Here is a 144,179-nt window from a genome sequence, read left to right as displayed (position 1 = left end):
ATCTACCTTTCCTCCCCTGACCTCTCCCCCTCTCTCCTCACTCGTATCTCCAACTGTCTCTCTGCTATTTCTTCCTGGATGTCCCAGCGATTTCTTAAGCTTAATATATCTAAGACTGAGCTGATAATTTTTCCACCCTCCAACATAACCTCACTTCCCACTATTTCTTTAACAACTGATGGCACAACTATCTCTTCTAGCCCCAAAGTGCGCTGTCTTGGAGTTATCCTTGACTCCTCCCTCTCCTACAAACCACATATCCAGAGCCTCTCACAGTCTTATCACTTCCATCTCAAAAATATTTCCAAGATTAGACCCTTTCTCACCCAAGATGCCACCAAAACCCTCATCCAGATTGGACTACTGTAACCTTCTCCTATCTGGCCTCCCCAACTCCCATCTCTCTCCTCTCCAGTCTGTCCTCAATGCTGCTGCTTGACTCATCTTCCTCTCCAAGCACTCTACATCTGCCTCCCCTTTCCTACAAGCCCTCCACTGGCTCCCCTTCCCTTTTAGAACCCAATTCAAGGTTCTCACACTTGCTTACAAAGCCCTCACCCATTCCTCTCCCATTTACATCTCTGACCTTATCTCCCTCCACTCTCCTGGCTGCCCCCTTCGCTCAACCAATGCATGCCGCCTCTCATGCCAACTGATTACTTCCTCCCACTCCCGCTTCCAAGATTTTGCCCGTGCTGCTCCCGACCTGTGGAGCTCTCTCCCTCTCCCTATCAGACTCTCCTCCTCTTTGCAATCCTTCAAACGGGCTCTCAAGACCCACTACTTCATCAAAGCCTTCTAGCTCCCATCCTAACTTGCTGCAACATGCTCCCTCCTCCGTTTACACCATCTGTGTCACACCTGTTTGTCTGCCCCTCCCCTTTAGAATGTAAGCTCTTACGAGCAGGGCCTCTACCCTCTTGTGCTTCTCCTTACTTTACTTTCACCTACTTCCTACTGCACACCAGGGCACCTAACACTTGGTTGCTTACGCTCTGTTGCATATCTAGGTGTTATGGTCACTTATGTATCAATGTATATTATCCATGTCCTTGTCCTTTACTGTAAGTCAGTTGTCAAATTATTTGTTTATGTACTTTGTAAGGCGCTGCGGAACACTTGTGGCGCAATATAAATAAAGGATAATAATAATAATAATAATGTAGAGCGTTTGGAGAGGAAGATAAGCCGTGCAGCAGCATTAAGGATAGACGGGAGAGGAGAGAGATGGGATTTGGGGAGGCCAGATAGGAGGAGGTTACAATAGTCCAATCTGGAGATGACCAGTGAGTGTATGAGTGTTTTAGTAGCATCCTGGATGACTTAAAGGCAGGCAAGCAATGCACCAAAGTGTTGAGGAAGGCAAATCAGATGCTTGGTTGCATAGGGAGAGGAATCAGTAGCAGGAAAAAAGAAGTGATAATGCCACTGTATAGGTCATTGGTACGGCCTCATCTAGAATACTGTGTTCAGTTCTGGAGGCCATATCTCCAGAAGGATATAAACACATTAGAGACGGTACAAAGAAGGGCAACTAAAATGGTGCAGAACAGTACAGAACTTACCTCGAAAGACTAAAATATCTTAATATGTATAGTTTGAAGCAGAGAAGAGAAAGGGGGGACATGACAGAAACTTTCAAATACATCAAAAGTTTTAACAAGGTACAGGAGGGAAGCATTCTTCAAAGGAAGAGATGTACAAGTACACGAGGACATGCACTGAGACTGGAGGGAGGCACAGAGGAAATTTGAGGAAAAATTACTTACCAGAAAGAGTAGTGGATAAGGGGAATAGCTTCCCATCAGAGGTGGTTAAAGCTAAGACGGTGGAACAATTTCAACACGCTTGGGATAGGCATAAGAATGTCTTTAAGAGAAACGTAAGGAGCAAATAGGGTTGAAGTTGCTAAAAGGTTAAGTGAAAAGGGGCAGACCAGATGGGCCAAGTGGTTCTTATCTGGTGTCAAATTCTAAGTTTCGAAGTACACCATATCACTACTGCTACATTACTGGGGCATAGTGCTACAGTACTGTCCGCCATCGTTTTTACCATACAGACGCCCAGGGCACTACAACGCCCAGCGAGAAACTAATGCTCCAGGCTGCAGCTATACTACTATTTGTGCACTTGTTATATCACCGTGTCTTATGCTACTGGTTGTTCTACTTGGTTCAATAAACCTAAGACCTGGTTAAACTAAACCACATGTGGACTAATCCACACCAGCACCAAACACAGTCAACACCTTATACACTCTGGCCCATTGCATTGACTATTATCTACTGGGATTATTTACATAACCTTAATTCCACGCAGTTAAAAAAAAAAAATTGTATATAGATGGTGCTCAGTCTGTCCAATTATATATATACTGTATATATATATATATATATATATGTACTGTATATATGTGGTGTGCGCTGAACGTGATGACGTGATCCCTGAGCACCGCTGGCCGTTTGTAGTCCCACTTCCATACAGGGGCATCCACAAGATTGCTATGTTTGTTGTTATCCCTGATGACAATGATAAAGCGTAAAAATGTCAGAGCATTCTGCTGTTCCTATCCCAATTTTCCATGCTACAGTAGGTTGTACTGTATATAGCACTGTTTGACTGTGAGGGCACTGGGCACAGCTGTGCAGCTATTGGAGTTATAGGAGTGCCAATAGAAGTTAGGTGTTATTTTAAAGGCCTTTTTGAGTGCCTTTTTTTTCTAAATACTATATATATATATATATATATATATATACACACAATATATAATGTAAATAGAACAGTTTTACTATAGCTCCACTCCCAGTACCACAGATCCTGAACCAATTTTTCCAGAAAAATAGCCTGTGAATATAAATATATATATATATATTATATATATATATATATATATATGTATATTTATATAAAATTAACAAGGAGAACACACATGTGAGTTGGTAAATAAGAAACACCTTTGCAGACCAACACTGCCTCTGGACACAGCAGGAGGCGTCACAGCATCTTACATCCCAAGCCACACCCGATGCATTTCGTCATTGGATAGACTTTGTCAGCCCCTAACAAAGTCTTTCCAATTACGAAACATTTTGGAAGGGGCTTGGAACGTGAGACGATGTGACATCACCCACTGTGTCCAGAGGCAGCATTGGTCCGTGGTTACCAACCGGAGTTGTAGCTATACGCTGGGTAGCAGAGGGACCTTTCTCTGGCTAAGTCTGCTGTTTTTAACTTTGATGTACAGGAGCAGACATTATTGTAAAGATGTTTATTATTTACTAACTCACATATGCGCTCTCCTTGTTAATTATATTTGAAGAACTGTAATCATTGTAGCAAAGGACCATGGTATGAGCCACAGGACATCTTGAAGCATTATGTCTGGAGTTATATGTAGGACACTTGCACCATTTTGAATACTCTTCTGTTGAATATAGTCACCAAATTTTGGAAAAGTAAAAAGTGCACTGGTTTCTTCAGTATGCAGTCCTTTTGCAGGAAACGCCATTCTTCCAATTACTAAGAGATGTTCCTTTCACAATACGTTCTCAGGGATCATGTAATAAATATACATAATGTTAATTTCCACTCTCTGTGCACTTAGGGGATAAAAATCTTACAGTTGCCCAAATTCCAGAAAGTGATGCTCCCCCAATAAACCGGGCCAACCATAAATCACTTGGATGCTTACACAAATGTTTACATCAAACAGCTTGGAAACAGCATATCAATGTATCTTTATCCATCTGTCTGAGAACTTCAGGCAGGAGAGAAATAATTATCTCATAGTACAGAATGTCAAAAACTCCAAACACTTTATAGTGAAACTAAAAAACACAAGAGAATGATTTTCCATATATGTAAAGTCACATATCAGCCTTCATGTGGGACGGATGCTGTAGAACCTGGGTGATCCCTGCAGTGGGCTGGAATGGACTCCTGGACAGATTAGGAAACATCCTCGCTGTTACTCCGACGCGTTTCGATGCCTCAATGCATCTTTGCCAAGGTATAATAAAAGAATAAACGTTTGAGTCTTATTCTAAAAATAGGATTTAAAAAAAAAAAGTTATCCGTGGAAGTTTTATTATATATGTCACACAGTGACTTTTTTTTTAATGGGGAACAGCCTAATGTAGAGCAACCACCAAAATGATCCATATGCAAGTATGAAAAGAGGGAAGGGGGGCTAATAGAGACTTTTTTTTGTAAAATAAAGATCTGCCATAAAGCAACAGTAAGAAAAGAGTAATCACTTTTAGGGTTCTATTACTAAGCAGTGTTAGGAGACAGAGTGTAAAGTGATAAGGTGCCAGCCAATCAGCTCCTAACTGCCATCTCACAGGCTGTGTTTGAAAAATGACAGTTGGGAGCTGATTGGCTGGCACCTTATCACTTTTCAATTTGTCTCCTAACACTGCTTAGTAAATAGACCCCTGTATTTTTAAAGCAGTATTTGTTGGTCAGTGGAGCACTTTAGTAAAGCTTCATTTGTTATTAAATGCAAGGTTTTCTAACTACCACATGCCTCTTAAATATAGGAAACAAAGGTGCACCTCACAGGGTAATCTCTATCATTGGCAGATATGCAGACAAAATATAATGGTGTAGACAGTAAGAAATGATATTAGCAGTGTGGAGTCCAGCTGTGGATTGATTAATATGGCTGAGTTCCAAGCCACTATGTGCTAGGGCATGTCTTAAATTATATTATCTCAAAATAAGAAACAATAATGAAATACATGAGGAATATGTGCTAGACGAAAATGCTGTCGCACCTCAGTGTTACATTTTAACTGGCAGACGGTTATTAAAATGCTTTTTTAATTGCTGTGCTATTCAAGCAAAACTATACAGCAATAGGCAAGTGGAGAAGCTCATTTATACAGTTAAAGCGCGCTTGTCATGTACTCACTGTGGAGGCAGCCATTTTGTGCCTTAATGATGTCACTGACTCCAAGTGAAGTGAAAGGTTGTTATTGTATCAGACAATAAAACATACACAAATATTTTCTAGCTAAATACTAAAGAAAATGACCTATACCATGGTAGATATGTTAACTAAAACAGTTTTTCCTATACTTACGTTTTTCATATACAAAGTACTTTGGCCACTTAAACTGGCAAAGTTGAAGAACGAGTACACAAACAAAGATGGCATCTGCCATTCCAATATCTTGGGGAGGATTGCAGCTTCGATCTCTCACAGATTCACAATTGTGAAAATATGCTAATGAGCCACTCGCCGTCCAGTGCTTATAGCCGCTCACTGAAAGCATCTGACATCCGCCGTTCACGCACAAAACCGGAATCGTCAGAGACATTGAATGCAGATAGGCGGCCATCAGCCTTCTGAGTAAGTCTAAGCTGTCTCAGACATAGCGAGTCTCCAGACATGCAGGGGGCTCTCCTGCTGCGAGCATGAATGCAGTGGCTGATTAATGCCCAGAAAACAGTGTTAAAACTGTCCCATGTGGCTGCATTCTTCTAACCACCCTCGGTTACCTCCCCCAGCGCTGACTACCTGCCACTCACTTTGCGAATGAATACTCTGTGCGAGCAAAATCGCAAAACAATCACTGCCTGTGCACAGTGCAGCTTACACGCATGCACAATGGCTAACAATCGCTCAATCTGCATAAATATCTCCATTGTGTCCACATCTTAATCAGGCCCATAATATGTAAAATATAAAGAGGAACTCCAACTCTCACATAATACAGAAGGCTTTTTACCAAACATCAATCTCCACACCATGGTGACCTAACCCTAAATGTAGTAATGATAGACGAACAGGGAGGACAAGACCCTAAGCGTCAGTGTAGCCTTCTCCTAACCCCTAACCCTCAGTGCAGCCTAATCCTAGACCCTAACTGATGTGTAGCACTAACTCTCAGTGCAGTCTAATCCTTAACCCTAACTGTAGCCTAACCCTAACCCTCAATGCAGCCTAACCCCTAAACCTAACAGCAGCCTAATCCTAACCCTCAGTGCAGCCTAACCTCTAAATCTAACAGCAGCCTAACCCTCAGTGCAGCCTAACCCCTAAAAATAACAGGAACCTAACCCTCAGTGCAGCCTAATCCTAACCCTTAACCCTAACTGTTGCCTAACACTCAGTGCAGCCTATTCCTAACCCCTAAACCTCAATGCAGCATAATCCTAGCACCTAACAGCAGCATAACCTTAACTCTCAGTGAAGCCTAATCCTAGCCCCAAACAGCAGCATAACCTTAACTCTCATTGCAGTATAATCCTAACCGTCAACTCTAATTTAACTCAAACCCTCAGTGCAGCCTACTCCTAACACCCTAACCCTCAGTACAGCCTAATCCTAACCTCTAACCACAGCCTAACCCTGGCCCTCAGTTCCGCCTAATCCTAACCCCTAACCACAGCCTAACCTTAACCCTCAGTGCAGCCTACTCCTAATCCCTATCTCTCAGTGCAGCCTAATCCTAACCCTAAAAGCATCCTAACTCTATCTCCTTACCCTAAACGCAACCTAAACCCTTACCCCCAGTGCAGCCTGATCCTAGCCCCTAACTCTAATCGCAACCTTATCCTAACCCCTACCAGCAAGGTAACCCTCACCCTCAGTGCAGCCTCCTCCTAGCCCCTAACACTAACCCTCAGCGCAGCCTAATCCTAACTGCAACCCTAGCCGTAATCTCACCCTCAGTGCAGCCTCCTCCAGCCCCTAACAGCAGCGTAACCCTAACCCTCAGTGCAGCCTAATCCTAGCCCCTAACAGCAGTGTAACCCTAACCCTCTGTGCAGCCTCCTCCGAGCCCCTAACAGCAGCCTAACCCTCAGCGCAGCCTAATCCTCGCCCCTAACAGCAACCTAACCCTCAGTGCAGCCTAATCCTAGCCCCTAACAGCAGTGTAACCCTAACCCTCAATGCAGCCTCCTCCGAGCCCCAAACAGCAACCTAACCTTCAGCACAGCCTAATCCTCACCCCTAACAGCAACCTAACCCTCAGTGCAGCCTCCTCCTAGCCCATAACAGCAGCGTAACACTAACCCTCAGCGCAGCCTAATCCTAGCCCCTAACAGAATTGTAACCCTAACCCTCAGTGCAGCCTCATCCAAGCCCCTAACAGCAACCTAACCCTAACTCTCAGCGCAGCCTCCTCCTAGCCCCTAACAGCAGTATAACCCTAACTCTCAGCGCAGCCTAATCCTCACCCCTAACAGCAACCTAACCCTCAGTGCAGCCTCCTCCTAGCCCGTAACAGCAGCGTAACACTATCTCTCAGTGCAGCCTCCTCCTAGCTCCTAACAGCAACGTAACATTAACCCTCAGCGCAGCCTAATCCTAACTGCAACCTAATGCTTACCCTCAGCGCAGCCTAATCCTAATCCTCACTGCAGCTTAATCCTAACCCCTAACCCTAATCACAGTCTCAGCCTAACCTTCAGTGCCCCTTAACCCTAAAATCAGATGTCAACATTCACAATGTCAACAATTTCCACGATCTTTCAGTGTCGACATTGTGAATGTTGTTAAATATTGACATTCTGTCCACGTCAACATTCAGATAATGTCAACATTCTGGTGTCGACATTTTGAATGTCGACATGCTGAACGTGTACCCTAAACAAGTTTTGCGTTATACAAATACACCGTCCTAGAAATGTCTCCAAATTGAACTACCCCGCAAAGAAAGGGCACCTGCAGGCCTAGTTATAGTAATGATCTGAAGGGGTAATTCCAAGCTCCTGTCATAGCCCAAGCAAAATAAATAGGTTGCGCTTTTAATGAGAATAAATTTGTTGATGATCTAATCTGGTAAAATGGCAGGAACAGTGTGAGTAAAAGGATGCAAGGCATAACTGCAGACAACACAAATCATAGGTCCATATACAGTACATGTGGCTAGGAGAAGAACGGCATCAATATCGCCAGAAAGTTTGGTCACTTTTTGTACATATCTCTGAGAGCTGATAGATTTAATGAAGAGAATTACAGCTAAGACAGAAACACGAGGCAGTTATCTTCATGGACCTGCAATGCTAATCATCACTCTCCAATCCGGCCCTCCCTCTCCTGTCCATGGACTCCTGGTGCAGAACATTGTCACACATCTACACTCTGAGCGAAGTCACACGTCCTCCCGGCCGCTTGTACAGTGTGTTATTTCCAATTTCTCTCCATTTTTTTTTTCTTTCTCTCTGTTGGGATCCTGGACCCTCTGCTTCTGCTGTAATTATATAATTACTTCACAACACGGCTGGTAGAAATAACCAGGCAGACAGCTAAACCACCACAACAATAACGACAACGGAAACATTAATTTCTAGAGTTCTCTTAATTAATTCATCAGGAGCCGTGCTGTGCAAAATGATTACGTTAAAGTGTTTAATTACAAATTTATATGTAATGATGCACTTTAATTACTTTGGACGGTTACAATATTATCGGGCCTTTTTCCCAAGATTCCTGGCACCGTGTCTGGGTTTTGCATAGAACCGCCACGAACACTTCTGCCTCTCAATTATTTACATGGCGTGTGAAAAATCTGGCTCGGATTTATAAAAGGAAGAGAGAAAATAAAAAATACCTCTTAAGCTGGATGGTAACTCAAACCACCCCCAGGAAAATACAGTCAAAGAGTGTCAGGTCAGGCAGAAGATTCTCTGTGCTAGAGCAAACACTAATCCAATAAAATGAGATTATAGGAACTGCAGGAACAAAACAACGTTTATTGGAAAGAATCAGGATACATGACATGTTTCTGGATCTGATCAGATACGCTGATACAATGTAATCCCTCTCCGTATCTAATTACAAACTTTCTGTGCAGAAACATCTCTAAAATTGGTTTCTCAATATGTTCCATTTAAATGTGGAGCCTGCTGCAGCTAGCTAGTGAATTTAATATACTCTTTCCTCCTATAAGGCTTGTTTTGGCTTAATTTCTGTAGTAAAGAAGGATAGCACACGGGAATAGGTTATGTATTCTTACATGACCTATGCCTTCAGGCAGTAGGGGTCATTTATGAAAGTACAGAAGTTTACCCAGGATTTTCTATTTAGCCAGATACACCTTTTTGCCTTGCACAATCATGGGAGTACGGACACTGGGGGTCATTCAGACCCGCTTGCGAGCGGCAGGACGCTCGCAAGCGGGTCGATGTTCCCCACTGGCGCATGCGCACGACGGAGGGGAATTTCAATTCGCATTACTGAATTGACATTTCCATTTGGACTCCTGCAGGATTTTTAAAGTAGGAAACAATGTATGTTTCTATTTAATTTAAATTGTATTTATGCTTATATTTGTGTTCGTAACTTTTGCGTTTAATAATAATTGGCCAGACAAAAAATACCAATGTTTAATGCTGGAGTGCTTATCTCTTATGATAATCCCTATAACACACTTTTACCCTTTGATAACTAGTGGCTGATGTAAAGATGGACTCATTTTGCACCAAAAGCACAAATGTAAAATGCGTGGTAGGTCCCAGCTTTTTGTGATTCGGGATGAATGTGTAGATTGCAGGATGGCGGGTCAGTCTCTGCAAATAGGGAATATACTACAGAAATCAGGACAGTTGGGAGGTATGGTCTGCCAGGATCCATATCATTCTCAATATTTTTCACCATGGTAGCAAAGTGGTATTATAAGCTATTGTGAAAATGTAGGGTTTTCACCACTATAATCATTAAAATGATAAATAGAGGTGAAAAATTGTGGGTTGACATACAATTGACCTAAATGATAATTATTATTTTTTTATTTGTTTTACTACATATATTATGAATACATTTTGAGATATTTCCTCATTAAAGTTGAAGTTGTATAATATTTTTCATCACCTTCTGAAGTGCAAACTAATTTTAAGTAATTTTTTTATTATTGCACACTTGATAATACGTGATATAAGGGTTATAGAAATTAAGGGCTTGATTCAGCAAGGAATGCAGGTGCGAATGCAATAGCGATTACGCACGCAGTCTCACTGTGAAAGTATGCTAATCCATTGCAATCTCAGCACAACATAAGGACGCCCACTTTACCTTACACACATCCGTAATGTTTAGCCGGACTGTGAAAACATCGGTACAATTGAGTACCATAGCATCCCCACGCACACTTACACAAGGTCAGACCTTACTCAGGAACACTATGAGGCCTCAGGCTGTGTAGGGCATTCAGTGACTAATTTATGCACGCCCATGCAGCCGCAATCAAATGCACTGGCACGCCTGCGTTCGGCCAACCCCCCCCCCGTTACCACGCACAAATGGCACTTGCTGTCAATAACTCTGCAATGGGTTTGCGTAGCCGCTGCAATCACAGTCCCGATCGCAACGGCTATTTCGTGCACTGCGATGCATGCGCAGTACGCAACAATTGCCCGATTGCGTGCGTATTAGCAACTGTGTTCCTTGCTGAATCAGGCCCTGAGTTGGAATCGATGCAGCTTCCAATACTTAGGAAGCCGCATAGATTCCAACCTGCATAGGATAACAACAAAAACATACAGACAAGTATGACACTATTCGCAAATGCGCTCCAAAGTGTCAGAAGTGAGATCATTTAATTACATAAGGCACTGCAGGTAGAGCATATTTAAATATGCAGTGAGACTTAGAGTTGGGACAGGTATGTACTTGCCGAACTCTAAATAGCACTGTAAAAATAAAGGTGTCCAGCATTTGTGGGCTAAGGACCTGATTCAGAGCCGGTCACTAAGGCGCGATAGCTCGCTGCCGGGCGATTGTTGGTCAGTGAGCATGTGCAAGCCATTTTCTGCGATGGGAAATCGAGCGCTCGTACTACACAGACTTCCCGCTACTTTGAGTGACAGATAGCGGTAACAGGGGAAGGTGCTTGTGAACGGGGGAGTGGTGGAGCGAACGCAGGCGTGTCTAACCGTCAAAACGGAGTTTTAAGGGCGTCCATAATTAAAAGACAGTGTTATTGTACACGTCAGCTCGCATCTATTTCGATGGAAGTACTCGCAGTGCTTGCGGAAGCCCAGGGTCTACCACAAGCACTGCGTGAGCAGGCGATGGTTCTTTCTGCTGCCGATGTATGCAGTCAAATAATAGAGTAGCAGGTGTTACTTATTGCATTGTATAATTGCAAAGTGGGTGCGTTAATTAGCAGATATTTTTTGTTTGTTTCTGGTTGCTCTTTTTGTGTATGATTTTGATTTAGAAAGATACCAATCCCAAAAATCATTTAATTCCCTAACAATTGTCCATATTTGTTTTTTTACCCAAATACGTGATCATTTTTTTTTTAAGTATTAAAGTGTAATAGGTTTTTTTTTTTTCTTTGGGAAACTCCTTTCAAGCTAGTGTGGAACTGCATATTCCAGCATGCCATTCCAGAGTAAATACAAATTTGGTTTGGGATTAGCATCAGAAAATGAAGATGTGGACACACTTACAGATGTGGGTGAGGAAAGTGTGCCTGTGCCGCCACCAGATGTGCCTCATCCACCTCCTACAAACACATCACCTCAAAATGTGGCTGGCCCATCACATGGCACGATACAATGTAAAGATATTCCTTGTGGGGCTTCCAGGGGCACTAACCAGATTACATTTTTGGACATAAATATTCCGAAAATTCAGGGTGAAAATAATCCAAGATCATAAATATTTTTTTCTTTCTTTGCAGCCAACTCCGGAAAGATGAATTTACGGATCCGGGTGGACCGTCGTGGACACTGCTGGGAGCTCGGTCCAGCCACAACAGGGCACTGGTCCACCTCACCTTCTTTTGGGCCAGTCAGTTGTTCTTTCATCTCCCTGACATCTTGGCTTATGAACCTTAGAAAGGAGTTTTGCTCCAACATGCTGGCCTGGACTGCCCCAATGGCAGCTGTTTGCTTTAACGCTGCCAACCTCAGCCCATCCAGGACTTGGGCAAGGGTGCCAGTGGAGGATGGGGGAGGCACAATTGATGGAGGTTGTGCCGTCACCCCATCCATCTGCAGGCTTTCAACCATGCCAGGTCCTTTAAAAATGAAGAAATAACATTTATTTTTTTTAGAAACACAAAAAATAGACAGATGCAGAGACAGATGTATGCAAAAAATTACCAGACTCAGCATGTTGGTCATCTTGTGGAGGCTCCTGATGTTCTATTTTGGCCTCCAACGCTAACCTCCAATCTAAGGCCCCCGATATTTGTTGTTGGCTTTGGGTCAAAGCCAAGCTGTCAGGGAGGGAACTCCCTGGCCCATTAAGGTGTTTGATCGGAAAATTCAGCTTTGTCTTGAGTCGGCTGCAAAGGTCACCCCACCTATTGAAAAATGTAGCTTCAATTATTTTTTAACCCAAACATCTTAATCTGACACAAAAGATATATTGACCATTGGGCTTTCAACATTGTACATTTTTTTCCTTTTTTTTTCAATTTTAAGGAATCTGGAAAAAACAACAACATTTTATTGTCACTTTTCAAAAGTTCAAATAAAAAATCAAACACTTTTTACGCAAAACATAAGCGTCAAAATTAGTGGAGTGCTTCCGATTGATGATCTTTGATATTTTCACCCAGATTCCTTTACGATGTTGAACAGGAATGTTATGTCCAAACTTAATCTAGTGCCTCCTGGATGATGGTATCTGTAACGCCACAAGGAATCTGTTGACCTTGTATCATGCCATCTGATGGGCCAGCCACATTTGGAGGTGATGTGTTTGTAGGAGGTGGAGGAGGCACATCTGGTGGCGGCACAGGCACACTTTCCTCACCCACATCTGTAAATGTGTCCTCAACTTCAATTTCTGAAGCAAATTCAAAATCAAAAACACTGTCCTCCTGAGAATCCATGACTACAAATTCCGAAAAGCCCGGCGTTGCTATTTACAGCTATATGCGTACGCCGCTGCTACTGTGCGCCACTCCCACGCAGTGCACTACGCAATGCGCAAGTGACCAATACACCCTTTAAAACCAGCCCTCCAACTTCAAATCACTTTCACAAGGAGCTGCGGAGTGTTGGGAGTGTACTACTGGCCGTTGGGAGTGTACTACTGGCCGCACAGGCATATCCTAGCTGTGGGATTAGGTGAGTCACATGCTGTATGATAGGTGTTGTGTTGATATAGATGTAGTAAATCAAAAAATGTCCTGTGTCTATCCGCCATTTTTGTTGGCCAACCAATCAGACTGCACCATAGTTGATATAAAGTTTGCACACTGTAATATTTTTCATTGCCATCATGAGATCCTCCAGCTTTTGCAGGCATGGGCTTCGCGTCCTAACGGAGGTCATGGACTGTCGCCTGGGGTCCGTAGGCCAGCATGTGCCGATCCGCATTAAAATTTGGGCATATGCGGAGGTGCGAAAGAGGCTTCGCCGTATGGGCTTCCACAGGACGGTGGCCCAACTTGAAAGGAGGTGGTCAGATCTCCGGAGGCGGACCCCGGTCCTCCTGGATCAACTGCGTACAGTCAACCGCCAAAGTACAGTAAGTAATGAGTTTTTTTTGCATTGCATGGTGAATGTTTAGTGTTGTGTCTGCCTTTGTGTGTGTGTGTGTGTGTGTTCAATTTTTTTAATTTAATGGCCTGTTTGTTTCTTTCATATTAATGACTGCATCTATTTTTTTTTATTTTTTAAAATGGCTGCAATCAATTTGAAAGTCCAAAGTAAAATACAGTCATTTTCAAAGTAGCTTAACTGTTGTAGACATTAGGGTGTGTGTGTGTGTGTGTTTGTTAAACATCATGGTTTTTGCCAGATCTGTTTTAATTTAGAAGATGCCTCACAATTTTATTCCTATGGGGGTATCCACTTGACGATATACAAACGACAGCACGATTACGACATTGCAATCGTGCTGTCGTTTGTATAGCTAGTGATGTACCTAGACTGAACGTTCACTCGTTCAGTCGGCACATCCCTCATCACCGCACATGCTGAACCTGACGAGATCGTCAGGTTGACCTGCATGTAAGGACAATGTTGGATATCAGAAGCGACCAGCACGCGCATCGCTGGTCGCTTCTGACCAAAGCATGCCCGATGCATGCGCAATTTGCAAGCGATTGCATGATAACGATGTAAATCGCTAAGTGGATACCCCCCTTTAGACTACAGTTTCCACAATGGTTCTGCATTAATGAAACATGGGTGAACAGGTGTATATAACCCTCAGCCTTAAAAGTGTTTAGAAAAAATTTTACCTTGCGCATGCCTATGCTCTGCTAAACCTGGGAGATCTGGATATGATGTTGTAAAAATCATGTGGAATTCTGCACACCCTGAGTCAAGATTTAGATGAGGTTAAACAAAAACAAAAATACTGATAAACAAATATATTGCCACAAGAATCAGAAATGTATACTGATTAATGTAAACTTTGTTATTAATGTTTTTTTTGTCCCTTTTTATTTTAAACTATCTCATAGGATTTTATCTCATAGGATTACGTTGACGAAGAGAAAGACCACAACCTGGTCAATCACCACCCACCCCTGAATACGCCTCCCCCAACCATCCTCCCCACCCACCTCTGAAGCTGCCTCCCCCTCAACCATCCTCCCCACCCACCTCTGAAGACGCCTCCCCCCAACCATCCTCCCCACCCTCCTCTGAAGCTGCCTTCCCCCAACCATCCTCCCCACCCACCTCTGAAGACGCCTCCCCCCAACCATCCTCCCCACCCACCTCTGAAGCTGCCTCCCCCCAACCATCCTCCCCACCCACCCCTGAAGACACCTCCCCCCAACCATCCTCCCCACCCTCCTCTGAAGCTGCCTCCCCCCAACCATCCTCCCCACCCACCTCTGAAGCTGCCTCTCCCCATCACTCCTCCACAACCACCTCTGAATCCGCCTCTACCCAACCATCCTCCCCACCCACCCCGGGTGCTGCACTGTAGAATTAAGTGCAGCACTTGGCTTCTGTCACATTGAGGGAGCCTGCACTGCCCGCAACTCCGGGCCAGGTTCGGGCCGCGAGACCACGCCCTCTTTCTGAGGTCATGCCTCCTTTCTGAAGCCACACCCCCTTTCAGGGCACTCGCGGCTTCGCCGCGCACAAGGCATCCCTCCCTGCTCCAGCAGGGGCAGAACTATGGGAGACAATGGAGGCACCTGCCGCCAGGCTCCAGCTCTGAAGGGGCACCTCCTCCATTGTCCACAACATATTCACCCCACTTAGGGCTGTAGCTATGTACCTGGAGTGTATCGTCACGGCCGCCCAATACATGGCACCCCTTCCCGGCACCTGAGAAGCCACCATACACTAGTGGAGAGCTCCATGTCAGACCATCAGCTGCTGCCTTCGTCTGTCTATAGCCTGTCTGCATGCGAATTGCTACACTACAGTGTCAGCGGCTGTGACGGGGGGGGGGGGGGCACCAATTTATAACTTGCCTCCGGGCGTCTGGGATGAACTTACACCACTGCGCACCAGGTGTCACTGCTGGGAGGTCCTTCCTTTTAAGTCACAGAACTGTCATGATTTAAGTGTGCTTGGGTGCATTCTGGGCAGCTGAAAACTCCACCAAAGGGGACCCCTGGATGCAACAAGTTTCTCACTGACCACTGACTAAGCCTTGTAAATAACCTCCTTTATGAATATGGGTCTGATTCAGAGCTGTATGCAAAGGTGATTATGGACGCAGATTGAGCAATTGTTTGCCATTGAGCACGCGTATAAGCTGCACTGCTCATGCGCATGCGATCGCATTGCGGCTACGGACGCACAGAGGAATCCATCGCATAGTGAGTAACAGGTTGTCAGCGTTTGGGGGTGGTCTGAAAATCACAGGCGTGTTTGTCCGTTTGATGGGCGTACATAAAATTAGCCAATGCGATTGCATACCCAGCTCTGCATGTCAGAAGAGCTCCCAAGGCTGTGGCAGGTCAGACTTGCTGCAAAGGCAAGATGGCTGCTAAATGTGCGTCGATGTTACCGACATTTACGCAGGTAAGCGACGTTGCACGCATATGAGAAGGCAGCAGTGGGCGTCTTTATGCTCGGGTAAGCTTTGCAACCATTAGTATATTTTCGCAGCTGCAATGCGTATGAGATAGCAGCTGCGATCGCGTTACGGTTCGTCTGTGAATCAGGCCCTTCGATAATTTCCTGCTAACCTCAAGCTATGAATCAAATTCTTGTGATGTTTAGGATTCAGGAAGTGGGTTTCTTTGTCTATTCATATGTTTGTTAATTCCAGGTAATTAATGCTATATTAGCAAAGGCGAGTTTTTGAGATCAGAAAGGTGTTGCCATCATGTCCTGTTATTAAGCTTGTAACTTCTACTAAGACATAATTAAAATACCTAGTTTATCAAATATAAAGTTGTCTTTGTTCTTGGACAAATATTATTTTTAGAAATACTTGCAGAGTATCACCAGAAAGAGATTAGGTGTCGTTTGTTTTTGTTTTTTGTTGTTTGTTTTTTTCAAAAAATCCAGGAAAACCATTTAAAATCACTTGTGTACAATTCCGAACATGAATAAATGAAAACTCTATGCTATTTCCTGCCACTTTACTTAAGGAAATTTATTTAAGCTTCATATTCCAAATATCAAACACCTCAGCTCTGCATGTAATCTGCTCTTTGTGTCGGTTCTATTATTGTTATACTAGTTTAATTCTTCACAGACTTGTCAGCCTACTGTGATCTTAAAGACACACCACTGATATCACTACCTACACCTCATACAAGACTGCGAGATGGTTTTTATTGTGTATATTAGGCTACAGTCTGTTGATTCCAGCTCACCCTTGAATCTGTCATTTCTCGTTACTCATTGAGGAATGATCACTGGTTACATCAGACTATTTCCTACAATGTAGAAGGAGTATTAGCCATTGCAAATAGCCCAAGAATAGATGAACAACTTTGCCATTAATAACGATTCAGCAAAAAACAATATGCAATTATTTTACATAACAGTCACAACCTGTTTGACATTGACACGATTACAACTATGTTATATTCAGTGAAGGTTATTTGTGATGCAATTGTTCAAGTGCGCCTTGGATTCTGCCAAAGAGTGTGGGTTTGGAGAGCAAGATGGTGGAATTTGAGCAGGAGCAAAATATAAAGGAGGTTTGGCTAGAACTGAGGGTACATAAACTTCATGTCAGGGATAGAGGGGTTAATAAAGTTAGGGGTATGTTTGTGTTTGTTTTGACAGTGGGTTGGCAGCAGTGATAGGAAGAGAGGTTTAGGGGGCGTGATTATGTGAGAGGGTGTGGGGAATCTGCTTTTGTAACTCTGGGCCTGATTCAGACCTGCTCGCGAGCGCACAGCGCTCGCAAGCGGGTCGATGGTCCCCCACTGCGCATGCGCACGCCAGAGCTGGCTCCGGCATGCACATGCACGAGACCCGGCCAGCGACGGGCGCTCCGTCGCTACGGCTCTCACAACAAAGCGGGGCAGCTGTCGATTGTGATTCACAGCTTGCCCCGTTTTGGTGGCGGGCAGGGGGGTTGCTGGACAAACTGAGACGTTCCCGAAGGAACACCTGCCGTTTGGGGGCAGCCTCACTGACATCACGAGTGATGTCAGTGGTGAGCTTCCGGCTCTATTTGAGCCGAAAGCTCACTGGGGCTTGCGGGAACGAGACCCTACCACAAGGGTCTCGTCGCAAGCCCCGATGGTTGCGATGGTCATCACCCACAGCTTAGCGAGCGGCCAGGAGGCCATCTTAAAAAAAAAAACAGGGACGCCCTGATTCAGAGCGAGCGCTCTCAAAGAGCGTCCGGCTCTGAATCAGGCCCTCTGTCTCTTTGAATTTGATTTCCGACAAGGGAGGTTCAGTTTCTTGTCAGAGCTGTAATTTGGTATTTCATACTCTTGCCTTGTTTTTTTTTTCTTTACTCTCTCTTCTTCATTCTCTACCTGTCCTCAGTCTTTCACTCTTGCTTTATCTTTATTCTCTTTCACTACTCTGTCCCTCACTCTATGATGCAGCGTTCTCAACGTGCGCTCGGTACCCACCCATCTCTCTGATGGCTATCTTTAGGGTCCCCCACAGTTAGTTCGCGTGGGTCAGGCACGGCCTCTCAGGAGCATCCAAAGCCCGTGGCGGTTGCGAGCCTGCGGCCGCAGCGTGGCCATGCGCACTCGCAGCAAGTCCCAAAAAGTTTTCGCTGTTAAAAACTTCGCCCTTATACGCTGAAAATGTCACTATGCGCGTTCCCGTTTATTAGGCTGTGCTATTACATCACCGGCGATAACCAATTTGCACTATAATTCTTGCCTGGATGACAGGCGAAAAGTACAGGTGAATACGGCCATAATCATAGGGTTTGGGAATCTTACAATGTGTCATATCACTGCTATAAGCAGTTTTGTATATCAGTGAAAAGCAAGTTTTTGGAGACAAAGTAAATGCTGTAATTAAATTAGGAGTACACTAAAATGGGTGTATAATATATATATATTTTGTATCATTTTAGGGCAAATTTTAAAAATGCACCTGTCACTGCCTCCTCACTATTTAAAACACCTGACCTGTCCTATCCAATGAAAAAAATATTTTGGGCTAATTAGCCATTAAGGAGGGTGTCCCAGTGGTTCAGCACCAAGTCCCAACATTTTTAGCCAAAAATAGGGGTTATGCACAACATATTAGTTATTATCTGCTTCAGGGTCCACTCTGAGGTGGCATACAGCGGGTTACACTTACCTGCTTTCAGCTGGGCAGGTCCTCCGCCAGCTCCCACCATCGCTCTGGTCCCTTCCTAGGCTCCGGCTGCTGCTCTGTGTTCTCACAGCATTGCGGCTGAGAGAACAAAATAAAGTTTAATAAATAAATAAATAAATAAATCTTCAGCCCCCTCTGCCTGTCCGTGCTGTCTGCTGCAGACGGGGGCTGGGCTGGAGCTCGGGATCGGCGGCAACACCCAGCCAGGTAAGTGAAGGGAGGGAGAGGGGGGGGTGGACACAGAATTATCGCAGGTGTAATCTGTGCCGCTTTTGTGAACGGAACGGCGCATGTGCAGCACTGATTACAGCTGCGGTAAGTTAGAGCAGGCAGGGAAAACTATCTGTTTCACGAAGTACTGTCATCACAAAAATGACAGCTTTTCGGAATAGATACTGATGGAGAGGAGGAATGATGAATTCCTCCTGTAATTAGGTAAAACTCCATGAAAGTTCTAAACCTAATTACCTCCAACGTATTTTTAGTTAGAGAAACCGAAAGATTGCATAAGAAAAGAGGTGTTTTAAACCTCTAGGAAGGGGGCCGGCATGTATGCAAATGACTTGTTGGTGTTAGCCTATGACAAGCAGGGGCGGGTTTGTAACGGGAACATTATATAGAGGGCTAGAAGTGTGGGCCAAAGCCTCTTTGTTCCAGATTCTGGTCAGTGACAGAGATTAGCAGTGTATAAGTGTGATTACATTGGTGATTGTTTTCTTTTGTTTTGCTTTATTTCTTATTGTATATCTCTATCCCTGCTGTATTCTCTCTCCCTATTCTGCTGTCATTTCTTTCTTCACAGTTTATTTTTCATCTCTCTCTTTCCTTCACTGATTAAAGCCTGCCCCTGTTGCTGGCCCTGTCCCTCTTGATGCATGCCCTGTCCCCGCCGCTGCGTACCCCCTCCTGCCCGCTCTGTTTGGCCATAATGTGAGCAGAGCTCACGCTGGCGCCGTGGAGCGGCCTCTGCCACGGATGCTGCTTCTGGCGCCGCAGTTGATAGGACGCGGGGCCCACACCAGCGTAGGGGCTTGTTATTTGGAGACGCGTCCAGAGGAGCACCTGAACGTCATTAGGTACCTGCATTTAATTCACAGCATGCAGTTATCCGCAAGGGGCATGGCTTGGCGCGCTTACGACGAAGAATTTAATCGCAAGCAAGATGGCAGACAGGTGATGGATCTAGGCTGGAAGGAGGTGGAGGTGTGGCTGGAGGTCACACAGCCTTTGCGTCTTGCGTATGAGGGGTACAACGTGAACAAAACTGCTAGTTTAGTTCGTCAGGGCCAATAGCAGGCGTCTGTGGGCAAATGCTTCGTTTTTAATAATTATACCTGTACGCAGTGGCGTCAGAAGGGGGGTGCGGGGGGTGCGGCCCGCATCGGGTGTCGCCCTTCAAGGGTGTAACACCAAAAACAGCAGCATACAGACCCGCGGGCCGCACCTGCTGCCAGCACACCCCCTTCCTCTCCACCGAGGTCCTGCACTCTGCCGCCGCCGCCGGGAGTGACTTAGTTCTCTCTCCGCGGCCGGCGTCCAGAGCCACAGACAGGCACAGAGCATTTATATGCGCCTGTGTGTGGCTCTGGACGCCGGCCGCGGTGAGGTCATCACTCGCGCTGCATGAGGAAGAAGGAGGTGCGCGCCCGGAACCCTCCTGGTGGAAGCCAGCCTGGAGTGGACATCCTGAAGATAGGTAAGTAAGTATTGCACAGGGGAGGGGGCACAGCATAAGGGGCATTACTGGGGGTGTTCTGGGGGCACTACTGGGGGTACTGTATAGGGGGCACAGTATAAGGGCATTATGGAAGGCACAGCATATGGGGCACTACTGTCTGGGGGCACTGCATAAGGGGAGCTCCTGCGGGGTACTGTATAAGGGCACTACTGGGGTACTGTATAAGGGCACTATAGGGGGCACTGTATAAGGGGTGCTACTGGGGTACTGTATAAGGGCACTATAGGGGGCACTGTATAAGGGGTGCTACTGGGGGTACTGTATAAGGGCACTACTGGGGTACTGTATAAGGGCACTATAGGGGGCACTGCATAAGGGGAGCTACTGGGGGCACAGCATCAGGGGCTCTAATACAGGAAGCATTGTATAATGGGCTTTAATATAGGAGGCATTGCATAATGGGTTCTAATACAGGAAGCACTGCATATTGGGCACAACTACAGGGGGCATTGCATAAAGGGGTATTACTAAAGGGGAAACTGCATAATGGACACTATTACTGGGGGCATTGAATAAGGGGCACTACTACTGTGGGCATTGTGTATAAGTGTCAATAACGTGGTCATTGTGTGAAATGGGCACTACTGTGTGTCAGAACATAAATAAGGGACACTACTTTATGGTGTAATGTGAATCTCTAGCACTATGTGCGGTGTAATGTGGATAAGATTGTGCTACTGTGTGGCGTAATTTGAATTAGGAATAGTATTGTATGGCCATGTCCCTTTCTTTCAAGATCACGCCCCTTCTTGCGCTACACGCCTTAGGCGCACGCTGTCCTTTTATTGATAAATCGCCGGGGGGAGGGGGGGGGTCGTTCCACCACATCTCTAGGACCACTTTAAGCATTGCTACCCAGAATATCGGGCGTGGCATCGACACGCCTGCCGGGTGCGCCTGGCATTCCGTGAGGAGCACAGTGTGACTGCTGGACTGGTAAGGGGGAAGAGTTCGTGGAGCTGCGCTCCATGGTCCCGATTTTTTTTTTGTGGGGGGGGGTGTCACCATGCATTACAGTACCGGGTGACACCAACCCTAGTGACGCCTCTGCCTGTACGCAGGGACGAAAATGTAGTTTTCATCACCTCTGCTTGCGATGTGGTGGCAACCAGCCAGCTGCCAAGTGTTTCAAAGTGGGTGCCCAGCAGCAACCTGCTCAGCCAGCAAAAGGCGCTAGGGCTAAGTAAAGCTCCATCCCCTGTCCGTGTCACAACGATTGCGAAATGGTTGATTTGGTACCCGGTCCTGCAGGACGCAGAATTTTTGTTAGAAGGGTTTTCATTTACCGATTTGCAGGGATGTTGACACAGTCTCCCCTGGGAATTTGAAGTCTGCGTTTGAGTTGCCTCACATGCTTAGGGAGAAGGTCGATGGTGAAGTTACCTTATGGCGCAAGGCGGATCCTTTTGCAGAAACCCCCATTAGGGATCTTGTTGTTTTCACACCCGGTGGGTGTGGTTACCAAGAAGATTCCAGGAAAATACAGGCTCATTCAGCATCTGTCTTATCCACCAGGCTCGTCAGTAATGATGCCATACCAGTTGAGGTTTCCTCGGTGGTGTACCAGTCATTTGTCGAAGCTTTGGACATGGTTAGGTGTTATGGTCCGGGCACACTGTTGGCTAAGATAGATGTTGAGTCAGCTTTTCGCCTACTTCCATTACACCCAGAGTCATTCCGATTTATGGGTTTTTGCTTGGACGACGGATATTACATAGACAAGTGCTTGCCTATGGGATGTTCTGTGTCATGTGCGTTTTTTGAGCGATTTAGCACTTTTCTACACTGGTGCATGGAGTTTTCTTGCGGTGGTCATGGGATAGCCCACTATCTCGATGTCTTTCTGTGCGTCGGCCCTTCTGGTTCAGAATCAGATAGATGTAGTTATTTGTTGTTTTCTTTGCAAGCGCTGTTTTTTTCATTTTGGAATTCCCGTTGCTGCGGACAAAATTGAGGGCCCTTCCTCTTGCTTGTCATTTCTAGGTATTGAGATCGACACCTCAGCAGGCGCTTGCCGCCTTCCTCTCGACAAGGTCGACAAGTTGTGCAATGCCATTGTAGAGTGCGCGGCTTCCAGTAGAATTACCCTGCGGCAGGCGCAATCCCTCCTGGGCTTGTTAAACTTCGCCTGTAAGGTCATACCAATGGGCAGAGTTTTTTCGCGTAAACTGGGAAGGGCCACGGCTGGGGTCACTAAACCGAGACATTTGCTACATTTATACTCAGAGATTAAGCGGGACCTCTCTGTCTGGGTTTCGTTTCTTCAGGATTTTAATGGCGTTCGATTGGATGTCTCCAGCTGCTGACAATTTGCGGCTGCAGCTGTTCACCGACGCAGCAGGCGCCACGGGGTTCGGTTGCTACCTCGATGGTTCCTGGTGTGTTGGTCGTTGGCCGGAGGAATGGGTGGGAAAGGGTTTGACTAAGGACTTGCTCCTTCTCGAACTTTTTCCCATAATGGTTTCCTTTGAAATCTGGGGGAAACGGTTACGCAATGGCAGCATCATTATCAGGTGCGACAACCTGGGCGTGGTCCATGTGATCAGTCAGCAATGCGCGGCTTCCCTGCTGGTTTTGCGTTTGCTAGCGCAGCTGGTGCTCACATGTTTGCGCTGTAACATCATGTTTAAGGCACGACACGTTCCTGGGGTGGAGAATGAGATAGCCGATGCGTTGTCACGTTGTCAGTGGCCTAAATTCCAATGTTTGGCCCTGGTGCTGACGCGGTGCTTTGCCCCTCTTATTTTTGGCAGGTGATCAAGCCGGCATGGGGGGCTTAGCAGAACAGTCTCTAGCCTTCTCCACATTGCGAGCATACCGTCAGGCATGGAATGAATGGGGAAATTATTCCCGTAGCAGCAGGCAGGTAGATAAGAGTCAGCATCGTTTGATGCTTTCTTTTATTTGGAGTCTCCGTTTGGCTGGCAGATCCAGGGCTTCGGTTACGCAATCTTTGGCAGGCATTGCTTTTTATTGTAAGTTGAAGGGACAGTCTGACTTTTTTTACAAAAAGCGTTCTGATCATGAAGGCTTTAAAGGGTTGGGCACGGGTCTCCCGGCCAGTAGCTGACCGTAGGAAACCTGTGGACGCTCATTTGCTTCCAGCAGTATTTGGGGTGCTTCACAGAGTTGCTCTTACCGAGTACGAGGCGGTCCTGATCCAGTTGGCGTTTTCAATGGCTTTTCACGGCGCCTTGCGGGTATCAGAGCCGGTGGCATCTTCCAAATGGGTTGATGACACCATGCTCCTCTCGGATATCTCGGTCAATGTAAGATCCGTGCTGTGTTAGGATACGGCGGTCAAAGACCGACCAGGCTGGTAAGGTTGGTGGATCTCGTTGAGTACGTCTAAGGACGAACGGATCTGCCTTGTGGCACTAGCTATGTGCTACGCATTATTACGGCCGGATGTCCCTGGTTCATGGCTCATGCATTTGGACAGGACTCCGCTTACCAAATACCAGTTTGGTTGGTTTTGAAGAGGTGTGTATCAGGTTTAGTCCTCCTGCCTCAGGATTTTGGTACACACCCGTTTCGGATCGGAGCCGCAACTTCGGCGGCAGCTGCGGGTTTCTCGGCATCAGCACTTAAGGCCCTGGGACGTTGGAAATCGGATAGTTTTATAAAGTTACATTAGACCTAGGCGTTAAGGTCCTTTGTTCAAAATCATGTCACAGTGGGTTCTTGTGACGTTTATATATTTTATGCTTGCCTGCTTTTTTGTCATGTCTCATGTACTGTCTTGTCTTGTCTTTTACCCCTGTCTGTCCTACTCGGGATTAGCTACACGCCATTGCTGGCAATGGGAGTCTTGAGGGATTTAACAATTTTTACCTGAACTGACGGATTCAATTCGGCTATTCTCAATCATTTAATTCATAGTCCATCCCTCAGCAGGTTTTTATTTTACCTCTTGCCGAGTTCACCTGTTTTTTCCCAATTTCCCCCCCACCCATTCTTCCCCGTTGTGTCTTTTGTTTGTCTTAGCCACTTTAAATAGTAAAGTCGGCGACCAATAGAAAATTTTTCTTTTTGGCAGATACTCACCCTCGTGTAAATTACTGTGGTCTTGCATTGTACCTCGACAGGTCTGGCGTGGGGTTAGCAGTTTTCCTGCTATTGACGAAGCTAGGAAGAAACTTAACTTTGCAGTAGCCAAATTTGTGATGGACAATTATGCCGTGTCATTTACCATAAGAACATTCAATTTTGTTTTATTGATTTGTATAGGGCTGACGGAGTCCATTTAACAGAGGAGGGTTTGTCATAGTTTATTGGGGATCTTTTTGAGGAGTTGGCGTTATTGGGGTAGTCCTTGATATGGTAGCGGTGCGGCGGTTCTATAAGCAGAACCTTGCTGTGGCGGGAAAGAACGGCAGGTCACCAGTCCGGGTGCAATTATGATTTAAGGGCGCTCCCTTCTGTTGACTGGTAGTTGGCTGTATCAACCTAACGGGGGGCAGTATCACCACCTAAACGGGTGGGAAGTCAAGATAGAGGCTGAGCGTTACCTTTTGTTGTTGATATGATTTACATGGTTATGTGTATGCACTCTGGGCGATCTACGCCTGCTATGTCTTTTGCTGTTTGTGTGTGTGCATAGCAGATTTGGCTGATTTCTGGACGTCCTTTCTTTGCCACCATACATCCTTAAATAAATAATAAATAAATAATAAATGATTATTGCTCCAATAAATCACCATCAAGTTATCTGCCAAATCCACATCTCAGTGTCTTTATTTTATGTTAGTATGACGAGTGGTTTGCACACATGACAACACCTCATCCGATAGAAGGTTTATAACGAATAGGTCCCTGAATGAGGAGACAATGGGCCTGATTCAGTAGTTGTATCACATCTGCATATGGATCTTACAATGCTTAGCAAATTGTGGGCCTAATTCAGATCCGCTCGCGAGCGCTCGTAAGCGGGTCGATGTTGGCCCAGTGCGAATGCGCACGACGGAGGCGGCTCCGTCGTGCGCATGCGCGAGACCGGGATAGAGACGGCCAAACCGTCGCTCTTGGTCTCGCACCAAAGGGGGCATGCTGTCGATGTTGAGTGACAGCACACCCCCTTTGGTGGGCGTGCCTGCCCAGACAGAGGCGTTCCCATGGGAACGCCTACCATCTGGGGCCGGCACCACTGACATCACAAGTGATGTCAGTGGGAGTGCCTTCGTCTCTGATAGAGCCAAAAGCACTCCAGGGCTTGCGGCAACGAGACCCTACCACAAGGGTCTCGTCGCAAGCCCGATGGTTGCGATGGTCTTAACCATCGCGACCATCTTCCTGGCCGCTCGCTATAGCTGTGGGTGGTCACCCACAGCTATACGAGCGGCCAGGAGGCCGCTCTAAAAATGAAGAAGGACGGCCCTGATTCAGAGCGAGCGCTCTGTCAGAGCGTCCGGCTCTGAATCAGGGCCTGTGCACGCACCAGGGCCTACTGCACATGCTCAATTTAGAGCAACTACGGATGATTCAGGGTCCCGTGGATTGTAGTCGCATTCTCCACTTGTGGCTGAGTGAGTGGAATTGGGTGGCAATCAGGTGTTTGCAAGTTTGTCACAGTAGTGTTAGCAGAGTTCAGAGGTGAGAATATGCAGAGTTCCGCTCCAGTTCAGTCAGATCAGTTGCACCAAGTATAGGGCTGGTGGAAATACGTTCTGCTGCTGATGGCAACTACTTTCTTCAGCTGATGGATGGCAGCCATTGTGGTAGCATAGATGTGGCCGACTCTCAGTACAGATGGAGATTATGTATTTCAAAACATTTGAGGCCACTTTATGTTTAATTCTGAATGGATTCAGGCCAGTGTCTACATTGGTAGGAATCAGCATTTGCCACAGAGATAGGGCCAGGTTGAGGTTTGTGGGGGCCACAAAACAACACCGCCACCAATAACATTGTCAGTAAGATACGCCGGTGATGATATTAAACAGTATTATGTGTAAATACACCCAGCACCACAAATGTATTAAACACACTGCAGTGCCCCCATTTCACATTATGTCATGAAACCCCAGTTCACATACAGTATTCCACAGTACCCCCCAGGTAGATGATGTAACTATGTATGGGCACTGGGATGCGGCCATAATACCGACTGCGGAGATTCCGGCACTCAGAATGCCGGCGCCAGAATCCTGACACCTGGCAGAATCCTGGCGCCGGCATCACAAAGGTAAGTAATGGGGTTAGGGGGAGGGTTGGCTTTAGGGTTAGGGTTAAGCACTAGGGGGAGGGTTAGGGTTAGGCACTTAGGGGGAGGGTTAGGTTTAGTGTGCTGGGAGGGGGAGATTAGGTTTAGGCACTGGGGGGGAAGTTAGGTATAAGCACAAGGAAGGGAGTGTTAGGGGTAGGGAGAGGGGGAGGGTTAGAATACCGACCGACAGGTGTCTGTATCCTAACCCTGCCGGGATCCCGAGCTCTGGCATCCGTATCCAACCCGTTGGGGCCCACCTGTGTGTGAGGGCCCCTGGGTGAACACCCCAGCTGCCCTGTTGTTAATCCAGCACTATTCAGAAACTCTTCTATATGCTCAAAAGAACAACTCTTCCATCTAGGTACGAATTAAGATTTGCAGAAGCATCATCCACATTTACTGGAGGAGTAGCTGACAGGTGCTATTTCTCTCTGAGGAGCGGGATCTGTACTAGTAAGCTAGAAGCTGAGCTGATTTATAATTGTAAGCACAGGAAGCTGATCTGCTGCCCACTGGTTTGTTTACTAAGTTAAAATTCTATTGTTAGTATATGAAATGTGTGTCTCACATGTTACATTAGCAGGGACGCAGAAAGGGGGGGGGGGGGAGCGGGTGCTAATTACCAGGACCAGGGTTTGTTGGAGGGGCCTGGGTCATATGCTAAGTGAGACAATGGGCATGATCTAGAGACGGACGCTTATGCGATCGCAGCTGCAATTTCACATGCAATGCAGCTGCGAAAATATGCTAATGTCTGCAAAGATCAACCAAGAATAAAGACGCCCACTGCTGCCTTTTTACCTGGTTGCAAAGACACAAACCAGCATAAATATCGGTAACATCGCTGCACATCGGTGGCCATTTTGCCCTTGCGTCAGGTCTGACCTGTGGCAGCCTTGGGAGCTCTTCACACATGCAGAGCTGCGTATGCACGCGCAGTGGCTAATTTATGCATGTCCATGTAACGGCGTTAAATGGGCAGACACGCCTGCTTTTCTCAGACCACCCCCCGTCACCGCCCCCAATCGCTGGCCTGTCATTCACTCTGCGATGGATTCCTATGTGCGTCCATGATCGGAGTGCGATCACTGCACATGAGCAGTGCGGCTTATACGCATGCGCGGTGGCAAACAATCACTCAATTGCATGCGTAATCGCCTTTGCATCCATCTTTGAATAAGGCCCTATGCCGCGCTGTTTGGCCGCCAGCACCCTCTGCGCAACCGCGAGCAACGCCAGGAGAACTAGTTGTGCGTTTTTTTCTGGGGAGGAGGGGGGGGGGTGCACTCATTTTTAAGCAGTTGATATGGAAATAATCAAATTGTGGATTTTCACACAATTATCACAGACATTATTATTATGTCGGTATTATTTTCATAGCTGGATATTCCTCCCCATTACACAGTCACAGGCACAAGCTAATATCTAGTATCTCCAGCAGTTTATGACTTTATTTTAGTGATGCTATTAGATTATAGAGAGATGAGTGGGTCAGTTTTGCTGAAAACCGAACACACCAGAACTTTGGGGTTCGGACTCGGATCTACTCGCCAAGTTCGGAACTCGGATGTTAAAAACGGATCTCGCGTATTTTGGATTGCATGTAAGCAGTTCTATTTTTTAGTAGGGACAAGCAGGAACTGCCATTAACTATGGTGTAATGTCCTGGGCCAAAATGTAGTTTCCATAAGATAAGTTTAATTTTAAATTTTCCATGTTGCAAATACGTGTGATGGTTGTTTATGGCTCTGTTTGACTGTAAGGGCACCAGGCACAACTGTGCAGGTTTTGGAGTTATAAGAGTGCCGATAGAAGATATGTTTTGTTTTAAAGTCCCTTTTCAGTGCCTTCTTTTCTAGATACTATGTCAGGGGTGGCCAGACTTTTGGACTTGGTGATCTACTTTTAAAACATAAAACCTTTTGTGATCTACCGAGCCAAAAACGGTGGCGTGGTATGCCAAAAAACGGGGCGTGACCTCACAGCAAGGGACATGGGAGTCCGTCCTGGTAAAAATCACACATAATATCCCCAATTCAAATGACTCCACACAACAGCACAATCTTATTCACATTACACCACATAGTAGTGTCCCTTATACACAATGCCCACAGTAGTGCCCCTTATACAATGACCACTGTAGTAGTGCCCCATATGCAATGACCGGTGTAGCAGTGCCCCTTATGCAATGCCCCCAGTAGTTGTGCCCATTATGCAGTTCCCCTGTAGTTGTGCCGCTTATGCAATGCCCCTGTAGTTGTGAACATTATGCAATGACCCCAGTAGTGTCCCTTATACAGTGCCCCCAGTAGTGGCCTTTATGCAGTGCCCTCAGTAGTGACCTTTATGCAGTGCCCCCAGTTGTGCCCTTTATGCAGTGCCCCCATTAGTGCCCTTTATGCAGTGCCCTTGGTAGTGCACTTTATGCAATCCCCCCAGTAGTGCTCCTTATACAGTGCCCCAGTAGTGCCCTTTATGCAGTGCCCTCAGTAGTGCCCTTTATGCAGTGCCCTCTGTAGTGCCCTTTATGCAGTGCCCTTAGTGCCCTTTATGCAGTGCCCCTTATACAGTGCCCTTTATGCAGTGCCCTTTATGCAGTGCCCCCAGTAGTGCTCCTTATACAGTGCCCCCAGTGGTGCCCTTTATGCAGTGCCCTCAGTAGTGCCCTTTATGCAGTGCCCTCAGTAGTGCTCTTTATGCAGTGCCCTTAGTGCCCTTTATGCAGTGCCCCGTTGTGCCCTTTATGCAGTGCCCCCCATTGTGCCCTTTATGCAGTGCCCCCCTGTATTGCCCTTTATGCAATGCCCTTAATGCAGTGCCCCCTGTTGAGCCCTTTATGCAGTGTCCCCAGTAAAGCCCCTAATGCTGTTCCCCCAGTACTGGTGCCCCCTCCCCTGTGCATTACTTACCTGGCCAGCGCTCCCGCTTAGTCATCCGCTGCCTGCCGCTGGCTGAATCTAATTAGATCTAGCAGGCGCGCAGGCTCTTCACATCGCGGGAGACGCAGGTGACGTATGACGTCGCCCACGCTCCCGCGCAATGCATCACTGGGAACTCTGACCTCTGAAGCGATCAAAGGCTTCTTTAGTCTCTGATCACTTCAGAGACCAACATTCCCAGGAACTGCAGCAGGTTGGTACCGGTAGATCGCGATCGACCTTTTGGCAGGCCCTGTGCTATATATATGTATATATATAATATATATAATATACAGTATACATAACAAATATAATTGTTTTTCTATAGCTCCACCCCCAGTAGCCCCAGAAAAACAGCCTTCATGTAAGTACCTACCTTGTGATTTCAGGTGCTGTGAGGTGGTCAAAATGTATCCTGGAAATTGCTGGAAATTAATGTTATTAATGTTAATAATACTATAGGAACAAAAACAGGTCCCAGTAACATAATTTTAACTGTTTTTATGCATTTTTAAAGAAATCCAAAACCAAAACACGACAATGTTTTAGAACCAAAACTAAAACACGGGGGTCTGCACACATCTCTATTACATTATACATGTTAGCTTACAACGCTTTGCAGAAGGTTGGGCAATATTGCGAGAGATGTATTAAACGTTCTAAAAGGGACACGTGAAGAAGTTGCCCATAGCAACCAATCAGCTTCTACCTATCATTTATCGTTCTGTATAATGATAGCTATCAGCGGATTGGTTGCTATGGATACACCTTCACGTGTCCTCTTTAAGAGGTTTGACACCTCTCCCCCATTGAATTTGAATTTTGTGGACATCACCAGGATTGGGCAAGAACTGTAAATAACAAAGCGCTGGACTTGTCTTTCTTTTTTTGGAAAATGTTTTGTAGGTTGAGTTCCCATTGTCCCTTGAAGCTGAGTACTCAAAGTCATAGGGAAGAGGGGCTGTAGCTGTTCTCTATAAGGGAGGCCTGAGACTTTGTAGCAATTTCATGTTAAATGGAATTCATGGTTTTTCCATACTCTCTGCACTATTGTGAGCCATCCCAAACTTGGCTGCCACATTCAGTCTAATCTTTATAAAATAACATTAAAATTGAGTGTTAAGCCATTGGCCACACGTTAGTCTATGCTAACATAACCTATTCCATGTGTTTATGGAATTAACAATCTTGGTTGATTCTCACTTGGCTCCAGGACGTCCATCTGAAGCTCTACAATTTCCTGTTGGTCTGCTGTATGTAGAGTATCTTCTGCTAATGTAAAGGGTGCTGCATGCGGGCTGTGTGTGTTCTGTGCAGCTAATGAGCACAGAAGAGTGTCTGCCCATTCACATAATGGTTTCACTGGTGCTGGGCCTGCCAATGGCAGATGGTGTTTGCGAGCAGTGCCAGGTCCCAGTTGAGTAGTGCCCTGGGAGACACTAACAGAAGCTGCCTCTGCAGAAAGCCCTGCCAAACGCAGTGGCATATGCTCCACTCTGCCCTACACCTGTCTATGGGTAGGATTCACACACAACTCTCGTGGCACCGGCTGGAAGGAAAGAGGAAGATCTAGTTTCCATCTGGAATGTGTTTAACTGATAAACAACCAAATAAAAAAAATTAAAAAAAGAACACACAAAAGACAAAGAGACGTATAGTACATCCTCAATACAAGAACTGTGCAAGGAACCCAAACTCTTTTGTTGTGCCCCAGACAGTGTAGATGGGCTAATGTCAGGCTATCTGCATTGTGTTTGCACCATGCTTCAGGCAGATGCCCAGCAGTGAGGGCTTGGATGTGGCATTCCCTGGCAACACAACTAAGTTGATGCCGATCTTTTAAACCAATAGTGCGTGATTTACCTATTCATTAGGAACCAGTCACATCACTGAGGTCTGAGGCACAAAATAGTGCGCATAGGGTCATATGGCGATCGGCTTATACTTTAATACACATAGGGGCCTATTCATCATACCTTAAAAATCGATGGAGGTAATTAGGTTTAGAACTCGCATGGAGTTCTACCTAATTACCGGAGGAATTCATCATTCCTCCTCTCTATCAGTATCTATTCTGAAAAGCTGTCATGTTTGCGATTACAGCTTTTCGGGAAATAGATACTTTTCCCTCTCTACTCTAAGTTACCGCTGCTGGAAACAGTGCTGCGCATGCGCTGTTACATTCGCAAACCCAGCACATGCGCAGCACTACCTACAGCGGCGGTAAGTTTGTGTAAACCCCCGCCCCCCCCCTCAGCTCTCCCCCTCTGCTCACCTCCCCCCCCATCCCACACTTACTTACCAGCATCCTCTGGCTCCATCCTGCTGGTCTGCCACGTGGTCTCCCAGCACACCACAGTACAGTTTAGATTAAAAAAACAAAAGTTTTTTCTTTTCTAAACTTTATTGTGTTCTGCTGGGGAAACACAGTGTGCGAGCAACCACCGGAGCCAGAGGAGGGACCAGAGCGCCGGAGGGAGCTGCGGCGGACCTGCCCAGCTGACCGCAAGTAAGTCTCGCCTGCTATTCGCCACCTCACAGTGGCGGATAGTACCTCCATTAAATTCCGAAAATACGTAATTTTCGGAATTTGATGAATACCATAATTTCCATATCCCCATACTAATGTATGTGGAGTGTGGAAATGAACACAGAGGGACTTAGCAAGCAGATATCAGTGATATCTCCTGTGCTAAGTGTCATCATGAATACTAAAATAATGGTGTTTAAGGAAAATGTCCTTAAAAACGTTATTTTAGTGTTGATGAATAGGCCCCATAGTCAGGAACTCCTTTGTTACTTGTAACAGTCCAAAAAAGGACATTGACACTTTAATTTCCTTATGGCTGTCATGTGGTTGTTTTTATTATCCAATCTAGTAGATTGGAAAACAAAAATGAGGATCCTATTTTTGGGGTTGGGACAGTTGCCACAAAAAGTAGCTACAAGTCTGTTCAGGCTATATTTCCACTATAAAGATACTGTAATAGGGGAATGGGAAAAGAGGGAGATGGTGATACGCCGCACCTAAAAGGTACTATTGTAATACAAAAACTGTGATAGGTATATGAGCTTATGGTGCTCAAAATATTGAGAGGGTGCACCCTAGGAGCAATACACCTAGGCAAATATGTAAAGAATACAGAAAAAAAGTAATCCTGAAAGACAGGGGCACACCTCAATAAAATATAACTTTTAATAAGTACTGAATATAAAATATAGAATAATGGGTTTACAATATCTCAAAAAACACATATGTGAGTCTCAAAGAAAAAATACTCAAAAACAGATCCATATGGGTCTGTCAATATATAGTATGAAGAGAGCAACAGATAAAATTGTTGTTAGTAAAAATAACACAAAAAAATCACACACAGTGTACGTAAGAGTGATGTCAGTGGTTAAGTCAATATAACCACTTAGAGAATCACGGCGAAATATTGAAAAATGTGAATAAATAAGGTGAAAAAAACATATATTACAATATAATAACATCATGACTAGGGATGTGCGCCGGACCATTTTTGCCGGATTTGGATTTGGATCTAATTCGTCGTCCGGATTTTGGATTTGGGCCAAACTACGGTGACTGGCTTTGGATTTGGATTTTTTACAAAAATTGACAAAAAAGCTAAAATTACATAAATTGGGCATTTTTTTATTCCTAGAGTATTATTAATCTTAATAACATTAAGTTCCAGTCATTTACAGTAATTTTAGACCACCTCACAGCTCACAAAATTGTTTTCACTAGGGGTGAGCGGGTTCGGATTTCTGAAATCCGAGCCCCCCCGATCCGAGGCCGATCCGAGTCAGGCTCGACTTTTCCCGCCTGACTCGGATCTGAAATCGAGGCAAAACGTCATCATCCCGCCTTCCGGGTCTCGCGGGTTTTGGATCCTATATAAGGTACCCACGTCGGCGCCAATTTCTCACTCGGCTGTGGACAGTGAAGAGGGAGGGTGGGAGTTAGGGCTGGCTGGGCTGTGTAGTGTAGTGTAGTGTTGTCCATAGGGGCTGGACAACACTACACTAGTGCTGCTGCTGTGCTGCTGTTGTCCATAGGGGCTGTGTCCACTACTTCAAAGTCCATAGGGGCTGGCTGTGTTGTGCTGCTGTTGTCCATAGGGGCTGTGTCCACTACTTCAAAGTCCATAGGGGCTGGCTGGACTGTGTTGTGCAGTCAGTTGTCCATAGGGGCTGTGTTCACTCCAAAGTCCTGTGCAGTGTCCCAGTCCTAAAGGGGTGCTGTAGTGTTGTCCAGGGGGTGCTCTGTCCATCAGGGGTGCTCCTCCCAAGTGCTAAAAAAAATAATATTTTTTTCTGTGTTTGTGAATTGTGTGCACTGTGGCTGCACGTGCATCAACAAAGTAGTGCCAAGCGTGCGCCTGTGTCATAAGTAAAGGGCCGGCTAGCTTGACCGTTAAAGGCTACTGTAACCCCCAAAGTACACTCCAAACAAAATAAAAAAATATTTTCTGTGTTTGTGAATTGTGTGCGCAGTAGCCGCATGTGCATCAACAAAGTAGTGCCAAGCGTGCGCCTGTGTCATAAGTAATGGGTCAGCTGGCTTGACCGTTAAAGGGTGCTGTAACCCCCAAAGTACACTCCAAACAAAATAAAAAAATATTTTCTGTGTTTGTGAAATGTGTGCGCAGTAGCCGCACGTGCATCAACAAAGTAGTGCCAAGCGTGCGCCTGTGTCCCATAAATAAAGGGCCGGCTGGATTGACCGCTAAAGGGTGCTGTAACCCCCAAAGGGCACTCCAAACAAAATAAAATTTTTTTTTCTGTGTTTGTGAATTGTGTGCACTGTGGCTCCACGTGCATCAACGAAGGAGCAGCGCCAAGCGGGCGCCTGTGTCCCATAAGTAAAAGGCCAGTTGGCTTGTCCGTTAAAGGGTGCTGTAACCCCCAAAGGGCACTCCAAACAAAATAAAAAAATATTTTTCTTTGTTTGTGAATTGTGTGCACTGTGGCTGAACGTGCATCAACGAAGGAGCAGCGCCAAGCGTGCGCCTGTGTCCCATAACTAAAAGGCCGGCTGGCTTGTCCGTTAAAGGGTGCTGTAACCCCCAAAGGGCACTCCAAACAAAATAAAAAAATATATTTTTTTGTGTTTGTGAATTGTGTGCGCAGTAGCCGCACGTGCATCAACAAAGTAGTGCCAAGCGTGCGCCTGTGTCCCATAAGTAAAAGGCCGGCTGGATTGACCGCTAAAGGGTGCTGTAACCCCCAAAGGGCAGTCCAAACAAAATAAAAAATTATTTTCTGTGTTTGTGTGCGCCTTAGCCGCACGTATATATCAATATAACATAAATGGAGGACCAAACTTTCTCCGATAAAAATAAAATAGGGAAAGATCAAGAACCACTTCCTCCTAGTGCTGAAGCTGCTGCCACTAGTCATGACATAGACGATAACATGCCATCAACATCGTCTGCCAAGGCCGATGCCCAGTGTCATAGTAGAGAGCACCTACAATCCCAAATGACAAAGTTCAGGAAAATGACCTTGAAAAAAACATTTAAATCATCTGAAGAGAAATGTAAACTTGCCAATATGCCATTTACGACACGGAGTGGCAAGGAACGGCTAAGGTCTTTCCCTATGTTCATGACTAGTGGTTCAGCTTCACATGACGATGGAAGCCCTCCTCCCGCTAAAAAAATCAAACGAGTTAAGCTGGCAAAAGCACAGCGAAGAACTACAAATAGATATCACAAATCCCCAAGGAGAGTCCAAGTGTGGTGGCGGTTGCGATGCCTGACCTTCCCAGCACTGGACGGGAAGAGGTGGCTCTTTCCACCATTTGCACGCCCCCTTGCAAGTGCTGAAAGGAGCACCCACAGTCCACTTGCTGATATGCAAATTGAAGATGTCACTGTTGAAGTACAACAGGATGAGGATACTGGTGTAGCTGGCACTGAGGAGGAAGTTGGCGAGGAGGATTCTGATGGTGATGTGGTTTGTTTAAATCAGGCTCCGGGGAGACAGTTGTTGTCCGTGGGATGAAAAAGCCCATCATGGTCATGCCTGGGCAGAAGACCAAACATTCCACCTCTTTGGTCTGGCAATATTTCTATCCAAATCCGGACAACAACTGTCTTGCCATATGTACCATATGTAAAGGTGAAATAAGTAGGGGTAGGGACGTTAACCACCTAGGAACATCCTCCTTTATACGGCACCTGCAGCGCGTTCATAAAAAGTTACTGTCAAGTTCAGAAACTTTGGCTAAGACCGTAAGCAGTCCAGGGACACCTAAATCCCTTTTTCCTGTTTTATCCAAGGAATCGGTGGATGAGGAGGATGAGGACGACATCTTGCCTCCGTAGTGCCAGTTTGTGCAGGAACACATTAATTGCCAGCTTGTTTTGTGGGGGCCCAAACGAACCAATCATTTCAGCCACAGTCATGTGGCAGACCCTGGTGCTGAAATGATTGGTTTGTTAAAGTGTGCATGTCCTATTTATACAACATAAGGGTGGGAGGGCCCAGGGACAATTCCATCTTGCACCTCTTTTTTTTCTTTGCATTATGTACTGTTTGGGGCCTAGTTTTTCAAACTGCCATCCTGTCTGCCACTGCAGTGTCACTCCTAGATGGGCCACGTGTTTGTGCCGCCCACTCGTGTCGCTTAGCATAGTCATCCAGCTACCTCGGTGCAATCTTTTGGCCATAAAAACAATATTGTGAGGTGTGAAGTGTTCAGAATAGACTGGAAATGAGTGGAAATGAAGGTTATTGAGGTTAATAATTGCATAGGAGCAGAAAAACCCACAAATTCTGTGATTTAAGCTGTTTTTATGCTTTTTTTCAAAAAAATACAGGTCCAAAACACAAAACCCAGAACCCAAAACATGGAAGGGTGGTTTTGGCAAAACCAATCCAGATCCAAAACACGAAGAAAGATCCAGATCCAAAACCAAAACACAAAACACGAAAAGTGGCCGGTGCACACCCCTAGTTTTCACAATTATTGGCCGAAGGCTGCAGTGAGCTGGCTGGTTACTAAGCGACAGAGCAGCGGCACAGACACCACAGTTTTTTTAAGCACATCTATGAAACATTGCCACACAGCATTGGCAGAAATAAAAGGTAGTGCAAGATGGTTACGGTGCTTGCCTACACAGTGGTCTATGCCTAAGCAGTCACAGTGCTTGTATACACAGTGGGGTATGGCCCAAGGAGTCATGGTGCTTGTATACACGTGGGCTAAAGCACCAGAAAAAAAATGGGGTTTTTTTGCTTGTTTTTTCCGTTTTAAACTTTTAACTTTCTTGAATGTTTTTTTTTTATTTATTTACTTTTTATTTAAAAAAAAAATTTGTACACACAGCCACTGGTAAGTCTGGAGTCTTTGGACACATCCACTGACTGTAATCAGCAGAGCATAGCGCAGTGTACATAAGGATGTGGTCAGTGCCCCCTTAAATAGCCACTTAATCAGCAGAGTATAGCGCAGCATACATCAGTGTGCTCAGTGCCCCTATACATAGCCACCATCATCAGAGTATAGTGCAGCGTGCTGTCAGTGCCCCTGTACATATCCACCATCAGCAGAGTATAGTGCAGCATGCTGTCACAGTGCCCCTATACATATCCGCCATCAGCAGAGTATAGTTCAGCATGCTGTCAGTGCCCCTATACATAGTCACCATCATCAGAGTATAGTGCAGCGTGCTGTCAGTGCCCCTGTACATAGCCACCATCAGCAGAGTATAGTGCAGCGTGCTGTCAGTGCCCCTATACATAGCCATCAACAGAGTATAGCGCAGTGTGCTGTCAGTGCCCCTGTACATAGCCACCATCAGCAGAGTATAGTGCAGCATGCTGTCAGTGCCCCTATACATAGCCATCAGCATAGTATAGCGCAGCGTGCTGTCAGTGCCCCTATACATAGCCACATCAGCAGAGTATAGTGCAGCGTGCTGTCAGTGCCCCGGTACCATACTTGCCTACTCTCCCGGGACTGTCGGGAGCCTCCCAAAAATTGGGTGCCGCTCCCGACACCCCGCAAGACTAGGCAAGTCCCCCCGAATAGATGCCGGCTCCCCGCTAACCCCCGCGCCAGCCGCAAAAGAGGGCGGCGCGAGGGTGTGATGACGCGATTCAGCGCGAATCGCGTCATCATAGCCCCGCCCCCTGCCTTATAATGCCAGTAATATTGGCATTATAAAACGGGGGGCGAGGCCACTATGACGCGATCGCGTCGGCACGCCCCCGCTCCGCCTCTTTGACCCGCCCCCATCCTCCCTGCTGGACGGACCTGCCATCCCCTGCCGAGATGTCGGCAAGTATGCACTGTACATAGCCACCATCAGCAGAGAATAGTGCAGCGTGCTGTCAGTGCCCCTATACATAGCCATCATCAGAGTATAGCGCAGTGTGCTGTCAGTGCCCCTGTACATAGCCATCAGAGTATAGCGCAGCGTGCTGTCAGTGCCCCTATACATAGCCATCATCAGAGTATAGCGCAGTGTGCTGTCAGTGCCCCTATACATAGCCACCATCAGCAGAGTATAGTGCAGCGTGATGTCAGTACCCCTATACATAGATAGCCATCATCAGAGTATAGCGCAGTGTACAGTCAGTGCCCCTATACATAGATAGCCATCAACAGAGTATAGCTCAGTGTGCTGTCAGTGCCCCTGGACATAGCCACCATCAGCAGAGTATAGTGCAGCATGCTGTCAGTGCCCCTAAACATAGCCATCATCAGAGTATAGTGCAGCGTGCTGTCAGTGCCCCTATACATAGATAGCCATCATCAGAGTATAGCGCAGTGTGCTGTCAGTGCCCCTGTACATAGCCACCATCAGCAGATTATATTGCAGCATGCTGTGAGTGCCCCTATACATAGCCATCAGCATAGTATAGCGCAGCATGCTGTCAGTGCCCCTATACATAGCCATCAGAGTATAGCGCAGCGTGCTGTCAGTGCCCCTGTACATAGCCACCACCAGCAATGTATAGTGCAGCATGCTGTGAGTGACCCTATACATAGCCATCAGCATAGTATAGTGCAGCATGCTGTCAGTGCCCCTATATATAGCCATCAGAGTATAGTGCAGCGTGCTGTCAGTGCCCCTGTACATAGCCACCATCAGCAGAGTATAGCACAGCATGCTGTCAGTGCCCCTATACATAGCCATCATCAAAGTATAGTGCAGCGTGCTGTCAGTGCCCCTATACATAGCCATCATAAGAGTATAGTGCACCGTGCTGTCAGTGCCCCTGTACATAGCCACCATCAGCAGAGTATAGCGCAACGTGCTGTCAGTGCCCCTATACATAGCCACCATCAGCAGAGTATAGCGCAGCATGCAGTCAGTGCCCCTGTACATGGCTGCCATCAGCAGAGTATAGTGCAACGTGCTGTGAGTGCCCCTATACATAGCCATCAGCAGAGTATAGCGCAGCATGCTGTCAGTGCCCCTATACATAGCCACCATCAGCAGAGTATAGTGCAGCGTGCTGTCAGTGCCCCTATACATAGTCACCATCAGCAGACTATAGTGCAGCATGCTGTCAGTGCCCCTTTACGTAGCCATCATCAGAGTATAGCGCAGCATGCTGTCATTGCCCCAATACATAGCCATCATCAGAGTATAGTGCAGCGTGCTGTCAGTGCCCCTATATATAGCCATCATTAGAGTATAGTGCAGCGTGCTGTCAGTGCCCCTATACATAGCCATCAACACAGGGTTGCCTACCTTTAATATTCTCTTCCCGGGAGAAGCCCGGGTAAGAGAAGCAGCAGGGGGCCGATGGGGGCGGGGCTTGACGATTCGTGTCATTAAGCCCCGCCCCCTCGTGGTAAAATTGTCGCGATTGGTCACAATTTACATAGGGGGCTGGGCCAAATGCTGTGATTCATGGAGAATCACAGCTTAAGCCCCGCCCCCTTCACGGAGACCCGCAAATGCCGCGGGTATTCTCCTAATTCTGCCCACTTCACTAGGAAGTGGGCAGAATGCGGGAGAAATGCCTACCCTTCCGGGGGTGCGGGGGGTTACCCGAAAAATCGGGAGCCTCCCGCGAAAACCGGGAGGGTAGGCATGTATGCATCAACAGAGTATAGCGCAGTGTGCTGTCAGTGCCCCTGTACATAGCCATCAGCAGAGTATAGTGCAGCATGCTGTCAGTGCCCCTATACATAGCCATCAGCATAGTATAGCGCAGCGTGCTGTCAGTGCCCCTATACATAGCCACCATCAGCAGAGTATAGTGCAGCGTGCTGTCAGTGCCCCTGTACCATACTTGCCTACTCTCCCGGGAGTGTCGGGAGCCTCCCGAAAATCGGGTGCCGCTCCCGACACCCCGCAAGACTAGGGAAGTCCCCCCGAATAGATGCCGGCTCCCCACTAACCCCCGCGCCAGCCACAAAAGTGGGCGGCGTGAGGGTGTGATGACGCGATTCAGCGCGAATCGCGTCATCATAACCCCGCCCCCTGCCTTATAATGCCAGTAATATTGACATTATAAAACGGGGGGCGAGGCCACTATGACGCGAAAGCGTCGGCATGCCCCCGCTCCGCCTCTTTGACCCACCCCCATCCTCCCTGCTGGACGGACCTGCCATCCCCTGCACGAGATGTCGGCAAGTATGCCCTGTACATAGCCACCATCAGCAGAGTATAGCGCAGCGTGCTGTCAATGCCCCTATACATAGCCATCATCAGAGTATAGCGCAGTGTGCTGTCAGTACCCCTATACATAGCCACCATCAGCAGAGTATAGTGCAGCGTGATGTCAGTACCCCTATACATAGATAGCCATCATCAGAGTATAGCGCAGTGTACTGTCAGTGCCCCTATACATAGATAGCCATCATCAGAGTATAGCGCAGTGTGCTGTCAGTGCCCCTGGACATAGCCACCATCATCAGAGTATAGTGCAGCATGCTGTCAGTGCCCCTATACATAGCCATCATCAGAGTATAGTGCTGCGTGCTGACAGTGCCCCTATACATAGAAAGCCATCATCAGAGTATAGCGCAGTGTGCTGTCAGTGCCCCTATACATAGCCACCATCAGCAGATTATATTGCAGCATGCTGTCAGTGCCCCTATACATAGCCATCAGCATAGTATAGCGCAGCATGCTGTCAGTGCCCCTATACATAGCCAGAAGAGTATAGCGCAGCATGCTGTCAGTGCCCCTGTACATAGCCACCACCAGCAGAGTATAGTGCAGCATGCTGTGAGTGCCGCTATACATAGCCATCAGCATAGTATAGTGCAGCATGCTGTCAGTGCCCCTATATATAGCCATCAGAGTATAGCGCAGCGTGCTGTCAGTGCCCCTGTACATAGCCACCATCAGCAGAGTATAGCGCAGCATGCTGTCAGTGCCCCTATACATAGCCATCATCAGAGTATAGTGCAGCGTGCTGTAAGTGCCCTTATACATAGCCATCATCAGAGTATAGTGGAATGTGCTGTCAGTGCCCCTGTACATAGCCACCATCAGCAGAGTATAGCGCAACGTGCTGTCAGTGCCCCTATACATAGCCACCATCAGCAGAGTATAGCGCAGCATGCAGTCAGTGCCCCTGTACATAGCCACCATCAGCAGAATATAGTGCAACGTGCTGTCAGTGCCCCTATACATAGCCATCAGCAGAATATAGCGCAGCATGCTGTCAGTGCCCCTATACATAGCCACCATCAGCAGAGTATAGCGCAGCATGCTGTCAGTGCCCCTATACATAGCCACCATCAGCAGAGTAAAGCGCAGCATGCTGTCAGTGCCCCTATCCATAGTCACCATCAACAGAGTATAGCGCAGCATGCTGTCAGTGCCCTTATACATAGCCACCATCAGCAGAGTATAGTGCAGCATGCTGTCAGTGCCCCTATACATAGCCATCAGAGTATAGCGCAGCGTGCTGTCAGTACCCCTATATATAGCCACCATCAGCAGAGTATAGCGCAGCTTTCTGTCAGTGTCCCTATACATAGCCACCATCAGCAGAGTATAGTGCAGTACCCCTATACATAGCCACCATCAGCAGAGTATAGCGCAGCATGCTGTCAGAACCCCTATACATAGCCACCATCAGCAGAGTATAGTGCAGCTTGCTGTCAGTACCCCTATACATAGTTACCATCAGCAGAGTATAGCGCAGTGTGCTGTCAGTTCCCCTATACATAGCCACCATCAGCAGAGTATAGCGCAGCATGCTGTCAGTGCCCCTGTACATAGCCACCATCAGCAGAGTATAGCGCAGCCTGCTGTCAGTGCCCCTAAACACAGCCATCAGCAGATTATAGCGCAACGTGCTGTCAGTGCCCCTATACATAGCCACCATCAGCAGAGTATAGAGCAGCGTGCTGTCAGTACCCCTATACATAGCCACCATCAGGAGAGTATAGTGCAGCATGCTGTCAGTGCCCCTATACATAGCCACCATCAGCAGAGTAAAGTGCAGCGTGCTGTCAGTGCCCCTATACATAGCCACCATCAGCAGAGTATAGTGCAGCATGCTGTCAGTGCCCCTATACATAGTCACCATCAGCAGAGTATAGCGCAACGTGCTGTCAGTGCCCCTGTACATAGCAACCTTCAGCAGAGCATAGTGCAGCATGCTGTCAGTGCCCCAATACATAGCCATCAGAGTATAGCGCAGCGTGCTGTCAGTGCCCTTATAAATAGCCAACATCAGCAGAGTAAAGTGCAGCATGCTGTCAGTGCCCCTATACATAGCCACCTTCAGAGTATAGCGTAGCGTGCTGTCAGTACCCCTATACATAGCCATCAGCAGAGTATAGCGCAGCATGCTGTCAGTGCCCCTGTACATAGCCACCATCAGCAGAGTATAGCGCAACGTGCTGTCAGTGCAATTATACATAGCCACCATCAGCAGAGTATAGCGCAGCGTGCTGTCAGTACCCCTATACAAAGCCACCATCAGCAGAGTATAGTGAAGCGTGCTGTCAGTGCCCCTGTACATAGCCACCATCAGCAGAGTATAGTGCAGCATGCTGTCAGTGCCCCTATACATAGCCACCATCAGCAGAGTATAGTGCAGCATGCTGTCAGTGCCCCTGTACATAGCCACCATCAGCAGAGTATAGCGCAACGTGCTCTCAGTGCCCCTATACATAGCTATCAGCAGAGTATAGTGCAGCATGCTGTCAGTGCCCCTATACATAGCCACCATCAGCAGAGTATAGCGCAGCCTGCTGTCAGTGCCCCTGTACATAGCCACCATCAGCAGAGTATAGCGCAACGTGCTGTCAGTGCCCCTATACATAGCCATCAACAGAGTATAGCGTAACGTGCTGTCAGTGCCCCTATACATAGCCACCATCAGCAGAGTATAGTGCAGCATGCTGTCAGTGCCCCTATACATAGCCATCAGCAGAGTATAGCGCAGCATGCTGTCAGTGCCCCTATACATAGCCACCATCAGAGTATAGTGCAGCGTGCTGTCAGTACCCCTATACATAGCCACCATCAGCAGAGTATAGCGCAGTGTGCTGTCAGTGCCCCTATACATAGCCACCACCATCAGAGTATAGCGCAGTGTGCTATCAGTACCCCTATACATAGCCACCATCAGCAGAGTATAGTGAAGCATGCTGTCAGTGCCCCTATACATAGCCACCATCAGCAGAGTATAGTACAGCATGCTGTCAGTGCCCCTATACATAGCCACCATCAGTAGAGTATAGTGCAGCATGCTGTCAGTGCCCCTGTACATAGCCACCATCAGCAGAATATAGCGCAACGTGCTGTCAGTGCCCCTACACATAGCCATCAGCAGAGTATAGCGCAGCATGCTGTCAGTACCCCTATACATAGCCACCATCTGCAGAGTATAGTGCAGCGTGCTGTCAGTACCCCTATAGTTAGCCACCACCAGCAGAGTATAGCGCAGCGTGCTGTCAGTGCCCTTATACATAGCCACCATCAGAGTATAGCGCAGCATGCTGTCAGAACCCCTATACATAGCCACCATCAGCAGAGTATAGCGCAGCGTGCTGTCAGTGCCCCTATACATAGCCACCAAAAGACTTTAGCACAGTGTGCTGTCAGTGCCCTTATACATAGGCACCATCAGAGTATAGTGCAGCGTGCTGTCAGTGCCCCTATACATAGTCACCATCAGCAGAGTATAGTGCAGCATGCTGTCAGTGCCCCTATACTTTGCCACCATCAGAGTATAGCGCAGTGTGCTGTCAGTGCCCCTATGCATAGCCACCATCAGAGTATAGCGCAGTGTGCTTTTAGTACCCCTATACATAGCCACCATCAGCAGAGTATAGTGCAGCATGCTGTCAGTGCCCCTATACATAGCCACCATCAGAGTATAGTGCAGCGTGCTGTCAGTACCCCTATACATAGCCACCATCAGCAGAGTATAGCGCAGCATGCTGTCAGTGCCACTATACATAGCCACCATCAGAGTATAGCACATCGTGCTGTCAGTACCCCTATACATAGCCATCAGCAGAGTATAGCGCAGCATGCTGTCAGTGCCCCTGTACATAGCCACCATCAGCAGAGTATAGCGCAGCGTGCTGTCAGTGCCCCTAAACATAGCCACCAAAAGGCTATAGCACAGTGTGCTGTCAGTGCCCCTATACATAGCCACCATCAGAGTATAGCGCAGCCTGCTGTCAGTACCCCTATACATAGCCACCATCAGCAGAGTATAACGCAGCATGCTGTCAGTGCCCCTATACATAGCCGCCATCAGAATATAGCACATCGTGCTGTCAGTACCCCTATACATAGCCATCAGCAGAGTATAGCGCAGCATGCTGTCAGTGCCCCTGTACATAGCCACAATCAGGAGAGTATAGTGCAGCATGCTGTCAGTGCCCCTATACATAGCCACCATCAGCAGAGTATAGTGCAGCATGCTGTCAGTGCCCCTGTACATAGCCACCATCAGCAGAGTATAGCGCAACGTGCTGTCAGTGCCCCTATACATAGCTATCAGCAGAGTATAGTGCAGCATGCTGTCAGTGCCCCTATACATAGCCACCATCAGCAGAGTATAGCGCAGCGTGCTGTCAGTACCCCTATACAAAGCCACCTTCAGCAGAGTATAGTGCAGCGTGCTGTCAGCACCCCTGTACATAGCCACAATCAGGAGAGTATAGTGCAGCATGCTGTCAGTGCCCCTATACATAGCCACCATCAGCAGAGTATAGTGCAGCATGCTGTCAGTGCCCCTGTACATAGCCACCATCAGCAGAGTATAGCGCAGCGTGCTGTCAGTACCCCTATACAAAGCCACCTTCAGCAGAGTATAGTGAAGCGTGCTGTCAGCACCCCTGTACATAGCCACAATCAGGAGAGTATAGTGCAGCATGCTGTCAGTGCCCCTATACATAGCCACCATCAGCAGAGTATAGTGCAGCATGCTGTCAGTGCCCCTGTACATAGCCACCATCAGCAGAGTATAGCGCAACGTGCTGTCAGTGCCCCTATACATAGCTATCAGCAGAGTATAGTGCAGCATGCTGTCAGTGCCCCTATACATAGCCACCATCAGCAGAGTATAGCGCAGCATGCTGTCAGTGCCCCTGTACATAGCCACCATCAGCAGAGTATAGCGCAACGTGCTGTCAGTGCCCCTATACATAGCCACAATCAACAGAGTATAGTGCAGCATGCTGTCTGTGCCCCTATACATAGCCATCAGCAGAGTATAGCGTAGCGTGCTGTCAGTGCCCCTATATATAGCCACCATCAGCAGAGTATAGTGCAGCATGCTGTCAGTGCCCCTATACATAGCCATCAGCAGGTTATAATGCAGCATGCTGTCAGTGCCCCTATACATAGCCACAATCAGCAGAGTATAGCGCAGCATGCTGTCAGTGCCCCTGTACATAGCCACCTTCAGCAGAGTATAGTGCAGCGTGCTGTCAGTGCCCCTAGACATAGCCACCATCAGCAGAGAATAGTGCAGCATGCTGTCAGTGCCCCTATACTTAGCCACCATCAGAGTATAGCGCAGCGTGCTGTCAGTACCCCTATACATAGCCACCATCAGAGTATAGCGCAGTGTGCTGTCATTGCCCCTATACATAGCCACCATCAGAGTATAGCGCAGCTTGCTGTCAGTACCCCTATACATAGCCATCAGCAGAGAATAGCGCAGCATGCTGTCAGTGCCCCTGTACATAGCCACCATCAGCAGAGTATAGCGCAGCGTGCTGTCAGTGCCATTATACATAGCCACCATCAGCAGAGTATAGCGCAGCATGCTGTCAGTACCCCTATACAAAGCCACCATCAGCAGAGTATAGTGAAGCGTGCTGTCAGTGCCCCTGTACATAGCCACCATCAGCAGAGAATAGTGCAGCATGCTGTCAGTGCCCCTATACAGAGCCACTATCAGCAGAGTATCGTGCAGCTTGCTGTCAGTGCCACTACACATAGCCATCAGCAGAGTATAGTGCAGCATGCTGTCAGTGCCCCTGTACATAGCCACCATCAGCAGAGTATAGCGCAATGTGCTCTCAGTGCCCCTATACATAGCTAATAGCAGAGTATAGTGCAGCATGCTGTCAGTGCCCCTATACATAGCCACCATCAGCAGAGTATAGCGCAGCATGCTGTCAGTGCCCCTGTACATAGCCACCATCAGCAGAGTATAGCGCAACGTGCTGTCAGTGCCCCTATACATAGCCATCAGCAGAGTATAGCGCAACATGCTGTCAGTGCCCCTATACATAGCCACCATCAGCAGAGTATAGTACAGCATGCTGTCAGTGCCCCTATACATAGCCATCAGCAGAGTATAGCGCAGCATGCTGTCAGTGCCCCTCTACAAAGCCACCATCAGCAGAGTATAGTGCAGCATGCTGTCAGTGCCCCTATACATAGCCACCATCAGAGTATAGCGCAGCTTGCTCTCAGTACCCCTATACATAGCCACCATCAGAGTATAGCGCAGTGTGCTGTCAGTGCCCCTATACATAGCCACCATCAGAGTATAGCGCAGTGTGCTGTCAGTACCCCTATACATAGCCACCATCAGCAGAGTATAGTGCACCATGCTGTCAGTGCCCCTATACATAGCCACCATCAGCAGTGTATAGTGCAGCATGCTGTCAGTGCCCCTATACATAGCCACCATCAGCAGAGTATAGCGCAACGTGCTGTCAGTGCCACTACACATAGCCATCAGCAGAGTATAGCGCAGCATGCTGTCAGAGCCCCTATACATAGCCACCATCAGCAGAGTATAGCGCAACGTGCTGTTAGTGCCCCTATACATAGCCATCAGCAGAGTATAGCGCAACGTGCTGTCCGTGCCCCTATACATAGCCATCAGCAGAGTATAGCGCAGCATGCTGTCAGTGCCCCTATACATAGCCACCATCAGCAGAGTATAGTGCAGTATGCCGTCAGTGCCCCTATACATAGCCACCATCAGAGTATAGCGCAGCTTGCTGTCAGTAGCCCTATACATAGCCACCATCAGCAGAGTATAGCGCAGCATGCTGTCAGAGCCCCTATACATAGCCACCATCAGCAGAGTATAGTGCAGAATGCTGTCAGTGCCCCTATACATAGCCACCATCAGCAGAGTATAGCGCAGCGTGCTGTTAGTGCCCTTATACATAGCCACCATCAGAGTACAGCGCAGCGTGCTGTCAGAACCCCTATACATAGCCACCATGAGCAGAGTATAGTGCAGCGTGCTGCTATATATAGTTACCATCAGCAGAGTATAGTGCAGCGTGCTGCTATATATAGTTACCATCAGCAGAGTATAGCGCAGCGTGCTGTCAGTGCCCCTATACAAAGCCACCATCAGAGTATAGTGCAGCGTGCTGTCAGTGCCCCTATACATAGCCACCATCAGCAGAGTATAGTGCAGCATGCTGTCAGTGCCCCTATACTTAGCCACCATGAGAGTATAGTGCAGCATGCTGTCAGTACCCCTATACATAGCCACCATCAGAGTATAGCTCAGTGTGCTGTCAGTGCCCCTATATATAGCCACCATCAGAGTATAGCGCAGTGTGCTGTTAGTACCCCTATACATAGCCACCATCAGCAGAGTATAGTGCAGCATGCTGTCAGTGCCCCTATACATAGCCACCATCAGAGCATAGCCCAGCGTGCTGTCAGTACCCCTATACATAGCCGCCATCAGCAGAGTATAGCGCAGCATGCTGTCAGTGCCCCTATACATAGCCACCATCAGAGTATAGCACATCGTGCTGTCAGTACCCCTATACATAGCCATCAGCAGAGTATAGCGCAGCATGCTGTCAGTGCCCCTGTACATAGCCACCATCAGCAGAGTATAGCGCAACGTGCTGTCAGTGCCCCTATACATAGCCACCATCAGCAGAGTATAGCGCAGCGTGCTGTCAGTACCCCTATACAAAGCCACCTTCAGCAGAGTATAGTGCAGTGTGCTATCAGTGCCCCTGTACATAGCCACCATCAGGAGAGTAAAGTGCAGCATGCTGTCAGTGCCCCTATACATAACCACCATCAGTAGAGTATAGTGCAGCATGCTGTCAGAGCCCCTGTACATAGCCACCATCAGCAGAGTATAGCGCAACGTGCTGTCAGTGCCCCTATACATAGCTATCAGCAGAGTATAGTGCAGCATGCTGTCAGTGCCCCTATACATAGCCACCATCAGCAGAGTATAGCGCAGCATGCTGTCAGTGCCCCTATACATAGCCACTATCAGCAGAGTATAGTGCAGCATGCTGTCAGTGCCCCTATACATAGCCATCAGCAGAGTATAGCGCAGCGTGCTGTCAGTGCCCCTATATATAGCCACCATAAGCAGAGTATAGTGCAGCATGCTGTCAGTGCCCCTATACATAGCCATCAGCAGAGTATAATGCAGCATGCTGTCAGTGGCCCTATACATAGCCACAATCAGCAGAGTATAGAGCAGCATGCTGTCAGTGCCCCTGTACATAGCCACCATCAGCAGAGTATAGTGCAGCGTGCTGTCATTGCCCCTATACATAGCTATCAGCAGAGTATAGTGCAGCATGCTGTCAGTGCCCCTATACATAGCCACCATCAGCAGAGTATAGCGCAGCATGCTGTCAGTGCCCCTGTACATAGCCACCACCAGCAGAGTATAGCGCAACGTGCTGTCAGTGCCCCTATACATAGCCACAATCAGCAGAGTATAGTGCAGCATGCTGTCTGTGCCCCTATACATAGCCATCAGCAGAGTATAGCGTAGCGTGCTGTCAGTGCCCCTATATATAGCCACCATCAGCAGAGTATAGTGCAGCATGCTGTCAGTGCCCCTATACATAGCCATCAGCAGGTTATAATGCAGCATGCTGTCAGTGCCCCTATACATAGCCACAATCAGCAGAGTATAGCGCAGCATGCTGTCAGTGCCCCTGTACATAGCCACCATCAGCAGAGTATAGTGCAGCGTGCTGTCAGTGCCCCTATACATAGCCACCATCAGCAGAGAATAGTGCAGCATGCTGTCAGTGCCCCTATACTTAGCCACCATCAGAGTATAGCGCAGCGTGCTGTCAGTACCCCTATACATAGCCATCAGCAGAGAATAGCGCAGCATGCTGTCAGTGCCCCTGTACATAGCCACCATCAGCAGAGTATAGCGCAGCGTGCTGTCAGTGCCATTATACATAGCCACCATCAGCAGAGTATAGCGCAGCATGCTGTCAGTACCCCTATACAAAGCCACCATCAGCAGAGTATAGTGAAGCGTGCTGTCAGTGCCCCTGTACATAGCCACCATCAGCAGAGAATAGTGCAGCATGCTGTCAGTGCCCCTATACAGAGCCACTATCAGCAGAGTATCGTGCAGCTTGCTGTCAGTGCCACTACACATAGCCATCAGCAGAGTATAGTGCAGCATGCTGTCAGTGCCCCTGTACATAGCCACCATCAGCAGAGTATAGCGCAATGTGCTCTCAGTGCCCCTATACATAGCTAATAGCAGAGTATAGTGCAGCATGCTGTCAGTGCCCCTATACATAGCCACCATCAGCAGAGTATAGCGCAGCATGCTGTCAGTGCCCCTGTACATAGCCACCATCAGCAGAGTATAGCGCAACGTGCTGTCAGTGCCCCTATACATAGCCATCAGCAGAGTATAGCGCAACATGCTGTCAGTGCCCCTATACATAGCCACCATCAGCAGAGTATAGTGCAGCATGCTGTCAGTGCCCCTATACATAGCCATCAGCAGAGTATAGCGCAGCATGCTGTCAGTGCCCCTCTACAAAGCCACCATCAGCAGAGTATAGTGCAGCATGCTGTCATTGCCCCTATACATAGCCACCATCAGAGTATAGCGCAGCTTGCTCTCAGTACCCCTATACATAGCCACCATCAGAGTATAGCGCAGTGTGCTGTCAGTGCCCCTATACATAGCCACCATCAGAGTATAGCGCAGTGTGCTGTCAGTACCCCTATACATAGCCACCATCAGCAGAGTATAGTGCAGCATGCTGTCAGTGCCCCTGTACATAGCCACCATCAGCAGAGTATAGTGCAGCGTGCTGTCAGTGCCCCTATACATAGCCACCATCAGCAGAGAATAGTGCAGCATGCTGTCAGTGCCCCTATACTTAGCCACCATCAGAGTATAGCGCAGCGTGCTGTCAGTACCCCTATACATAGCCACCATCAGAGTATAGCGCAGTGTGCTGTCATTGCCCCTATACATAGCCACCATCAGAGTATAGCGCAGCGTGCTGTCAGTACCCCTATACATAGCCACCATCAGAGTATAGCGCAGTGTGCTGTCAGTGCCCCTATACATAGCCATCAGCAGAGTATAGCGCAGCATGCTGTCAGTGCCCCTATACATAGCCACCATCAGCAGAGTATAGTGCAGTATGCCGTCAGTGCCCCTTTACATAGCCACCATCAGAGTATAGCGCAGCTTGCTGTCAGTAGCCCTATACATAGCCACCATCAGCAGAGTATAGCGCAGCATGCTGTCAGAGCCCCTATACATAGCCACCATCAGCAGAGTATAGTGCAGAATGCTGTCAGTGCCCCTATACATAGCCACCATCAGCAGAGTATAGCGCAGCGTGCTGTCAGTGCCCTTATACATAGCCACCATCAGAGTACAGCGCAGCGTGCTGTCAGAACCCCTATACATAGCCACCATGAGCAGAGTATAGTGCAGCGTGCTGCTATATATAGTTACCATCAGCAGAGTATAGTGCAGCGTGCTGCTATATATAGTTACCATCAGCAGAGTATAGCGCAGCGTGCTGTCAGTGCCCCTATACATAGCCACCATCAGCAGAGTATAGTGCAGCATGCTGTCAGTGCCCCTATACATAGCCACCATCAGCAGAGTATAGTGCAGCATGCTGTCAGTGCCCCTATACTTAGCCACCATGAGAGTATAGTGCAGCGTGCTGTCAGTACCCCTATACATAGCCACCATCAGAGTATAGCTCAGTGTGCTCTCAGTGCCCCTATACATAGCCACCATCAGAGCATAGCGCAGTGTGCTGTTAGTACCCCTATACATAGCCACCATCAGCAGAGTATAGTGCAGCATGCTGTCAGTGCCCCTATACATAGCCACCATCAGAGCATAGCGCAGCGTGCTGTCAGTGCCCCTATACATAGCCGCCATCAGCAGAGTATAGCGCAGCATGCTGTCAGTACCCCTATACATAGCCACCATCAGAGTATAGCTCAGTGTGCTCTCAGTGCCCCTATACATAGCCACCATCAGAGCATAGCGCAGTGTGCTGTTAGTACCCCTATACATAGCCACCATCAGCAGAGTATAGCTCAGTGTGCTCTCAGTGCCCCTATACATAGCCACCATCAGAGCATAGCGCAGCGTGCTGTCAGTGCCCCTATACATAGCCGCCATCAGCAGAGTATAGCGCAGCATGCTGTCAGTACCCCTATACATAGCCATCAGCAGAGTATAGCGCAGCATGCTGTCAGTGCCCCTGTACATAGCCACCATCAGCAGAGTATAGCGCAACGTGCTGTCAGTGCCCCTATACATAGCCACCATCAGCAGAGTATAGCGCAGCGTGCTGTCAGTAAACCTATACAAAGCCACCTTCAGCAGAGTATAGTGCAGTGTGCTGTCAGTGCCCCTATACATAGCCACCATCAGGAGAGTATAGTGCAGTGTGCTGTCAGTGCCCCTATACATAGCCACCATCAGCAGAGTATAGTGCAGCATGCTGTCAGAGCCCCTGTACATAGCCACCATCAGCAGAGTATAGCGCAACGTGCTGTCAGTGCCCCTATACATAGCTATCAGCAGAGTATAGTGGAGCATGCTGTCAGTGCCCCTATACATAGCCACCATCAGCAGAGTATAGCGCAGCATGCTGTCAGTGCCCCTGTACATAGCCACCATCAGCAGAGTATACCGCAACGTGCTGTCAGTGCCCCTATACATAGCCACTATCAGCAGAGTATAGTGCAGCATGCTGTCAGTGCCCCTATACATAGCCATCAGCAGAGTATAGCGCAGCGTGCTGTCAGTGCCCCTATATATAGCCACCATCAGCAGAGTATAGTGCAGCATGCTGTCAGTGCCCCTATACATAGCCATCTGCAGAGTATAATGCAGCATGCTGTCAGTGGCCCTATCCATAGCCACAATCAGCAGAGTATAGAGCAGCATGCTGTCAGTGCCCCTGTACATAGCCACCATCAGCAGAGTATAGTGCAGCGTGCTGTCATTGCCCCTATACATAGCTATCAGCAGAGTATAGTGCAGCATGCTGTCAGTGCCCCTATACATAGCCACCATCAGCAGAGTATAGCGCAGCATGCTGTCAGTGCCCCTGTACATAGCCACCATCAGCAGAGTATAGCGCAACGTGCTGTCAGTGCCCCTATACATAGCCACTATCAGCAGAGTATAGTGCAGCATGCTGTCAGTGCCCCTATACATAGCCACAGTCAGCAGAGTATAGTGCAGCATGCTGTCAGTGCCTCTATACATAGCCACCATCAGCAGAGTATAGCACAGCATGCTGTCAGTGCCCCTATACATAGCCATCATCAGAGTATAGTGCAGCGTGCTGTCAGTGCCCCTATACATAGCCATCATAAGAGTATAGCGCAACGTGCTGTCAGTGCCCCTATACATAGCCACCATCAGCAGAGTATAGCGCAGCATGCAGTCAGTGCCCCTGTACATGGCTGCCATCAGCAGAGTATAGTGCAACGTGCTGTCAGTGCCCCTATACATAGCCATCAGCAGAGTATAGCGCAGCGTGCTGTCAGTGCCCCTATATATAGCCACCATCAGCAGAGTATAGTGCAGCATGCTGTCAGTGCCCCTATACATAGCCATCAGCAGAGTATAATGCAGCATGCTGTCAGTGCCCCTATACATAGCCACAGTCAGCAGAGTATAGTGCAGCATGCTGTCAGTGCCCCTATACATAGCCACCATCAGCAGAGTATAGCGCAGCATGCTGTCAGTGCCCCTGTACATAGCCACCATCAGCAGAGTATAGCGCAACGTGCTGTCAGTGCCCCTATACATAGCCACTATCAGCAGAGTATAGTGCAGCATGCTGTCAGTGCCCCTATACATAGCCATCAGCAGAGTATAGCGCAGCGTGCTGTCAGTGCCCCTATATATATCCACCATCAGCAGAGAATAGTGCAGCATGCTGTCAGTGCCGCTATACATAGCCATCAGCAGAGTATAATGCAGCATGCTGTCAGTGCCCCTATACATAGCCACAATCAGCAGAGAATAGCGCAGCATGCTGTCAGTGCCCCTGTACAAAGCCACCATCAGCAGAGTATAGTGTAGCGTGCTGTCAGTGCCCCTATACATAGCCACCATCAGCAGAGTATAGTGCTGCATGCTGTCAGTGCCCCTATACTTAGCCACCATCAGAGTATAGCGCAGCGTGCTGTCAGTACCCCTATACATAGCCACCATCAGAGTATAGCGCAGTGTGCTGTCAGTACCCCTATACATAGCCACCATCAGCAGAGTATAGTGCAGCATGCTGTCAGTTCCCCTATACATAGCCACCATCAGCAGAGTATAGTGCTGCATGCTGTCAGTGCCCCTATACTTAGCCACCGTCAGAGTATAGCGCAGCGTGCTGTCAGTACCCCTTTACATAGCCACCGTCAGAGTATAGTGCAGCATGCTGTCAGTGCCCCTATACCATACTTGCCGATATTGAGCTCCCTCCTTCCGTGAGGGAGCTGAATGCAAGCATAGAGGGGGAGGCGTGGCCGGCTATGATGATGTTTTGGGGGCGGGACCAGGGTTGTGAGCGCACGAACGCGTCATCGTGGCCCCGCCTCCTCTTCACAATGCCAAAAATAAAGGCATTGTGAACCGGGGGGGCGGAGCCACGATGACGCGATTCACCGCGAATCGCGTCATCGGGCATCCCCGCTGCGGGGTTTCAAGTAGTTGTGCTGGGGGCAGGCGGCAGCCGGGAGGCTTGCCTGCCTTTCCGGGGGGTCGGGAGCGGCACCCGATATTCGGGAGGCTCCCGACCAAATCGGGAGGGTAGGCAAGCCTGCCCTATACATAGCCATCAGAGTATAGCGCAGCGTGCTGTCAGTGCCCCTGTACATAGCCATCAGAGTATAGCGCAGCGTGCTGTCAGAGCCCCTGTACATCGCCACCACCAGCAAAGTATAGTGCAGCATGCTGTGAGTGCCCCTATACATAGCCATCAGCATTGTATAGTGCAGCATGCTGTCAGTGCCCCTATATATAGCCATCAGAGTATAGCGCAGCGTTCTGTCAGTGCCCCTGTACATAGCCACCATCAGCAGAGTATAGCACAGCATGCTGTCAGTGCCCCTATACATAGCCATCATCAGAGTATAGTGCAGCGTGCTGTCAGTGCCCCTATACATAGCCATCATAAGAGTATAGCGCAACGTGCTGTCAGTGCCCCTATACATAGCCACCATCAGCAGAGTATAGCGCAGCATGCAGTCAGTGCCCCTGTACATGGCTGCCATCAGCAGAGTATAGTGCAACGTGCTGTCAGTGCCCCTATACATAGCCATCAGCAGAGTATAGCGCAGCATGCTGTCAGTGCCCCTATACATAGCCACCATCAGCAGAGTATAGAGCAGCGTGCTGTCAGTGCCCCTATACATAGTCACCATCAGCAGACTATAGTGCAGCATGCTGTCAGTGCCCCTTTACGTAGCCATCATCAGAGTATAGCGCAGCATGCTGTCATTGCCCCTATACATAGCCATCATCAGAGTATAGTGCAGCGTACTGTCAGTGCCCCTATATATAGCCATCATTAGAGTATAGTGCAGCGTGCTGTCAGTGCCCCTGTACATAGCCACCATCAGCAGAGTATAGTGCAGCGTGCTGTCAGTGCCCCTATACATAGCCATCAACACAGGGTTGCCTACCTTTAATATTCTCTTCCCGGGAGAAGCCCGGGTAAGAGAAGCAGCAGGGGGCCGATGGGGGCGGGGCTTGACGATTTGTGTCATTAAGCCACGCCCCCTCGTGGTAAAATTGTCGCGATTGGGCACAATTTACATAGGGGGCTGGGCCAAATGCTGTGATTCATGGAGAATCACAGCTTAAGCCCCGCCCCCTTCACGGAGACCCGCAAATGCCGCGGGTATTCTCCTAATTCTGCCCACTTCACTAGGAAGTGGGCAGAATGCGGGAGAAATGCCTACCCTTCCGGGGGTGCGGGGGGTTACCCGAAAAATCGTGAGCCTCCCGCGAAAACCGGGAGGGTAGGCATGTATGCATCAACAGAGTATAGCGCAGTGTGCTGTCAGTGCCCCTGTACATAGCCATCAGCAGAGTATAGTGCAGCATGCTGTCAGTGCCCCTATACATAGCCATCAGCATAGTATAGCGCAGCGTGCTGTCAGTGCCCCTATACATAGCCACCATCAGCAGAGTATAGTGCAGCGTGCTGTCAGTGCCCCTGTACCATACTTGCCTACTCTCCCGGGAGTGTCGGGAGCCTCCCGAAAATCGGGTGCCGCTCCCGACACCCCGCAAGACTAGGGAAGTCCCCCCGAATAGATGCCGGCTCCCCACTAACCCCCGCGCCAGCCACAAAAGTGGGCGGCGCGAGGGTGTGATGACGCGATTCAGCGCGAATCGCGTCATCATAGCCCCGCCCCCTGCCTTATAATGCCAGTAATATTGACATTATAAAACGGGGGGCGAGGCCACTATGACGCAAAAGCGTCGGCATGCCCCTGCTCCGCCTCTTTGACCCACCCCCATCCTCCCTGCTGGACGGACCTGCCATCCCCTGCCGAGATGTCGGCAAGTATGCCCTGTACATAGCCACCATCAGCAGAGTATAGCGCAGCGTGCTGTCAGTGCCCCTATACATAGCCATCATCAGAGTATAGCGCAGTGTGCTGTCAGTACCCCTATACATAGCCACCATCAGCAGAGTATAGTGCAGCGTGATGTCAGTACCCCTATACATAGATAGCCATCATCAGAGTATAGCGCAGTGTACTGTCAGTGCCCCTATACATAGATAGCCATCATCAGAGTATAGCGCAGTGTGCTGTCAGTGCCCCTGGACATAGCTACCATCATCAGAGTATAGTGCAGCATGCTGTCAGTGCCCCTATACATAGCCATCAGAGTATAGCGCAGCGTGCTGTCAGTAACCCTATATATAGCCACCATCAGCAGAGTATAGCGCAGCTTTCTGTCAGTGCCCCTATACATAGCCACCATCAGCAGAGTATAGTGCAGTACCCCTATACATAGCCACCATCAGCAGAGTATAGCGCAGCATGCTGTCAGAACCCCTATACATAGCCACCATCAGCAGAGTATAGTGCAGCTTGCTGTCAGTACCCCTATACATAGTTACCATCAGCAGAGTATAGCGCAGTGTGCTGTCAGTTCCCCTATACATAGCCACCATCAGAGTATAGCGCAGCTTGCTCTCAGTACCCCTATACATAGCCACCATCAGAGTATAGCGCAGTGTGCTGTCAGTGCCCCTATACATAGCCACCATCAGAGTATAGCGCAGTGTGCTGTCAGTACCCCTATACATAGCCACCATCAGCAGAGTATAGTGCAGCATGCTGTCAGTGCCCCTGTACATAGCCACCATCAGCAGAGTATAGTGCAGCGTGCTGTCAGTGCCCCTATACATAGCCACCATCAGCAGAGAATAGTGCAGCATGCTGTCAGTGCCCCTATACTTAGCCACCATCAGAGTATAGCGCAGCGTGCTGTCAGTACCCCTATACATAGCCACCATCAGAGTATAGCGCAGTGTGCTGTCATTGCCCCTATACATAGCCACCATCAGAGTATAGCGCAGCGTGCTGTCAGTACCCCTATACATAGCCACCATCAGAGTATAGCGCAGCTTGCTCTCAGTACCCCTATACATAGCCACCATCAGAGTATAGCGCAGTGTGCTGTCAGTGCCCCTATACATAGCCACCATCAGAGTATAGCGCAGTGTGCTGTCAGTACCCCTATACATAGCCACCTTCAGCAGAGTATAGTGCACCATGCTGTCAGTGCCCCTATACATAGCCACCATCAGCAGTGTATAGTGCAGCATGCTGTCAGTGCCCCTATACATAGCCACCATCAGCAGAGTATAGCGCAACGTGCTGTCAGTGCCACTACACATAGCCATCAGCAGAGTATAGCGCAGCATGCTGTCAGAGCCCCTATACATAGCCACCATCAGCAGAGTATAGCGCAACGTGCTGTTAGTGCCACTATACATAGCCATCAGCAGAGTATAGCGCAACGTGCTGTCAGTGCCCCTATACATAGCCATCAGCAGAGTATAGCGCAGCATGCTGTCAGTGCCCCTATACATAGCCACCATCAGCAGAGTATAGTGCAGTATGCCGTCAGTGCCCCTTTACATAGCCACCATCAGAGTATAGCGCAGCTTGCTGTCAGTAGCCCTATACATAGCCACCATCAGCAGAGTATAGCGCAGCATGCTGTCAGAGCCCCTATACATAGCCACCATCAGCAGAGTATAGTGCAGAATGCTGTCAGTGCCCCTATACATAGCCACCATCAGCAGAGTATAGCGCAGCGTGCTGTCAGTGCCCTTATACATAGCCACCATCAGAGTACAGCGCAGCGTGCTGTCAGAACCCCTATACATAGCCACCATGAGCAGAGTATAGTGCAGCGTGCTGCTATATATAGTTACCATCAGCAGAGTATAGTGCAGCGTGCTGCTATATATAGTTACCATCAGCAGAGTATAGCGCAGCGTGCTGTCAGTGCCCCTATACATAGCCACCATCAGCAGAGTATAGTGCAGCATGCTGTCAGTGCCCCTATACATAGCCACCATCAGCAGAGTATAGTGCAGCATGCTGTCAGTGCCCCTATACTTAGCCACCATGAGAGTATAGTGCAGCGTGCTGTCAGTACCCCTATACATAGCCACCATCAGAGTATAGCTCAGTGTGCTCTCAGTGCCCCTATACATAGCCACCATCAGAGCATAGCGCAGTGTGCTGTTAGTACCCCTATACATAGCCACCATCAGCAGAGTATAGTGCAGCATGCTGTCAGTGCCCCTATACATAGCCACCATCAGAGCATAGCGCAGCGTGCTGTCAGTGCCCCTATACATAGCCGCCATCAGCAGAGTATAGCGCAGCATGCTGTCAGTGCCCCTATACATAGCCACCATCAGAGTATAGCACATCGTGCTGTCAGTACCCCTATACATAGCCATCAGCAGAGTATAGCGCAGCATGCTGTCAGTGCCCCTGTACATAGCCACCATCAGCAGAGTATAGCGCAACGTGCTGTCAGTGCCCCTATACATAGCCACCATCAGCAGAGTATAGCGCAGCGTGCTGTCAGTACCCCTATACAAAGCCACCTTCAGCAGAGTATAGTGCAGTGTGCTATCAGTGCCCCTGTACATAGCCACCATCAGGAGAGTAAAGTGCAGCATGCTGTCAGTGCCCCTATACATAGCCACCATCAGCAGAGTATAGTGCAGCATGCTGTCAGAGCCCCTGTACATAGCCACCATCAGCAGAGTATAGCGCAACGTGCTGTCAGTGCCCCTATACATAGCTATCAGCAGAGTATAGTGCAGCATGCTGTCAGTGCCCCTATACATAGCCACCATCAGCAGAGTATAGCGCAGCATGCTGTCAGTGCCCCTGTACATAGCCACCATCAGCAGAGTATACCGCAACGTGCTGTCAGTGCCCCTATACATAGCCACTATCAGCAGAGTATAGTGCAGCATGCTGTCAGTGCCCCTATACATAGCCATCAGCAGAGTATAGCGCAGCGTGCTGTCAGTGCCCTTATATATAGCCACCATCAGCAGAGTATAGTGCAGCATGCTGTCAGTGCCCCTATACATAGCCATCTGCAGAGTATAATGCAGCATGCTGTCAGTGGCCCTATCCATAGCCACAATCAGCAGAGTATAGAGCAGCATGCTGTCAGTGCCCCTGTACATAGCCACCATCAGCAGAGTATAGTGCAGCGTGCTGTCATTGCCCCTATACATAGCTATCAGCAGAGTATAGTGCAGCATGCTGTCAGTGCCCCTATACATAGCCACCATCAGCAGAGTATAGCGCAGCATGCTGTCAGTGCCCCTGTACATAGCCACCATCAGCAGAGTATAGCGCAACGTGCTGTCAGTGCCCCTATACATAGCCACTATCAGCAGAGTATAGTGCAGCATGCTGTCAGTGCCCCTATACATAGCCACAGTCAGCAGAGTATAGTGCAGCATGCTGTCAGTGCCTCTATACATAGCCACCATCAGCAGAGTATAGCACAGCATGCTGTCAGTGCCCCTATACATAGCCATCATCAGAGTATAGTGCAGCGTGCTGTCAGTGCCCCTATACATAGCCATCATAAGAGTATAGCGCAACGTGCTGTCAGTGCCCCTATACATAGCCACCATCAGCAGAGTATAGCGCAGCATGCAGTCAGTGCCCCTGTACATGGCTGCCATCAGCAGAGTATAGTGCAACGTGCTGTCAGTGCCCCTATACATAGCCATCAGCAGAGTATAGCGCAGCGTGCTGTCAGTGCCCCTATATATAGCCACCATCAGCAGAGTATAGTGCAGCATGCTGTCAGTGCCCCTATACATAGCCATCAGCAGAGTATAATGCAGCATGCTGTCAGTGCCCCTATACATAGCCACAGTCAGCAGAGTATAGTGCAGCATGCTGTCAGTGCCCCTATACATAGCCACCATCAGCAGAGTATAGCGCAGCATGCTGTCAGTGCCCCTGTACATAGCCACCATCAGCAGAGTATAGCGCAACGTGCTGTCAGTGCCCCTATACATAGCCACTATCAGCAGAGTATAGTGCAGCATGCTGTCAGTGCCCCTATACATAGCCATCAGCAGAGTATAGCGCAGCGTGCTGTCAGTGCCCCTATATATATCCACCATCAGCAGAAAATAGTGCAGCATGCTGTCAGTGCCGCTATACATAGCCATCAGCAGAGTATAATGCAGCATGCTGTCAGTGCCCCTATACATAGCCACAATCAGCAGAGAATAGCGCAGCATGCTGTCAGTGCCCCTGTACAAAGCCACCATCAGCAGAGTATAGTGTAGCGTGCTGTCAGTGCCCCTATACATAGCCACCATCAGCAGAGTATAGTGCTGCATGCTGTCAGTGCCCCTATACTTAGCCACCATCAGAGTATAGCGCAGCGTGCTGTCAGTACCCCTATACATAGCCACCATCAGAGTATAGCGCAGTGTGCTGTCAGTACCCCTATACATAGCCACCATCAGCAGAGTATAGTGCAGCATGCTGTCAGTTCCCCTATACATAGCCACCATCAGCAGAGTATAGTGCTGCATGCTGTCAGTGCCCCTATACTTAGCCACCGTCAGAGTATAGCGCAGCGTGCTGTCAGTACCCCTTTACATAGCCACCGTCAGAGTATAGTGCAGCATGCTGTCAGTGCCCCTATACCATACTTGCCGATATTGAGCTCCCTCCTTCCGTGAGGGAGCTGAATGCAAGCATAGAGGGGGAGGCGTGGCCGGCTATGATGATGTTTTGGGGGCGGGACCAGGGTTGTGAGCGCACGAACGCGTCATCGTGGCCCCGCCTCCTCTTCACAATGCCAAAAATAAAGGCATTGTGAACCGGGGGGGCGGAGCCACGATGACGCGATTCACCGCGAATCGCGTCATCGGGCATCCCCGCTGCGGGGTTTCAAGTAGTTGTGCTGGGGGCAGGCGGCAGCCGGGAGGCTTGCCTGCCTTTCCGGGGGGTCGGGAGCGGCACCCGATATTCGGGAGGCTCCCGACCAAATCGGGAGGGTAGGCAAGCCTGCCCTATACATAGCCATCAGAGTATAGCGCAGCGTGCTGTCAGTGCCCCTGTACATAGCCATCAGAGTATAGCGCAGCGTGCTGTCAGAGCCCCTGTACATCGCCACCACCAGCAAAGTATAGTGCAGCATGCTGTGAGTGCCCCTATACATAGCCATCAGCATTGTATAGTGCAGCATGCTGTCAGTGCCCCTATATATAGCCATCAGAGTATAGCGCAGCGTTCTGTCAGTGCCCCTGTACATAGCCACCATCAGCAGAGTATAGCACAGCATGCTGTCAGTGCCCCTATACATAGCCATCATCAGAGTATAGTGCAGCGTGCTGTCAGTGCCCCTATACATAGCCATCATAAGAGTATAGCGCAACGTGCTGTCAGTGCCCCTATACATAGCCACCATCAGCAGAGTATAGCGCAGCATGCAGTCAGTGCCCCTGTACATGGCTGCCATCAGCAGAGTATAGTGCAACGTGCTGTCAGTGCCCCTATACATAGCCATCAGCAGAGTATAGCGCAGCATGCTGTCAGTGCCCCTATACATAGCCACCATCAGCAGAGTATAGAGCAGCGTGCTGTCAGTGCCCCTATACATAGTCACCATCAGCAGACTATAGTGCAGCATGCTGTCAGTGCCCCTTTACGTAGCCATCATCAGAGTATAGCGCAGCATGCTGTCATTGCCCCTATACATAGCCATCATCAGAGTATAGTGCAGCGTACTGTCAGTGCCCCTATATATAGCCATCATTAGAGTATAGTGCAGCGTGCTGTCAGTGCCCCTGTACATAGCCACCATCAGCAGAGTATAGTGCAGCGTGCTGTCAGTGCCCCTATACATAGCCATCAACACAGGGTTGCCTACCTTTAATATTCTCTTCCCGGGAGAAGCCCGGGTAAGAGAAGCAGCAGGGGGCCGATGGGGGCGGGGCTTGACGATTTGTGTCATTAAGCCACGCCCCCTCGTGGTAAAATTGTCGCGATTGGGCACAATTTACATAGGGGGCTGGGCCAAATGCTGTGATTCATGGAGAATCACAGCTTAAGCCCCGCCCCCTTCACGGAGACCCGCAAATGCCGCGGGTATTCTCCTAATTCTGCCCACTTCACTAGGAAGTGGGCAGAATGCGGGAGAAATGCCTACCCTTCCGGGGGTGCGGGGGGTTACCCGAAAAATCGTGAGCCTCCCGCGAAAACCGGGAGGGTAGGCATGTATGCATCAACAGAGTATAGCGCAGTGTGCTGTCAGTGCCCCTGTACATAGCCATCAGCAGAGTATAGTGCAGCATGCTGTCAGTGCCCCTATACATAGCCATCAGCATAGTATAGCGCAGCGTGCTGTCAGTGCCCCTATACATAGCCACCATCAGCAGAGTATAGTGCAGCGTGCTGTCAGTGCCCCTGTACCATACTTGCCTACTCTCCCGGGAGTGTCGGGAGCCTCCCGAAAATCGGGTGCCGCTCCCGACACCCCGCAAGACTAGGGAAGTCCCCCCGAATAGATGCCGGCTCCCCACTAACCCCCGCGCCAGCCACAAAAGTGGGCGGCGCGAGGGTGTGATGACGCGATTCAGCGCGAATCGCGTCATCATAGCCCCGCCCCCTGCCTTATAATGCCAGTAATATTGACATTATAAAACGGGGGGCGAGGCCACTATGACGCAAAAGCGTCGGCATGCCCCTGCTCCGCCTCTTTGACCCACCCCCATCCTCCCTGCTGGACGGACCTGCCATCCCCTGCCGAGATGTCGGCAAGTATGCCCTGTACATAGCCACCATCAGCAGAGTATAGCGCAGCGTGCTGTCAGTGCCCCTATACATAGCCATCATCAGAGTATAGCGCAGTGTGCTGTCAGTACCCCTATACATAGCCACCATCAGCAGAGTATAGTGCAGCGTGATGTCAGTACCCCTATACATAGATAGCCATCATCAGAGTATAGCGCAGTGTACTGTCAGTGCCCCTATACATAGATAGCCATCATCAGAGTATAGCGCAGTGTGCTGTCAGTGCCCCTGGACATAGCTACCATCATCAGAGTATAGTGCAGCATGCTGTCAGTGCCCCTATACATAGCCATCAGAGTATAGCGCAGCGTGCTGTCAGTAACCCTATATATAGCCACCATCAGCAGAGTATAGCGCAGCTTTCTGTCAGTGCCCCTATACATAGCCACCATCAGCAGAGTATAGTGCAGTACCCCTATACATAGCCACCATCAGCAGAGTATAGCGCAGCATGCTGTCAGAACCCCTATACATAGCCACCATCAGCAGAGTATAGTGCAGCTTGCTGTCAGTACCCCTATACATAGTTACCATCAGCAGAGTATAGCGCAGTGTGCTGTCAGTTCCCCTATACATAGCCACCATCAGCAGAGTATAGCGCAGCATGCTGTCAGTGCCCCTATACATAGCCACCATCAGAGTATAGCGCAGCTTGCTCTCAGTACCCCTATACATAGCCACCATCAGAGTATAGCGCAGTGTGCTGTCAGTGCCCCTATACATAGCCACCATCAGAGTATAGCGCAGTGTGCTGTCAGTACCCCTATACATAGCCACCATCAGCAGAGTATAGTGCAGCATGCTGTCAGTGCCCCTGTACATAGCCACCATCAGCAGAGTATAGTGCAGCGTGCTGTCAGTGCCCCTATACATAGCCACCATCAGCAGAGAATAGTGCAGCATGCTGTCAGTGCCCCTATACTTAGCCACCATCAGAGTATAGCGCAGCGTGCTGTCAGTACCCCTATACATAGCCACCATCAGAGTATAGCGCAGTGTGCTGTCATTGCCCCTATACATAGCCACCATCAGAGTATAGCGCAGCGTGCTGTCAGTACCCCTATACATAGCCACCATCAGAGTATAGCGCAGCTTGCTCTCAGTACCCCTATACATAGCCACCATCAGAGTATAGCGCAGTGTGCTGTCAGTGCCCCTATACATAGCCACCATCAGAGTATAGCGCAGTGTGCTGTCAGTACCCCTATACATAGCCACCTTCAGCAGAGTATAGTGCACCATGCTGTCAGTGCCCCTATACATAGCCACCATCAGCAGTGTATAGTGCAGCATGCTGTCAGTGCCCCTATACATAGCCACCATCAGCAGAGTATAGCGCAACGTGCTGTCAGTGCCACTACACATAGCCATCAGCAGAGTATAGCGCAGCATGCTGTCAGAGCCCCTATACATAGCCACCATCAGCAGAGTATAGCGCAACGTGCTGTTAGTGCCACTATACATAGCCATCAGCAGAGTATAGCGCAACGTGCTGTCAGTGCCCCTATACATAGCCATCAGCAGAGTATAGCGCAGCATGCTGTCAGTGCCCCTATACATAGCCACCATCAGCAGAGTATAGTGCAGTATGCCGTCAGTGCCCCTTTACATAGCCACCATCAGAGTATAGCGCAGCTTGCTGTCAGTAGCCCTATACATAGCCACCATCAGCAGAGTATAGCGCAGCATGCTGTCAGAGCCCCTATACATAGCCACCATCAGCAGAGTATAGTGCAGAATGCTGTCAGTGCCCCTATACATAGCCACCATCAGCAGAGTATAGCGCAGCGTGCTGTCAGTGCCCTTATACATAGCCACCATCAGAGTACAGCGCAGCGTGCTGTCAGAACCCCTATTCATAGCCACCATGAGCAGAGTATAGTGCAGCGTGCTGCTATATATAGTTACCATCAGCAGAGTATAGTGCAGCGTGCTGCTATATATAGTTACCATCAGCAGAGTATAGCGCAGCGTGCTGTCAGTGCCCCTATACATAGCCACCATCAGCAGAGTATAGTGCAGCATGCTGTCAGTGCCCCTATACATAGCCACCATCAGCAGAGTATAGTGCAGCATGCTGTCAGTGCCCCTATACTTAGCCACCATGAGAGTATAGTGCAGCGTGCTGTCAGTACCCCTATACATAGCCACCATCAGAGTATAGCTCAGTGTGCTCTCAGTGCCCCTATACATAGCCACCATCAGAGCATAGCGCAGTGTGCTGTTAGTACCCCTATACATAGCCACCATCAGCAGAGTATAGTGCAGCATGCTGTCAGTGCCCCTATACATAGCCACCATCAGAGCATAGCGCAGCGTGCTGTCAGTGCCCCTATACATAGCCGCCATCAGCAGAGTATAGCGCAGCATGCTGTCAGTGCCCCTATACATAGCCACCATCAGAGTATAGCACATCGTGCTGTCAGTACCCCTATACATAGCCATCAGCAGAGTATAGCGCAGCATGCTGTCAGTGCCCCTGTACATAGCCACCATCAGCAGAGTATAGCGCAACGTGCTGTCAGTGCCCCTATACATAGCCACCATCAGCAGAGTATAGCGCAGCGTGCTGTCAGTACCCCTATACAAAGCCACCTTCAGCAGAGTATAGTGCAGTGTGCTATCAGTGCCCCTGTACATAGCCACCATCAGGAGAGTAAAGTGCAGCATGCTGTCAGTGCCCCTATACATAGCCACCATCAGCAGAGTATAGTGCAGCATGCTGTCAGAGCCCCTGTACATAGCCACCATCAGCAGAGTATAGCGCAACGTGCTGTCAGTGCCCCTATACATAGCTATCAGCAGAGTATAGTGCAGCATGCTGTCAGTGCCCCTATACATAGCCACCATCAGCAGAGTATAGCGCAGCATGCTGTCAGTGCCCCTGTACATAGCCACCATCAGCAGAGTATACCGCAACGTGCTGTCAGTGCCCCTATACATAGCCACTATCAGCAGAGTATAGTGCAGCATGCTGTCAGTGCCCCTATACATAGCCATCAGCAGAGTATAGCGCAGCGTGCTGTCAGTGCCCTTATATATAGCCACCATCAGCAGAGTATAGTGCAGCATGCTGTCAGTGCCCCTATACATAGCCATCTGCAGAGTATAATGCAGCATGCTGTCAGTGGCCCTATCCATAGCCACAATCAGCAGAGTATAGAGCAGCATGCTGTCAGTGCCCCTGTACATAGCCACCATCAGCAGAGTATAGTGCAGCGTGCTGTCATTGCCCCTATACATAGCTATCAGCAGAGTATAGTGCAGCATGCTGTCAGTGCCCCTATACATAGCCACCATCAGCAGAGTATAGCGCAGCATGCTGTCAGTGCCCCTGTACATAGCCACCATCAGCAGAGTATAGCGCAACGTGCTGTCAGTGCCCCTATACATAGCCACTATCAGCAGAGTATAGTGCAGCATGCTGTCAGTGCCCCTATACATAGCCACAGTCAGCAGAGTATAGTGCAGCATGCTGTCAGTGCCTCTATACATAGCCACCATCAGCAGAGTATAGCACAGCATGCTGTCAGTGCCCCTATACATAGCCATCATCAGAGTATAGTGCAGCGTGCTGTCAGTGCCCCTATACATAGCCATCATAAGAGTATAGCGCAACGTGCTGTCAGTGCCCCTATACATAGCCACCATCAGCAGAGTATAGCGCAGCATGCAGTCAGTGCCCCTGTACATGGCTGCCATCAGCAGAGTATAGTGCAACGTGCTGTCAGTGCCCCTATACATAGCCATCAGCAGAGTATAGCGCAGCGTGCTGTCAGTGCCCCTATATATAGCCACCATCAGCAGAGTATAGTGCAGCATGCTGTCAGTGCCCCTATACATAGCCATCAGCAGAGTATAATGCAGCATGCTGTCAGTGCCCCTATACATAGCCACAGTCAGCAGAGTATAGTGCAGCATGCTGTCAGTGCCCCTATACATAGCCACCATCAGCAGAGTATAGCGCAGCATGCTGTCAGTGCCCCTGTACATAGCCACCATCAGCAGAGTATAGCGCAACGTGCTGTCAGTGCCCCTATACATAGCCACTATCAGCAGAGTATAGTGCAGCATGCTGTCAGTGCCCCTATACATAGCCATCAGCAGAGTATAGCGCAGCGTGCTGTCAGTGCCCCTATATATATCCACCATCAGCAGAAAATAGTGCAGCATGCTGTCAGTGCCGCTATACATAGCCATCAGCAGAGTATAATGCAGCATGCTGTCAGTGCCCCTATACATAGCCACAATCAGCAGAGAATAGCGCAGCATGCTGTCAGTGCCCCTGTACAAAGCCACCATCAGCAGAGTATAGTGTAGCGTGCTGTCAGTGCCCCTATACATAGCCACCATCAGCAGAGTATAGTGCTGCATGCTGTCAGTGCCCCTATACTTAGCCACCATCAGAGTATAGCGCAGCGTGCTGTCAGTACCCCTATACATAGCCACCATCAGAGTATAGCGCAGTGTGCTGTCAGTACCCCTATACATAGCCACCATCAGCAGAGTATAGTGCAGCATGCTGTCAGTTCCCCTATACATAGCCACCATCAGCAGAGTATAGTGCTGCATGCTGTCAGTGCCCCTATACTTAGCCACCGTCAGAGTATAGCGCAGCGTGCTGTCAGTACCCCTTTACATAGCCACCGTCAGAGTATAGTGCAGCATGCTGTCAGTGCCCCTATACTTAGCCACCATGAGAGTATAGTGCAGCGTGCTGTCAGTACCCCTATACATAGCCACCATCAGAGTATAGCTCAGTGTGCTCTCAGTGCCCCTATACATAGCCACCATCAGAGCATAGCGCAGTGTGCTGTTAGTACCCCTATACATAGCCACCATCAGCAGAGTATAGTGCAGCATGCTGTCAGTGCCCCTATACATAGCCACCATCAGAGCATAGCGCAGCGTGCTGTCAGTGCCCCTATACATAGCCGCCATCAGCAGAGTATAGCGCAGCATGCTGTCAGTGCCCCTATACATAGCCACCATCAGAGTATAGCACATCGTGCTGTCAGTACCCCTATACATAGCCATCAGCAGAGTATAGCGCAGCATGCTGTCAGTGCCCCTGTACATAGCCACCATCAGCAGAGTATAGCGCAACGTGCTGTCAGTGCCCCTATACATAGCCACCATCAGCAGAGTATAGCGCAGCGTGCTGTCAGTACCCCTATACAAAGCCACCTTCAGCAGAGTATAGTGCAGTGTGCTATCAGTGCCCCTGTACATAGCCACCATCAGGAGAGTAAAGTGCAGCATGCTGTCAGTGCCCCTATACATAGCCACCATCAGCAGAGTATAGTGCAGCATGCTGTCAGAGCCCCTGTACATAGCCACCATCAGCAGAGTATAGCGCAACGTGCTGTCAGTGCCCCTATACATAGCTATCAGCAGAGTATAGTGCAGCATGCTGTCAGTGCCCCTATACATAGCCACCATCAGCAGAGTATAGCGCAGCATGCTGTCAGTGCCCCTGTACATAGCCACCATCAGCAGAGTATACCGCAACGTGCTGTCAGTGCCCCTATACATAGCCACTATCAGCAGAGTATAGTGCAGCATGCTGTCAGTGCCCCTATACATAGCCATCAGCAGAGTATAGCGCAGCGTGCTGTCAGTGCCCTTATATATAGCCACCATCAGCAGAGTATAGTGCAGCATGCTGTCAGTGCCCCTATACATAGCCATCTGCAGAGTATAATGCAGCATGCTGTCAGTGGCCCTATCCATAGCCACAATCAGCAGAGTATAGAGCAGCATGCTGTCAGTGCCCCTGTACATAGCCACCATCAGCAGAGTATAGTGCAGCGTGCTGTCATTGCCCCTATACATAGCTATCAGCAGAGTATAGTGCAGCATGCTGTCAGTGCCCCTATACATAGCCACCATCAGCAGAGTATAGCGCAGCATGCTGTCAGTGCCCCTGTACATAGCCACCATCAGCAGAGTATAGCGCAACGTGCTGTCAGTGCCCCTATACATAGCCACTATCAGCAGAGTATAGTGCAGCATGCTGTCAGTGCCCCTATACATAGCCACAGTCAGCAGAGTATAGTGCAGCATGCTGTCAGTGCCTCTATACATAGCCACCATCAGCAGAGTATAGCACAGCATGCTGTCAGTGCCCCTATACATAGCCATCATCAGAGTATAGTGCAGCGTGCTGTCAGTGCCCCTATACATAGCCATCATAAGAGTATAGCGCAACGTGCTGTCAGTGCCCCTATACATAGCCACCATCAGCAGAGTATAGCGCAGCATGCAGTCAGTGCCCCTGTACATGGCTGCCATCAGCAGAGTATAGTGCAACGTGCTGTCAGTGCCCCTATACATAGCCATCAGCAGAGTATAGCGCAGCGTGCTGTCAGTGCCCCTATATATAGCCACCATCAGCAGAGTATAGTGCAGCATGCTGTCAGTGCCCCTATACATAGCCATCAGCAGAGTATAATGCAGCATGCTGTCAGTGCCCCTATACATAGCCACAGTCAGCAGAGTATAGTGCAGCATGCTGTCAGTGCCCCTATACATAGCCACCATCAGCAGAGTATAGCGCAGCATGCTGTCAGTGCCCCTGTACATAGCCACCATCAGCAGAGTATAGCGCAACGTGCTGTCAGTGCCCCTATACATAGCCACTATCAGCAGAGTATAGTGCAGCATGCTGTCAGTGCCCCTATACATAGCCATCAGCAGAGTATAGCGCAGCGTGCTGTCAGTGCCCCTATATATATCCACCATCAGCAGAAAATAGTGCAGCATGCTGTCAGTGCCGCTATACATAGCCATCAGCAGAGTATAATGCAGCATGCTGTCAGTGCCCCTATACATAGCCACAATCAGCAGAGAATAGCGCAGCATGCTGTCAGTGCCCCTGTACAAAGCCACCATCAGCAGAGTATAGTGTAGCGTGCTGTCAGTGCCCCTATACATAGCCACCATCAGCAGAGTATAGTGCTGCATGCTGTCAGTGCCCCTATACTTAGCCACCATCAGAGTATAGCGCAGCGTGCTGTCAGTACCCCTATACATAGCCACCATCAGAGTATAGCGCAGTGTGCTGTCAGTACCCCTATACATAGCCACCATCAGCAGAGTATAGTGCAGCATGCTGTCAGTTCCCCTATACATAGCCACCATCAGCAGAGTATAGTGCTGCATGCTGTCAGTGCCCCTATACTTAGCCACCGTCAGAGTATAGCGCAGCGTGCTGTCAGTACCCCTTTACATAGCCACCGTCAGAGTATAGTGCAGCATGCTGTCAGTGCCCCTATACCATACTTGCCGATATTGAGCTCCCTCCTTCCGTGAGGGAGCTGAATGCAAGCATAGAGGGGGAGGCGTGGCCGGCTATGATGATGTTTTGGGGGCGGGACCAGGGTTGTGAGCGCACGAACGCGTCATCGTGGCCCCGCCTCCTCTTCACAATGCCAAAAATAAAGGCATTGTGAACCGGGGGGGCGGAGCCACGATGACGCGATTCACCGCGAATCGCGTCATCGGGCATCCCCGCTGCGGGGTTTCAAGTAGTTGTGCTGGGGGCAGGCGGCAGCCGGGAGGCTTGCCTGCCTTTCCGGGGGGTCGGGAGCGGCACCCGATATTCGGGAGGCTCCCGACCAAATCGGGAGGGTAGGCAAGCCTGCCCTATACATAGCCATCAGAGTATAGCGCAGCGTGCTGTCAGTGCCCCTGTACATAGCCATCAGAGTATAGCGCAGCGTGCTGTCAGAGCCCCTGTACATCGCCACCACCAGCAAAGTATAGTGCAGCATGCTGTGAGTGCCCCTATACATAGCCATCAGCATTGTATAGTGCAGCATGCTGTCAGTGCCCCTATATATAGCCATCAGAGTATAGCGCAGCGTTCTGTCAGTGCCCCTGTACATAGCCACCATCAGCAGAGTATAGCACAGCATGCTGTCAGTGCCCCTATACATAGCCATCATCAGAGTATAGTGCAGCGTGCTGTCAGTGCCCCTATACATAGCCATCATAAGAGTATAGCGCAACGTGCTGTCAGTGCCCCTATACATAGCCACCATCAGCAGAGTATAGCGCAGCATGCAGTCAGTGCCCCTGTACATGGCTGCCATCAGCAGAGTATAGTGCAACGTGCTGTCAGTGCCCCTATACATAGCCATCAGCAGAGTATAGCGCAGCATGCTGTCAGTGCCCCTATACATAGCCACCATCAGCAGAGAATAGAGCAGCGTGCTGTTAGTGCCCCTATACATAGTCACCATCAGCAGACTATAGTGCAGCATGCTGTCAGTGCCCCTTTACGTAGCCATCATCAGAGTATAGCGCAGCATGCTGTCATTGCCCCTATACATAGCCATCATCAGAGTATAGTGCAGCGTACTGTCAGTGCCCCTATATATAGCCATCATTAGAGTATAGTGCAGCGTGCTGTCAGTGCCCCTGTACATAGCCACCATCAGCAGAGTATAGTGCAGCGTGCTGTCAGTGCCCCTATACATAGCCATCAACACAGGGTTGCCTACCTTTAATATTCTCTTCCCGGGAGAAGCCCGGGTAAGAGAAGCAGCAGGGGGCCGATGGGGGCGGGGCTTGACGATTTGTGTCATTAAGCCCCGCCCCCTCGTGGTAAAATTGTCGCGATTGGGCACAATTTACATAGGGGGCTGGGCCAAATGCTGTGATTCATGGAGAATCACAGCTTAAGCCCCGCCCCCTTCACGGAGACCCGCAAATGCCGCGGGTATTCTCCTAATTCTGCCCACTTCACTAGGAAGTGGGCAGAATGCGGGAGAAATGCCTACCCTTCCGGGGGTGCGGGGGGTTACCCGAAAAATCGTGAGCCTCCCGCGAAAACCGGGAGGGTAGGCATGTATGCATCAACAGAGTATAGCGCAGTGTGCTGTCAGTGCCCCTGTACATAGCCATCAGCAGAGTATAGTGCAGCATGCTGTCAGTGCCCCTATACATAGCCATCAGCATAGTATAGCGCAGCGTGCTGTCAGTGCCCCTATACATAGCCACCATCAGCAGAGTATAGTGCAGCGTGCTGTCAGTGCCCCTGTACCATACTTGCCTACTCTCCCGGGAGTGTCGGGAGCCTCCCGAAAATCGGGTGCCGCTCCCGACACCCCGCAAGACTAGGGAAGTCCCCCCGAATAGATGCCGGCTCCCCACTAACCCCCGCGCCAGCCACAAAAGTGGGCGGCGCGAGGGTGTGATGACGCGATTCAGCGCGAATCGCGTCATCATAGCCCCGCCCCCTGCCTTATAATGCCAGTAATATTGACATTATAAAACGGGGGGCGAGGCCACTATGACGCAAAAGCGTCGGCATGCCCCCGCTCCGCCTCTTTGACCCACCCCCATCCTCCCTGCTGGACGGACCTGCCATCCCCTGCCGAGATGTCGGCAAGTATGCCCTGTACATAGCCACCATCAGCAGAGTATAGCGCAGCGTGCTGTCAGTGCCCCTATACATAGCCATCATCAGAGTATAGCGCAGTGTGCTGTCAGTACCCCTATACATAGCCACCATCAGCAGAGTATAGTGCAGCGTGATGTCAGTACCCCTATACATAGATAGCCATCATCAGAGTATAGCGCAGTGTACTGTCAGTGCCCCTATACATAGATAGCCATCATCAGAGTATAGCGCAGTGTGCTGTCAGTGCCCCTGGACATAGCTACCATCATCAGAGTATAGTGCAGCATGCTGTCAGTGCCCCTATACATAGCCATCAGAGTATAGCGCAGCGTGCTGTCAGTAACCCTATATATAGCCACCATCAGCAGAGTATAGCGCAGCTTTCTGTCAGTGCCCCTATACATAGCCACCATCAGCAGAGTATAGTGCAGTACCCCTATACATAGCCACCATCAGCAGAGTATAGCGCAGCATGCTGTCAGAACCCCTATACATAGCCACCATCAGCAGAGTATAGTGCAGCTTGCTGTCAGTACCCCTATACATAGTTACCATCAGCAGAGTATAGCGCAGTGTGCTGTCAGTTCCCCTATACATAGCCACCATCAGCAGAGTATAGCGCAGCATGCTGTCAGTGCCCCTGTACATAGCCACCATCAGCAGAGTATAGCGCAGCCTGCTGTCAGTGCCCCTAAACATAGCCATCAGCAGATTATAGCGCAACGTGCTGTCAGTGCCCCTATACATAGCCACCATCAGCAGAGTATAGAGCAGCGTGCTGTCAGTACTCCTATACATAGCCACCATCAGGAGAGTATAGTGCAGCATGCTGTCAGTGCCCCTATACATAGCCACCATCAGCAGAGTATAGTGCAGCGTGCTGTCAGTGCCCCTATACATAGCCACCATCAGCAGAGTATAGTGCAGCATGCTGTCAGTGCCCCTATACATAGTCACCATCAGCAGAGTATAGCGCAACATGCTGTCAGTGCCCCTGTACATAGCAACCTTCAGCAGAGTATAGTGCAGCATGCTGTCAGTGCCCCAATACATAGCCATCAGAGTATAGCGCAGCGTGCTGTCAGTGCCCTTATACATAGCCACCATCAGCAGAGTAAAGTGCAGCATGCTGTCAGTGCCCCTATACATAGCCACCATCAGAGTATAGCGTAGCGTGCTGTCAGTACCCCTATACATAGCCATCAGCAGAGTATAGCGCAGCATGCTGTCAGTGCCCCTGTACATAGCCACCATCAGCAGAGTATAGCACAACGTGCTGTCAGTGCCATTATACATAGCCACCATCAGCAGAGTATAGCGCAGCGTGCTGTCAGTACCCCTATACAAAGCCACCATCAGCAGAGTATAGTGAAGCGTGCTGTCAGTGCCCCTGTACATAGCCACCATCAGCAGAGTATAGTGCAGCATGCTGTCAGTGCCCCTATACATAGCCACTATCAGCAGAGTATAGTGCAGCATGCTGTCAGTGCCCCTATACATAGCCACCATCAGCAGAGTATAGTGCAGCATGCTGTCAGTGCCCCTGTACATAGCCACCATCAGCAGAGTATAGCGCAACGTGCTCTCAGTGCCCCTATACATAGCTATCAGCAGAGTATAGTGCAGCATGCTGTCAGTGCCCCTATACATAGCCACCATCAGCAGAGTATAGCGCAGCATGCTGTCAGTGCCCCTGTACATAGCCACCATCAGCAGAGTATAGCGCAACGTGCTGTCAGTGCCCCTATACATAACCATCAACAGAGTATAGCGTAACGTGCTGTCAGTGCCCCTATACATAGCCACCATCAGCAGAGTATAGTGCAGCATGCTGTCAGTGCCCCTATACATAGCCATCAGCAGAGTATAGCGCAGCATGCTGTCAGTGCCCCTATACATAGCCACCATCAGAGTATAGCGCAGCTTGCTGTCAGTACCCCTATGCATAGCCACCATCAGAGTATAGCGCAGTGTGCTGTCAGTGCCCCTATGCATAGCCACCATCAGAGTATAGCGCAGTGTGCTGTCAGTACCCCTATACATAGCCACCATCAGCAGAGTATAGTGCAGCATGCTGTCAGTGCCCCTATACATAGCCACCATCAGCAGAGTATAGTACAGCAAGCTGTCAGTGCCCCTATACATAGCCACCATCAGCAGAGTATAGTGCAGCATGCTGTCAGTGCCCCTGTACATAGCCACCATCAGCAGAATAAAGCGCAATGTGCTGTCAGTGCCCCTACACATAGCCATCAGCAGAGTATAGCGCAGCATGCTGTCAGTACCCCTATACATAGCCACCATCAGCAGAGTATAGTGCAGCGTGCTGTCAGTACCCCTATACTTAGCCACCACCAACAGAGTATAGCGCAGCGTGCTGTCAGTGCCCCTTTACATAGCCACCAAAAGACTTTAGCACAGTGTGCTGTCAGTGCCCTTATACATAGGCACCATCAGAGTATAGTGCAGCGTGCTGTCAGTGCCCCTATACATAGCCACCATCAGCAGAGAATAGTGCAGCATGCTGTCAGTGCCCCTATACTTTGCCACCATCAGAGTATAGCGCAGCGTGCTGTCAGTACCCCTATACATAGGCACCATCAGAGTATAGCGCAGTGTGCTGTCAGTGCCGCTATGCATAGCCACCATCAGAGTATAGCGCAGTGTGCTTTTACTACCCCTATACATAGCCACCATCAGCAGAGTATAGTGCAGCATGCTGTCAGTGGACCTATACATAGCCACCATCAGAGTATAGTGCAGCGTGCTGTCAGTACCCCTATACATAGCCACCATCAGCAGATTATAGCGCAGCATGCTGTCAGTGCCCCTATACATAGCCACCATCAGATTATAGCACATTGTGCTGTCAGTACCCCTATACATAGCCATCAGCAGAGTATAGCGCAGCATGCTGTCAGTGCCCCTGTACATAGCCACCATCAGCAGAGTATAGCGCAGCGTGCTGTCAGTGCCCCTAAACATAGCCACAATCAGATTATAGCACAGTGTGCTGTCAGTGCCCCTATACATAGCCACCATCAGAGTATAGCGCAGCCTGCTGTCAGTACCCCTATACATAGCCACCATCAGCAGAGTATAACGCAGCATGCTGTCAGTGCCCCTATACATAGCCGCCATCAGAATATAGCACATCGTGCTGTCAGTACCCCTATACATAGCCATCAGCAGAGTATAGCGCAGCATGCTGTCAGTGCCCCTGTACATAGCCACCATCAGCAGAGTATAGCGCAACGTGCTGTCAGTGCCGCTATACATAGCCACCATCAGCAGAGTATAGCGCAGCGTGCTGTCAGTACCCCTATACAAAGCCACCTTCAGCAGAGTATAGTGCAGCGTGCTGTCAGCACCCCTGTACATAGCCACAATCAGGAGAGTATAGTGCAGCATGCTGTCAGTGCCCCTATACATAGCCACCATCAGCAGAGTATAGTGCAGCATGCTGTCAGTGCCCCTGTACATAGCCACCATCAGCAGAGTATAGCGCAACGTGCTGTCAGTGCCCCTATACATAGCTATCAGCAGAGTATAGTGCAGCATGCTGTCAGTGCCCCTATACATAGCCACCATCAGCAGAGTATAGCGCAGCATGCTGTCAGTGCCCCTGTACATAGCCACCATCAGCAGAGTATTGCGCAGCGTGCTGTCAGTGCCCCTATACATAGCCACAATCAGCAGAGTATAGTGCAGCATGCTGTCTGTGCCCCTATACATAGCCATCAGCAGAGTATAGCGCAGCGTGCTGTCAGTGCCCCTATATATAGCCACCATCAGCAGAGTATAGTGCAGCATGCTGTCAGTGCCCCTATACATAGCCATCAGCAGGTTATAATGCAACATGCTGTCAGTGCCCCTATACATAGCCACAATCAGAGTATAGCGCAGTGTGCTGTCATTGCCCCTATACATAGCCACCATCAGAGTATAGCGCAGCGTGCTGTCAGTACCCCTATACATAGCCACCATCAGAGTATAGCGCAGTGTGCTGTCATTGCCCCTATACATAGCCACCATCAGAGTATAGCGCAGCGTGCTGTCAGTACCCCTATACCTAGCCATCAGCAGAGAATAGCGCAGCATGCTGTCAGTGCCCCTGTACATAGCCACCATCAGCAGAGAATAGTGCAGCATGCTGTCAGTGCCCCTATACTTAGCCACCATCAGAGTATAGCGCAGCGTGCTGTCAGTACCCCTATACATAGCCACCATCAGAATATAGCGCAGTGTGCTGTCATTGCCCCTATACATAGCCACCATCAGAGTATAGCGCAGCGTGCTGTCAGTACCCCTATACATAGCCATCAGCAGAGAATAGCGCAGCATGCTGTCAGTGCCCCTGTACATAGCCACCATCAGCAGAGTATAGCGCAGCGTGCTGTCAGTGCCATTATACATAGCCACCATCAGCAGAGTATAGCGCAGCATGCTGTCAGTACCCCTATACAAAGCCACCATCAGCAGATTATAGTGAAGCGTGCTGTCAGTGCCCCTGTACATAGCCACCATCAGCAGAGTATAGTGCAGCATGCTGTCAGTGCCCCTATACAGAGCCACTATCAGCAGAGTATCGTGCAGCTTGCTGTCAGTGCCCCTACACATAGCCATCAGCAGAGTATAGTGCAGCATGCTGTCAGTGCCCCTGTACATAGCCACCATCAGCAGAGTATAGCGCAATGTGCTCTCAGTGCCCCTATACATAGCTAATAGCAGAGTATAGTGCAGCATGCTGTCAGTGCCCCCATACATAGCCACCATCAGCAGAGTATAGCGCAGCATGCTGTCAGTGCCCCTGTACATAGCCACCATCAGCAGAGTATAGCGCAACGTGCTGTCAGTGCCCCTATACATAGCCATCAGCAGAGTATAGCGCAACATGCTGTCAGTGCCCCTATACATAGCCACCATCAGCAGAGTATAGTGCAGCATGCTGTCAGTGCCCCTATACATAGCCATCTGCAGAGTATAGCGCAGCATGCTGTCAGTGCCCCTCTACAAAGCCACCATCAGCAGAGTATAGTGCAGCATGCTGTCAGTGCCCCTATACATAGTCACCATCAGAGTATAGCGCAGCTTGCTGTCAGTACCCCTATACATAGCCACCATCAGAGTATAGCGCAGTGTGCTGTCAGTGCCCCTATACATAGCCACCATCAGAGTATAGCGCAGTGTGCTGTCAGTCACCCTATACATAGCCACCATCAGCAGAGTATAGTGCACCATGCTGTCAGTGCCCCTATACATAGCCACCATCAGCAGTGTATAGTGCAGCATGCTGTCAGTGCCCCTATACATAGCCACCATCAGCAGAGTATAGCGCAACGTGCTGTCAGTGCCACTACACATAGCCATCAGCAGAGTATAGCGCAGCATGCTGTCAGAGCCCCTATATATAGCCACCATCAGTAGAGTATAGCGCAACGTGCTGTCAGTGCCCCTATACATAGCCATCAGCAGAGTATAGCACAACGTGCTGTCAGTGCCCCTATACATAGCCATCAGCAGAGTATAGCGCAGCATGCTGTCAGTGCCCCTATACATAGCCACCATCAGCAGAGTATAGTGCAGTATGCCGTCAGTGCCCCTATACATAGCCACCATCAGAGTATAGCGCAGCTTGCTGTCAGTAGCCCTATACATAGCCACCATCAGCAGAGTATAGCGCAGCATGCTGTCAGAGCCCCTATACATAGCCACCATCAGCAGAGTATAGTGCAGAATGCTTTCAGTGCCCCTATACATAGCCACCATCAGCAGAGTATAGCGCAGCGTGCTGTCAGTGCCCTTATACATAGCCACCATCAGAGTACAGCGCAGCGTGCTGTCAGAACCCCTATACATAGCCACCATCAGCAGAGTATAGTGCAGCGTGCTGCTATATATAGTTACCATCAGCAGAGAATAGTGCAGCGTGCTGCTATATATAGTTACCATCAGCAGAGTATAGCGGAGCGTGCTGTCAGTGCCCCTATACATAGCCACCATCAGAGTATAGTGCAGCGTGCTGTCAGTGCCCCTATACATAGCCACCATCAGCAGAGTATAGTGCAGCATGCTGTCAGTGCCCCTATACTTAGCCACCATGAGAGTATAGTGCAGCATGCTGTCACTACCCCTATACATAGCCACCTTCAGAGCATAGCTCAGTGTGCTGTCAGTGCCCCTATACATAGCCACCATCAGAGTATAGCGCAGTGTGCTGTTAGTACCCCTATACATAGCCACCATCAGCAGAGTATAGTGCAGCATGCTGTCAGTGCCCCTATACATAGCCACCATCAGAGCATAGCGCAGCGTGCTGTCAGTACCCCTATACATAACCGCCATCAGCAGAGTATAGCGCAGCATGCTGTCAGTGCCCCTATACATAGCCACCATCAGAGTATAGCACATCGTGCTGTCAGTACCCCTATACATAGCCATCAGCAGAGTATAGCGCAGCATGCTGTCAGTGCCCCTGTACATAGCCACCATCAGCAGAGTATAGCGCAACGTGCTGTCAGTGCCCCTATACATAGCCACCATCAGCAGAGTATAGCGCAGCGTGCTGTCAGTACCCTTATACAAAGCCACCTTCAGCAGAGTATAGTGTAGTGTTCTATCAGTGCCCCTGTACATAGCCACCATCAGGAGAGTAAAGTGCAGCATGCTGTCAGTGCCCCTATACATAGCCACCATCAGCAGAGTATAGTGCAGCATGCTGTCAGAGCCCCTGTACATAGCCACCATCAGCAGAGTATAGCGCAACGTGCTGTCAGTGCCCCCATACATAGCTATCAGCAGAGTATAGTGCAGCATGCTGTCAGTGCCAATATACATAGCCACCATCAGCAGAGTATAGCGCAGCATGCAGTCAGTGCCCCTGTACATAGCCACCATCAGCAGAGTATAGCGCAACGTGCTGTCAGTGCCCCTATACATAGCCACTATCTGCAGAGTATAGTGCAGCATGCTGTCAATGCCCCTATAAATAGCCATCAGCAGAGTATAGCGCAGCGTGCTGTCAGTGCCCCTATATATAGCCACCATCAGCAGAGTATAGTGCAGCATGCTGTCAGTGCCCCTATACATAGCCATCAGCAGAGTATAATGCAGCATGCTGTCAGTGCCCCTATACATAGCCACAATCAGCAGAGTATAGAGCAGCATGCTGTCAGTGCCCCTGTACATAGCCACCATCAGCAGAGTATAGTGCAGCGTGCTCTCATTGCCCCTATACATAGCTATCAGCAGAGTATAGGGCAGCATGCTGTCAGTGCCCCTATACATAGCCACCATCAGCAGAGTATAGCGCAGCATGCTGTCAGTGCCCCTGTACATAGCCACCCTCAGCAGAGTATAGCGCAACGTGCTGTCAGTGCCCCTATACATAGCCACTATCAGCAGAGTATAGTGCAGCATGCTGTCAGTGCCCCTATACATAGCCATCAGCAGAGTATAGCGCAGCGTGCTGTCAGTGCCCCTATATATAGCCACCATCAGCAGAGTATAGTGCAGCATGCTGTCAGTGCCCCTATACATAGCCATCAGCAGAGTATAATGCAGCATGCTGTCAGTGCCCCTATACATAGCCACAATCAGCAGAGTATAGAGCAGCATGCTGTCAGTGCCCCAGGACATAGCCACCATCAGCAGAGTATAGTGCAGCGTGCTCTCATTGCCCCTATACATAGCTATCAGCAGAGTATAGTGCAGCATGCTGTCAGTGCCCCTATACATAGCCACCATCAGCAGAGTATAGCGCAGCATGCTGTCAGTGCCCCTGTACATAGCCACCATCAGCAGAGTATAGCGCAACGTGCTGTCAGTGCCCCTATACATAGGCAATATCAGCAGAGTATAGTGCAGCATGCTGTCAGTGCCCCTATACATAGCCATCAGCAGAGTATAGCGCAGCGTGCTGTCAGTGCCCCTATATATAGCCACCATCAGCAGAGTATAGTGCAGCATGCTGTCAGTGCCCCTATACATAGCCATCAGCAGAGTATAATGCAGCATGCTGTCAGTGTCCCTATACATTGCCACAGTCAGCAGAGTATAGTGCAGCATGCTGTCAGTGCCCCTATACATAGCCACCATCAGCAGAGTATAGCGCAGCATGCTGTCAGTGCCCCTGTACACAGCCACCATCAGCAGAGTATAGCGCAACGTGCTGTCAGTGCCCCTATACATAGCCACTATCAGCAGAGTATAGTGCAGCATGCTGTCAGTGCCCCTATACATAGCCATCAGCAGAGTATAGCGCAGCGTGCTGTCAGTGCCCCTATATATATCTACCATCAGCAGAGAATAGTGCAGCATGCTGTCAGTGCCGCTATACATAGCCATCAGCAGAGTATAATGCAGCATGCTGTCAGTGCCCCTATACATAGCCACAATCAGCAGAGAATAGCGCAGCATGCTGTCAGTGCCCCTGTACAAAGCCACCATCAGCAGACTATAGTGTAGCGTGCTGTCAGTGCCCCTATACATAGCCACCATCAGCAGAGTATAGTGCTGCATGCTGTCAGTGCCCCTATACTTAGCCACCATCAGCAGAGTATAGTGCTGCATGCCGTCAGTGCCCCTATACTTAGCCACCATCAGAGTATAGCGCAGCGTGCTGTCAGTAACCCTTTACATAGCCAACATCAGAGTATAGCGCAGTGTGCTGTCAGTACCCCTATACATAGCCACCATCAGCAGAGTATAGTGCAGCATGCTGTCAGTGCCCCTATACATAGCCACCATCAGCAGAGTATAGTGCTGCATGCCGTCAGTGCCCCTATACTTAGCCACCATCAGAGTATAGCGCAGCGTGCTGTCAGTAACCCTTTACATAGCCAACATCAGAGTATAGCGCAGTGTGCTGTCAGTACCCCTATACATAGCCACCATCAGCAGAGTATAGTGCAGCATGCTGTCAGTGCCCCTATACATAGCCACCATCAGCAGAGTATAGTGCAGCATGCTGTCAGTGCCCCTATACCATACTTGCCGATATTCAGCTCCCTCCTTCCGTGAGGGAGCTGAATGCAAGCATAGAGGGGGAGGCGTGGCCGGCTATGACAACGTTTTGGGGGCGGGGCCAGGGTCGTGAGCGCACGAACGCTTCATCGTGGCCCCGCCCCCTCTTCACAATGCCAAAAATAAAGGCATTGTGAACCGGGGGGGCGGAGCCACGATGACACGATTCACCGCGAATCGCGTCATCGGGCATCCCCGCTGCGGGGTTTCAAGTAGTTGTGCTGGGGGCAGGCGGCAGCCGGGAGGCTTGCCTGCCTTTCCGGGGGGTCGGGAGCGGCACCCGATATTCGGGAGGCTCCCGACCAAATCGGGAGGGTAGGCAAGCCTGCCCTATACATAGCCATCAGAGTATAGCGCAGCGTGCTGTCAGTGCCCCTGTACATAGCCACCATCAGCAGAGTATAGTGCAGGATGCTGTCAGTGCCCCTATACATAGCCACCATCAGCAGAGTATAGTGCTGCATGCCGTCAGTGCCCCTATACTTAGCCACCATCAGAGTATAGCGCAGCGTGCTGTCAGTAACCCTTTACATAGCCAACATCAGAGTATAGCGCAGTGTGCTGTCAGTACCCCTATACATAGCCACCATCAGCAGAGTATAGTGCAGCATGCTGTCAGTGCCCCTATACATAGCCACCATCAGCAGAGTATAGTGCAGCATGCTGTCAGTGCCCCTATACCATACTTGCCGATATTCAGCTCCCTCCTTCCGTGAGGGAGCTGAATGCAAGCATAGAGGGGGAGGCGTGGCCGGCTATGACAACGTTTGGGGGGCGGGGCCAGGGTCGTGAGCGCACGAACGCTTCATCGTGGCCCCGCCCCCTCTTCACAATGCCAAAAATAAAGGCATTGTGAACCGGGGGGGCGGAGCCACGATGACACGATTCACCGCGAATCGCGTCATCGGGCATCCCCGCTGCGGGGTTTCAAGTAGTTGTGCTGGGGGCAGGCGGCAGCCGGGAGGCTTGCCTGCCTTTCCGGGGGGTCGGGAGCGGCACCCGATATTCGGGAGGCTCCCGACCAAATCGGGAGGGTAGGCAAGCCTGCCCTATACATAGCCATCAGAGTATAGCGCAGCGTGCTGTCAGTGCCCCTGTACATAGCCACCATCAGCAGAGTATAGTGCAGGATGCTGTCAGTGCCCCTATATATAGCCACCATCAGCAGAGTATAGTGCAGCATGCTGTCAGTGCCCCTATACATAGCCACCATCAGCAGAGTATAGTGCAGCATGCTGTCAGTGCCCCTATACATAGCCACCATCAGCAGAGTATAGCGCAACGTGCTGTCAGTGCCCCTATACATAGCTATCAGCAGAGTATAGTGCAGCATGCTGTCAGTGCCCCTATACATAGCCATCAGCAGAGTATTGCGCAGCGTGCTGTCAGTGCCCCTATACATAGCCACCATCAGCAGAGTATAGTGCAGCATGCTGTCAGTGCCCCTATACATAGCCATCAGCAGAGTATAGTGCAGCGTGCTGTCAGTGCCCCTATACATAGCCACAATCAGCAGAGTATAGCGCAGCATGCTGTCAGTGCCACTGTACATAGCCACCATCAGCAGAGTATAGTGCAGCGTGCTGTCAGTGCCCCTATACATAGCCACCATCAGCATAGTATAGTGCAGTGTGCTGTCAGTGCCCCTGTACATAGCCACCATCAGCAGAGTATAGCGCAGCATGATGTCAGTGCCCCTATACATAGCCATCAGCAGAGTATAGCACAATGTGCTGTCAGTGCCCCTATACATAGCCACCATCAGCAGAGTATAGCGCAGCGTGCTGTCAGTGCCCCTATACATAGCCACCATCAGCAGAGTATAGTGCAGCGTGCTGTCAGTGCCCCTATACATAGCCATCAGCAGAGCATAGTGCAGCGTGCTGTCAGTGCCCCTATACATAGCCATCATCAGCAGAGTATAGTGCAGCGTGCTGTCAGTGCCCCTATACATTGCCACCGTCAGCAGAGTATAGTGCAGCGTGCTGTCACAGTGCCCCTATACATAGCCATCATCATCAGAGTATAGCGCAGCATGCTGTCAGTGCCCCTGTACATAGCCACGATCAGCAGAATATAGCGCAGCATGCTGTCAGTGCCCCTATACATAGCCATCAGCAGAGTATAGCGCAACGTGCTATCAGTGCCCCTTAACATAGCCACCATTAGCAGAGCATAGTGCAGCTTGCTGTCAGTACCCCTATACACAGCCACCATCAGCAGAGTATAGTGCAGCATGCTGTCTGTGCCCCTGTACATAGCCACCATCAGCAGAGTATAGTGCAGCGTGCTGTCAGTGCCCCTATACATAGCTATCAGCAGAGTATAGCGCAACGTGTTGTCAGTGCCCCTATACATAGCCACCATTAGCAGAGCATAGTGCAGCGTGCTGTCAGTACCCCTATACATAGCCACCATCAGCAGAGTATAGTGCAGCATGCTGTCAGTGCCCCTATACATAGCCACCATCAGCAGAGTATAGCGCAGCATGCTGTCAGTGCCCCTATACATAGCCACCATCAGCAGAGTATAGTGTAGCATGCTGTCAGTGCCCCTATACATAGCCACCATCAGCAGAGTATAGTGCAGCATGCTGTCAGTGCCCCTATACATAGCCATCAGAGTATAGTGCAGCATGCTGTCAGTGCCCCTATACATAACCACCATCAGCAGAGTATAGTGCAGCATGCTGTCAGTGCCCCTATACATAGCCATCAGCAGAGTATAATGCAGCATGCTGTCAGTGCCCCTATACATAGCCACAATCAGCAGAGTATAGCGCAGCATGCTGTCAGTGCCCCTGTACATAGCCACCATCAGCAGAGTATAGTGCAGCATGCTGTCAGTGCCCTTATACATAGCCACCATCAGCAGAGTATAATGCTGCATGCTGTCAGTGCCCCTATACTTAGCCACCATCAGAGCATAGCGCAGCGTGCTGTCAGTACCCCTATACATAGCCACCATCAGAGTATAGCGCAGTGTGCTGTCAGTACCCCTATACATAGCCACCATCAGCAGAGTATAGTGCAGCATGCTGTCAGTGCCCCTATACATAGCCACCATCAGCAGAGTATAGTGCAGCGTGCTGTGAGTGCCCCTATACATAGCCACCATCAGCAGAGTATAGTGCAGCCTGTTGTCAGTGCCCCTATACACACCCACCATCAGCAGAGTATAGTGCAGCATGCTGTCAGTGCCCCTATACCATACTTGCCGATATTCAGCTCCCTCCTTCCGTGAGGGAGCTGAATGCAAGCATAGAGGGGGAGGCGTGGCCGGCTATGACAACGTTTTGGGGGCGGGGCCAGGGTCGTGAGCGCACGAACGCGTCATCGTGGCCCCGCCCTCTCTTCACAATTCCAAAAATAAAGGCATTGTGAACCGGGGGGCGGAGCCACAAAGACGCGATTCAGCGCGAATCGCGTCATCGGGCATCCCCGCTGCGGGGGTTTCAAGAAGTTGTGCTGGGGGCAGGCGACAGCCGGGAGGCTTGCCTGCCTTTCCGGGGGGTCGGGAGCGGCACCCGATATTCGGGAGGCTCCCGACCAAATCGGGAGGGTAGGCAAGCCTGCCCTATACATAGCCATCAGAGTATAACGCAGCGTGCTGTCAGTACCCCTATACATAGCCACCATCAGCAGAGTATAGTGCAGCATGCTGTCAGTGCCCCTATACATAGCCACCATCAGAGTATAGCGCAGCGTGATGTCAGTACCCCTATACATAGCCACCATCAGAGTATAGCGCAGTGTGCTGTCAGTGCCCCTATACATAGCCACCATCAGAGTATAGCGCAGCGTGCTGTCAGTGCCCCTGTACATAGCCACCATCAGCAGAGTATAGCGCAGCATGCTGTCAGTGCCCCTGTACATAGCCACCATCAGCAGAGTATAGTGCAGCATGCTGTCAGTGCCCCTATACATAGCCACCATCAGCAGAGTATAGTGCAGCATGCTGTCAGTGCCCCTGTACATAGCCACCATCAGCAGAGAATAGCGCAACGTGCTGTCAGTGCCCCTATACATAGCTATCAGCAGAGTATAGTGCAGCATGCTGTCAGTGCCCCTATACATAGCCATCAGCAGAGTATAGCGCAGCGTGCTGTCAGTGCCCCTATACATAGCCACCATCAGCAGAGTATAGTGCAGCATGCTGTCAGTGCCCCTATACATAGCCATCAGCAGAGTATAGTGCAGCTTGCTGTCAGTGCCCCTATACATAGCCACCATCAGAGTATAGCGCAGCGTGATGTCAGTACCCCTATACATAGCCACCATCAGAGTATAGCGCAGTGTGCTGTCAGTGCCCCTATACATAACCACCATCAGAGTATAGCGCAGCGTGCTGACAGTGCCCCTGTACATAGCCACCATCAGCAGAGTATAGCGCAGCATGCTGTCAGTGCCCCTGTACATAGACACCATCAGGAGAGTATAGTGCAGCATGCTGTCAGTGCCCCTATACATAGCCACCATCAGCAGAGTATAGTGCAGCATGCTGTCAGTGCCCCTGTACATAGCCACCATCAGCAGAGTATAGCGCAACGTGCTGTCAGTGCCCCTATACATAGCTATCAGCAGAGTATAGTGCAGCATGCTGTCAGTGCCCCTATACATAGCCATCAGCAGAGTATAGCGCAGCGTGCTGTCAGTGCCCCTATGCATAGCCACCATCAGCAGAGTATAGAGCAGCATGCTGTCAGTGCCCCTATACATAGCCATCAGCAGAGTATAGTGCAGCTTGCTGTCAGTGCCGCTATACATAGCCACAATCAGCAGTGTATAGCGCAGCATGCTGTCAGTGCCCCTGTACATAGCCACCATCAGCAGAGTATAGTGCAGCATGCTGTCAGTGCCCCTGTACATAGCCACCATCAGCAGAGTATAGTGCAGCGTGCTGCCAGTGCCCCTATACATAGCCACCATCAGTTGAGTTTAGCGCAGCCTGCTGTCAGTGCCCCTGTACAGAGCCACCATCAGCACAGTATAGCGCAGCATGCTGTCAGTGCCCCTATACATAGCTATCAGTAGAGTATAGCACAATGTGCTGTCAGTGCCCCTATACATAGCCACCATCAGCAGAGTATAGCGCAGCGTGCTGTCAGTGCCCCTATAGATTGCCACCATCAGCAGAGTATAGTGCAGCGTGCTGTCAGTGCCCCTATACATAGCCATCAGCATAGCATAGTGCAGCATGCTGTCAGTGCCCCTATACATAGCCATCATCAGCAGAGTATAGTGCAGCGTGCTGTCAGTGCCCCTATACATTGCCACCGTCAGCAGAGTATAGTGCAGCGTGCTGTCACAGTGCCCCTATACATAGCCATCATCATCAGAGTATAGCGCAGCATGCTGTCAGTGCCCCTGTACATAGCCACGATCAGCAGAGTATAGCGCAGGATGCTGTCAGTGCCCCTATACATAGCCATCAGCAGAGTATAGCGCAACGTGCTGTCAGTGCCCCTATACATAGCCACCATTAGCAGAGTATAGTGCAGCGTGCTGTCAGTACCCCTATACATAGCCACCCTCAGCAGAGTATAGTGCAGCATGCTGTCTGTGCCCCTATACATAGCCACCATCAGCAGAGTATAGTGTAGCATGCTGTCAGTGCCCCTATACATAGCCACCATCAGCAGAGTATAGTGCAGCATGCTGTCAGTGCCCCTATACATAGCCATCAGAGTATAGCGCAGCGTGCTGTCAGTGCCCCTATACATAGCCACCATCAGCAGAGTATAGTGCAACATGCTGTCAGTGCCCCTATACATAGCCACCATCAGAGTATAGCGCAGCGTGATGTCAGTACCCCTATACATAGCCACCATCAGTGTATAGCGCAGTGTGCTGTCAGTGCCCCTATACATAGCCACCATCAGAGTATAGCGCAGCTGCTGTCAGTGCCCCTGTATATAGCCACCATCAGCAGAGTATAGCGCAGCATGCTGTCAGTGCCCCTATACATAGCCACCATCAGCAGAGTATAGTGCAGCATGCTGTCAGTGCCCCTGTACATAGCCACCATCAGCAGAGTATAGCACAACGTGCTGTCAGTGCCCCTATACTTAGCTATCAGCAGAGTATAGTGCAGCATGCTGTCAGTGCCCCTATACATAGCCATCAGCAGAGTATAGCGCAGCGTGCTGTCAGTGCCCCTATACATAGCCACCATCAGCAGAGTATAGTGCAGCATGCTGTCAGTGCCCCTATACATAGCCATCAGCAGAGTATAGTGCAGCATGCTGTCAATGCCCCTTTACATAGCCACAATCAGCAGAGTATAGCGCAGCATGCTGTCAGTGCCCCTGTACATAGCCACCATCAGCAGAGTATAGTGCAGCGTGCTGTCAGTGCCCCTTTACATAACCACCATCAGCAGAGTATAGTGCAGCGTGCTGTCAGTGCCCCTATACATAGCCACCATCAGCAGAGTATAGCGCAGCGTGCTGTCAGTGCCCCTATACATAGCCACCATCAGCTGAGTATAGCGCAGCGTGATGTCAGTACCCCTATACATAGCCATCAGCAGAGTATAGCGCAGCGTGCTGTCAGTGCCCCTGTACATAGCCACCATCAGCAGAGTATAGCGCAGCATGCTGTCAGTGCCCCTATACATAGGCATCAGCAGAGTATAGCGCAGCGTGCTGTCAGTGCCCCTATACATAGCCACCATCAGCAGAGTATAGCGCAGCGTGCTGTCAGTGCCCCTATACATAGCCACCATCAGCAGAGTATAGTGCAGCGTGCTGTCAATGCCCCTTTACATAGCCACAATCAGCAGAGTATAGCGCAGCATGCTGTCAGTGCCCCTGTACATAGCCACCATCAGCAGAGTATAGTGCAGCTTGCTGTCAGTACCCCTATACATAGCCACCATCAGCAGAGTATAGTGCAGCATGCTGTCTGTGCCCCTGTACATAGCCACCATCAGCAGAGTATAGTGCAGCGTGCTGTCAGTGCCCCTATACATAGCTATCAGCAGAGTATAGCGCAACGTGTTGTCAGTGCCCCTATACATAGCCACCATTAGCAGAGCATAGTGCAGCGTGCTGTCAGTACCCCTATACATAGCCACCATCAGCAGAGTATAGTGCAGCATGCTGTCAGTGCCCCTATACATAGCCACCATCAGCAGAGTATAGCGCAGCATGCTGTCAGTGCCCCTATACATAGCCACCATCAGCAGAGTATAGTGTAGCATGCTGTCAGTGCCCCTATACATAGCCACCATCAGCAGAGTATAGTGCAGCATGCTGTCAGTGCCCCTATACATAGCCATCAGAGTATAGCGCAGCATGCTGTCAGTGCCCCTATACATACCCACCATCAGCAGAGTATAGTGCAGCATGCTGTCAGTGCCCCTATACATAGCCATCAGCAGAGTATAATGCAGCATGCTGTCAGTGCCCCTATACATAGCCACAATCAGCAGAGTATAGCGCAGCATGCTGTCAGTGCCCCTGTACATAGCCACCATCAGCAGAGTATAGTGCAGCATGCTGTCAGTGCCCTTATACATAGCCACCATCAGCAGAGTATAATGCTGCATGCTGTCAGTGCCCCTATACTTAGCCACCATCAGAGCATAGCGCAGCGTGCTGTCAGTACCCCTATACATAGCCACCATCAGAGTATAGCGCAGTGTGCTGTCAGTACCCCTATACATAGCCACCATCAGCAGAGTATAGTGCAGCATGCTGTCAGTGCCCCTATACATAGCCACCATCAGCAGAGTATAGTGCAGCGTGCTGTGAGTGCCCCTATACATAGCCACCATCAGCAGAGTATAGTGCAGCCTGTTGTCAGTGCCCCTATACACACCCACCATCAGCAGAGTATAGTGCAGCATGCTGTCAGTGCCCCTATACCATACTTGCCGATATTCAGCTCCCTCCTTCCGTGAGGGAGCTGAATGCAAGCATAGAGGGGGAGGCGTGGCCGGCTATGACAACGTTTTGGGGGCGGGGCCAGGGTCGTGAGCGCACGAACGCGTCATCGTGGCCCCGCCCTCTCTTCACAATTCCAAAAATAAAGGCATTGTGAACCGGGGGGCGGAGCCACAATGACGCGATTCAGCGCGAATCGCGTCATCGGGCATCCCCGCTGCGGGGGTTTCAAGAAGTTGTGCTGGGGGCAGGCGACAGCCGGGAGGCTTGCCTGCCTTTCCGGGGGGTCGGGAGCGGCACCCGATATTCGGGAGGCTCCCGACCAAATCGGGAGGGTAGGCAAGCCTGCCCTATACATAGCCATCAGAGTATAACGCAGCGTGCTGTCAGTACCCCTATACATAGCCACCATCAGCAGAGTATAGTGCAGCATGCTGTCAGTGCCCCTATACATAGCCACCATCAGAGTATAGCGCAGCGTGATGTCAGTACCCCTATACATAGCCACCATCAGAGTATAGCGCAGTGTGCTGTCAGTGCCCCTATACATAGCCACCATCAGAGTATAGCGCAGCGTGCTGTCAGTGCCCCTGTACATAGCCACCATCAGCAGAGTATAGCGCAGCATGCTGTCAGTGCCCCTGTACATAGCCACCATCAGCAGAGTATAGTGCAGCATGCTGTCAGTGCCCCTATACATAGCCACCATCAGCAGAGTATAGTGCAGCATGCTGTCAGTGCCCCTGTACATAGCCACCATCAGCAGAGAATAGCGCAACGTGCTGTCAGTGCCCCTATACATAGCTATCAGCAGAGTATAGTGCAGCATGCTGTCAGTGCCCCTATACATAGCCATCAGCAGAGTATAGCGCAGCGTGCTGTCAGTGCCCCTATACATAGCCACCATCAGCAGAGTATAGTGCAGCATGCTGTCAGTGCCCCTATACATAGCCATCAGCAGAGTATAGTGCAGCTTGCTGTCAGTGCCCCTATACATAGCCACCATCAGAGTATAGCGCAGCGTGATGTCAGTACCCCTATACATAGCCACCATCAGAGTATAGCGCAGTGTGCTGTCAGTGCCCCTATACATAACCACCATCAGAGTATAGCGCAGCGTGCTGACAGTGCCCCTGTACATAGCCACCATCAGCAGAGTATAGCGCAGCATGCTGTCAGTGCCCCTGTACATAGACACCATCAGCAGAGTATAGTGCAGCATGCTGTCAGTGCCCCTATACATAGCCACCATCAGCAGAGTATAGTGCAGCATGCTGTCAGTGCCCCTGTACATAGCCACCATCAGCAGAGTATAGCGCAACGTGCTGTCAGTGCCCCTATACATAGCTATCAGCAGAGTATAGTGCAGCATGCTGTCAGTGCCCCTATACATAGCCATCAGCAGAGTATAGCGCAGCGTGCTGTCAGTGCCCCTATGCATAGCCACCATCAGCAGAGTATAGAGCAGCATGCTGTCAGTGCCCCTATACATAGCCATCAGCAGAGTATAGTGCAGCTTGCTGTCAGTGCCGCTATACATAGCCACAATCAGCAGTGTATAGCGCAGCATGCTGTCAGTGCCCCTGTACATAGCCACCATCAGCAGAGTATAGTGCAGCATGCTGTCAGTGCCCCTGTACATAGCCACCATCAGCAGAGTATAGTGCAGCGTGCTGCCAGTGCCCCTATACATAGCCACCATCAGTTGAGTTTAGCGCAGCCTGCTGTCAGTGCCCCTGTACAGAGCCACCATCAGCACAGTATAGCGCAGCATGCTGTCAGTGCCCCTATACATAGCTATCAGTAGAGTATAGCACAATGTGCTGTCAGTGCCCCTATACATAGCCACCATCAGCAGAGTATAGCGCAGCGTGCTGTCAGTGCCCCTATAGATTGCCACCATCAGCAGAGTATAGTGCAGCGTGCTGTCAGTGCCCCTATACATAGCCATCAGCATAGCATAGTGCAGCATGCTGTCAGTGCCCCTATACATAGCCATCATCAGCAGAGTATAGTGCAGCGTGCTGTCAGTGCCCCTATACATTGCCACCGTCAGCAGAGTATAGTGCAGCGTGCTGTCACAGTGCCCCTATACATAGCCATCATCATCAGAGTATAGCGCAGCATGCTGTCAGTGCCCCTGTACATAGCCACGATCAGCAGAGTATAGCGCAGGATGCTGTCAGTGCCCCTATACATAGCCATCAGCAGAGTATAGCGCAACGTGCTGTCAGTGCCCCTATACATAGCCACCATTAGCAGAGTATAGTGCAGCGTGCTGTCAGTACCCCTATACATAGCCACCCTCAGCAGAGTATAGTGCAGCATGCTGTCTGTGCCCCTATACATAGCCACCATCAGCAGAGTATAGTGTAGCATGCTGTCAGTGCCCCTATACATAGCCACCATCAGCAGAGTATAGTGCAGCATGCTGTCAGTGCCCCTATACATAGCCATCAGAGTATAGCGCAGCGTGCTGTCAGTGCCCCTATACATAGCCACCATCAGCAGAGTATAGTGCAACATGCTGTCAGTGCCCCTATACATAGCCACCATCAGAGTATAGCGCAGCGTGATGTCAGTACCCCTATACATAGCCACCTTCAGTGTATAGCGCAGTGTGCTGTCAGTGCCCCTATACATAGCCACCATCAGAGTATAGCGCAGCTGCTGTCAGTGCCCCTGTATATAGCCACCATCAGCAGAGTATAGCGCAGCATGCTGTCAGTGCCCCTATACATAGCCACCATCAGCAGAGTATAGTGCAGCATGCTGTCAGTGCCCCTGTACATAGCCACCATCAGCAGAGTATAGCACAACGTGCTGTCAGTGCCCCTATACTTAGCTATCAGCAGAGTATAGTGCAGCATGCTGTCAGTGCCCCTATACATAGCCATCAGCAGAGTATAGCGCAGCGTGCTGTCAGTGCCCCTATACATAGCCACCATCAGCAGAGTATAGTGCAGCATGCTGTCAGTGCCCCTATACATAGCCATCAGCAGAGTATAGTGCAGCATGCTGTCAATGCCCCTTTACATAGCCACAATCAGCAGAGTATAGCGCAGCATGCTGTCAGTGCCCCTGTACATAGCCACCATCAGCAGAGTATAGTGCAGCGTGCTGTCAGTGCCCCTTTACATAACCACCATCAGCAGAGTATAGTGCAGCGTGCTGTCAGTGCCCCTATACATAGCCACCATCAGCAGAGTATAGCGCAGCGTGCTGTCAGTGCCCCTATACATAGCCACCATCAGCTGAGTATAGCGCAGCGTGATGTCAGTACCCCTATACATAGCCATCAGCAGAGTATAGCGCAGCGTGCTGTCAGTGCCCCTGTACATAGCCACCATCAGCAGAGTATAGCGCAGCATGCTGTCAGTGCCCCTATACATAGGCATCAGCAGAGTATAGCGCAGCGTGCTGTCAGTGCCCCTATACATAGCCACCATCAGCAGAGTATAGCGCAGCGTGCTGTCAGTGCCCCTATACATAGCCACCATCAGCAGAGTATAGTGCAGCGTGCTGTCAATGCCCCTTTACATAGCCACAATCAGCAGAGTATAGCGCAGCATGCTGTCAGTGCCCCTGTACATAGCCACCATCAGCAGAGTATAGTGCAGCTTGCTGTCAGTACCCCTATACATAGCCACCATCAGCAGAGTATAGTGCAGCATGCTGTCTGTGCCCCTGTACATAGCCACCATCAGCAGAGTATAGTGCAGCGTGCTGTCAGTGCCCCTATACATAGCTATCAGCAGAGTATAGCGCAACGTGTTGTCAGTGCCCCTATACATAGCCACCATTAGCAGAGCATAGTGCAGCGTGCTGTCAGTACCCCTATACATAGCCACCATCAGCAGAGTATAGTGCAGCATGCTGTCAGTGCCCCTATACATAGCCACCATCAGCAGAGTATAGCGCAGCATGCTGTCAGTGCCCCTATACATAGCCACCATCAGCAGAGTATAGTGTAGCATGCTGTCAGTGCCCCTATACATAGCCACCATCAGCAGAGTATAGTGCAGCATGCTGTCAGTGCCCCTATACATAGCCATCAGAGTATAGCGCAGCATGCTGTCAGTGCCCCTATACATACCCACCATCAGCAGAGTATAGTGCAGCATGCTGTCAGTGCCCCTATACATAGCCATCAGCAGAGTATAATGCAGCATGCTGTCAGTGCCCCTATACATAGCCACAATCAGCAGAGTATAGCGCAGCATGCTGTCAGTGCCCCTGTACATAGCCACCATCAGCAGAGTATAGTGCAGCATGCTGTCAGTGCCCTTATACATAGCCACCATCAGCAGAGTATAATGCTGCATGCTGTCAGTGCCCCTATACTTAGCCACCATCAGAGCATAGCGCAGCGTGCTGTCAGTACCCCTATACATAGCCACCATCAGAGTATAGCGCAGTGTGCTGTCAGTACCCCTATACATAGCCACCATCAGCAGAGTGTAGTGCAGCATGCTGTCAGTGCCCCTATACATAGCCACCATCAGCAGAGTATAGTGCAGCGTGCTGTGAGTGCCCCTATACATAGCCACCATCAGCAGAGTATAGTGCAGCCTGTTGTCAGTGCCCCTATACACACCCACCATCAGCAGAGTATAGTGCAGCATGCTGTCAGTGCCCCTATACCATACTTGCCGATATTCAGCTCCCTCCTTCCGTGAGGGAGCTGAATGCAAGCATAGAGGGGGAGGCGTGGCCGGCTATGACAACATTTTGGGGGCGGGGCCAGGGTCGTGAGCGCACGAACGCGTCATCGTGGCCCCGCCCCCTCTTCACAATTCCAAAAATAAAGGCATTGTGAACCGGGGGGCGGAGCCACAATGACGCGATTCAGCGCGAATCGCGTCATCGGGCATCCCCGCTGCGGGGGTTTCAAGAAGTTGTGCTGGGGGCAGACGACAGCCGGGAGGCTTGCCTGCCTTTCCGGGGGGTCGGGAGCGGCACCCGATATTCGGGAGGCTCCCGACCAAATCGGGAGGGTAGGCAAGCCTGCCCTATACATAGCCATCAGAGTACAACGCAGCGTGCTGTCAGTACCCCTATACATAGCCACCATCAGCAGAGTATAGTGCAGCATGCTGTCAGTGCCCCTATACATAGCCACCATCAGAGTATAGCGCAGCGTGATGTCAGTACCCCTATACATAGCCACCATCAGAGTATAGCGCAGTGTGCTGTCAGTGCCCCTATACATAGCCACCATCAGAGTATAGCGCAGCGTGCTGTCAGTGCCCCTGTACATAGCCACCATCAGCAGAGTATAGCGCAGCATGCTGTCAGTGCCCCTGTACATAGCCACCATCAGCAGAGTATAGTGCAGCATGCTGTCAGTGCCCCTATACATAGCCACCATCAGCAGAGTATAGTGCAGCATGCTGTCAGTGCCCCTGTACATAGCCACCATCAGCAGAGAATAGCGCAACGTGCTGTCAGTGCCCCTATACATAGCTATCAGCAGAGTATAGTGCAGCATGCTGTCAGTGCCCCTATACATAGCCATCAGCAGAGTATAGCGCAGCGTGCTGTCAGTGCCCCTATACATAGCCACCATCAGCAGAGTATAGTGCAGCATGCTGTCAGTGCCCCTATACATAGCCATCAGCAGAGTATAGTGCAGCTTGCTGTCAGTGCCCCTAAACATAGCCACCATCAGAGTATAGCGCAGCGTGATGTCAGTACCCCTATACATAGCCACCATCAGAGTATAGCGCAGTGTGCTGTCAGTGCCCCTATACATAGCCACCATCAGAGTATAGCGCAGCGTGCTGTCAGTGCCCCTGTACATAGCCACCATCAGCAGAGTATAGCGCAGCATGCTGTCAGTGCCCCTGTACATAGACACCATCAGCAGAGTATAGTGCAGCATGCTGTCAGTGCCCCTATACATAGCCACCATCAGCAGAGTATAGTGCAGCATGCTGTCAGTGCCCCTGTACATAGCCACCATCAGCAGAGTATAGCGCAACGTGCTGTCAGTGCCCCTATACATAGCTATCAGCAGAGTATAGTGCAGCATGCTGTCAGTGCCCCTATACATAGCCATCAGCAGAGTATAGCGCAGCGTGCTGTCAGTGCCCCTATGCATAGCCACCATCAGCAGAGTATAGAGCAGCATGCTGTCAGTGCCCCTATACATAGCCATCAGCAGAGTATAGTGCAGCTTGCTGTCAGTGCCCCTATACATAGCCACAATCAGCAGTGTATAGCGCAGCATGCTGTCAGTGCCCCTGTACATAGCCACCATCAGCAGAGTATAGTGCAGCATGCTGTCAGTGCCCCTGTACATAGCCACCATCAGCAGAGTATAGTGCAGCGTGCTGCCAGTGCCCCTATACATAGCCACCATCAGTTGAGTTTAGCCCAGCCTGCTGTCAGTGCCCCTGTACATAGCCACCATCAGCACAGTATAGCGCAGCATGCTGTCAGTGCCCCTATACATAGCTATCAGTAGAGTATAGCACAATGTGCTGTCAGTGCCCCTATACATAGCCACCATCAGCAGAGTATAGTGCAGCGTGCTGTCAGTGCCCCTATACATAGCCATCAGCATAGCATAGTGCAGCATGCTGTCAGTGCCCCTATACATAGCCATCATCTGCAGAGTATAGTGCAGCGTGCTGTCAGTGCCCCTATACATTGCCACCGTCAGCAGAGTATAGTGCAGCGTGCTGTCACAGTGCCCCTATACATAGCCATCATCATCAGAGTATAGCGCAGCATGCTGTCAGTGCCCCTGTACATAGCCACGATCAGCAGAGTATAGCGCAGGATGCTGTCAGTGCCCCTATACATAGCCATCAGCAGAGTATAGCGCAACGTGCTGTCAGTGCCCCTATACATAGCCACCATTAGCAGAGTATAGTGCAGCGTGCTGTCAGTACCCCTATACATAGCCACCCTCAGCAGAGTATAGTGCAGCATGCTGTCTGTGCCCCTATACATAGCCACCATCAGCAGAGTATAGTGTAGCATGCTGTCAGTGCCCCTATACATAGCCACCATCAGCAGAGTATAGTGCAGCATGCTGTCAGTGCCCCTATACATAGCCATCAGAGTATAGCGCAGCGTGCTGTCAGTGCCCCTATACATAGCCACCATCAGCAGAGTATAGTGCAACATGCTGTCAGTGCCCCTATACATAGCCACCATCAGAGTATAGCGCAGCGTGATGTCAGTACCCCTATACATAGCCACCATCAGTGTATAGCGCAGTGTGCTGTCAGTGCCCCTATACATAGCCACCATCAGAGTATAGCGCAGCTGCTGTCAGTGCCCCTGTACATAGCCACCATCAGCAGAGTATAGCGCAGCATGCTGTCAGTGCCCCTATACATAGCCACCATCAGCAGAGTATAGTGCAGCATGCTGTCAGTGCCCCTGTACATAGCCACCATCAGCATAGTATAGCACAACGTGCTGTCAGTGCCCCTATACATAGCTATCAGCAGAGTATAGTGCAGCATGCTGTCAGTGCCCCTATACATAGCCATCAGCAGAGTATAGCGCAGCGTGCTGTCAGTGCCCCTATACATAGCCACCATCAGCAGAGTATAGTGCAGCATGCTGTCAGTGCCCCTATACATAGCCATCAGCAGAGTATAGTGCAGCGTGCTGTCAATGCCCCTTTACATAGCCACAATCAGCAGAGTATAGCGCAGCATGCTGTCAGTGCCCCTGTACATAGCCACCATCAGCAGAGTATAGTGCAGCGTGCTGTCAGTGCCCCTTTACATAGCCACCATCAGCAGAGTATAGTGCAGCGTGCTGTCAGTGCCCCTATACATAGCCACCATCAGCAGAGTATAGCGCAGCGTGCTGTCAGTGCCCCTATACATAGCCACCATCAGCTGAGTATAGCGCAGCGTGATGTCAGTACCCCTATACATAGCCATCAGCAGAGTATAGCGCAGCGTGCTGTCAGTGCCCCTGTACATAGCCACCATCAGCAGAGTATAGCGCAGCATGCTGTCAGTGCCCCTATACATAGGCATCAGCAGAGTATAGCGCAGCGTGCTGTCAGTGCCCCTATACATAGCCACCATCAGCAGAGTATAGCGCAGCGTGCTGTCAGTGCCCCTATACATAGCCACCATCAGCAGAGTATAGTGCAGCGTGCTGTCAGTGCCCCTGTACATAGCCATCAGCATAGCATAGTGCAGCGTGCTGTCAGTGCCCCTATACATAGCCTTCATCAGCAGAGTATTGTGCAGCGTGCTGTCAGTGCCTCTATACATTGCCACCGTCAGCAGAGTATAGTGAAGCTTGCTGTCACAGTGCCCTTATACATAGCCATCATCATCACGGTACAGTGCAGCGTGCTGTCAGTGCCCCTCTACGTAGCCATTAGCAGAGTATAGCGCAGCGTGCTGTCTGTGCCCCTATACATACCCACCATCAGCAGAGTATAGAGCAGAGTGCTGTCAGGGCCCCTGTACATAGCCATCAGCATAGTACAGTGCAGTGTGTCCCTAAGGCTAAAGGGGCACATTCACATGACGTTCGGGCTCGCCGCGGGCTCCGAGTCGGCAGGTCAGGTACACTCGGATCCCCCATGTTCGAATCCAGACTGCTCATCTCTAATCATGACCAATACATATGCCTGTAATTACATAAATGCAGACATGATAATCATCCAATCTGAGGCGTCCCTCATACACCTGGGAATAAGTTTTATCCTGCTCAGTGTGGAATTAACATAGGTTAATGATGCTGGATAGAAGAAAAAATTAGGCTGTGTATTTATATGGGATCTGCTGTCCCCCGTCCTGCTATGCATCTAACTGGGAATGAGAGTCCCATGTAACGGCACAATAAAAGAACAGTAGACCTGCTTCTGCTGCCAGCCTCAGACTCAAAGCTCTACTCTGTTACAAAGTATTGCAGAGTATCGGCTGTGTCGTGGCTGGTGAGAGATAGATAAATACCAGTGAATCAAAATGACAGGACAGGATTCCCAGTGGAGGATTGGTTAGAGAATGCAAGGATCCTCTGTGCACACAGAGAGACCCACGAGTGGTGCCGACGCACATTTCAGTCATTGCGGTCGGAAATCGTGCGCTCGCAAAACAGCGAGGGGCTGCTAATTTGATTGACAGAATGTACCGTTTGTGGGTGGTAACAGGGGAAGGTACTTGAAAACGGGGGTGTGGAGATCCGAACGCAGGCGTGCCTAACGGTCAAAAGGGCATTTAATGGGAGTGCATAATTAGTAAAGGAGCGTCATTGACCACGTCACTCGGTTGTCTTTTAGTCTGAACTGCTCGCAGTGATAGTGGGAAGAAAATCCTACCACAAGCACTGTGAGCAGTTCAGTTGCCTTTCGATGTACTCGATTAATCTAATAAATACCGGAGATGACGTGTGATGCGAACGGCAAAGGGGCGTCTTTACAAAATAGCGAGCGCATTTTTCGTTCGCTCGCTCAGACATAGAGGCGTCAACAAACCGCAAAGAGCGAGCACTCAATTTAAATAGCCGGCCCCTTTTTTGGAACGACCGTCCACAAATAGCGTCCGGCTCTGAATCAGGCCCACTGTGTGTGACTTTTTATGCTATTTTCACTAACAACAATTTTGCCTGATGCTCTATTCATACTATATATTGACAGACCTATAAGGCTCTGTTTGTGAGTCTTTTTTTCTTTGAGACTCACATATGTGTTTTTTCAGATAATGTGTTATTTATACCCATTAGACTATATTTTATATTCAGTACTTATTAAAGTTATATTTTATTGAGGTGTTCACCATCTGTATTGGTCCGTGTCACTGAATGTCTTTCTTCATTTTATCTTGGATGTCATCTCGCCACCTGAAACTTAATATTTCTATAAAAGAATTAATTATATTTCCACCAGCCAATAACAGTTACCAACCTGATCTCTCAATCTCTGTTGATAACTCGACAATCCACCCTGCCCCACAAGCTCGCAGCCTAGGTGTCATCCTTTGACTCTGAACTGTCTTTTGTTTCCCACATTCAATCTGTCTCAAAATCATGTTACATACATCTAAAAATCATATCCAAAATTCGACCATATCTCACACAAGACACTGCTAAAACTCTAATCCATGCACTCATTATTTCCTGCGTTGACTATTACAATAGTCTCCTTACTGGCCTTTCCAAAAACAGGCTATCGCCATTACAATCCATTATGAATGCAGCTACGAGGCTTATCTTCCTTGCCAAACGTTCATCGTCTGCTGCACCACTCTGTCAGTCCCTCCATTGGCTGCCGGTTTTCTACCGTATTCAATATAAAATACTCTTACTTACACATAAGGCTATTAACCAAACCACACCGACATACATCTCTTCACTCATTTCAAAATATCTCCCAACCCGACCTCTCCGCTCAGCACAAGATCTGCGTCTCTCATCCCCACGCATTACTTGCTCCCACTCGCGGTTACAGGACTTTCTCCAGGGGCCACCCACTCTATGGAATACCTTACCACGCACAATAAGACTTTCCTCTAGTCTAAGATCCTTCAAGCGTTCCCTGAAAACTCACCTCTTCAGGCAAGCTTATCAGATTCCAGAACCGCCCAAATGACCTTCACAGTTTCCATACCTAATTACACCCCCTGTCATAGTCCACACATTGTCTTTCTTTCACATCCTCCTGATATTTGGCCGACATTCCTGTGTGACTGGATCATGCAGCCCACCAAGAAACTCTCCATGCTGGCTGGACCAAAATTGCAATATATAGCACCTATCCTTGTGTATCAATGCCAATTTCCCTATAGATTGTAAGCTTGTGAGCAGGGCCTTCCTACCTATATATCTGTGTGTTATTACCCACTTTTGTTCTATTTATGTTTCCAATTGTAAAGCGCAACGGAATATGCTACGCTATATAAGAAACTGTTAATAAATAAATAATAAATAAATAGGTGTGCCCCTGTCTTTCAGGAGTACTTTTTTTCTGTTTTTTTTTTATATATTTCCACAATGTAAGCACACCACCCAGAATAATTTATATATTACATTATATACTGCATGACATGAGTGGTATACGAAAACATATCACTAGTACACTGCATTGCTGCTGGCCCGGGATGTATTTGGGTCCCGGTATTTCCAATCAGAAAAACAGGACATGTTTGGGACATGACACCTATTTTCTCCTTACCCATGCTTTCCATTTGGGGCTTAGTACAATGGATCTGTTGTTAGAGGAATCGATTTCCACTAATTTGATTAACATAGTTAAAAAAACTCTCAGTTAATGCTTTCCAGTGGCAATACAATAATCACACATGGGAACCCCAGCCAGAGCCCATATATTTCACACTTCCTGAGTATGTGGTAATGCAATTTCTCATGTCTGTTTCTTACTTGAGGTGTTTGATGTCCATTTCATTACAGAACGCTTTTACAGCGAGTGCTATTACATAAGAGGTTGGTGTCTGCTTATTAAGTGCATTTGGACAGTCATATTCAGCAACTCAGTGATGTATTTTACTGCCCAAGCATCCATTACCCTGTAGTAATAAGATGAAGTCTTCCTTACAGTTGAACATGGTGCATTAAATATATACTGGTATGGGAACTATTAGATAGAATGTCTGAGACTTTCCGGATAAGGGTTTTATTTTCTTTCTGAATTTGGGGAGCCAAGCCATATACTGTATATGTTACACATGACGATAACCTCTGTGTTTCCCCACACTGTCCCTGACTGGCACGTTCTCATTGCCTTACAAAGAGGAGCTCCTCAAAGTGTCTATAAAAGGAAATTCTCTGCAGTCATATTAGCGTGTATGATACAAATCAGCAGTAAGCAGTTAAAATGCTGGCGGTCAGGATGCCGGTGGTCGAAATCCCGGCGCCGGAACCCCAAACCGCAGTCAGAATACTGGCATCACTTGAGATGCCAACGCCGGAATCCCAACAGCCAGCATCCCCAAAGTAGGTATAGTGGGGTGGGTTAGGGTTAGGCTGCGGAGGGGGTGAGGGGAGGTTAGGGTTAGGCTGTGGGCAGGGGGGGTAGGTTTAGGCAGGACCAAGGGGAGGGTTAGGCACTAAGGGGGGAGAGTTAGGTTTAGGCACCATGAGAGGAGGGTTAGGTTTAGGCACTAATGGGGAGGGTTAGGGTTAGGCTGCGGGGCGGGAGGGGGGGTTAGGGTTAGGATGCAGGAAGGGAGGGTTAGGGGTGAAGGGGGGATGGTTAGGTTACTCACTGAGCCCCTGTCAGGTTTCTGAGCATTGGGTTGCCGCTGTCAGTCTTGTGACCGCCAGCATCCCCACTGCATGTCTCCCATATATATTCCAAATTGCCAATGATTCCGTTCTCACAAAGACCTGTTCTTTCAAGTGCATTCATACAATTTCCAGTGTTGTTTGTGTCTAATAAAGACATTAGTACAAATAAAATCGCATAGTGTGTTATTCTTCCAGTGTAAGCGCGGGTGTGTCCGGTGGTGTCCCCCATCATCTACACCCCAAAACACATCTTACAAAGACAACACGGCAACATCTCCTGCTTAAGTTTCTCCAGCAAATGCTGCTGCCAGAAAAAAACTGATCTTTCCATAGAGATCCACTGGTGAGAAGGATGAGTCAACTCAGCGCACCAGAGTGAAACATCATTATGACATCTGGTCAGAATTGCCCAAAATTATTGACACCTCTACTGAGACACAATCTGATACAGTCAGCATCAACAGAATGGTGGAAGATTATTTTATTGACAATGTACAAATTAGTATGTCACACAGTCTCTGTGAGTACTGGGAGATGATGATGATATTAACAACACTGATAAGAGTGAGGATGGGGATGATAATGACATCTTCCAACTGTAGACATGATTAATAACAACACTGTTAGCCACCTTAACCCATTGGTAGTTTATTTTGTGGGGTCCCAAACAAACTAAGCTCTTCAGCCACAAGAGTGTCTGTCTCTGTCGCTGATCTACTTGGTTAGTAAAACTGTGCATGTTCTTTTTAATATAAAACATAAGGGTGGGCGTGAGGCCCCAAGGACAATTCCATCATGCATCACTTTTCATTATGGGCTTTGCCCAAAATGTGTTTGTTTGACAGGCAGTGTACTATATATGACTGTAATTTCCTGGGAGTTCATGCTCTTTTGTATCTTACAATGCCATTTTTTGTTTTTTTGGTAGTGTTTTCTTTTCCATTTCTTATAGTTAAATTATTAACACCAATCAATCAATCAATCAATCATTCAATCTCATTTGGACTCTTGTTTTTAAAGATTTGTTTCATTTATTAAACTCTTTTTCATTTATAGTTATATTCAGTAATCAATCAATCTATCAATTAATCAATCAATCAACCTCATTGAAATTTGGATGTTTGTTTTTTGGTAGTGTGTTAATTTCCATTTCTCTGATTTACTTTATTTTTAGTAAAATTAACACTAATCAATCAATCAGTGCTTTACCTGGTTTCAACTAAATAGTACACCACCTCCTTTTACCTGTGCTGGCCTCTGGCCTCTGATCTAGTTTTTAATTAACAAAAGCATTCTATAGCATCGTATAGTTTATATTAAGCTGCCATACTGTCTACAACTGCAGTGCCACTTTATTTCCTAGATGTGCTACATTCTTTTAAACTGCCATGTGTTTGTGCCGCAGGTCTGTCGCTTAGTTTAGCCAGTCAGCTCATTGCAGCCTTTGGCCAATATGGGTGAAAACAATATTGTGAGCTGTGAAGTGGTCAGAATTGCCTGGAAAGGACTTAAAATTAATGCTATTGAGGTTAATAAATATTACTTTAGGAACAAAAACAGGCCCAAATTACATGATTTTAGCTGGTTTTATAATTTTTATTTTTAAAAAATTCCAGTGCCAAAACACTCGAGGGTGGCATTGGCAAAATCAAGATTTTATTATGGCATGGAATATGATATATACACAGTAACACAGTTCTGAGACTAAGCTATTGTTATGAGTACTGTATGTCCTTGAATATACTCAAAACAAAAGTATTATACAGTAACTTGTCTGGGCATAGGGGGTTATTAGGTTTACTTGTGGACCTATGTCTTTTTTGGACTGTATAACTGTTTTATTCATGCAAATCTAAGAATAACAGATGAAAGCTGTTTAAGCGTGAGAATAAATAAGAAGACTGTTTTTTTGCTGATGGCAGTGATTGGCAGCCTTGTTGGGTCAGGTGACTTAGTGATGCCAGTGCGTCAGATGGTTAGTTTGGGCCTATAAGTGTTTTGGTAGGTGTGGTTGGTTTTGTAGTATATAAGGAAAGGCTTTGTCAGGGTTCAGTCTCTTTTGCTGGATTTATGAAACCCATCATCCCACCTGGATGCGCTTGTTTGTTGTGTGCTAACTTTTCTTTCCCTCATTAGGGGAAACGCAGCAGGCGGGAGTACGCTGTAGCTCAGTGGCTTTATGTTGGGCAAGAAAGCGTTGTGGGGGAGCTTGCCCATTGATGTGCGTGGGAAATTTGTTCTTCTCTGTGCGAGGGGCAACGAACGCTTTTGTACGGAAGCGTTTTGGATTGGCCCAGGAGGGAAGCGAAACTCTCGCATCGTAAGTGCGTCTATAGGGGGGACGTTTTAGTCGTCCCCCGATTCACTCGTATTTCAAAAGTTGGAACTGAGCTTGCAGCGTCTCTTGCCATCTTTGGTTAGCCAAATTAATTCATTATTTAATAAAAAGCTGTGACCTTTTAGCCAAGCTGTTTGGTGTCTGTGTTGTTATTTATTAGTTAAGTTAAATTAAGAAAGTGGTTTAAGGTTAGAAGCAATAAACCAACGGATCTCTTAAAATACTTGTGGCCATTTTACTGCATGTGTATAACTTGCTATTGCCGTTCTCTAATCTTGGATACAGCTCCGCACATATTGACGACATGTCCACATCTGCATTAGTTATTTCTTCATAATAGAAAATGTCAATCTGCAGAGTATAGTTAGTGCCAGGGTCGCTGTTCTTATACATCTATATCAAGGGAATTTAATATTGTAGGTTTGGAACTGCCAGCTCCCTAGCTTTTGTCACAGCGCGTTTGCCAATTTTGTTTATAGCCACAGTCCTCCCTTATGTTTGGGAGAGAACCTGCCAAGAAAACAAGGCCTCATGTAGACAGACACGTACATGTTACATTTACTGGCACTATATATATAATCTAAATCTTGTTGGTATTTAGAAGGTCCATTTGCGTGAAGAACTCATACTATTCCATGTTCTAATCAGCCAGAGATAAGGTAGATGTACAACATCCTTAAAAACATTTCCAGTTGCATTTTCCATTATTAAATATACTGTCATTTTCAAAGGCTTAACATGTATGGCTTCATGAGAGCTATCCAGCATTGGGACCTTTTTACTGGAGCCTGATTAAGAGACAGGGGTAGGAGCCTAAGTTGCCTTATGAATGGCCGTCTCTGCTCTCTCCTAGGGCTCTATTTATTATCATTAGTTTTACTAAAATAAAGTGAAAAAGGGTGTTTTCACACCTTTTCACATTATTTTAGTATCAGCTACAGTTACTAAATGGCAATTGGAGTAGAATACGTAAAATTCCACTACAACCCCTAAGAATCACTTATTTTTAGTAATCAGATCGCATTTCCCATAACTGTAATGGGAAGTGTGATCTGCCTTGTAGGTACTAAAAATAAATAGTGACAAAAATACCAGAGGAGGCCCTGTGATAATAACGCCACCTGGAGGTGGCGTTATCCAGGGTCTCCCCCGGTTACCAGACACTTGCTCTGCTGTAACGGGCAGAGCAGAGCCTGGAGCCGGTCCCAGTGATCAGGTGTGTGGTCTAAACAGACCGCAAGTTGATCTCTGCTAAAAAAAAAACTAAAAAAGTAAAAAAAAAATTGACTTACCTGAGTCCATGGACCGGTGGTCGGGGCTCCAATGATGTTCTCCCTCCGGTCAGCTGGTGTCCCATGCTGCACTGCGGCCCAGTCGTCAGGTGACCGTGTCCCAGTGCAGTATGGGATGTCAGCTGACCGGAGGCATGGAAGACATCACCGGAGCACCTATGACTGCAGGTAAGTGCTATTAAGGGAGGGAGGGTCGCGGGGGGTCTGCGATTGCGGGGGCCGGGGCTTAGTGTCGGGGGCGGGGCTTAGCGCCGAGGGGGTAACAGCGGCGGCCGGTAGCCACATGCGCGGGGCCCTTGTCACGGTATTTTTCACGAAAATACTGTGACAAGGCTGCGGTGGGGATTCGCAGGGACAGAGCTTTATCGCAAGATCTGTCCCTGCAAGGGATCTGTAGTAAATCCCTGTGATATTGCCTGAATTCGCAATGCGATTTCAGTCGGTAATATCACACTACAATCTGCATTACAATGCGGATTGTAGTAAATAGAGCCCCTAGTCTGCATTACTGTGACAGTTTAGTATTGCTCTTCTGCCCAGTGTTCTTTTTAAATATATAAATGACATCAATAAGGGAAATTTCATTGCTGCGACAACTGCCAACAAAACAATTGTCCCACCTATGGAGAAAGGGTATATTCATAAAATGGGCCCCTTAGTCTCTAATTAAGGTGGGTTGGATCATCACAAACTGCACTGGGAAGAAGACCTGGGTAAGACCTTGGATGAAGATGGATGGATATTAATAAAATGTTTGCAAAGGGCTCCAACTCTAATAAAGTAAAACGTCTTTAAGGTGTATTATAGACGTTCTAGATTAACAGTTAAGCTTTCCTCAAATATACAGAAAATACACAACTCCATCGCTCCGCTGTGTTAGAGATTATGCAGCTAACAGGGCAATTTCAGCCACATTTGACGGCCATGTGCGGATATAGCTAACTTTAGGAACAAGAATAATTGTTACAGACCAACACGCATCTCTGCTTTGCCAGCCCTTACCATATATCGACAAATACAGTATATCAGCAAACCATAATGCCTTCATTTGAGTGTAGCCAATCTGACCCCCCATCCACATCATCACTTATTAATACAATATTATGTGCAACGTGGTTATTCTACAACAATGTGAGTTTTACCCTTTGATAGAATTATTTGTTGGACACAACAATATACAAAAATAAAATGTATTACTCTTTAGTTTGAGTTATTATTGAGATCATTTTGTGCCCTCAAATCACGCTCACACACACGAGCGCACACACACACGAGCACGCACACACTTTATGATACTGTGATTGTTGTCAATAATACCATATATGTGCTTTTGTATCACTAAAATATGGGGTTGATGCATCAAGCAGTGAAAAGAGAGGAGAATTGAACCAGTGGAGCAGTTGCCCCTAGCAACCAATCAGCTTTGACGTAGCGTTTATCAAGTACAGTCTATAAAATAATAGGTAGGAGCTGAGTGGTTGCTATGGACAACTTCTCCACTGGTCCAGTTCTCCACACTTTTCAATGCTTGATACATAAACCAGAGGTTCCCAAAGTCGGTCCTCAAAGCACCCTAATAGTCCAGGTTTTAAGGATATCCATGCTTGACCACAGGTCACTTAATTTGATTTAATCTCCTGTGCCCATGGATATGTCTAAAATCTGAACTGTTGGGATGCCTTGTGCCTTGTCTGTGTTTTGGAACCTCTAGCATAAACCCCAAAAATTCATATAAATTGTAACTTTTTAAAAAAGAAAAAAAATTGCAGTGAAACTCATTCCCAAATCTGGGCTTTCAATTCTATTGGACAAGTGCAAGTTGGCTTACGTGTGTACACAATGTAGCATGGGGCCATGGTGTCCAGAACATGTTACATGAGCCCCCTCCCACATACACACACACCAATTCAAGTGTAATGAAAATGCTCTACATGTATAACTGCAAGGCACAGACACAGTTTTGCACAGCTACTTTACCACACAACTGGTGCCATTGATATGGTCATAGAGTCATAGACCATACCTCCCAACTGTCCTGATTTCGATGGGACAGACCCATATAACAAGCCTTGGAAGGGCAGAGTTCCACACAAAAGTGGTAGGTTTGAGGAGGATCTTGGTGGAGTTTGGGTGATTTGAAGTCTGGGTTTATTTTATCCTGAATCGCCATGTCTCAAAGTTGGGATGACAGAACTGGACCCAGATGTACCATGGAAAGAACATAGGGGGAGATGTATTAACTGGTGATATGGTGGAGGAGTGGTATCAGCTCATGTTATATATACTAATAACGCTTCTCCCCATGTAAAGTGGGGTTTGGTGGTAAATAACAGCACCGATGTGCTGGGCAATGTATGAACGGCCAGTGGCACTGACTATTCTGACAGCTGGAGCTATCAATATCGACAGCTGTAGCTGTCGTTGCCCTATCACCACAGCAGGGACAGCTGCTGGCTCCGGGGGCTGCACGTGAGATCTCGTGATGCTTGCTAGATCCCGTGCATGCCTAGTGGAGCCGGCCGGGAGGTGAGACACAGTCCATCAGCATCAGGCAGGGATCGTCGGAGGGGCGAGCTTTCACTCCCCCACTCCGGCAGATGAGATGTTCATACATCTCATCGGTATAGAGGCGAATCAGGAAAAGTTATAGTGGCATGATCCGTGCTGCTATATAATACATCCTCCCCATACTCACATATCACCATCTACTCATAGTTTGTTAATAGCAGGAGTAATAAAGATCATTTCTGAAAGTGCTGACCTGAGTGCCTGTGATGCAAATGATAATTTGTTTTGTCATGTGCCCTTTTTAAAATAAGTGCACTTAATTGTGTGTGATGTGCATGAAGGTTGCATATGAAAGTGAAAATGTAGCATATTCTTATACATGGAGCTGAGCAGATCTCGTGCACCTCACGTTATGTCTTCATACAAAAAAGAAATCTGTTTATGGGTAGAGATATTATTTAATACTATAGAATGGGTGGGTATGCACTCACTAAGTCGAAATTCATAATGTCAACAACAGAATTTTACGATGTCGGCACTGTTAAAATATTGACATCTAAAATGTCGACATCTTCCAGATGTCAACCTGAACAAAATGTCAACATATGAGTGACATGTTGACAGTGAAAATGTAGACATTACCGTTAAGGCCAGAGGTTAGGATCAGGGGTTATAGGAATATGGGTTAGAGTTAGGGGGTTATATGTCAACATTGTGAATGCATTACGGGAATGTCAACATGATTAACATGTGACGTGTAATCTGTCGACATACAGTACATAGTACATGTCGACAGTATGTAGTCAACCTGCTGTATGTTGACAGTTTGGCCAAAAAAGTGGCCAAAACTCAGAAAACTGCCGTTTTGTCAGCATTCCCCATATGTACAGTACCAAGCTGCAGAAATCGCAATACTTTCTGGAGCTTCGACCCGTTAGGCATTAGGTTAATTTAATCTGGTTACAATAGAGACTCCATATTTTTCCCTATGTAAATTTTCTATTGTGGGTTTATATGTTTTCATGACCCGGTTGTACAGAGCTGCCATAGAGGTGTAAAGATTACAGTTACATGTCTTCACAGGATGCTTTCCTCTGTCCTCACTTTATTAATCTCAGCCTTTGTTCCGTGAACGGAAGCCAAACGTACATCTCCCCCAACCCTTGAAAACCCCAGGAGTAATTTTATGGGTTTATCCTGTCAACGGTATATCCATTGTTTTCATCATTATTTTTTTATGAGTCCCAAGGATGACGGTTGCTATGGGAGTTACCTCGCAGTTACTGTGTAATACACGGATCAATTAACTCAGTTGCTAGGTTTCACTTAGAATCAATTAGGTGGAACTGAAATTAACTAAAAATATCCTTTGCCTATTAGCAGACTAACTAATTGCGATAGAAAAAAAAGGAAAAACATGAAGAGAGAGAGAGAGAGTAAGAGAGAGGGAGGGAGGAGAGAGAGAGAGAGAGAGAGAGAGAGAGAGAGAGAGAGAGATCTTTTGGCACAATGCCTGTGTCCTCAAATGTACCTTTGTCGTCATCGACTGACAGGGATCTTCGTGGGTTAAGTGACCCAGAGGACATACCTTTGTCGCGTGTTCAAAGGCCTATAGGATGGCTGCAGTAATAAGTTTACAGAACTCAAAATCAATAGCATGAATCTTGTCACATAAATGATATATCCCGATACTTTAAACCTCCTTTGAGAAAGCTTTGTCTTAATACTCGGAATGAGCATGTGCTGACAGAAGCGATCAATAATGATGTGTATATTCCATTTTATAGTTCAGTGCAGGGCAGAGAGGGCATTTGGATTGGGCTCACAGATTACGGGGCCACCTAAGGCTAGGATTGCTGTGTTTGGTTACAGGTATCTTCTTTACATATATATATATATATATATATATATATATATTTTATCATTTATCACTATGTTACCGTATTTACTTTGTTGGCCCAGCTGGATAGGGGGAAATGTATCAAGCAGTCTAAAGAGTGGAGAAGTTGCTCTTAGCAACCAATCAGCTTCAATGTAGCATTTATCAAGTACATTCTATAAAATGATTGGAGCTCATTGGTTGCTATGGGCAATTTCTCCAATTCTCCACTCTTTACACTGCTTAATACATATCCCCCTTAGTCTTCTAGTCACATGGATGCTTTATGATTATTAGTACACATTTAGTTAAATTCAATTGTGCTTTAATAATATATTATTCTTGATTTATGTACTTTGCCAAATTGTGAGCATGCTTCTTTTCAAAATATTATACAACCATAACCAAAAGACAGCACCACATTTGATTAACTTAAGAAGTACCGTATGAGATGTTACAGTAAACAGAGGTGTCACCGGATATGCTGACACCCAGTGCGGCAGTTCCCGACCTCTCTCGTGCACAAAATGGGGAATGGCCTCTTGCCTGCAAGGCCACACCTCAGTCATCATGTGTGCCATTTTAGGGGGTGTGACCCCGCCTTTGTCATACTGGGGTGCTTGCCAAGCACTCCAGGAGTTTTTGGGAAGATCCCAGCCTCTCCGGACACAGGGGGGATGCGCGTCATACATCATCGCAGCTGCAGTGCCGCCCGGTGACACCATCCAGAAGGTGATACCAAAATAGCAGAGCAGCTCTGGTATTTTGGTGTCACCCTCTCGGATGGTGTCACCTGGTGCCGCCCGCACCACGCTAGTGACGACACTGATGGTAAATATTACAAATAATATTATTTAGAATGACCTCTCTAAAGTGTAGGTATAACACATGTACTGCGTGTCTGCTTGCACTGGTCCAGGCTGTGCCTGGAGAAGGAGGGGGTTTGCCATTGATTCAAATTATTCCTGTTTGTGCCATGTCTAGATAAAATGGCCTGTGGCACGGAAAGTATAAGTTTCTTGTTATGTCTATTTTTTTTATTTGGTAATCAGAAATCAGCATTTGAAATTCAATGTTACAGATTGTAATTTAAATGTCTTTATCTTTTTTAATTTTATTTCAATTGGACTACTTCAGGACCGTATAAAGAAGATTTCATATGGATTTAGGAGACTAAGGGCCCCATTTATCAACGATGCATAACCCCTTTAGCACTCGTCCATTCTTTATTCAACAAACAGCGGTAATCTCAGATTACTGCTACTTGACACTGCATGCGGCAATGGGGACCCAGTGCTGCCTTTCCGGCTTCAGTGAAGCCTTCCATGCATTGCAGGGTCCCCGTCAGGTTAAAGTGCCATGTGCATGCAGAGATGGACGCACATCATACTTACCTACCCTCCCGATTTGGTCGGGAGCCTCCCGAAAATCGGGTGCCGCTCCCGGCCCCCCGGAAAGGTAGGTAAGTCTCCCGGTCCCCGGCGATCCATCTGGCTCGCTGCCGCTCCCCCCGCGAATACAGTATTATCCCAGTCAGCGGGGGGCCCGATGACGCGATTCGCATCATCATGGCCCCGCCCCCTGCTTCACACTGCCATTTATCTTGGCATTGTGAAGAGGGGGTGGGGGCGGGGCATGGCACGTTGTCACGCCCATGCCCCGCCCCCATTGACTAGTCATAGTCCGGGTCACGCCCCCTCCTGATGGGACACGCCCCCCTGCTGAGGATACCCGACAGCTCCCTTCCGGAAGGAGGGAGCTACAAGTCGGCAACTCTGACGCACATGCGCATTACACTGCGCGTTAGGCTGCCAGCAGCTGAGTGGAGGACTCTGCCGACGAGGAGGACATAGCTGGACCTCTCCGGAGAGGTAAGTAATGTTGAATACCAGTGACATTTTTGTTTGTATCACTGTGATACTAAACGAAATATGCCGCTGGTATTAAGCTTCGTTAATAAATGGGGCTCTAATAAATAAGTAGTCTACTCTAAAATAACCCCTTTTTTTTCTTCAAATTGCTATTAATGATTTACAGTTTGATAAGTTCCATGCAATTACCATGGCAACCACAGTCACATGAAAAACGATGTAGTGAGCAGAGGCAGAGCCGTAACTAGACATTTTGGTGCCCTGTGCCAGAGAGAGCATTGCCCCCTTCCCCCCCATTTTTTATTAGGGATATAAGAGGGTCATGGCCTCAAGGGGAAGGTCCAAGGAAGAGATAAGGGAGGCCAGGAGATACTGGGGTTAAAAGAAGAGGAAGTTACAAGTGAGAATGATAATAAACAGGAAAATTGACTTGCCCAAACAGCGCCCCCTGCCCTGCGGTGCCCTGTGCCATGACACTGGTCGCACTACCCTAGTTACGGCCATGAGCAGAGGGTCTTGGAATATCCCAGTTCTCAGCATGTGCATACATAGAACAATTATTTGCCCCTCCATCCTCTGCCATGTTCCGGGCTAGCTGGCTCGAACTCAGAAATCAGCTTACACTCTCCTCATGAAGGAATGTGAAAGCTGAAAAAAGTGCTTCCATCATAGGGGGAAATTCAATTCAACGCAATGTTGAATAGTAGCCATGGGAGGGAGCTCTGTTTGTGTGCGCTAAGGATTTCTTCCCGCACCCCCCTGGGGATACGAGGAGAAATCAACCAAAGTGTCGAGCGCGCAGCTATTTTTCTGCTTAGCTCGACGCTAACAGCCTTGCGTCTGGCACTTTGGTCAGAGAATGCCGGCTAACAAGGATGTTAAGGCGCCACAGGTGCGATAACCAGCATTCTCCGACCACAAAGCGCGTTGAATTGAATCGCCCCCATAGAAACACTCTCCTGTAATGGCAGCCATATCAATTTCTTCTCCAGGATAATTTTACAGATGGAAAATGTTTTATAGGAGGACATCCCAGAAGAACAAACAAAATGTGGAATTGTATGGTGTGCAGGGTGTGTGGTACAAATTGGCCCGTGGGTCTAGTGGTGCCCTCACCGCGCATCCTGCACCCATTTAATATGCTTACAGTTCGGTGCTATATTTCTGAAGAAATCACTGTGACAATGATAGCGGAATCATTTCTCTGGTGATTTTGCACATGCGCAGTTCCAGAGTTTTCAGCATATGCGGAGACACGATCCCTTCAGGGGTGGGGGGCCCGATGGAGATTGCAGACTTCCCCCTCCCCTGACAAAGTGCCCCTGTATGGTTAATGTAAAAGTTATGTAATATTCAATTAATTTTTTTATTTATACCACTTTAAAATAAAATGAAAAAAGATTATTACTGCAACACAATGTTTTAAATGATGTCGCAGTGAAGCCTTCATTCATTGCCTAGCTGCGCTTGACAAAATAGATCCACAGCCCAATTTTACAGGGAGCATTAATCTCTATGCAATGATGCTTTCCCAACATTCTATTCGATTATTGTCATCAATATCAATTCTCCGTCTTTCCATGATAGTCATCATTGCGCTGTTTCCCTCTTCAACCTCTCTGTGCAATTAGTGTCTCTGGACATAATCAGAAACCTGCACAGCTTTCCAACGCTATTAATTTTTCCACCCCTGTGGGAAATCAGTGATATTGGGCAATTAGGCTCTGAGATGCTCTTCAGATTCTGATGTAAGTGATAAACAACCTGCGTCCAGGTTGCTGCTGTATGCGAGGCTGGCATTTACCTTGGTTTTTCCCTATGTTCTGCTCAGCAAACATTTGGTATAAAGATACATCATTAAGTTGTAGGCATCGAAGATGCAAACAGTTTCGACCAATGCAGAAATTATGTGAGAGTAAAATAGTTCCCGCTGGCTGCATCTCATCGGGGCAAAAATAATTTTATGATTCCAAGACATTTTAAGGAAACATATAGAGCGGGATGTACTAAGCATTGCATCCGCAATACCGTACATACCACCAATTGTCAGGTACATACCGGCAGTAATATCGCCAGTAGGTACCTAGAAGATCACAAATGACATCTCTCCTGGTAACGCGGGGGAACTTGGATTAGACTGGATCCCTCTCAGAGGGAGTCGCGAAAAGAAGCCCATATGCTTCTATTGGGCAACGCCATCTAAAGATGCCACTACCCACTGGGTCCAAACCCTGGAATGTATCGCATTCCAGAGTTTGGTACATATGTGAAAATTTTTGACCTTAGTACATCCCGCCTATTTTCTTTCAAATGTTCAGTGTTTGCTCTTCAATAACCTCTTCGATAACCAATTTTTTCAACCACATGAAGTAAGAAGTGGATATATGGCCAGTCTAGGACATCAAGAGCAATGTGGTCAATAGATTTAAACATTACTCGCACGTGACCATATCAGAAATAAACCCAACATCACCAAATGTTTGGTCCCAAGAGTAGTGCAAGGAAAGATACTCATCTATTATAAATTGAAAGATCTTTATCAGGCAAGTCCGAAGATAGAGAAGATGACTGCTACTGACCGATCAGGCACCCATCTAGACCATCTCTGCATTTGGCCATGTTGGTAGGACTGGAGAGAGCCTGATGCTCACTACACTCCTTAATGGCAGCTTTTCTTTAAGAGTGTGGTCAGCTTTATTCCAGATCCGTTCTCTTTACCTGATCCTGACAGGTGAACGTTAGAAACTTTCGGCTTGGAGGTTAAGCAGGAGTTAGTGACCCAGCACTTGAGGAAACCCGCCTCAGGTCTCAGTTAACTTTTATTTGAAAACCAAGATAAAGAAATTGCCCCTCCTTTCTCTATAAAAGCTAATTTGGTTCCTATTTATCAGAATTTATGTTAATATACAAAATAATAAGAATTGATAATATATTTAATTATAAAAAATAGTAGATAAGACCAAAAACAACAGTGTGATACCTTATGAGACTTCAATGATAAACATAAATAAATATATGTACACCGACCTTTAGGATGAACGCACGTTACCAGATGATCACATCCAGGGCCATGTCAATCATGAGGCAATGTTAGAAAATTGCCACAGGCGGCATATTAATTAAGGTAGCAGATAGAGTTTAATATGAAAGGTATCTTTGTCTGTCTCCACCCCGCTCCCTCTAGCGCTGTATAGGCCCACACATTTGTTTGATAAGTATTTCCATATTGTGCATCAAAAAAAAATCTGTATTTTGATGTATTGTAGACTTGGGGGGGTTCTATTTCATTACATCCTACATGGAAAATTATTATTTATTAATAGATTTCAAGACACTATTGTCTCTTGTGAAGACGACACTATTACATTATTATATTGTGTATAAATAGGGTACTGCAATCTGCTACTAAAATTGTCATGTTGTATCTATATACTATTGTTAGGTGTAAGTACACATAGATGTATGTCTGGTACCAGTGGCGGCTCCAGAGGTGGGGCTACAGAGCAGTCCAAAATTAAAATAAGGGAACCACATCAACTGCTACTTCAAATGCGGCCAAACATATTCAATTACAGGCGATTTTGCCAACGAAACCGAAAAACGACCGTTTTTCGCCAAAAACTGGAGACAACTTTTCTCTAGCCTAGGGCAGGCAAAAAAATTAGCAAAAATCCCTATTTTTGGATAAAAATGTGGGAATTTCTTACAGAATACTTTGGACAGCCCCCCTAATGATACTTTAGCGGAAAAAAAATTGTAAGTTGCGCACTTTGGCGAAAAACAACCGCTGAAATTTCGGTCTAAATTTTTTTTTCCATGAAAAATCCATCTAACATATTGGGGCTGGTATTTCAGAGGGCCATTAGGATGCGTCAATTGTCTTAAACATCGCACGTGGCTGGCGCAGGCGGTTTTTTATAACCACTAAAAAAATGCCTGTGCCAACCACGTGCGATGTTTAGAACACTGGATGCATCCTTACGGCCCTCCAGCCCCAATACGTGAAACAGATTTTTCACGAAAAATTTTTTTTTTTACCGAAATTTCAGCGGCCTTTTTTCGCCAATGTGCGCAACTTACAATTTTTTTTGTTAAAGTATCATTAGGGGTGCTGTCCAAAGGGTTCTAAAAGAAATCCCCACATTTTTAGCCAAAAATAGGGATTTTGCATTTGGGATGGAGAAAACTTTTCTCCAGTTTTTTTTCACCAATTGCATTTTTGCCTGTTTTTTGGCGAAAAACAGCCGTTTGATGGCTGGGACTCACTGGCAGTTGGTGTGGCACCCTTAAATGAATTTTGGACTGCACTGCAGCCCTGCCCATGGAGCCGCCACTGCCTGGTACTGTTCTCTAGTTGCAGACATCTCGAGTTTCCTCCATGCACTTATCAATGCTTCATTTGCTGTAGGATGGTGGAAGGTATTTATTTATAAAAACACCATAAAACTGTGGTGAGCAGTGACTTACCTCTTCACTGGTCATTCCGAGTCCCGATGCAACGCATAAGCAAACTACAACTGCACATGGTTACAACCAACATCCACCACTAGGGGTCAGATGACCTTTTATAAAACCATTTTCTCCAGAGATAATGCTTTTCGGGGTTTCATATGTAGACCCCTAAATTCCCTAACACATGATAAGGTCCATTTTAGTCAGCAGCCCTTTACCCTGTCAGGGCACCCCCAACAAACTCAGGCCCAGGTAATTAGTACCAGCCCCCCTCTCGGCGCCCCCTGCTTGCAAGTTGATGATGGTGGCCACTGGCCACATCTGATTCGCCTAATGTGTCTGTGGGGCCTATTCATCATCAGGGGCCATATGGCCCCCAATGATTATGTATTCATCCCACTGCAAGGGCTACTTAAGTATCCAACTCTCAGCGGGGCATACTTTACACCAGAGCAATTAATCATTGCTCCGAAAAGCAGCTGTCCCCACTGTTAGTAGCGCAGCTACAGAAGTAGCTGCTTTACTTACCTCTCCCCCTTCGGCACTTCTACGCACAAAGCCGTCGGGGAGGTAGTGAAGAGGCAGCGGAGGAACTCCTTCCCATAGGAAGGAGTGGGGATTAAAAGGTATGCAGTCGGGAAGCCGGCGGACCTAATCCTGACAGCTGGCTTCCCGAATGCTTAATCCCGGCGAGGGTTAAATGACAGGCGTCTAAATCTAGATACCTGTAATTATAGCCGTGCGGGGGGGGGGGGGGGTGTTAGGTTTAGGGTTCCCGGGGGGGACTTAGGGTTAGGCACCCCCCCCGGGAAGTTAGGTTTAGTCTAGGGAAAGGGGGAGTTAGAGTTAGGCAGCACCCCGGGGGGCTTAGGTTTATGTGGCAGGGAAGGGGGGGTTAGGTTTATGCACTTAGAGGGGGGATTAGGGTTAGGCACTGGGAGGGAAGGTTAGGGTTAGGCACCCCTAAGGGAGGGTTATAGGATTAGGGGGTAGAATTAGGTTAGACAATACTTACCTTGGATGATCGGGATTTCCTCCTCTGCCGGGATGCCGCTGTCGGGTTTCCAACCACCGGGCATGGGTCCGGCGGTAAATCATACTGATTGCGATCCAACAACATCTGAAAATTCTGCATATTCTCGCAAGCATTTTTTGTTTGATGAATAGGCCACTGTGACACAACCAATTATACAAATATGGTAAAACTGCTGTTGCTTTGATCTAATAGCAGCACTACAACGCACATTCATTTTTTACAACTAAAACATGATTCATACTCTGTTTGGGAAAAGGGAGGCTGCTAGTATGTTTATTAGGGCGGGATGTACTAACCTTGCGGTGTACATCCCGCCAGTTACCGCAAAATTACTAATCGCATACGTACTAACAGCCGACGCCGGGTGAGGGGGTCTCAGTGGGTCTCCGCCCCCTCCAAGCCCCAGGAGCTTCCTGCTGGTGAAGTAGGAAGTCCTGGGCTCCTCCTCCTCCTCCCCGCACCCAAAAGAAGAATAAGAGGAAAAGGAGGCAGAGGATCCAGGAGGAGCATGGGCCGGCATGCAGGAGGCTGAGGCCAGTGGGGGAGCCGGCAGGAGAGGTGCGGGGCGGCTAGGCGGCGATGAGCAGATGCGGAAAGAAGCCCTCCGCACCGAAAACAGGGCTTAGTACATATGAAAATGCGGTAAAAACCCAGAAAACAGGGTTTTTACCGCATTTTTCCTTTAGTACATTCCGGCCTCTGGGTCTGATTCAGACCTGCTCGCAAGCGGATCAATGGCCGGGCAGTGTGCACGCGAAGCGCGCGCACTGTGCGTGCGCGAGCCCTGGAGAGAGTGAGAAATCACTCGCTCTGGTGCTCGCATCCAAAAGGGGTGGCTGTCGATGTTGATCGACAGCTCGCCCCGTTTGGTAGGCGGGTCGGGGGGGGTGGCTGGCCAAACGGAGGCGTTCCCGAAGTGAAGCCTGCCGTTTGGGGGCGGCCCCACTGACATCATGAGTGATGTCAGTGGTGAGCTTCTGGCTCTTTTAGAGCCGGAAGCTCACTGGGGAACAAGACCCTACCACAAGGATCTCGTCGTGGCCATCACCTGGCAGCTCGCAAAAGCTGTGGCAGGAGGCAGGTTTTAAAAAAAAAAAGGCCGCCCAGATTCAGAGCGAGTGCTCGCTTTTTGCAAGCGGCTCTGAATCAAGCCCTTAGTGACTTTGAAAAGAAAGTAAAAATTTTATATTTGTGTATTATTTTACACGCAACTTGAGTACTTATCTACATTTTCTGTCCATTTACTGTAATGTGCATCTGTACTCACAGTGCAGCCACACTTCCTGCCACACCTCACAACTCTTCATGGAAGCGGGATGTACACTGTATCAAGCATTGTATTATGGATGCAATACATCACACCATTACCGCATGCAAATCGGTGTTAATAACGTCAGTATGTGCATATAAATGGGATTAAAATCGCAAAGGACAGCTCTTCTGAAAAGAGCCATCCTTTACAATGGATAAAGTTCCGCGCGACCCGCAGGGGACCCTGGAAAGGATCCTATTGGTCCCTCACAGGGAACATTAGGAAAATAAGGCCATAGGCTTCTATTAGGCAACGTGTTCCATAGACGGCACTGCGTACCGAGTACAAGCTCTGAATAGATTTGCTTTCCTGGGTTTTGTACATATTGCGATTTTGTACATATTGCAAATGTGGACGACACTCAGAAAACTGCAGTTTTAAGCGTTTTGGCCGCATTTTCACTTTAGTAAATTTCCATCCCTCCCTGGGTATTAAATAGTGTGTTGTTTTTTTTCAGGCACATTTTACATTTGCACTTAGATGCAATTTGCTCCTCACTTTGAATAATAACTCCAAACAGATAGGGCCCTGGTCGCATTGCTGCCTCAGCTCAAGCGCACTAAGGAAGCAATGCTAATTGATATGCCACAGAGCAAAATTATTATTTTTTTAAATAATTTCTTTCATATTCTATATAACTGCTTTGCAGAACCTGCCTCAGCTCTGCTCAACACCGTCATGTACCCCGCTGTTCTGTGGACAGGGGAATGTTAGAACATTGTTTAATTTTGACTGCGATATCTCTCTTTCCCAGGTAGAACACAGCCTCTCATCTGCCTCTAGAACTCCAGGCTGTGTGTGTGTTTTGTAATTAAGCAGTTAATTGCACTGGAGTTCTTGATTAGCTTTGGGGGATGGTAATGTACTAGCAGGATGATATGTTGTGTACAGTTCAGAGTCATTTACAGAAATTGGAGCTAATTTTGCTGTCTGTGCTTATTACTGCATTAATTTAATTTGAGTTGCTTTTAGCTCATTAACACATCTAATTAATTTGTTGACATCACTATTAAGATGTCTCTTTGAAATTGGCGTCTCCAGATAATCAGGATGGAAGAGGCTGACAGATCAGGCGCGAAGCTGTCTGGGTAAAAGAGAAGGGGGGTAAAAAACAAGTAATGAATTTTCTGTCAGAACCACTGAATTTGTCAGTCACAGGGAGGGAGCAGAGGAACAGACAGAGAAGCACAGGGGAAGCAATTGAAACAGACATTTATTACTGAGAAATTCTCCAAAAGCACATTAAGCATTTCCTTGCCTAATACTGAGGCAATAATGCAATATGACACTTTCTAATGGTCTTGCCCCTTATGATTTATCCTTTGTTTAAGCAACAAACTTATTACATAACTATCGCTCCCACCACTGCTACTTTTAAAGTGGGGCAGTTGAAAAGGATGGGTTGATACTTGATAGGCTCAAGACAGGTCTAGCTAAAGCAATGACATGAGATTCCCTTCTTACCCCAACTAAAATGAACAATGTAGTTATCGATAAAGGTTTGTATTGATTAAATAATGAAACCAGACTAATGGGTGACTGAGAAAGCATTGCTGACAATCAGCACGGCCTAACGTGATGTAGGGGCGGTACATCTGCCCCAAACTGTAACTGGGATGTGAGGAAACCACCAGCCCCTCTTAATGGGCCAAACTGAATGTTCCTCAAGGATATGTCCTGGGCAGGGCCCCTCTCAAATGCAGGACACCTCACTTTACTTCAAAGGGGTTGGTGGCCCACAATCCTATAATTTCACTACGATGGTGGTAGAGCAGTGCTTTCCCGCTTAGAATCAACCTTCTGAAAACAAAGCAAGGCAAATGCAAACTACACGACTATGAAAGATTCAAGCACCATGTAAACAGTAACTCGGGAATGGTGGGCGAGAATCTCCAACAGGAAGAGAGGAAGAGTCATCTTATTACAGGCTATAAGTACTACAAAAAATACTCCCCAATCCTCATACACGGCAATCATAAGCATATGATCTATGAATCGGCCTACAAAATCACAATGAACGCTTTGCAGTCGGCATGAGAAATGAGTAACACAGAACCGGTAGAGGTAAATTTTGAATCCTTTAACATCCTTCGTCTTTTCATATTGGTCTGATCTACTCATCTGTTCCAGGCCACCATACATAACTTCTAGCTAAGGTCTTCACCTTAACTGTGCCAAGGTGGCCTTCATGCAACTTTTCTAATACTTTTTTTTTGTACAAAGCTTGGTATACACAATTACTTTAGAAGGATACATTGATATTCATTGACATACGCAGACATGCATTCTTCCTTAGATTCCAGAAGACAACAACCTGACATACTAGTATTTTAGCCAACATTTATCTGTAATATTATAGACTTTAAGATTATTCTAGTTTCTCAGTTGATGACAGCATTAGCTGCTGTACCCATAATGAGTATGACATACCTTCATGGTCCTCATGGTAAGCCTAGCCAGTTTGTTGTAGAGAGGATCCTGACAACCCATGAGGGTTATGATGAAGTTTCGTTCTCTTAAATTCAAGTTTTTAAATTTGAACTCACAAGAATACGGACCACCTTTTTTATCTGGCAGTTGTCATAGCAGGTGATCAACCTACACTTCTGTCCATAACAAGACTGGTGGTATTTCTTTACTCCCCATACAAGACTGTTCTGTCACTGTTAAGAATCACAATGCAAGGTGCGATTGGTTGCTCACTGCCATTCGGTAAAGTATTGTCACAAGCTGCCGCACTGCTAATGCTATGCAGAGCGAACGCCGGGCCATAGTTCACTGAAACTCCGCCTACCTCCTGTTCATCATTCTGGGATCGGCCCGGATTGGCTCCTGCGTCCATGTCCTTCTGCTGTGAACGCTGCTCTGGTGCCGGTGATAGCGTTTCACATGTTTCCGGTTCTGGCATTGTCTCCTGTATCCAGTCGAGTATCCAGTCCCCCTGCTTATCTTGTATACCTGCCATTTGTGTCATCTAGGCAGCACGGTTCGATTACTATCTACCTGCCATTTGTGTCATCCAGGTGGCACAGGCCGCACTCCAGTGTCCTCTGTACGCAAGCCAGCATACTCGCGCTTGTGTCAACCTGGCGGCACAGGCCGCACTCCAGCGTCCTCTGTACACAAACCAGTGTACTGTGCTTGTGTCAAACCGGTGGCACAGGCCGCACTCCAGCGTTCTCAGTACACAAACCAGTGTACTTGTGCTAGTGTCAACTCGGCGGCACAGGCCACACTTCAGCACCTGGCGGAGCAAGTACTATCCAGCGTCCTTTGTACGCAGGCCAGTGTACTTTTTGCAGTCTTCTGTTACAGCAGCCAGCCAAGTCACTTCCAGCCCTCAAGGCTGCTACCGGACCGAAGGCCGCATCTCATCTGACTGGCCACAGGCCACAGCCAGCCAAGTCACTTCCAGCCCTCAAGGCTGCTACCGGACCAAAGGCCGCATCTCATCTTACTTGGCCACAGGCCACAGCCAGCCAAGTCACTTCCAGCCCTCAAGGCTGCTGCATGGCCCAAAGGCCACACCACATCGTACAGACTCACAGGCTTCAAACATTCAAATCTTATCAGCTGTTTAAGCTGCTACATGGCCGCATCTAGTCAAGGTAATACCAGTCCTAAAGGCGGTTGCAAGACTATACCCTACTAAGTCATACCAGAGGCTTAACAAGTATGTGATAAGACAGTCCCTATTCCATAAATTGAGGGGTCACATGCTAACCTAATATGTAGAGAAAGGTCAAGGTACATAACGACCAATGAGATCAGCATCTTTGTCTATTGAAAAGGCTTTCCACAATTTATAGAACATTTTCCTGGCTCTGTCGTAAGAGTGCATTCAATGGGTGTAATACCATTGATACTTCAGGTAGAATTTTGTGATACTAATTCACTAGGCTTAGTTAAGATTTAAACTGGGACACATATTGAGGGTGCGATGTTCCCAGTATTGCTTAAAATTTGGCTTCAGACTCATGTATACCTTTTTATATCAATTACATCATGTCCACAGTATGAATTCACATTTGTCGTGATTGGCTCTCAGTCCACATTTGCATAATATTGTGACTATACTTTTAAGACTGTTTCAATTATTTTCATCATGTTTTTTTTCTATAGTAATATAACCGAGGGAACATGAGTACCAGGTATTCCCTGCAATAGTTGATCCATGGCTCTTTGCCAGTTTGCTGGAGCTGAAGCTATTCCAAAGACAAGGCGGTTATTGGTTGCCAAGTATTTCTTTGACGTATCTTCAATCTGCAGTTGTTAATAAGATTGTGGTAAATCAATTTTTATAAAACAGTCTTCCCCGGTACAGCTGCAAAGATATCCTCAGCCCTTGTTAGCGGACCCAGTGCTGTGTGTAGGGCTGGATTAATCGTTGTAAATTTCCCGCTTTACCTTTCTTCAAAACTGGGACATTGGGTGTGATCCATTCAGTCATTTCTTCTACAGGGGATAAAATTCCTGCATCTGCTAGTTCCTTCTGCTCTGCCTCACCCTTGGTTGAATAGTGTTGAGCGTTGTGAAATATCAGAGAAGTTTTTGCATCTAATACAATGCCTGCTTTCATTCATTTAAATGTACCTATATGTTTTGTGCATCAGTCAATAAAAGATTTAACCTCTTAATAGTAGCGCCTTTATGTGGGTTTCGGACTATAGATAGACAGTCAATACGTCGACTAAGACAAATGGTCGATAGGGACAAAAGGTCAACACACTAAAGGTCGACATGTAAGAAGTCAACAGGTACAAATGGTCGACTGGGTCAAAAGGTCATCACAAAAAAATGGTTGACAAAAATAGTCGACACATGATTATTTTATTTTTTCGGGTTAGGGTGAGAGTTAGGCACTTACCGGAGGGTTAGGGTTATGTACTTACCCTGACAGTTATGGTTAGGCACTTACCCCGATGTTCAGGGTTAGACACCAGGAGGGAGGTTTAGGGTTAGGCACTTACCGGAAGGTTAGGGTTATGCACTTACCCCAACAGTTAGGATCAGGTACCTACCCTGATTGTTAGGCACCAGGAGGGAGGGTTAGGGTTAGGCACTTACCGGAAGGTTAGGGTTATGCACTTACCCCGACAGTTAGGGTCAGGTACCTACCCTGATTGTTAGGCACCAGGAGGGAGGGTTAGGGCTAGGCACCAAGGAGTGGGTTAGGTTGAAGATTAGGGCTAAGAAAACAAAAACATTTCATGTGTTGACCATTTTGCGTCAACCAGTTTTGCAGCGACCTTATGACCCCGTCGACCATTTGTACCTGATGACCTTCTTACATGTTGACCTTTAGTGTGTCGACCTTTTATTTATGTCGACTTTTTGTCCCAGTTGACCTATTGACTGTCTAAAATCTGATGTCTATCTAGACACTGTCGACATTTTTACTGTCTATCTGTTAAGCCACACCCCCTTTGTTTGATATTGTAAATATTGAATTTGCAATGTTTTAAAAGACTGCCAGTAAGCTGGAATTTTCCTTAGCCACTCATGGCAAAGCAATATCAGTCAGGCATTTTGTAATACATATAAATATACGTTTTACATTTTCTCTTTCTATTCCATATCAATTATTCCTAGAGGAGATACATTTTATCCAGCATATGGTGGGCCTGATTCCGAATGGCATGTAAAGTTGCCACGATTGCGGATGCTTTCTGTGTTCCAAAATTACACCATCAGCAGTCAGCACCCATTTGCACCAGCCCGATCCTTAGTGCAAGAGATGCCACTGAAGTTGCTTGGAGCTCTACTCACCTCTTCTACAATTCCATCAACACCTACTACGTGCCCTCTGCAAATGTATCCTAAGTGCAAATTCCCAGTTACAGCTCTGAGGCATAATTTCTGCATTCTCCGTGAAATCGCAATAGACATTGCACGGCCCACTGTTAACTTTTGGTCCTGATCATAACCTTTTTTTTAAATACTTTTACTGTGTGTACCACATCCCAGCCTGTCTGCCTCTGAGATGCTCACTGTCACATATCTGCCAAATATCTACAGAAATTCTTTTTAAATTGTCTTATTTTATGAAAATGAAATATTTCTGCAATTACTAGCAGTTTAGGCCTCAAATGGCCAATTAAGACATCAACAATTTCCTGAAACGTTTTGTTGGTGGGTTTTACCGGTGTTAATAAACTGTGCACTAACAGGCATACTTGCCAACTTTGTCAAATTTCAGTTCGGTAGAGGAGTAGGCAGGTGGGTGGGATTGGGGCAAGGCACCACAAATGGCATCATCATGGCCTCACCCCCAGTGACATATTACGTGATCATAGCAAATAATTTGGGAAGCGGGGGACTTTGCCCACTTTACTGGGAGTCAGGAGTTTGTCCCCCAAATTGAAGAGTCTCTCTGAACTTCTGGGAGACCGGTCATGTATGCAAATGTATGTCTTCACCCATATTATACACAGCAGGGAAGACATTTTCTTTTTGCCACTATCCTGATTTGTATCACAATGAAGTTCCAATCATTCACGATTATATATGAAGAAAACTCTACCTGTACTTTTAATGGCTCTATATCCGTTTTATTTGCTGAGCTTAAAATATTTTTTTTTTAAAAAGAAAACTTTATAAATGGCTATACATGGTAATAATAACAATCATGTGTTCTGCATAATATAATGTGTGCTTGTTGGTTTTCCCACACGTGATTCCTGTCTTGATAAATTAACATTGGAACACGCATGTTGTGACTGGATGCTGTCACTTTTTCTCTGTACAGAATTGACCTCTTGTGAGATATTTTTTCACACCGTAATAAGAGGTCGCCTAATACATAAGAAGAAGGTTCTGTTCACTGTTGTAGGATTTCTCCAATAAAGGTGATGTTTGCTTGTGTTTTCCAGCAAACATCATCTGTTTATCTTGTTGTTATTTGAATGACTTCCTAATTTACTTATAAGATGAATAGAACATCAGTGATCTATAAAGTAGAAACCAACATATCTGAAGTGACTCATCATGGCTACAGACATGGGGGTATATTTACTAAAGTGCAGGTTTTTAGAGGTAAAGATGTTACCCATAGCAACCAATCAGTTGCTAACTATTATCTTCTGTAAGGTGCTAGATAAATGTTAACTAGAATCTGATTGGTTGCTATGGACAACATCTAAACTTCTAAAAACCTGTACTTTAGTAAATACACCCCATGGTGTGATGGGTGTGGGACAGCTCGACCCCTGCAACATGCAAAACGGTATCTGCAGAATTGGGAGGAATGCAATATATTCTCATTTGGTAAAAGTGGTGATTTTGTCGCAGGATTTAAACTTTAGCAGTGATTTTTTTTAAGGCAAAACCAACCTTGTTTACCTTTAGAGAAATCAACACTATAAATCCAGTTGCAAAATTGCTGACAAATCGGCACTTACCTACAGTATTACATTCCAGCCATGGACTGGCCATAAAAGTGACAAGAGGACCCTCTGGTGTAAGTTTCAATGGTGCGACCGATGGTGGCGTCTAAAGACCAAGTGGTATTACAGCGCCTATAGACCCTGGAAGCGGGTGACTCAGTCCTTCACATTCATATGCATGGATGTACACCAGGGAAGGAATGCGATAGGTAGCAGATACGTGACCACCAATGGTTGCTGCCAAGCTTGCAGCTGCATCCGGCACAGAATCGGGCCTGGTATGCTCAATTCTGACACTGCCCGTCTGTATGTAAGCTGTCAAAGCCTGAGCACTGTCTACACTTACTCCTTTGCTAAATCCACCTTAATAAATCACCATATCTTACTATGAATGTTTCACTGCTCATAAGATTTATATGACAAAAGGTGTATCAGAGGGTTGGGTATGGGAGGCCGGCAGTCGGGATGCCGGCCGTCAAAACACAGACAGCGGCATCCAGATGCTTAGAATCTCAACAGGGGCTCCGTAAGTATACTAATCCTTCACCCCCTAACCCTCCCTGTTAGTGCAACCCTCCCCCTTAATACCTAAACCTAACCCTCCCCACTTAGTGCCTAACCCTAACCCCCCCATTGGTGTCTAAACCTAGCCCCCCCTCGCAGCCTAACTCTAACCCCCCCACCTCCACAGCCTAAACCCCCCTCCCCCCCGCGTCGACTTGGCATCTCAACTGATGTCGGGATTCCGGCGCCAGTTTTCTGCCTGCAGGTTGGGATTCTGGCACTGGGATTACGACCGACAGCATCCTGTGCGGCGGCCAATTAAATACATTCCATATCAAATATACAAGTATTGAAATATTAACTTAAAGGCAGAGGCACTCATCTATCCCTAGCGCATGCTATAGATATTATGCCATATCTCTTCAAAAGTATATAACTTATCTTACTATACCGCATTGCCCGGCCTGGTGCTATTATAGTTAATCAGTTTCATACATCTTCTGAAAATATGTCTGTTTAACTTGGTTACATGTGTATTGATCTGCAAGGAGACAAAATTACTAATTAACCGTTGCGGCTGTAAGTTAGCCACCGTGTACATACTGTAGATGTTTCTATGATCTCGTTTTTTTTCTTGCTTAACAGAACTTAAGTTATATCACATTGTTTCCTTTGGGGCAGTTTACATAGAAGTTTTTTTGCTTTTAAACGAGCATGTTCTTTTGGACCTTAGAGCTCCCAAGTTTTTTTTTTTAAAGATAAGATTGACTATCCGGTAATGTCAAGATAAAACTAATATAAGAGAGTAATACCAGTTGTAATACACAGTTTAGATATTATTGAAGCCCACTGAGAACAATAGATATAGAGAAATTCATACTGTAAGTCCCAATAGAAAGCTTTCCATGTGTGCTATTGAGTGCAGCTCCGTATATATACAGGATTGGAACTTCCGTTGTGGTAATTCACTAAAACAAAGAGAATGACAAAGATGTGGGGGTAAATTTACTAAAGTGAGAGTTTTTAAAATTGGAAATGTTGCCCATAGCAACCAATCAGATTCTAGCTATTATGTTTTAGAAGGTGCTAGTTAAATGTTAAGTAGAATCTGATTGGTTGCTATGGGCAACATCTCCACTTCTAAAAACTCTCACTTTAGTAAATTTACCCCGTCGTCTGTGCTGTTGCATAAAATAGTCTATTCTAATATTAGAAGAACGTTATGTCTGTATGTTCCAAGTTGGTGCAAAAACTACTGAAATGAATAGGACATAAAAGATGGTTACTTGGTGAAACATTTGTGCTACATTATCACGAGCAAGGTTATAGATGACGGACAGCATAAGGCAGGTGTAATCTGACTGAGCCAGTTTAAACCCTGTGGTTGTGGTAGCAATATACCTTTAAGAATTATGATGTTGGTGTCAGTCATTAGTGTTAGCCTATAGGGATCCTTGGGGGTTTGGCCTTGCTGGTATATTAGGTCTGTTATCCAGAGACTCAGCCTCTTTGTTCTGGAAATACCACCCTCCCTCCCTTTGTGGTGTGTTGTTTGGTAGGTGTGTTGTGGCAGAAAGAATCGTAGTTTGCTTCTAGTTATACAAATTATATGGGATCGATGATAGGCTGGAAACGGCCCTGCAGGGAAATGACACAGCCCATCCGGACGTGCTTGTGCTGGAGTGTTGAACACCAACAGTGATGTGTTTGGTCTGCGTGTTTTGTGGGAGTGTCCGTTCTTGGTTGTCTGCCACCATACTAACTTTAAGCTCACAATCAATTTCAATTGGCAACTTCTAATTATCTAATTAGATAGCCCAAATTCAATATTATATTAATTATTAATTCATTATTAATAATCTAATGTCAAATAAATGTGACCTTTAATTTTAAATCCAACTCCTGTTGTCCGTGTGTTTATGTTAGATAAGTTTTTAGTTGTGTTAAGTCTGTAAGGTATAGTGCACATATCAACCATAGGGAGTTTATTGGTAAAGTGGCACACATTATTCAGTACGATTATGCCAGAGAGACCCTGTCATATGATTATATCATCATACTAATTATACTAGTAGTGCAGTCATATTGATAGCACCAGCAATCTACAGCGCTGTAACTGGGTGTTACATCACCCTGTGCTGGCCATGCCCCCGAGAGCATGACATCATGAGATCATGCAGCGGAAGTGGGACCACCAGCGCCCTGAAGAACTGCAGTGCCCGCAGCATCCTCAGGGGGTTGGGTCTGTATAGGTGCGGTGTCCTCCATGTCTGGAGTGTTCGGAGGAGGCGTTGGTCCGCACCACAGTAGCGATTCTGGCTGGAGGGTGGCATTCCACCCTGCTAGCCAGATGCAGGGATCATGGGGTAGAGACAGTGCTGCCCACAGGGCACTGCTCTCTGTGCGGTGGCACTGTGCGCACACCTCTAGTTACGGCCCTGTCTCTCCCTATAATAAATCTCTGTTTGAGTGCATGCACCCCTTGTAGATGATGATGGTGATCTAACCTGTGCTATCAAGGCTAACAATTAAGTGCTGGAATGGCTTCCGACGGCTCCATGCCTTACCTCATGGAAGGCTGATACTGCTCTCAGGCTATAGAGGCGGAATCAGAATCAGTCTGCCGTAGGATGTGGGTAGCAGCACCAGCCGCAACAGCTAATCGACCCAGTCCACCTTAAGGGGTCTATGTACTAAGCCTTGGATGGAGATAAAGTCAACGGAGATAAGGTACCAGCCAATCAGCTCCTAACTGCCATGTCACAGGTTGAGTTTGAAAAATGACAGTTAGGAGCTGGCTGGCTGGTACCCAGTGGCGTAACTATGGAGGGTGCAGGGGGTGCGGTTGCTATGGGGCCCGGCGGCTTAGGGGGCCCGCCGGCCCAGCGATCGCACCCCCTGCACTTTCCATATGCCGGGCGCCCGCTGAGATTGTGTTACCAGCGGACGCCCGACTCCTACTCAAACCCCCGGCGGCAGCCGGAGGACGGAGCTCACTCCGTCTTCCGGGTCCCGCAATGCACTATGGGAGTGACGTCACTCCCATAGTGCCAAGGAGCGGACGCCGGGGACGGAGTTCAGGAATGAGCTCCGTCTTCCGGGTCCCGCAGTGCACTATGGGAGTGACGTCATGACGTCACTCTCATAGTGCCGAGGAGCGGGCGACGGGGCGGTCGGCGGCTTCACAGGAGCGGGGATAAGGTAAGTTTTTTTTTGTTTGTTTTGTGTGTGCGCACGCGCCCGCGCGCGTGGGGGGAAGTTACTGGGATCTCACTACAGGGGGCAGCTACTGGGGGCATTACAGGGGGCTCACTATTGGGGGAAGCTACAGGGGGTCACTACTGGGGGCAGCTACAGGGCTTCACTACTGGGGCAGCTACTGGGGTCTCACTACTGGGGGCAGCTACAGGGGCTCACTACTGGGGGAAGCTACAGGGGGGTCACTACTGGGGGCTCATTACTGGGGTCACTACAGGGGGCTCACTACTGGGGCAGTTACTGGGGTCTCGCTACAGGGGGTCACTACTGGGGGCAGCTACAGGGGGTCACTACTGGGGGCAGCTACAGGAGGTCACTACTGGGGGCAGCTACAGGGGGCTCACTACTGGGGGCAGCTACACAGGGCTCACTACTGGGGGCAGCTACAAGGGGCTCACTATTGGGGGCATTACAGGGGGCTCACTACTGGGGGCAATTACAAGGGGCTCTCTACTGGGGGCATTACAGGGGGCTCACTATTGGGGGCATTACAGGGGGCTCATTACTGGGGGCAACTACAGGGGGCTCACTACTGGGGGCATTGCATAAGGGGCACCATTACAGTGGGCATTTAATGTTTTAGGGGAACTACTGTGGTTATTGTGTAAGACCTAAGTTAGGGGGGGCCCTTAAAAATGTTGCTATGGGGCCCAAAAAGTTCTAGTTACGCCCCTGCTGGTACCTTTTCTCCGTTGACTTTATCTCCATCCAAGGTTTAGTAAATAGACCCCTAAATCTGTTATAGTTCAGGTTGGCTTTAAGGTTATTTACACCAACATCAATTCAGCAACTACCGACTCTTCCCTAGGTGTAACCATATGGACATGCATGACCAGTGCGAAGACATTATGGCCGGATTACTAACATTGCACTTAGATGCAATATCTCTGCACGCCGTTGTGTACCTGACACTAGACAAATAAAAGCTGATTGACGATTGGTTGCCGTGGTTAAGGGTAAATGCTACTCCTAAATTTAGGGGCCATAGATAATTGCTATTGTGAACATCATTGTGATTTTGTATAGTACCTGATTACCTGGTGGCCAATTAAGCTCCTAATATCATGTGAATTGACTGCTCCATAACTGCACATGACTGGCCTATCACAAATTTACTGGGCAGAAATAATAAATGCCAACCGAAATGGATAGGCAAATAAAAAGTTATCTTTAAGTGGTTTGCTAGATGATGGGCGTACAGCTTGAATGTATTGTGTGCTATCTTACGTATGGTGGAGAAAGTCAGTCCTATACTTTGATTGGCATATTTTGGTTTGTTGGTATATTTACAGTCATTTTACTGTATTGCAAAATAACTCTGTGACTCCTCTTTACTATATTGTTATCTGCCAGCCAGTGGCGTAAGTTCATCCCAGATGCCCGGAGGCAAGTTATCATTTAGTGACCCCCTATCCCCCATATTTACAGCCCTAAATGGGGTGAATATATTGTGGGTGATTGAGGAGGTGCCCCTTCAGTGCTGGTGCCTGGCGGCAGGCGCCTCCATTGTCTCCCATACTTCTGCCCCTGCTGCCAGCAATATGTAGTGTCAGCATCATTTTATTATTGACAGATCCCATGATGTTTGTTAATAGTATCAATGGTGGGTGATGGAGGTTAGTCCAAATGGTAGATGGCTTAGCGATTTATTTACTAAGCCTTGGATGGAGATAAAGTACCAGCCAACCAGCTCCTAACTGTCATTTTTCAAATACAAGGCCGAACTCAATTAGCCGCGAAAAGCCGAGGTTGGGAAAAAGTGTAATGATTTTGCCTCATTCAGTTTGGATGCAATGTTTTCGCCATGCGTGTCACCACTTATCTCCCTATGCAATTCCAAAACAGGCAAAAACGCGGATAGGCTATCCGCGTTTTCGCATGTCTATCCTCCTGGTTAACCTCCTACCTCTCTGACCGATCCTTCTCTGTCTCCTCACATTGACTCCTCTTCCCCCCCACAGCCTCTTACAGTAGGTGTTCCCCAAGGTTCTGTTCTTGGACCTCTCCTATTCTCACTCTATATGTCCTCACTAGGTGAACTCATCAGCTCTTCTGACCTCCAATATCATCTCTATGCTGATAACACTCAGATCTACCTTTCCTCCCCTGACCTGCCCCCCCCTCTCCTCACTCGTATCTCCAACTGTCTCTCTGCTATCCCTTCCTGGATGTCCCAGCGATTTCTTAAACTTAATATGTCTAAGACTGAGCTGATCATTTTCCCACCCCCAAAATAACTGCACTTCCCACCATTTCTTTATCAATTGATGGCACAACTATTTCCTCTAGCCCCAAAGTGCGCTGTCTTGGAGTTATCCTGGATTCCTTCCTCTCCTTCAAACCACATATCCAGAATCTCTCACAGTCCCATAAAAAAATATTCTCTAATCTTGGAAACAATATTTCCAAGATTAGACCCTTTCTCACCCAGGATGCCACTAAAACCCTCATACACTCATTGGTCATCTCCAGATTGGACTACTGTAACCTCCTCCTATCTGGCCTCCCCAACTCCCTTCTCTCCCCTCTCCAGTCTGTCCTCAGTGCTGCTGCTCAGCTCATCTTCCTCTCCAAACGCTCTGCATCCACCTCCCCTCTCCTACAAGCTCTCCACTGGCTCCCCTTCCCTTTCAGAACCCAATTCAAGGTATCACACTCACTTACAAAGCCCTCACCCACTCCTCTCCCCTTTACATCTCGGACCTCATCTCCCTTCACTCTCCTGTCCACCCTCTTCATTCAACAAATGTACGCCGTCTCTCATGCCAATTGATTACTTCCACTCACTCCCGCCTCCAAGATTTTGCCCGCGCTGCTCCCCACCTTTGGAACTCTCTCCCTTTTCCATCAGACTTTCCACCTCTCTACAATCCTTCAAACGGGCTCTCAAGACCCACTACTTCATCATAGCCTTCCAACTCTCATCTTAACTTGATGCTACATGCTCCTTCCTCCCTGCCTACCCCATCTGTGTCACACCTGTTTGTCTGCCCCTCCCCTTTAGAATGTAAGCTTCTACGAGCAGGGCCCTCTACCCTCTTGTGCTTCTCCTTCTCTACTTTCATTTACTTCTTACTCCCCACTAGGGAACCTAACACTTGGTTGCTTTGCTCTATTGCTTATCTGGGTGTTGTGGTCGCTAATGTAGCAATGTCTATTATCCATGTCCTTGTATTGTACTGTAAGTCACTGATCAACTTATTTGTCTTTGTACTTTGTAAGGTGCTGCGGAACACTTGTGGCGCTATATAAATAATAATAATAAAATAATAATAATAGGCGAATGTAGTGAATAACGAAACTAGCGAAAAGGACAGCATATTTTGGGGAAATCAGTCTGTACCCCATAAAAAGTCTAATTGACCCTGGGAATCAATATAAAACAGTATTAATAACCCTAAGAATAGTATTTAGTGATCTTAACAAATGGCTGTTATATGTATGTTTGCATAAGTGTGAAAAAATGATATAAAGCAATAGTTTTTCAGAAAAATAAGTACTGTAGTTAAAATTGGGGGAACATGTACATGGGTACTAGTATATTTTGGTGTCTCTAAAAAATGTTAAAAACACCTGTCTCAACCTTATAGCCCCCCAAAATACCAGGCACCCTAATTTTTACCCATTTTCCAACACTTTTTACAATTTCGCCCCAAAAATGACAACTTGTTTTTGGGGTGTTTTAAGTTGTTGTTTTTTTTGCCTTACTAGTCATTGGCGGCGGGTGTCCAAAGGGTTCTGAATCAAATTCCCACATTTGTACCCCAATATAGAGATCTTGCACCTACATTTCGCCTGCCTCTGGGTGGAAAAATATTTTCGCCTGTTTTGCCTATGGAGTTTTCGTTAAAGGTGAAAACATTCTAGAATTAAATAGGGCAAAAAGCGGAAAACAGGTGAAAAATGCAAATTGGCAAAAACTTTTCACCGTTCACCTCTAATCGACTGCGGCCCACAGCCTGTGACGTGGCAATTAGGAGTTGATTTACTGGTACTTTATCTCCTTCCAAGGCTTAGTAAATAGACCCCTCAACCAGTGATTGCTTTATTAACCTGTAGAATGTACAATGCAGCATCTCCAGTTGCAGCCACAAATGTATGGGGTTAATGAAGTTGGTTGCAGACCACACCTGTATGCACATATATACTAGAGATGAGCGGTTCGGATTCTGTGGAATCCGAACCGCTCCGAACATTGGGGATCCGAGTCCACCCGAACCCTGTTCGGGTGTTCCCCGCCTGACTCAGATCCCCGTTCGGGGCCGAACGGCGGCCGCCTGATGTCGGATTCTCACTAGAGAGTCCGACATCAGGGCTCCTATTGTGTAGGGCAGAGCGCTGTGATAGCGCTCTGCCCTACACAGATACAAACACACAGCCGCCAGCGGCAGCTGTGTGTTTGTTACAGCAGCCAATGAGAGTCACACAGACTCTCATTGGCTGCTGCACGGAGGGAGCCGGCTGGAGCTCACACATGAGCTCCGTCTTCCGGCTCCCTCCTCAGCGTGTGACAGCAGAGCGGACGGCGCGGGAGCGGGGATACAGGTAAGTTTTTTTTTGTTGGTTTTTTTTACTTGTGCAAGCGCCGGGGGTGCTACTGGGGGGGGGGGGTCTGCTACTGGGGGTCCATAATACTGGGGGGGCCTGCTACTGGGGGGGGGGGCTATACTACTGGGGGGGTCTGCTACTGGGGGTGGCTATACTACTGGAGGGGGCTATACTACTGGGGGGGGTCTGCTACTAGGGGGGGTCTGCTACTGGGGGTCCATACTACTGAGGGGCTATACTACTGGGGGGGGCTTACTACTGGGGGGTGGTCTGCTACTGGGGGGGTCTGCTACTGGGGGGGCCATACTACTGAGGGGCCATACTACTGGGGGGGCATACTACTGGGGGGCTTAGTACTACTGGGGGGGGCATACTACTGGGGGGGCTTACTACTACAGGGGGGCCATACTACAGGGGGGCTAATACTGGAGCAGCCTACTACTGGGGGGGGGCCTGCTACTGGGGCAGCCTACTACTGGGGGGGCCATACTACTGGGGGGCATACTACTGGGGGGGCCTGCTAATGGGGGGCATACTACTGGGTGGCATGCTAATGGGGGGCATACTACTGGGGGGGCTTGCTAATGGAGGGCATACTACTGGGTGGCATGCTAATGGGGGGCATACTACTGGAGGGGCCTGCTAATGGGGGGCATACTACTGGGGGGCATTCTACTGGGGGCACTGCATAGGGGACCCTACTACTAAGGGGACTGCATAGGGGGCACCACTGCTGGGGCATTGTGTAAGGGACACCGCTACTGTGGGCATTGTGTAAAAGGGGCACTACTGTGGGCATTGTGTAAAAGGGGCCCTACTGTGTGTCGTAACATAAATAAGTGACACTACTTTATGGTGCAATGTGAATCAGGCCCTATATGCGGTGTAATGTGAATAAGATTGTGCACTGTGACTCCTTGGGCCGTAGCCCACTAGGTAAACAAGTACTGTGACTCTGCTGGCCGTACCCACTGGGTGGGTGCACTACTTTTCATTTCTGCCACTGCTGTGTGGCAATATGTCATAGATGTGCTTTATACTGTGGTCTCTGTGTCGTTGTGCCGCTGCTTTGTCGCTTAGTAACCAGTCAGCTCACAGCAACCTTTGGCCAATAATGTTGAAAACAATATTATAAGCTGTGATATGGTCTAAATTGACTGGAAATTAATGTTATTGAGGTTAATAATACTCTAGGGAGAAAAAAAAGACCAATTTATGTGATTTTAGCTTTTTTTGTCAATTTTTGTAAAAAAATCCAAATCCAAAGCCAGTCACCGCAGTTTGGCAAATCCAAATCCAATTCCAAAGCCGGACGACGAATTAGAACCAAATCCAAATCCGGCAAAAATGGTCCGGCGCACATCCCTAATATATGTGGTGGCAGCAGGATGTATAATATAGCTACCGGTGGTGACACAGTTTAGAAATAGGTTCCTCACTGCAATATACAATTTCCATGTAGGAGACGATCAGGGGCACGTCCTCCCTTATACATGCTTGCTATATCATCCCTTTAATTTAGGACAAATGTGATAGAGGCCGGCCAGAGGATTTTTTTTGTGTGATTCTTTATTTTTTTTGCATGGGAGGGGTTGGCGGCGCCGAGTAGAATGGAGTGGTGGTGGTGGGTTGCGATGAGCGGGATGGGGAGCTGTCAATGTAAAGCAACAGGCAGTGAATCCTGAGGCTGCCTGTTGCTGAATGGGGTCCTACAATGCAGACAAGGATGATGCTGCAGAAAAGCGCTGGCGATCACAACTAAAGGGTCATTCTATGCCAAATCATCACAGCTTCCAACCCGACTGTCTCAGATTTTCATGAAATTTGGTAGGATGATAGACAGCATAAAGTAACTTTCATATATAACATTTTAGCCCACAGTGATACATGATGTTCATATTACAGGACTGCAAACATGACAAAAAATATAAAATTTATGCTTGCAAGGTCAACTAAAACGAATCATAACTTTGCTTCTAATTGTGGTAGAACTTTCGTGTTGGTCTTGTTTTGAAGCTAAGGGACCATAGTTTTCATAAAAAAATGTTTTATATTTAAATATTGACTTTTACCTTTCAAGGTCAGATGATGTAACCTTTGACCTTGAATATATAAAAATGTATATGTTTAATTTTTTTGTACATAAAGTATGTTATTTACTTAAATACAATATCTCTTTGGTCTAAGTTTCATTTTGGGAAACCTTTGGGAACAGGAGTAAAATAATTGTTAAGTGCAGCAGTTGAACCCTTTTTGCACTAACCATGCAACTGGCAAGTTCAGACTTGCCTCTCTCTGGGCCTGATTCAGAGCCGGACGCTCTGACCAGAGCGGCCTCCTGGAGTGGCCTCCTGGCTGCTCGTATAGCTGTGGGTGACCACCCACAGCATATGCGAGCGGCCAAAAAGATGGTCGCGATGGTCTTGACCATCGCGACCATCGGACTTGCGACGGAGACCCTGCGGTAGGGTCTCCCTGCCACAAGCCCTGGAGTGATTTTGGCTCTATCAGAGCCCAAATCACTCCCACTGACATCACTAGTGAAGTCAGTGGGGCCGGCTTCAGACGGTAGGCGTTCCCATGGGAACGCCTCCGTCTGGCAGGCACGCCCACCAAAGGGGGCGTGCTGTCAATCAACATCGACAGCACGCCCCCTTTGGTGCGAGACCCGGAGCGATGGAAAGCCCGTCGCTCCTCGGGTCTCGCGCATGCGCACGACGGAGCTCCCTTCGTCGTGCGCATGTGCAGTGGGGAACATCGACCCGCTTGCGAGCATACTGCTGCACGCGAGCAGGTCTGAATGACCCCCTCTGTGTTCTAGGGATGGCCATCGGTGGTTTTCCATTGGTGATAACCATCGATGGTATGATAGGAATCTATGGTGAACCATCAATGGTTTGCACCACTCGCTGCCCACTGCTGCCGGGTGTCTTGCAAGCCACGGGCTAATAAAAAAAACAGGGGGCGGGGCTTTGGTGGCAGGACTTAGCGGACAGCCAGGGGTGGAGCTATGTTCTGTGTCATGAGCATAAAAGAACCCATCGGCTTCCACTTTGCCATCGATGGCAGAAAAGAATTGGCTCTCTGCCATTGATGGCAAAACCATCAACCAATAATAGTACACCATCAATATTTGTAAACTATTGATGGTCGATGGCCATCCCTACTGTGATCTTCTCAATCTGGCTGCAGCTTCTGCATTGAGAACTAGTGATAGAAGGGACTAAAACAGTTTATCAGTCAATAGTGGTAGTTTGATCAAGAGTGTGACAAATGGATAAAAAGTACATTAAGACTCAGGACCTTATTCAGAGGCGGCCGTACGGTCTACGACCGCACGGCCGCCTCGATGTTTGGCCAGTGCGCATGCGCACGAGGGAGCCGGCTCCCTCGTGCGCATGCGTGAGACCCGCTATTCCGACAGCGCCGGTCGTAGCGGGTCTCTTTCCAAAGGGGGCGAGATGTCGATGTTGATTGACAGCTCGCCCCGTTTGGAAGGCGGGCCGGGGGGGTGGCAGCCCAAACGGAGGCGTTCCCATGGGAATGCCTGCTGTTTGGGGGAGGCCCCACTGACATCACTAGTGATGTCAGTGGAGAGCTTCCGGCTCTGACAGAGTCAGAAGCTCTCCGGGGCTTACGACAAGTGAGACCCTACCCTAGGGTCTCGTCGTAAGCCCGATGGTCGCGATGGTCAATGACCATCACGACCATCACCCGAGCGGTCGTTAGAGCTGTGGGTGTAAACCCACAGCCTAACGACCGAAACAGAGGCGGGCGGTCAGGATGCAAGCGGCCGCCCAGTTTCTGAGCGACCGCTTGCATCCTCCGACCGCCTCTGAATGAGGTCCTCAGTGCTGCAACCTACTGTATATGATATTAAAAGACATAGCAACAGTAGAAAACAATTATCAGGCACAGGTTCCTCAGCTGAAAATAGAATATAACCTTATTTATAAATTTTGCCATTTTTACAGCTTTTTTGGCATGTTTGCAATCCTGTAGCATGAACATCGTGTATCACTGAGGGCTAAAATTTGAATATATGAAAGTTACTTTATCTTGTCTATCATCCTACCAAAATTCATGGAAATCTGAGACGGTTTGTGATGATTTGATATGGAAAGCTAAGTAAGAGGGGGACATGGAGGGAGCAAAGGGAAAAACATGGATGGGGCAAATGGAGAGACATGGAGCAGAGCAAATGGAGAGACATGGAGAGGGGAAATGGAGAGACATGGAGGTGGCAAAGGAAGAAATATGGAGGGGGCAAAGGGAGAGACATGGAGGTGGCAAAGGAAGAAATATGGAGGGGGCAAAAGGAGAGACATGGAGGTGGCAAAGGGAGAGACATGGAGGTGGCAAAGGGAGATACATGGAGGGGGAAAAAGGGAGAAACATGGAGGGGGCAAAGAGAGATACATGGAGGGGGCAAAGGGAGAAACATGGAGGTGGCAAAGGGAGGTAGACAGAGAGCAATGTGAGAGAGATGGAGGGGGCAATTGGAGAGAGATGGAGGGGGCAATGAATGGCAAAGTTTTTCTCTTTGTTTTTTAAATACTTATTACATTATTTTGACCTAACTACTTAAAAAACTGGACTGCTAATTTTGGTTTAGGGGTGCCTTAAAAGAATGATGGAGACCCAAAGTGTGCCTTGAACTGACTCAAACTGACTTAAACTGAGAATGTTTGGGAACCACTGTGCTAGCATGATACAGGAGATGGACATTGGATCCTGCTTGTGACTCTTCTCTTTAGAGATATGGGTATATGCTTTATACCTAAGGACACGTAGATAACTGATACTTGTACTTTTACCGGACCACGCCTCCAATGGTATTTTCATTTTAGCTGCCACTGTAGGTGCTTGATTCTTGAGATACAGTATACTGCAGTTTGGACTGCTACTGGCCAGAATCTCTTGTCCAGTCCTTCTGTTTGGTCTATTACTCACGCATTGTGCTCTGATGTGTAGACAATTGTCAGTTGGTGTTGGATGCCATTCCTCTTGAGAAAAGTAGGAAGATTTATGTTCTCATATATTCCACCAATATCAGATCTCAACACTTATTCTCAGACCTGTTTGAGTTTCTACTACAGTAGAATTTTGTATTCCACAACTTTACTTGTAAATTCACTTTTGACTTTCAAGAAGTAAATATGTGTCATCCTTGTAACATCATCTATGAGTGTCATGAAGTAGTCGTTCCTGCTCATTGATTCCATCTCCATTGGGCCACATACTGTACATCTGTGTGCACTAATTCAATGGTGCTCTTGCTGTGGACTCTGACTTAGGAGAGGAGCACAATATGTGTGCTTACCCTTGATGCAGCTTTCACACTCTAGTCTCTCTGGGTTATTCACTGACATCCCTACTGCCATGCCATCTAGAAGCTTCTGCACATTGTTATACCCTTTGTGACCCATTCTTCTATGCCATAGTTCTATAGGTTGTAGTCTGAAGCTGCCATCACACAAGACTTTTCAGTGTCCAGAATATTCAGCTGTTGGCACCAGGTTGCTGTTTTAATGTATAATTTTATTATACATAAAACACTATCCCCCTGGACCTTCTTCTCCAGTACACTGATGACACTCAGATTGGTAACAACTGTTTTGACCTTGATCCTCAAGCACACATCAATTGTCCTAACTTTCATGGCATTTAGGACTTTGTCTCCTATTCCCCTGATGTTCACTAGATCATATCACTTTAATGACTTGAACCAACTTTTATTGCAGATGAAGTGCCTTGTGACTCCTGAATCCATGTATCAGCAGTCTTTGCAGTGACTGTCTGCTATATTTAATTCTAGTTAATTTATTCTATTACTCTTCCATGATATAGTTACACTTGGGACTTGGGACCTCATTCAGAGCTGCTCGTAAAAAGCGAGCGCTCGCTCTGAATGAGGGTGGCCTATTTTTTTTTTAGCCTGCCTCCTGGCCACCCGCTAAGCTGTGGGTGACCCACAGCTGCGCAGTGCCCCACCATTGACCCGCTTGTGAGCTCATAGCACTTGCGAGCGGGTCTGAATGAGGCCCTTGGTTCAGTTGTTTTGCATTCTCAGGCCTTAAGTCCCACTTTATGACACTTGAAGCCCTTGGACTTTTTTTTTTTTTGTAGTGCAAGTCTCCAAAGCTACAACTAGGTTATCATACTCTGGCATTAGATTTTGCAGCATCACCATTGCAACCTCCTCCTCGTTTTGGATGCTTACTGATGTTAATTGTTGAGAGATAGACAGCATTTTATCTACAGTATGTATTATATTCATATTCTTGTAAACACTCAGCTTCATACCATAATAAGTACACCCAGATCACTGGTAACCTTCCACAGCTTTTTTTGTATTAACTGCATCTCCATGGCAAACTTCCATGTAGCATATTTTTCTCAGACTGCTAGTTTAATGAATCTCATACTATTGCCTGAACTGTACATTTTCCCTTGTACTCATTCAAATCCTTTAATTCCATGTTACTGCAGCCTTTCTGTTTGGTATCATTATTCTTCACACACTGGTGTCTGAGCTTATAACCTATTTGCAGATCTTTTGAAGTTAATAGGTGTCAGCTGTGTGTAATGGAGGTTAGTCCATAAACTTAACCAGGCATTGGATTATTAACAAGGTACAGAGTAACTCTGGGTAATCAGTATGCAACAGGTACACAATGCAATATCTCCAGTTGCAGCCACATATACTGTACTGTATACACAGTGGTGGAAGCAGGATGTATATAGCCATTGATAAGAAGGGGGCAGGCTCCATTTGTTCTTTCAGGGAAGCTTTATTCTCTGTTCCAAGATGACCATCAAGGCTATTACTGAGCATGTGTGGGGCAATCTTGTTTTCACTGTGAGAGAGTGACACAGGGGGAGATGGACGTCTCCCACTTAGTCATAGTCATCCGCAGGTGAGCTGTATCACACCTTGCTCCGCCCAAGCTGTGCTCCATCATAACCAGTATATCAATGAGTATGGCTGTACATTACAAGCCTTTCAATAAACCAGCTTACTGGTTAAGCAACTGGGCTGACTGTAGTGATAAGGCATTCCGCTGGTGTGTACATAACTCTTCCATACCACCATCCCTGTACACACACAATTCCAACGGGATACAGTCATTATCCTGGCAGACGCAATGCCGGCACCAATCATCCCGACCACCGGGATACTGAAGTTTAGTAGTGGGGTGGAGTGGAGGGTTAGGGTGCGGGGTTAGGCACTAAGGGGGGAGGGTTAGGTTTAGGGTGCGGGAAGGGAGAGTTTAGGTTCAGGCACTAGGGGGAGAGGTTAGTGTTAGGCACCAATTAGGGAGAGTAGGGAGAGGGGGAAGGTTAGCATACCGAACAACAAGTGTCGGTATGCTTGCCCTATCAGGATGCCAGTGTCAGGATTATGACAGCCGGGATCCCGGCATCCCATACCGATTCCTTTCCAACAACAGCTAGCGGTGGTGGCACAGTGGTAAAAGTAGGTTCTTCAATGTAATCAATTTCCGTGTAGGAGATTTTCATGGGCACCTTCTTGCCTATATAGAAAGATCGAGGAGAATCGTGCATGCTTTTTAGCGCACTTGGTCAGGGTCGCAAATCGCGCCTCCAGCAGTCTGGCGGTCATAGCACTGAACAGAATAGCAGACAGCGCAGTGACATTTCCCTCTGTAAGCGCACAGCGCTCACAAGCGGGTCGATGGTCCCCCTCTGAGCATGTGCCACCTCCGGCATGCAGAGTTCAGTCGCTCCGGGGCTTGCTACAAGAGGGGTGGCTGTCGATGGTGAGTGACAGCTCGCCCCATTTTGTAGGCGGGGAGGGGGGGTGGTTAGGCAAACACAGGTGTTCCCTTAGGAATGCCTGGCATTTGTGGGCGACCCTACTGACATCACTAGTGATGTCAGTAGTGGACTTCCTACTCTATTAGAGCAGGAAGTCCATTCGGGCTTGCGGGAGCCGAGACCCTACCAAAGGGTCTCGTCGCAAGCCCAATGGTCGTGATAATCGCGACCATCTCCAGGCCACTCGCAAAAGCTGTGGGTGGTCACACACAGCTTAGTGAGTGGCCTGAAGAAAAGAAAAAACCCACCCTGATTCAGAGCAAGCACTCGCCAGCAGCGAGCAGCTCTGAATCAGGCCCTCAGTGTCATCACAGCAGAAATGAATAAGAGAACATGAATTTGCAGCAGGAATTCAACTGTTAAATAATGGATCTGAACCCCAAAGTCTCCTTGTACTCAAGACAGTTGCCTCTTCTGCCTACCCATAGTGTTGGCCCTGTCTGCATCGCTCTGTTAGTTACATTACACTATGGGTACAGAACAGGGGCTGGAAGATTCCCAGCTATAACAAGAATCTGCAGAACCTTTATGCTCCTTCTTTACTAAGACTCAGTTGGCAGCGGTAGCTTCCTAACAGACACATCACTTTAGGCTAAGCCTCTGCCATCTGTCCCACCCTCCACTTACAAATGCAAGAAAAAGCACGTAATTCACAGTGGCAACGAAAAAGTGATTCAAATGCAAGTGTTTGTGCCCTATTCATTCCTGTATGCATCTGTTATCTATTCTCTTGCATCAGGCTGGAATACAGCTCCGTGTCTGGAAAATCCTTTTAAGGAAGGAACCGAACAGGCATTGAGAGTTTAAGAGGTTTTCACTGCTCTGTGTTATTCATTTCAATTCTTAAGTCTTTTTTTTCTCCTGGAGGAAAAAGCTTCAACTATAGTGATCACAGATATCATGGTGTAGGGATTGCTAGATTTATTGTCAAGGACATGCTATGCTCCCCCAGGTTTTTATCAGGAAGCTTTTTTGGTTGATTATTATAAAGAGCATTGCTTTTACCAGGCATCTGCAGATGTTTATTAGTTAAAGTGAAAGAAGCATGCAGCTATTTTACAGAGTGCAAACACATCCCATTTACGGGGTAATGGTCGTGATTAGCCTAGGCTGCAGATTACACAGGACACAAGTGATTTCCCAAAGCGAGTGTATTAAATTCAATATTCTTCAAATTGACTCTAATGGACAAGAATTTCCACTGGAAGAATAATTTGCAGCCTTTTGCATCTTAGAATAGACTCTTTTTGTTGTTGTTAAACTAGTGCATTTGACAGTGGTGGATGTTAGCGATGGCCATTACATTAGTTAGAAGAAAAATCCGTTTTGTTTTACATTAATCTTGAAAGAAGAAAGCAAAATGCTTCTGAAACTAATAATGATACTGATGATAGTTTTGGAAAAACACGTGGTCCTGTGTGTATTGGTGTCATAGGAATAAGGCAAGGGAGTATGAAACACATTAGACAATTTGCAAAGTGTTAAACAAGGCTTAGAGCCTGTTATTTATAATAATACTGTTATATTGCTACCAAATAAATTATATTATTTATACATCTTCATTTTCCCAGGTTTGGGCCGGCTTGAAGCCCGTTACAGCGGACGATACCCCGTAGTAAGCGCAGTGCGGCTGCTGCCACGACCTGCACCCACCGTGCTGCAAATATCTTGTTGGTTTTATTTAACAATTATAGCTTCTGCCAGCTTGTCTGCCAAGGGGGAAATTACCTGCTGAAGCAGGCTGACATTGCTGCTTCCAGACTGGGACGTGGTTTGAGCGGAGTCTCGAGTACTGACGGGGAGTTGGGGATGGGTGTCAGCACAGTAATGTATTTTTGTAAGTAGGGGGAAGGGGTATTCCTTTTGCAGGGAAGAGGGATTTGGACTGCAGAGGTCATTTGGGTTGCGGGTTGCACTGCTGCAAGTGGATGGGAGGATTCGGCTGCAGGGAGAAGAGGGATTCAGGCTGCATTGCAGGGACAAGGACTGCAGGGACTCAGGCTGCAGGGAGGAGGGACTCGGGCTGCAGGGAGAAGAGGGATTCAGGCTGCACTGCAGGGAGAAGGAGGGACTCGGGCTGCAGGGAGAAGAGGGATTCAGGCTGCACTGCAGGCACAAGGAGGGACTCGGGCTGCCGGGAGAAGAGGGATTCAAACTGCACTGCCAGGATACGGAGGGACTCAGGCTGCAGGGAGAAGAGGGATTCAGGCTGCACTGCAGGGACAAGGAGGGACTCGGGCTGCAGGGAGAAGAGGGATTCAGGCTGCACTGCAGGGACAAGGAGGGACTCGGGCTGCAGGGAGAAGAGGGATTCAGGCTGCACTGCAGGGATACGGAGGGACTCACGCTGCAGGGAGAAGAGGGATTCAGGCTGCACTGCAGGGACAAGGAGGGACTCGGGCTGCCGGGAGAAGAGGGATTCAGGCTGCACTGCCTGGATACGGAGGGACTCAGGCTGCAGGGAGAAGAGGGATTCAGGCTGCACTGCAGGGACAAGGAGGGACTCAGGCTGCAGGGAGACGAGGGATTCAGGCTGCACTGCAGAGACAAGGAGGGACTCGGGCTGCAGGGAGAAGAGGGATTCAGGCTGCACTGCAGGGACAAGGAGGGACTCGGGCTGCAGGGAGAAGAGGGATTCAGGCTGCACTGCAGGGACAAGGAGGGACTCGGGCTGCAGGGAGAAGAGGGATTCAGGCTGCACTGCAGGGACAAGGAGGGACTCGGGCTGCAGGGACGAGGGATTCAGGCTGCACTGCATGGACAATGAGGGACGCGGGCTGCAGGGAGGAGGGATTCAGTGCGGGTTGCAGCACAGATTCCTG

This window comes from Taudactylus pleione, unplaced genomic scaffold, assembly GCF_031769625.1.
Source record: "Taudactylus pleione unplaced genomic scaffold, aTauple2 ptg000032l, whole genome shotgun sequence".
In the NCBI taxonomy this organism is placed as follows: Eukaryota; Metazoa; Chordata; class Amphibia; order Anura; family Myobatrachidae; genus Taudactylus; species Taudactylus pleione.
The sequence above is the reverse complement of the archived record's forward strand: the minus strand, read 5'-3'. Positions refer to the sequence as shown.